Below are 117,649 nucleotides of genomic sequence, written 5' to 3'. Positions count from 1 at the left end.
GCAGGGTTGTTTTGTCCAGCCCTTCCCCATGTAAGCTGAATTAGGGTACTGCTATATCTGTGTTGAGTGTTTCCAATGGATTTTTTCATTTTTCAGGTACTACTTACTGATCATAGAATTTATTTTATAACATAAAAAGAATTTGGCAACGTATTTCTCATCTATCTCTAACTATATTTATTTTTCACACTTAGTTTCCAAGGACAAAGTGCCCCTCTGCCTTTCTACACTCTGCTTGTACCCTGGGCCCTGCTCTCTCTCCCATCTTGTTTCTCTATCCTCACATCACCATTTAGTGGTGGTTTTCTTTGTATAACTGTGATAAACGTCTTCTCTAGCCCTAAAAAAAAAAGGAAACAACAATCTTTCCTACTACCTTCATGTTCCTTCCTTCACATCCGGACTCAGGAAATGCTTTCAGCTTCGAGTTCCTCAGTTCCCAGTCATTCTTTGGCTAATTAGTCTTTCACCTCCTACTGTTTTTTTGTTTGTTTGTTTTTTGAGAGAGAGGCACAGGGGCGGGAGGTAGGCATTGTATACTCTCAAGGGTGGGGGGAAGAGCAGAGGGGGGGGGGAGAGAATGTTAAGCAGGCTGCATGCCCAGTGCAGAGCCCGACCCAGGGTTCACCTTACGACCCCGAGATCATGACCTGAGCCAAAATCAATAGTCAGACATTTAACCGACTGAGCCACCCAGGTGCCTCCTCTTACTGTTTTCTTATGATATTCTGGGAAAAGTGACCAGAGACACTTTCCTTGTCAAATCTAGTGTCTTTTTATCAGTCCTTACTCTGCCTGACCTATCCATAACCTTCTTTCCTATTGGCTACTCCCTTCTTGGATACTCCTCCAAGCTTTCTGTGGTAGATAAGATTCCTCTCTCAGGTTGACTTTCTTCCAGAATCTCAACCCCAGCCCTCATTTGGTCCTATTTTTACCCCCTTGGTGACCTCATCAGTGCCCAGTTTCAGCTTTCTCTCACGCTACCCAAATTGCCTTTATAAACTGCCTCCCCCTTTTGCATTCTCTACTTTCATTAATGGCATTACCATTTACCCTGGCACCCAAGATATTAATTGGAACCTTGAATCATGTTTTATTCCTTTTCTCCTTTACTGTCCTACTTAGTTATCAAGTCTTTTAAATTCTGCCTCATAAAAATGTCTTGCATTAGTCCCTCCTTCATTCCTAGTGCTTCCTTAGTATAGGCCTTCATTCCTTTTCCCCCACAAGAATCTTCAGTATGCTCTGGTTAAAAATAATATCATGTTATCCTTAAACCCTATAATAAGCTGGCATTCCTTGAAAACTCTCTTAGGCTGCCAGGCCTCCATGCCTTTACCATGTTATCCACTCTGCCTCTGTTCTTTATGCCCTTGCCAATCTGCTTACTCCTCAGAACCACTATTCTGATTTCTGTCATCAGAACCTGCTATCATAATGGTCTTTTAAACTGGTAACTGGGTTTCTCTAACAGCCGGGTTGTCAGTTTTTAACCTAATGTTTCAGAAAAAAAAAAAAATTGAGACTGTCCATGTTAAGAGAGACTTGGAATTGGAGATCCAGGCTGCCCAGTAGCACCAAATAATTTGTTATATCATACATTGATATACTAGGGGATTAAAGAAATTGCCATGTGATGTTAAATAGCATGGAGAAATGGAAAGAATAGAGATTTTTTTAAAAAAGATTTTATTTATTTGGCAGAGAGAGCTCAAGCTGGGGGAGCGGCAGGCAGGGAGAGAGAGAAGCAGGCTTCCCACTGAGCAGGGAGCCCGATGCAGGGCTCAATCTCAGAGCCCTGAGATCATGACCTGAGCCAAAGGCAGACGCTTACCCGACTGAGCCACTCAGGCGCCCAAGAATAGGGGTTTTTTTTTGTCAGGACATCTGGGTTGAATCTTCAGCTCTGCCACATACTCATTATATAATATCTAACAAACCATGCCTTTTGTGGGCCTCTCTTCAGATGTAAAATGCAGATAATACCCTGCTTACCTACCTCACAAGATGTGTTGTATTAAATAAAATGATGCATAAGAAACTGTAAATAGCATAGTGCTAATCAAATATTAATAAATATGGGTGTAATCCTGTGGCCTTGATTAATCTCTAAACCCAGAAACTCCTTCTGATACATGGCAGAGTGAGAAAAATCGCTATGGATTAGATTCTTTAGTAAGAACCCTGAGATGGGTTTCTCTTTAGATTGGCTGTTTGTTTTGCCCAGATCTGGAGGCCCTTCTTTTGGCCTTACTCTTTTCAGAACCGGTTTCTATTATATAGCAAAGATAAGGTCATTTACTGACTTCAGTTCTGAAGTTCTAGGACCCTTAATTTCTTTGCCAAAGTTGATTATGAATTGGGAGTTACATGACTGTCTTCCTAAAAGGGAACCTCATCATAGCTAATGAAGTTGCCACTGAAGGATTTCTGATCTGTTTAGTTTTCAGGGGTTGAGTATGAAAGGGGCAAAATTAGGATGCTTTTGGTATCACAAAAATAAATATCATGCTATTTTAACATCATAAGCCCAGGAGTGGGCAACTAATCAGAGATAAATATATGGTTTGTCTATATCCAATTTTATGCCTTTGACTCAGTCAAACTAATAGTTTAACTAATACATCTTAGTAGAGTTTAAAGCACAAACTTAAAATCGGTGAATAAGACTGAATCTCAAAAGTAATTATAACTTTTTTCACTCATACAAAAGTAGAGATCAGAAAGCTCCCATCGTGTCCCCACTGCCATGACTAATAAACAAAACACAGATGAAATGTTTAAACAATTATTTCTTCTAAAGATTTTCTAAATATTTTTCTATTTTAAATGTCTATGGCTTTGGGAAAAAATACCACCTGCTAGTAATGACCTATTTAAAGAGGGTAGAATTTATCATTTGTCACTTACCACTTGTTTCCAAAACTTCAGTTTACTATTGGGACTTTTCAAAAATTTAAAGAATTTTAAAATTTTCATTAAACACCTATGTGTGAGTAGTAATACACAATAATTAGTAAATAATGTTGGTGCTTCAGTAAATCGAGTTTTCAGGGCTATCGGCAGAGTAAATAAAATATGTTTTTGATAAAAGTAAACATCTTACCTATTTTTCTTCTTTATTATCTAATCAAAACAGTATGGCTTTGCCTAAAATGTAGTCAGAAATAGGTAAGATGGAGGATTTGGGGATCTGTGTCTAGAAGTCTCTCAGGGCTTCACTGGGGTCATGGTTCAGACCCGACAAACCCTTCAGAGATGACTTCTGTTTTAAAAGAATGTACTGGAAAATACTGTTAACTGATGAATTCAGAACCCTGCAGAATGGCACTATCCTGTTTTTTACTATGCTAAGTATTTTTATATGCTTCTTAGTAACTATAATAAATTTAGAGGTACTGAAAAGTTTTTTTAAAGTTCTCAAATTATTTAATGTTAAATGTGTTAAAAGGATGCAATCATTTGTAAAGTGTGAAAATCCTTTTTGTTGTACAGAATATTTTATTACCTTTGTAATATCTTTGTATACAGTGATTTTTTGTGGTAATATAATAAATGGAAAAACTCTAAAATTCTTAAAATTTTGTTGTGATTTGACTTTAAAAATATTGGTGAGATTTTGTGATTTATAGCATCCTCCTTGGGAAAGGTAGTTTGGTTGTTTAGAAACATGCATTTTTATGGAAAGCTATAGCTGAATATACCTGAATATGTAACTGTCCTTTGAAATTATAATTTTTGTAGAGTACTAAAGTGCATTTTTAAAAGATTTTCATTTTCTGCCTTCCTGATTTATTTCCTGCCTCTCTCCCTTCCTGTATAATTCAGGACAAACATCATTTGCTTATTCTGAGCTTATTCTGAGGTAGGTACTGCCACAGGGGGCAAAGGTGGGGCCCAGTGTGGGATACAGGGTGAAGCCTGAGGAGAACATTTGAGGGTAGTAGTATGGAGGGGACTCTCAGGGATCTGGAATAAGGACGCAGCAAAAGGTTTTTATGAGAGGGACTGATCTACAAGCAAATATATTAAGGCTAATGGAAGCCAGATTTTGTCAGAGAAAGGTATTACAAATAAAAAAGGGAGAAAACTAGAATAAGGTTGGAATTGGAAGTACTGGTATACAACTCCCAATTTTCAATATATGTAAAGAAACTGTGTGCGTGTGTGCGCGTGTGTGCGTGCGTGCACGTGTGTATGCGTTTGCATTTGTTAGTAACAAATTATAACCTATTGAACAAAATAGGAACCCACAAATCCACAAGAAGGGAAAGTTCTACCTTTCAATGGAATGCTAACCAACAACTGTAAAAGGAATGGTAGAATTAGATCAATTTTTGACAAATCTTCAGTAAATGCTAAAACTAGTGGATGAATGTTTGATGGTCTCCTTACAAGATACTTATTAATTAAAGGGAAAAAAGAGTAACTATAAAAGTAGAGGAGCTTGGCAGACACAACCTTCATTAACTGATTAAAATCCAGTCATCAGTAACTGCACAAATCAAAATTGTATGACACCTGATAAGATGAAAGAAGTTAGTATCTCTTATGTGGTATTCTTGCTAGAAAGGTACAGCCTGAATCTAATAATAAGGAAACACCAGGCAAACCCAAATTGAAGAGCAATCTACAAAATAACTGACCTGAAACCTTCAAAAATGTTAAAATAATGAAAGCCAAGGAAATATGAACTGTTTCAGATTGGGGGAGACTAAAGAGACATAACAGCTATGTGCAAAGGGTGATCCCTTGCCTGTGGAAGTCCCTGTTGGGACAGCTGGTGAGACTTGAGTGGGCTCTGTGGATTACATGGTTGTAATATCCATATTAACTTCCTGAATTGATAGTTCTATTGTGGTGAAGTAGAAGAATGTCCTTGTTTGTAGAAATTATACGCTAAAGTATTCAGGGTGATGAAACATCACCAGCTCAATGGTTTGGAGTGGAGGTCCTTTGTACTTCTTGCAACTTTCCTGTCAGTTTGAAATTATTTCAAGGTGAAAAAAATTAAATGACTATCATAAAAGCAGTATTTATTTTCCATAATAAAAAAAAGTACCATTAAAAAAAAAATGGGGCTTAAACTCTACCCTGAGATCAAGACCTGAGCTGAGATCAAAAGTCAGACACTTACCTGACTGAACCACCCAGGCACCAAAAGGGCACCAGTTTTAAAAATCAGAAAACCTTGCATCAAAGTTCATTCTCTTTGTATGGGCTTAAAAATCAAGAATAAAGCTTCAAAAGAAAAGCCTAAGTAAGATGTTTTTCTCTTTAGAAATGGAAATTTAACTTCTAAGTTTATTTCATATAACTTGTTAATGTAACCGGTTATCTTACTTGCTTACTTGGTAAATTCTTCCCTTCCTTCCTACTTCCTTCCTTCCTCTCCATCCTTTCCTTATTTCTAACTTTTCCAGGTATTCAGAGTTGAGTTGATGTTTTTCCTAAACTAAATCACAGACTCTATTTGGGACAAAGAAATACTAAGAAGTAAAAAAGGGCCCTTTCTCTAAGTGTTATAAAAGATTTAACTAGAATTTAAATAAAATTTTGGGGAAAAAAAGCTATGAATGGGTATTGAGGAGGGCAATTGTTATGATGAGCACTGGGTGTTTTTTGTTAAGTAATGAATCACTAAATTCTACTCCTGAAACCAATATTACACTATATGTTACTAGAATTTAAATAAAAATTTGAAAAGAAAAAAAATTAAAAAATAAAGCCATGAGAAGAGATCACAAAACTAATTTTAAAATAATTTTATATTGGCAAAAGTGAACCTATAGTACTTTCATTAATGTTCCTAGTTCTTGCATAAAACAGACCTACACTGATTTTTAACAACCTGTGTCTCATAATATATGAACATATGGAATAAGTAAAGTATATACAGCTAATGTTTACTTTTTGCTTGAAATTTTGCATAATGTCAGGAATAGAAATTTAAATCAAAATCTATTAAGGAAGTTCTTAATTTTTCCATTTTGCAGATTCCACTAAATTCAAAGTTAAGCTAAAAAGAAACATGCAAAAGACTATCTCCCCAATTATTTAAATCTTTTTTGAAGCAAAACTTCCCCAGAAACGGAGAAACATTCACACAAAAGTTCTTACCTGTTTATCAGAAGTTTATTTCTATTATCCCTTTCTTATTTTCTGGCATGGAAAATAGTGAAACAATTATTTGCTAGTATTCACATATGAAACTTCTTCATGTCAATTAAATAGTTTTCCTGATTTCTAAAATGAATAATACATCTTGGTATCTATGAAGTATGTATAATGAAGAGATGGGAAACAATCATCCAATACTATCCAAGTCACATGTGTTCTAAAATAAGCTCTCAGATAGTTCAATCAGGGTGAAAGAAATTACTACTTAAATCTGAAATTTTAATGAGACTGCTGAAACGTTTCTCTTAATGACCCATCCATTTTCTTTAGGTTTAGCTTATTTCATTTTTCCTTCTTCATAGTACCAACTGATGATTAATTTATTAACAAATGGTAATCATGTAAGATCATATGAAATATACTTGGTCTATTTTTTGGCAAGCTCCTTGATTTGGTTTCTAAATTCCAAAAGTCATTTCTGATGGTTAGTGCATTTGTTTATTTTAATTATTTTTTTGGTTAGTGCATTTAAATGACATTCTCAGGTGCCTCCTTCACACAGTGGGTGCTCAATAACAAGAGTTCTTAAGAAAGGACCCTAGAGACCAGGAAACTTCAGTTTTAGCCCCTGATATGGAAGTAACAATTTTAGATAAATCATTTAACTTTCATTCTTTGGTTTCATATTTATAAAATGGAAATGATAATATCCTATCCACTTGATGAAGATGTTTGAAATTGGATAATATATTGAAGCACTCTGGTATAATAGCAGATTGTTTAGCAATCTTAATTTTTCAAAGTCTTATCCCTGGGTTTGAAGTTACTGAAGGCACTTGTGTCTTCTTATTTAAAAGATTTATGGAAGTCTCTTAACAGGGTATGCCTCATTTCCTAAGGTTTCACCCCTCCCCAGGAAACATATTGATATTTTTAAGTCATCAAAATAGTAACTTGAAGTCATTAAGATTTGTGACAGATTATACAAAAAGTACTTCTGTTGGTAATAGCTTGTTTAAAGCTTACTGGGAAAAATATTAATGATGTTAGATTTGCATTTGATATCTTAGAATATTATAGGATACTGTACTGTATAAATCTAGATATAACTTACCAAGATCATTTTTAAAATTTAGAACATGATTTTGAAGGTGGTATGTCTTGTGGAGGGAAATTTTGCTGAAAGAAATTATAGCTTCTCAGATTATCAGAGAATGTATCCTGTTTGTGTACTTCTCTAAATGAAAGAATTAAGAGAATGTTTTCATTATTCATAGTCTGGCATGTAGGGGTTGGAGAGGGAACAAGAAAAATCATAAGACATCCTTAGAACATTTAACACAAAATATACACATACATAGATCCTGAGATGTTACAACAAATTTTAAAATACATAGATCAACGTGATCCAAATGGTTTCCAAGACACTGTAATGGTGAGTAAACAGCCATTATACAGTGTATGCTGAATGGAGGTCCACATCATGCCACAAAAACCCTACTCTGTGTGTCCGGTTGAAAGCTAGTCATCCAGAGCAGGGGGCCAGTCAACATCTACAGACTAGAAGGAAGAAAACAAGACATGAAAACATATTACTGTTCCAGTAAGCATTTGCCGGTAATGCTGCAGAAACTTAATAGTTTTTAATAAAAGGCAGCAGAAGAAGCTTCATTTGAAGAAAAGTCATTGAATACCATAGTTCAACACTCTACTAGGCCTTGAGATTCTTGGACCCAAGGTCTGTTTCTGAATTCACAGAGTATTTGGTTACTCAGCTGGTTAAATTAATTGTACCTTTTGGCCAATAAGAGACTAGAGTACATCTAAATTTTGTAAATGTTATTTATGGGTAAAGAAACAAATTCAGGGAGCAACACCAACTTCCCCTCAAAAGTCTCGGCAACTTTTATTCTTCAGATCATTTTCATTTTCCCATCTTACATTTAACAAGCACTAGTCTATTCACTTATGGTGTTACTTGTAACTTAGCAACCAAATGAGAAATAAATGAGTATGGAAGAACTAGAAAAGGATAAATGATCGTTGTGTATCATTTCAGAATTTTTGTTTCTTTTAAAATCAGTTTATTTCTACTCACTTGGTTTGGCTCTTCTAGAACAAAACCTTGATTTAAGTCATAATGAAATTACAGTAGCAGACTATTTTTTTTTTTCTCCACATAAAACAATCATGTCCTAGGCTTTAGAAGTAGTTTAACTACCCTAGAGGGCCTAATTTGAGAAGTTTAAAAAAGTCCACTGTGCCCATGTCTTGTTACCGGTTTTTTTGAGACTTAAATTTTAAAACCCAAAATGCTTTACCACAAGTGATTTTTTAAATTAATCTATGAGTCACTGCCAGAATCAGAAAAATTTTATCAGAAAAGCCCAAATAACTATTGTGTGTGTACATGTGTATCTTTTAGAAATCCCAAGAAGATATTTTGGTTCTATTTCAGAACATGGCCACATACTGAACACCCACATATAACCTAATGGGTTGTTTCTCATGCCTGAAAACTAAACATTGCAGGTCACAAAGTCTTGTATGTGTTGAAAGCAGGGGAGGTTTAAAAAGTCCTACAGGTGATTTCCAATGGACAAACAGGGATGAGGAACATTGGCCCGTGACTCTTGATATTCCTAAGTTGTTCTGAGAATTAAGATCAAAGAAGATGAATGCAGGTGAGATTTTCTTTAACAAAAGGTTGTCTTCCTCAAAATAACAGTCCCTCTGAGAAGGCTCCCTGCAACCTTGAAGGTGCTGTCAATGGCTGTATTGCAGGAGCTGTATAAAATCTAGCTGAAAGCACTCAAGAGAATCGCTGGTAAGATGATAATGCTCCTGTAATATGTGATTACCATAGCTGTCTGCACACGAGGCAACTGTACCCACTTCTTTTGATAATTGATATTAATCCCAAGTGCAAAACGCTAGTCTCCTAATTTTTTTTTTGGCTGGTGGGGAGGCATGGGAGAGGGACCCCATTCTTCATCAGGTATTCGCCAAGGAGCACAGTTGTGACTTAGTACCTTTTTGATGCTCAAATGAGAAAATATATTTTTATGGAGAACTGCCGGAAGGACCTATTCAATCCACTCTTCTAAATACTTAAGAATTTAACCTTGTTTCAATTCAGACTCTAAGAGCAGAGAATTTGTACCACATCATAGGGGTCCCTTATACAACTGCTTTTATTAATAACCATTGGCTCATCCCATTTTCTATACCTGTCCTGAATGTATGTTTCTGAGTAGTCTGCCTTAAATTTTTTATAAAACAAAATAGGTATGGGAATGAACTCTGTAGAGTCCAAAGGACATATGAAGGGCTCTTAAGTTTCATTTCCTTGCTCCATTTAAAGGTTTAAGACCTCACACCCCATGTAAATTAGCTATATATTTGCAAGGATCATAAATGAGATCTTGTATTTTTTACAAAGATAAAAATTCCAAAGACAGTCCCTCCCTGCAATACAATGCTACTGTGAGATTTTGACCATTTTCAAATACCTGTTAAGGTGAGTAGAGATAGATACCTAGTTGGCTTAATGCCCACTCCCCTCCCCCAAAAGCATAACCTTGGCTGAATTCAATGTACAAATTGTGGGTACTTCCACAATAAAATGGTTTACCTCAACATCCAGCTCAAGAATGTCTGCAGTCACATTCATTAGAGAGCCAATGTTCGGCTTGGTTCTCCCAAAGTCTCCATGCACAAACTCTTTAATGTAGCTGGGGTTTGTTTAAGGAAACAATGGAGATAGCTATGCAGCACTAACTGGTGAGATTTGATAGGTGAAAGGGAAATGACAGACAAAAGCAGAAATGTTACAAGGGAGAGGTTATTTCTGAGCTGTGACCCATGATGTGTATCTTAGAAAATAAGCTTTAGCAAACTGGTTCCTACCAGCCTGGCAGCTAACAGCAGGACCTGGCACCTGTGTTTACATCAAACTTCCCAAAAGTCATGACTTTCTTTTTTCTCTGGCTCATCTCCAAGGGCCAAGGTTTGGATATGGATTATTTTTTTAATTTTTTTTCAAGATTTTTAACTAGAATTTAAGTGAAAAATGGAAATAAAAAATACTTTTTTTAAATTTTTAAGTAATCTCTACATTCAACATGGGGCTCAAACCCACAACCCGAGATCAAAAGTCCCATGTTCCACTGCCTGAACCAACCAGGCGTCCCTGGATATGGATTTTTAAAATGAACTGTACTTCAATGCTAACCAAAACAAAAAACAACCTTCACTATTTTTTCTTTGCCACAAATTCCATTTTGTCATCTTTTTGGTCCCATTTTTCAATGATGGCAGCTAACATCTGCCAGATGATAGGTTTCCACAGGGTCACACAATGATGGCTTTCCTGGTAATGTGACTCAGTGACACAGTAGCAGTAGGATGGGAGGGACAATGAAATATTAATTTAGGGGCGCTGGGTGGCTCAGTTGTTAAGCGTCTGCCTTCAGCTCAGGTCATGATTCCAGGGTCCTGGGATCGAGCCCCACATCGGGCTCCCTGCTTGGCGGGGAGTCTCCTTCTCCTTCCCCCACTCCCCCTGCTTGTGTTCCCTCTCTCGCTGCCTCTCTCTCTCTGTCAAATAAAATCTTAAAAAAAAAAAGAATATTAATTTAGTCGCTGATAAAGGCCCTTCAGAAGGATTATCAAAGGACCCAAGTTTTAGCTGTTTGCAACTTTTACATGGTTAGCAAGAGAAGTCTTTTGAAAGGAGCGATTTCATGTTTCCTTCATAAGGTCTTCAAATTTTGATGTCAATGGCCAATCCTAGAATTACTCATTAAGATTACATTAATGTTCCTTACACAGGACTCTACTACAGCCTTGAAAATAGTTATCTGAGAGATATAATTTTGCTAGCATTCAGTAAAAACTCATTCAGCATTATGTTGTGTTCTATAAACTGGCACTTAGTATAAAATTTTAATATAATTTGAATAGGAAAAATAACTTTATTCTCAGATGATAAATAAAAATCTTACACCATGAATATGCTGATATTATGTCCTCACTTTCTGAAAGTGTATTCACTCTACTTTCACCAAATGTTTTGACTCAAGCTTAAGACATGTTTCTAGCAACTGCCTTCTTTGCTGAACTCATACTTACTCAACAATTGTCTTTTCTCTTTCTTTCGAGAATGCTACTTCTGAGTAGCAATGATGAGGGGAGATGACCAAAAAGCCCCAGAACAACCAGTTAAAAGGCCCAGAATTCTTATTCATATCCAGAAGGATGAGGTGTACGTCAAATGAACTAGTTCAGCATACTGACCAATATATGTGAAAAATTCGCATACTTCTGTGTATAACCACATGGTATCTAAAGCTTTAGCAGACGGTTTTTCTTGGCTAAGCCCATAAGTAACATATACATGCCTGGTCCTAAGAATGTTTTAATAAGATTGAAAAGACATTAGTTTCTTCAAAAGACCACTGCATTTCACCTTAGCACTCTAAAATAAAAGCTGGAATTAGGTAAAAAGATTTATTAAAAATCTGTGATTTCTTTGAAATTCCATCCACATTCCGCCTATAGTAGGCACATATATTCCAAACAACAAAGCTATAAAAGTCTGCCCACTGCAGTCTAAACAGATCATCCCTTGATCCAAACTAAAAATGTAAGAGATTTTAAGAGTAAATAACATCTACCTATTTCAGCTTAGCAAATCCTGGTCACTTCTGGGATAGGATGGGGTGGAGTGGCGTGGGGTTGGGGAGGAAGAAGAGAGAGGAGGTTGATGGAAAAAGAGAAACACTACAGCAACATGGTGAGAATGCTACTTGGGGATTAAAATGACATTTTTTGCCTTATACCCATAAATATGTCATTAGTTTTGTATTAGGTATCTTACCACTTCATGCTATTGGATCACTAAATAATATAAAACCAAGAAACAAATATTAGGAGCACTTTTAAAAAATAAACTAGAGCTAGGACTCTGGCAACTCCCTGATGTATTTTGACTAACAACTCAGAACGGATACAAAACCACACAAAACAGGGTACCATATGAACAAGTGATCATTTTTGGACTATTCTCTTGTTTTGGGCCAGTGGCCAAATAAAGTTAAGATCAGTATGTAAAGTAGGGCCACTCCCATCTACTATCAGTGTTTAGTGATTTGGGGCAAATGCTCAAAATGCTGAAAGGACCCAAGTGTGGTTATGGAAATGTGACTTGCAGAATGTATAAAGACACAAATCAATAAATGAATCAATCAGAACTGTTTCCTGAGTACTTACTATGCAGTCAGATTTGTGTGACACGCTATTTGAAAGTTCACGCTCTACCGGCTGCCGCCTCGTGGTTTAAAATGTCATTTTGAAAGATACAAATTAGAGGGGAACCCTACCCCCCCCAAAAAAGGACTCTTCCCCAACCTAATCCTTACCCTAATTGTTCCTAGATCAAGTTGCACCTATTTTCTAGCGCAGCGTGAACTCTTCCGACAGGGTTAGAGGATTGCTATGCGGAAGGCGAAAGGATACGTTCCAGCTTGAGTCTTCAGATAGAGGTGAAAATGATGTTCATCCACATAGCATGTCTCCATGGAGTGAATGATGCGAGTTCTCACAGCCAGGGGCCTCCGGTGAAGGACCCGCAGAGGTGTTTTCTGGTCGATCTTTAAGTCCTAGAGGAGGATGCGTTACACAACCATGGAGTCAGCTTTGCTGACCCGGGAAGCCTGTCTCAACACCTCCTCTGTCATCCATGCCCCACCACTGATGTTTTCTTTGGAGGACCTCATCTATCACTGTCAGGGTAGATACTAATACTATAATAAATTGTATTCCCTAAGGTTCAGGCTCTGTGGAACTTTTCATAACCTCATCCACAGTTACTTACTGGGCCCCAGTATGCCATTTTTAAAAAAGGCTTTGAAGTAAATGACCCCCAAGGTTTCTTTTGCTCTAATATTTAATCCATTAATTGAATTGAGCAGGACCCTGGAGTTCTAGTCTATTCTTTACTTTAACAGAGCTCTTCTAGAAGACCTGTTTTTACCCACCCACCCCCATCCCCCAGCAACCCAACAGATGACCTAACAGAGCTGAGGTGAGAAATGGCTATTTGTAGAAGGTGAGACCTCAGCATCACTGGTGGGTACGAGCAGTATGCATGTTTTAAGGACAACCATACACCTACGTACAAGGTTATTTTGTTGTTGTTGTATGAGAAGATATATCTGGAAAATTAACAGTTGCATCACTGTTTAGGGTAGTGTTTCAATATAATAATTGCAAAGAAGTGTGTACAATAAACCAGGACCTCTCAGTATTTGTAAGCCCAGTTCAAATTACTTGAGAATAATAATACTGCATGCCTTTTTTACAATTCAGATTTTTTTTAGGGGCACGGGCTTGTTTTTCTTATAATTAGAGATTTCCTTTTGTCACAAGATATAAATCAAGAAAGAGAGATTAATATTGTAGAAGGTCAACTAATTCTAAGTTTTAAAAATAGATATTGGGCATAACGAGAAATGTAGGTTCATAAGAACTTTGAATCTTCTGCCATTTCTTGTTGGAACAACTCCTTTCTAATTTACATGATTTGGGAGTGCCTGAAGCCATGCTAAGAATAGAAGGATTTCTGTCTGGTCTCCCCTCTATCAAGTTCTCTACCAAGAAAGAAAGAGCAAGTTCTGACAAAGACTATACTGGAAATGGTGTGACTGTTTTGATCATAGCAGTGAGTCAACGGCCCCTCCTAATTCATGAGTTTTATGATTCTCTAATGCTTTGATTTTAGAGGCACTTTGTTCTGCTGAGATAGGCTGTCTCCATAAGGTTTGACATTTCTCTGGCCACAAAGACAAAAAAAGGACAGGGCTGAACTGTTAAGGAATCTGTACAGATATAGCCTCCACTGTAGAATACAGAAATAGCTGGCTTCAAATGAATGACCAAGGAGTGCTCTTCTCCCTGTTTCCTTTCTTGCTACTCACTCCCAGGACTGCAAACCATGAACTCGTCAATGGAAGTACTAACTGAGCTGGTAGACCCACCACTGGACTTCCAACATAACGCTCGATCACCACACACTCCTGTGTGTGTTTTGTGTCTGCTTGCTTTCAGTAGACAAAAGGAAACCATTTACTCTAACAACGCACTCTGCTGGCCCCATTCTGCTGAATTTTCAGAAAAACATATGCATATACCCAAAAGATTTTTTTTCCTTAAAAGTAGGTTGCCCTTAAAAAAGAAGAGACACGTAGTAAATTTAAAGTGACTGTTTCTCAAAATGGGACAGTAACTCAGTTTTTGTATTTTTGATGACAATAGGAATATTTGAAAATAGTCTTAACCCCAACACAAAAAATTATTAGAAGTCAGCTAGTCCCATCAGTCTATTTGGGCTGTGAACCATTAAAGAGATCCTTTCACTGCTTACTCTGTACCTCCAAAATCATCTTTCAGCATTATTCAGCATTATTTCTGATTTAGCTCTGAATATAGCTACCTCCAGATGATGAATCTATTTTTTTTTAAATAGGCTCCACACCTAATGTGGGGCTTGAACTCATGACTCCAAGATCAAGAGTCACATGCTCTACCAACTGAGCCATCCAGGTACCCCTGAATCTATTTTTAAAATGAGTTAATTTTCCCCCCAGCATTCTGAATGACTTGTACACGTGATGGAAAAGAGGTTTAGAAATTTGTTTTGCGGGGCGCCTGGGTGGCTCAGTCGTTAAGCGTCTGCCTTCCGCTCAGGTCATGATCTCAGGGTCCTGGGATTTAGCCCCGCATCAGGCTCCCTGCTCAGTGGGAAGTCTGCTTCTCCCTCTCCCACTCCCCGTGCTTGTGTTCCCTCTCTCGCTGTGTCTCTGTCAAATAAATAAAATCTTTAAAAAAAAATTTGTTTTGTAATCTTAAAGATATCTGTCTAGAGTTAAACTATCATCCTAAAGGCCCTAGATAATGGGCCAAAAGCCAATAGCTTCTGATACAAAATCACAGAACCTGAGACCTGGAGGCCCTCTGGGGGTGATATAGTCCACCCCCAAGGTTAGAGATGAACTTGTCTAAGCGGGTAAATGACTCCTATGCTTTCACCAGACACTTATACTATAAACATGATTCTGCACTTCACTTTCTTTCTCATAATGTCATGGGTATTTCTGTAAGTCATAGCTGTAGACCTACCTCTATCCTTTTTTCCAACAATTTTAGGTATATATACATAAAATAACAAATTAAATGGGATCACATGCTGTTTTAGTTTTTTTTTAAATAGCTTTATAATATGCCAGCTTGTTCTTCCCTTTCCTTTTTGAAGGAAATTCACTTTGTTCCTAGTTGTGCTGTTGATTTTGCCGCTTTGAATCAAGTAAACATCTTTGTGCACATATACTTATGCAATGGAGTTTTATTTCTTCCAGATAGATTGCCAGTAGTAAAAGGGTTGGGTAGAAGACCAGTATATTTTTAATTTTTACAGTCATCATTACATTGTCTTCCAAAAAGGCTAAATACTTTATATTTCTACTGACAAAGTATGCAACTAGCTTTCTCCTCCATGCCACCCAGTAGGTGTTACTAGTCTCAGAGGACTAAAGTGAGGTCTTATTGTTACTTCAATCCAGAAGTGGAACATCTATTCAGATGATTCTTGGCCATTTGGAGTTGCTCGTTTTCAGCTGCTTATTCATATCCTTTGTCTATTTTTCATAAGCATAAATCCTATTTATGGTATCTTTTGCCATACAATTTGTTTTCTACATAGTCATATATATGTGTATACACAAACACACACATGTGTGTGTGTTTAAATCACAATGTATCCTCCTCTATATACTCTTTATAGCTTGTTTTCTTCCCCCTTAGCATCTATCAGGAACATTTTCCTTTGTTAATAAATAGTCATCTACCACATAATTTCTAACAACTGGCTAGCAATAGCTCATCATACAGATAAATGGTAAGATTAAGCCATTCTCCTCTTGTAGGTCATCTAAATTATTACAAATATTGCCCATTTAAACAATGTTGTGATAACTGTAAACATCTCTGTGCCCATTTATGCTCATTCCTTACATTTGAGAGTAAATTATCATTACAGGAAGAGTCAAGGACAGGTGGGAAGAAATATGCAAATGAATAGGCAGACCCTCTACAGTGATATGCTCATGCGAAGGAAAATCCAGCATGTGCCCAAATATTTGTGCTGTACATATACTATCCTTCTTAAAAATTTATAATATGTTTTATTTATGTACTTAATCTTAGCATCAGTTCTATTAGGTCAATTCTATTTTGTATTTCCTTTCTACAGATGGCCAAATATAATAATAGCATTGCTGAGGTTTTCTATGTGCCAGATACTGTTCTAAGTGCTTGATATGACTAAACTCATTTCATTCTTCTAATTTTATAGATGAAAAAACTGAAGCATAAAGAGGATAAGCAACTTGTCCAAAGTCACACAACTATGAAAGGCAGATCCAGGATTTGCATCCAAGCAATCTGTGCCCAGAGGCAGTCTCTTAATCACTAGCAATGCTGTCTCTCAAACAGGCTTGATGAATTGCCCAGTCATTCAACCAGCAAATGGCAAAGCCAGGATTTGAAAGCAGGTCTTACATTCCCCAAAGCCCATGCTCTATGACTTGCTAGTAATAAACTAAAAGTGAAAGGACTCTTTTATAGGCAATCAAAAAATAAAATAAAGAGTTAGAGCACTTAGCTACCTTTATGCCATTTAGGAATTCAATGTCTTTCTTCTGTATGACTTTATTTGTCCATATTAAGGCACTATAGGACTTGGTCTTTTCTTCTTCACCTTCTTTCATATGTCCTATTGCCTCTCTACACAAAAACAGTAAAAGGAAGTTTATCTAAATACACAGAATACACACAAGCCTTTCCCCAAACTTCCCTTTCTTTAAAAATAGCTTTATTCAGATAAAATTTACATACAATTCCTATTTTAACTGTACGATTCAGTGATTTCTAGCATGTTTACAGAGTTGTGTGGCTATCACCATAATCTAATTTTAGAATACTTCATCACCCCAAAAAAGAAACTCCATACCTATTTGCAGTCACTTCCCATGCCCTGTTTCCCCCAGCCTTTGGCACCACTAATTGACTTTCTATCTCTACAGATTTCCCTACTCTGAATATTTCATATAAAATAGAATCATACAATATGTGGTGTGTGGTCTCTGGCTTCTTTCACTTCATAAAGTTTTCAAGGTTCATCCATGTTGGAGCATATATCAGTCAGTACTTTTTTCCTTTTTTTTTACTGCATAATATTCCATTGTATGGAGATACCATATATTATCCATGGACATTTGGGTTGTTTCTATTTTTTTGGTATTATGAATAATGCTACTTTGAACATTCATGTAGAAGTCTCTGTGTGGATGTACACTTTCATTTCTCTTGGTATATATCTAGAAGTGGTATTGCTAGGTCATAATGGTAACTCTACATTTAACCTTCTGGGAAACTGCCAAACTGTCTTTCAAAGGGGCCATGCTTACAATCCCACAGCAATATATGAGGGTTCCGATTTCTCCACATCTTTGCCAACATTTGTTTTTCTTCTGTCTTTCTGATTATAGCCATCCTAGTGAGGGTACAGTGAGCTATCCTGAGGTTTTGATTTGCCCTTCCCCAATGGCAAATAATACTGAGCATTTTTTTCATGTATTCATTCATTAATTGTATATCCTCTTTGGAGAAATGTCCACTTAATCATCTCCCTCATTTTTAATTGAGTTGTTTTCTTATTATTGAGTTGTAAGAGTTCTTTATATATTCTAGATACAATTTCCTTAACAGATAAATGACCTACAACCAAAACTTCCCTTTTGAGATCAGCTCCAGTGAGCCTACCCTTACCTTGTGACAAGCTGCAAGTCACGAACTTGGATTTTGTTAGACGAATTATTAATTTTCTGTAGTAGCAGAAAAGGAAAAACAATTAGCAATTCTAGTTCAGTTACAGAGTTGCAGAAACATGACAATTTCCATGTCATGAAGTGGTTTACCTGCTGAAGTTCCTTAATTTCTTGTGAAGTGAAATGTACTCTATGAGGATTCACCAGCTCAATTGCAAAGGGCCTTCCTGGCAGCACACACCCGTCATGAAACAGAAACGTGTTGATGGAGTTAACATTTGGGCTAATGCAAGAGGGTTAGGAGGTGTGAAAAAACGAGTTGAGCTCTAGAGGACTGAAAGTTTAGTGACATGACTACATCTGGGAGAGGGAAGGATGTGTGAAAGAATCAAGGGGCTTTTTGGGGGCTGCTAAACCCCACTACAGGCAATATGTGAAAATGACTGTTTTCCCAAAGGTCCATGAACAAGCCTGTGTTAATTACAAAATAAAATTCAAACAACTGCTAATTGACCTGATTACACTAAAGTAACGTTATCACACACAGCAATGCCCAGGTATACCAGGCTGAAATCCATTCTTCTAAGTCAAATCCACTAGTGAAATGGAAAAGCTATGATTCCATAAGGGGAAGGGACTATTAATCTCAAGCTCAGGATTAACTCTCATCATCTTTTTTGTAATGCAACAATGTAAAATGAGAGAAATGGAGGCTAAGAGAGCAGAATCGCTTTTTAAATGAAGATGTGCATTTTGAAAACTATACTGGTACTGCTGAAATGTTATCAAACGGAACAATTAATAAGCAAACTTTTGGAAAAACTCAGGCACCGCCTTGTTAATGCACATAAAAGTCCCTTAGAACCTATAGGTATGCAATAAGGACGGCCTCTTAAGAAATGAATCCTGTTAAGACACAATCATATAATTTATAAAGGTAGCTCCACAATCCACAAAGCTTCCTCACTGGGAGAAGCTCTGGGCTCTGCCCACTTTGGTTTTAACTAAGTGACTACAGTGAACCTGCTGTCTGAGAAGGGTGATAGTCTGAAAGTTAGCTCTAATCAAGTGACGCTATTGCAATCTTACCATTTCCTAATGTTCTCACATCTACATCTTCTCTTCCAGAGGAGGAAAAATTAAAACCTTTGCAAAGCAGATAAAGAAAAATAATCAGTAACATAATAACCCTAAGATTTTCATTCCCACCCTTTGGTAAAAACTTCATTTGTCTTAAACAATCTACAGGAGAATTCCAAGGGATAGTCATCCCACCTCTAATAAAAATAGCAATGATAGTAAGAAATACCATTTATTGAGCACCTGTTATATGCTGGGCATTGAGCTAAAATTCTGCATACATTATTTCCTTTAATCTTTATTATAACCTTATGATGTAGGTATTAAATAAAGGAACACCAAGCTTCTAAAAGGATAACTATTTTTCCCAAGACCACATGATTAAATGGCAGAGCTGTTCCTGATGTCAAAGCTAGACCTTAAGGGGAAAGCCAAAGGGAGAGAGCACTGTTTGGAGGAAGGTTCCACTACAAGCCTGGCCACAAGCTTATGGTGAAAAATCTATCATCTTCCCTTTTTTCCTTAAAACAAAACAAAGCAAAAACATTTATTTGAAAATTAAACTCTATGAAAAGAAGAAGAGGGGGAGAAAAGGGTTTTAAAGCAAATTATTTATGTTAAACAAACCTAAGCTGGGATCACAAAACTGGTGTTCATTCTAAGATAGATGGATCATCCTAGACTAAAAAGCTGCAAATATTAGAATGGAAAATGGTATAAAAAAGGGGGGGGCAGGGGTTATATGACAACTTCCTTAGATACGAAACTGATGACTTCACCACCATCACCATAGGAAACATTACCACAGGCAGGCATTATTATAAATGTTTCATATATGTTAACACTATGAGGTAGGTACTATCATTATCCTCATTTTACTTACAAGGAAAATGAAACAGACAGGATAGGTAACTTGCCTAAGATCACATCACTGGTAGGTGATAAGGTCAGGATTTGAACCAGACAATCTGACTCCAGAGTCTCTTAACCACCACAAAACAGGCTGAAGAGTCCATACTCATGCGCACAGGGAAAGCAAGACCAATCATCTCAGAGCAGGGATTAGAAAAGGCTGCTATGTTTGGAGAACTCTGGTCAGTCATTAGAATTTGGCAAAGTGTAAGATCTCTGAACACATATATTGGAGGCTAGAACTCAGACTCACACCCTGACTTATTCATTCAGGAACAAGTATCTACAGTGGGCATGTGCAAGTCACTGTGCTAGATCCTGGGGAGACAAACAAGATGGACCCAGGGCTTACTGTTTGTGGAGGGGTAAGGACTGTAATATAGTGGGTAGGGCTAGGACAGGAAGCATACAGGAACATTCCTGTACAAAGAACACAGTTACAAGCATGAGCTATGAGGTTTGTATTTATTCCTCAATGGCCCAGCCACTTTGGAGAGCACAAGATGAGGAAGAATGGGATAGCTGGGAAGGACAAATGGGAAAGGTGGAAGGAGGGTGAACACCATTCTGACAGCCACTTTTTTCCAAGAAAAGAGTCTGTATGTAAAGGTCTCATGTAGATTTTAGAAAAAGGAAGGCTAACAGCCTTGAAAAGTCCTATGAAAATGACACTGAAGATTAGCCCTCTTCCCTAGGATGTTTAGCTGTGAAGAAAGTAGGATTTCATTCTTCTTTCACCTCTAAGAAATCCCTTTTGCAAGCCAAGGTCAACACTTTGGGGAAATAGGCTCTGAGCTGTTGTCTGTCATGTACCGCCAGGGTCAAGTAGGCTCCTCTCTGCCCCCAGGGCTCAAAGCTATGGATCTCACCAAAAGTGGCAACGCAGGGCTGGCTAGGTAAGGGCTAGATATCCAATGTAGGCCTAGAATTTAAGCTGTTGCGTTAACACCTGAGACCCGGTCAGGTAAGCAGCTGCGAAAGCTACAGGGTCAGGCTCTTCTTGAGGCAGAGAATCTAAGCCAGGCAAGGAGTAGGATTCTGTGAACCATTAAGTCCCAAAGAACCCTCCCTTCCATGTTTATAGTCCATTTTTAAGCTATTAATAAAAACCAGAGTAACATCAGTAGCTTCTAGGCAGTCAACAGACTCAAGAGTAGCACTAAGTAGGGGTGGATAGCTAAATGGAGAGTCCAGGTGGTATTTGGGAAGCTGAAAGATACTGACTCCCTGGGGCTGTGATCTGTCTTACACCTGCCCACTTCCATCTCCAAACCAGGGCACCAGGGGATCCACAGTGACTGAGCCATAACCTGTCCCTGGTAGGGGTGAAGGGAATGAACAGGACACAAAGAGATAAGTCTACCAGTGACAGCTAAATCAGACCAGAAATCTCCAGTTCATAAACTAGCCCATAAAACTTCCACAAATTCTAGCCCATTAATAAGAAAGAGTTGCAGAAAGCAAGGCTCTTGAGAAGTCCAGAGAAACATTAAATCTAGACAAAGGAAGAAGGGGCATTTATTATATCTTTTAGAAAAGTATTTCAAATTTGGACACTTCATAAAGAATATTTTTGGGGGTAACCTTTAACCCTTTATTCCTGTGCAATTATGGATATTAGCTGACAAAAAAAGGAAAAGGAGTTACCATCTTAAGTATTAGGAAATACATGTTTAAAATTTGGTTGAGTTTTCTTTTTTTTTTTTTAATGATTTTATTTTTAAGTAATCTCTATACCCAACTTGGGGCTCGAACTCACAACCCTGAGACTAAGAGTCACATACTCCACCAACCGAGCCAGCCAGGTGAGTTTTCTAAATTCACATTATGCCTTGTCTTATCCCCCTAATTCTGCAAGTTCTTTGAGCCTTTTGCTCAAAGGAACAGATATTTCAAAACCAAAACCAACCAAGGGTAAGAATGATCAGCAGTTCAGCAGTTTAGCTAGTCTGCAGTGGTCCATATACCCAGGGCAGACAGATGATGCAACTGACAAATGGGCAGAGGCCAGATAATAAAGGCCTCAGAAGATCAAGTTCAGTAGTTTGGACTTTCATCCTGTATGTAGTCATTGACAAGTTTTCAGCAGGGAAATAACATGACAGATATTTATTCAATAAGTGAAATAATAAATGGGTTAGGGGAAAATTTCTTAGACACATTGACTTTGAGAGTATGTCAAAGTTTACTACTCATTAACTAGGGGACTAGTGAGGGGATAATATGATGTGCCTGTTTAAAGTAACTGAGCAACAAGTTTGTATCTCCCATTTAGGGAAAGGAATCTTTATTTTTTATTTTTATATATTCATTTATTTAATTTTTTAAAGATTTTATTTATTTATCTGAGAGAGAGAGTGTAGATAACAGGGAGAGGGAGAGAGAATCTGAAGTAGACTCGGGCACTGAGCACAGAGCACAATGAAACTAAGAGTCAGATGCTCAATCTACTGAGTCACCCAGGTGCCCCATGGGGAAGGAATCTTTATATAAGTAGCTAGATTACTTCATATAATACTGCTTATTTTCAGAGAGTTGTAAACCATAGAAGTACAACAGTCAGAACCATCTTCCCAGAGCTGTCAGACATGAACCACAGAAAGAACAATATATCTGAGATGCACAGGTTTAGCAAATTGATGCTACCAGTCAGGCATTTCAAACAACAGGTTTTATCCCCAAGAAGCAGCCATTTAGCACAGAAGCCCAGAGGTCTGCTTTTTCTCAAGCAGCTCTCAATAAATTTCCTCAGGATACAATTACAGACACTAAACACACAGTTTACTTCATTTTCAGTTTGGGTATAATTTCTCCCCCCTCAAATGGAAAATGAAACCAAGCTAACTTCATGAAAGATTGCAAGGGGGAAACATACAGCTGTTTCAGAGCCTCCCAACAGCCCTATTGGTAATGGGAGCTTCCTTAGGACCCAAATAATCAAAACTGAAAGTTTCTTGAATCATCTTATAGAAAGAAAGTAAGGTGGCCCCAAAAAGAGTTTGGAAGAGACTTTTTGCGCTAAAGCTTGATTTTCACTTCTTCATAACTTGGATAATTCTTATGAGGTAACCAGTATGTAAATATTAAGTAGGTAAAAACTCATGCCAATATCCCAGAGTCTTGACTGCTAAGATTTTGGAAAATGTTAGGTTGCTAGATTAATTTCTTCTTTATTCAGTTAACATTTTTTTTTTTAAAGGATTTTATTTATTTATTTGACAGAGAGAAAGGAAAAGCACAAGCAGGGGGAGCTACAGGCAGAGGCAGAGGGAGAAGCAGGCTCCCCGCCGAGCAAGGAGCCCGATGAGGGGCTCGATCCCAGGACCCTGGGATCATGACCTGAGCTGAAGGCAGACAGTTAACCGACTGAGCCACCCAGGGGCCCCTCAGTAAAGAATTCTTAAAGACCCTTAAAAAGAGGGTTCACCAACCCAATAGGCAACAAATTATAAGAAGGATATAGTTTAAAGTGCTCTTTCCTCTTGACAAGCCAGAGAACTGGAAGGGACAGCCATATCTCTTCTCATCATCTGCCTGCCTCCCATTCCTAAAGCAGGTCTGTCTTAAGGTTTTTCAGAGAGAAGGTGGATATCTAGTTGGTTCCTCAAAAAAAGTGGTCTAATTATGCTAGGAGACCCACTTCAAAGTAAATCATTATTTACTGCCTACAGTTTTTCCTGATGTACAACATTATTTTCTGCAATTGAAATCTTAGCCCCTTTCCTCTAGTCTAATCCTAGGTGAAATCACAAGGCTCTATGCTGCCCGTGACCTGACAAACCTACTGAGACAAAGAAAACATAAACCTGACAGGATCTGACTCATCCCACAAACCTGGGCTCATTAATACCTGGAAAATGAAAACACAACATACTATCATTAGGTCGTTGTAAAATGGTAGCTGTTGATCTATTTTCTCTAGTCTTGAACTTCATCCCAGGATATTTTAGCAGTTAAGATGGGAGCTAGGCATTTGCCAGTGATTATTCTTGAACAAGCACTGGATGTGGAAGTTGTGTTTTAATTTCCTCATATTCCCCCAAAAGAGGCCAAGTCTGAGGTGTCCCAAGGTCAGAGCTTAAGGACATTCACTTAAAATAGTTTCAGTGGTTTTGCATTTGCCCAGTCATCTTGAGAAAGGAAAGAAATACTTTAAAGAAATCCAGCCCAAGTCAGAGGTGCTCAGGACATGGTGACTCCTGTTCATGGGAAGCTGCCAGGCAAGGAGCCCAGATTTAGCGGTGATTTACAAAATTTAGAAATCCTTCTTGCCACCTCCAAGAAACCTATTCATGAATGACAATGTATTTAAAATATAAATATTATAACACTTACTCTCTGCTTTGAATACTGCCAAAAGATGATCTGAAATTAATTCTTCCACTGAAGATTCCAGCTTCCTTTCTCCATCAATTATCCAAGGAGTCTGTGGTAAATTCCTGGAATATTTATTATATCTCCCTGCCAAAGAAACATAAGGTAGCCTGGATGGAATGGTATCATTAACACATTAGGATAAAACAACTATTTATTGAGTGCCAATATCCTAGGTACCATGACATAAAACAATGTTTAGCCTTCAACTAACAATCTAATTTGGGAAGCCAGCACAGATATATAAATAATTAAAAGATTTAAGGTAACAGTAGAAGAGATGGATAAAGACATCATATGAATCATCAAATGAGCTCTAAAGGAATGCTCAGTATATTTATTAATCTGATTGACTGACTGAAGAAGTAATATTAAGGAACACACCAAGGGTCATTAGAAAAAAAAACAAAACAGCAACTACTGCTTTTACTGCGATTACTACAACTACTGTGATTAATAATACTTTTAATGAAATACTCATTGGTGATAATATATTCCAAAGAGTTCAAATACAGGAAATTTTGAAGTTTTTGTAATTTAAAAAAACCCCACAACCCTAACAGAACATGATTCACTGCTTTAAGAATAAAGTTGCACTAATGGCAGGTAGCTTTCATTACCAGGGGGAAGGGTATTATAGTTGAGACTAGAGAGCAATTTCATTTCAGGTATTACTGTGAAATAGATGTAGCTTTCAAAACAAAAACTATCTGCTAGATTACCTCTTAGGAAGGTCAATGCAACAATTTTTTTTCAGAAGCTCAGTCTTCAGTCATTTTGCAGATGATAAAATTATTTTTTCAAGTTCACTTTCATGCTCTCTGTGGCTAAGTTTCTCCTGATCGGTTTCAGGTCTCTGCATCTCCCCATATTTCTATGGGTACTGGCCATCTCTGATGGAAACTATTAAAACCTGAGAAGTATCATTCCCTTTGGCATGGCATTTTAAATAACAGAACTAAGTGGACCTTAAAAATGCCTATAGAACCTAAAATAAGCTTGGCTATCAGTCCTAATTCTCAAAAGAGGTAACTAATCAGAACCTAATAATAAAAATAAGAAGGAAACAGAGGAGTCATTTGAGTTTTTCAGAAAGGAGAGTAAGTTGACAGTGTAAGTATATTCTAGACTAAATATTTTACCAGCCACAAAAACAGCACCATGAGCACACTCAATTTCAAGAACAGTGCATACAGCCTTTGGTGAGTTTGGAGGACAAGGAAACTGCCTGCAAAACAAAATAAATTTTACAGCTACTATTTTCCAGACATGATATCGAACCACATAACTAGGATGAATCAGCATTGTCTGAGACACACAGAGCCCGAGTCTCATGGACTAAGCCACTCCCTAACTTTAAGTTTCGGAATCATAAGGGTCTTTTAGGCCTCAAGTACATTTTAATACACAAGAGTGGCACTAAGTAAATCAGGGCTCTGCTACTACCTTTCACTTAGGAGGCCTCAGGTTCACAGATGATAATTTCTAACAGCCTTGAGATTTGAGAGAAAAACCGTATTTATGAAGTGGAAGCCTCTCCAGGTTCTTTAGCCATTTTGCTATCCATAAACACTTGGTGCCAGCTTACAAAACCCTTAATCATTTGGGTAAAGTTCGTGTGCAGTGACAGACTAGTCACAGGAATAAGTCCCACCTGTGGGGAGAGTCTCTGCCATTTTTCTCCCTTTCTCATTCCAACTATGACCTCAGGGCCAGAAAAAGTGGAATGTGGCAGACTCTGCCCTTTTAGCTAAGAAACTTCAATCTAACTGAAGACAGACAGGAAAGAGCAATATATGGCTCTATTTTCTGTCTACCATCTGGGAACTTCCAAAGCCATGGACTGGAGTCTACCTGTAAATGACTAGATATGGACTTACTCCAAATGCTTGGCTTGAAAATGCCACAGTTTCCCAAGATGTCTTAACAAAAAAATTACTTAGAAACTCAAGAACTATTGCTTGTAGAGAGTAGCTAATTTTACTTTCTAAAATTCAATAGAAATATTTCCATTTTCTGAGGCTTGCTTTTAGTCAGTAAAATAAATAAAACCTTCTTCACAGCTTCATTGTTTGAAATTTATTCAAGGATATTCTGGAAGGATAACTATGATAATATTTTATTAAATAAAATGAACACAATGAGAATTAAAAGCTTTATTGTATTGCAGCATATTTTAACAAGTAAAGAACTCATGAGCCTTTTTCTCCCTCTTCTGGAGATGGATAATACTCGAAATGCAGAATGAGGGATGTAATGGGACCAGCTTTGGGCTGGAGAGTCAGGAACCCTGGCTCTAAGTCCACTCTATTACCCAGTTGAAATCTTAGGCAAGTCAACTCCCTCAATATGCTCTTCTAAAGATAAAGAAGTTGGATTTGATTCATAAATTCAAATATCAGTTTGACAAACATTTATTGAACGCTACTACACGCCAGGTACTATGCCGGGGAGTGGGGATATAACAATGACTAAGACACAATCGTCATCCCTGAAATACATCCAGTTTTGTTTTAGAGATAATCCAGATTATCTCTAACATTCCTTTTATTTGAAAATTCCATGATGCTTCCATGTTTCTATACTTCTACTTACTTGCGGAAATCCTCTTCTTTTATCTTATTCAACGCTTTCATAACTGCCATTCTAGTGAACACTGACTATATAAGGTAAAAATGAAAAGAAAAGACGTTTTATCACCCAGGCAAGAAAACGAGAAAACATCGGAGGTGAAACACAGAACATGGTTGGAGAAATGACATCATTTTAAACCATACTTACAGGACAGAAATACTTAAAAGCTTAAGAAAATAAAACATAAGCATTCATACTGTCAGTTCTCCCTGCAACCCTCCTTTTCAATTCAGTCTATGTCCACAATAACAGGTAGATCTAGCAGAACAATTTAGCAGCAAGTTGCCAGGCTAAGAGGTAAATAGAGCCAACCAGCCTGACCTGGCATCTAGCAACTCAACATCACTAATCAGCCACAGATAAATTAAACAAATTCACCATGCTGAAGAGAAGGGCATCTACAACAAATGTCCCACACTGGGTTTTTTTTAAGACAAGAAAAGCCAAACCACATTGTAGATATACTAGAACAAATGAGTGCATATAAAATGGCTTATTATGATAAATCATAATTGTGTCTTCTGTTTGGAGAAATTACGCTTGACTCTAAAGAGGCACAATGTAGGCATCTCAACGGTTTATCATCAAATCAATAGTTTTCTAAACCATATTTTGGAGAACCCCTAGGTATAGGGTTAAAACTGAAAAATAAGTGCCTAATTGATAAGATCTGAAATCTTAAGCCTGAAAGAACCTCAAAAAGTCATGTAATTTGCTCCCAGCAAAAAGGCAGGAAAGTTACATACACCTATACTACTGGCCAAATGATGTGGTATCAATGATGCTTTGACAAAAATGTCCTTGTTCCATTATTTGGTGCTGGTACTTGTATATTTCCTCAAAGATAACAAAAACTGAAACAAGATCTTCAATATAAATACGGCTACAGGTTATTTGGACAGAGCTTTCCAACTGGTATGGCAAAGCAATAAGCTATAATTGTACCTAAGATGTTGAGCCCTCTAAGTCACAAGGGCAGAGGGGCAGGACCTGGACAGAGAGAACTCCCCAGCCCATTGCCTCCAACTTAGAGCAAATTCATTTGTTAACCTCAGGGTGTTGAACACATAGGTAATGTTCTAGGTGTACCATGATGTGAGAAAGGTGGGAAGCAGTGCTTTAGGCTTTGCCGGCATTTGTAAATTATTTCTGTACAGGGCATTCGACAAATGTTACAAACTCTCCCTGCACACCCACCCTGCACCCAGTTCCAAAAGGCTCGGCAATTAATCAAAGACAAGAATAAAGACCAATAGATGTATCTTTGGTAATATGCTTATATTCTTCTTAACAACCATAACAGCAAAATAGATGTAGTAAAACTAAGAATGCCTGAGTCTCTGCATAAAACCAGCTAGGTATCTGTGGCATGAAATCTTGCCAATATCATTACCTTGCCATTCCCTTCTGGCATAGTAGAAACTAAAAATATATGCTAACTAATTTGCTCATTAATATGAAGACCAGCTCACATCAAATAAAGGGAAGTTTGAATAAAATGTCCTTTTGCAAATGTAGCCTGAAACAGGCCATATTAATTCAGATTGTCCTAAGTAAAATAATTTATTTTGGATTATATTTCTTAAATACTAATTCCTAGAAAATGGGTATTAGACAAAAGTTTGGAATGCTAATAATTAACATGGATTTTCCTCAATGAGGTAATTTGGGGATTAAAACCTAAAAGCTGAATTTCCCCCAAATGGGTAACAGTAACATCACTGAAACACTGGTTCTAAATTTAACAACACCAGGGAAACAACCCAGACAGTGACACAAATATGAGAATGTTTGTGTTATGACTTCCTAGCTAGAGGCAAAGGCATTCAGAGTAGAAAAAAATAAAAATAAATGTAGCAAATGGAAATATTGAAAGAATGATTCTTAGTATAATACACTGCCAGTATTTCTAACGCATATCATTTTGCTGTTAATCAGAATATTCAGCTCAGACAAAACTCAATAAAGAATAAAAAGGAGGAATCCTTACCTGTTTGTTTTTGGCTGGCTTGAAGCAATCTGGGCAAATTGTACGTCTAAGTAAAATTTAAGTTAATAAAAAAAGTTAATGAGTTTATTTTGGGGTGAATATAATTCAAATATATTTTATATATTTTAATATATATGGCTGCTAAACTCAAGATATCAAGAGCAGACAAAATGAATCCCTATACCAGCTGTACTGGTATGCCTACACCCTTATATTAGATAGCACATTTTAAACCTACTAACAGACATGACAAGTTCTGATATGCTCATTACAAAGAGGGGGAACACTGTTTCATGAAAACCAAAAAAGCATTAACAATGTTACACAACTGACATTGTTGTTTGTGTAGCAACTTACAGGAAGTGGCAATCCTCAACTGTTTCTGGGTGAGCAAACACCACACTCACTTCAAACAAGCTCTAAAAATTATAAAGACAGTTTAAAAATGAGCAAAAGGAAACCAACATCTAACCACTTATGAATGGAAATAGAAATTAATTCTCAAAGATTGGCTCACAAACAGTGACAAGGAAAACTGGAAATACTACTGTTCTCAAATCAGCTTGTGCACGGGGCAGCTGGAAAGGAAATAGTTTTGTTTTTTGTTTTATTTCTAAAGCTCATTCACTAGTTATTCTACCAAAAAAATTTTTTAAACAAATTTTAAAATAAATTTGTATGATTTTTGTTCATGTATATAAATTCGATGTGAAGATGAAAGAGAATTCAGGGAATTGGAAAGAGAGAACTGTTCCTATGATTACAATTATTAGCAAGGCAAAAGCATTTTATTCACATGCTTAAAATCTCTGTGGGAGCCTTTATTTTTTATTATTTATTTTGTGGCACTTTAAGTACTCAAACTTCTTAGCGGATTTGAGTTTTAAAAGAGAAATCTTAATTTTTATTATAAAAATGATACATATAAATTATAAAATAATCAAACACAGAATGGATTTTTAATCCCACACCACGGAGGTAGAACATAGTAATAGGTGTGTTTCCTTCTAGCCATTTTTATGAATATAAACATAAATGTATATACTTCTTAGGATATTAAACATACTTTTGGAAAATTGCTTTATTTAATTAATATTATGTTGTGGACAACTTTTCATCTCTTCAACTCCAGGGACTGTTGGATGTTTAAGTTGTAAACTTTTCCATTATTAAAAAATGCTACAATGAACATCCTTGTATACAAAAAAAGCACAATTTCATACTCTATGTACATTAATCTTCACAGAGAACAAAATTCCACATTGAGAAAAATGATAAATGCCATACCATATAACAATTTTATCTTTTTTATTGAGTATTTCTGTATTTACTGATTGCATTGGATTGTCAACAAGCATATTAGCTTCTCTAGAATCACAACTCTGAATAGCTAAATTTTTTTTGCTCTCTAATTTACACAGTAAAATTAAAATTACAAGACATTGCTTTTACTCAAGAAAACTTCACTCATTCTGAATCTATTAGAACATTGTTGCATCTTTTGTTTTCTATTTTCTGTTCTCACTAATTCAACATGTAAAATTACTTATGCTTCAAAACTGAAGTTTGAGGTAAAAATATTTTGCATCAATGACTTCTCTAATTTCCAAAGTACTTTCATTACCTCATTTCCCCTCCGTATATGTGTGAAGTGGTTTTATTCTCTATTCTGTCAGTATTCAGTTTAAAGGAGAGAGTTTATTCTTACTAACAGAAGGAAACAGAGCTATATAATTCTAAATGGTAAAAAATTTTCTTAACTAATTAGCTTTGAAAGATGGTTTTGTGATTTTACTTGAATAGGGGTGTGTCTGATATTCAGGGAATTTCCTTCAAGCAAAATCATGAAGCAATGAAGTCATACTATAAAAATCTAATTTAAGATGAGCTGGGAATATATCTTGTTGAGCTCTTTCCTAAAATTCAGTCCATTCTGGAGACTGAGGCAAGGTCCATTATGGAACAGGGGAGATGGCTTAAGTGTCCTGGTTTCAAAGGCAGTCTTCACCTAAAATTAGAGGGACTTGAGATACAACAAGGTAGGATAGGCTGAACCCATGCTCACTATAGTTGATTGATTGTATTTGAAAACAAGATTAACCACAGATAACTGAATTTAAATAGTCTGGAGTTGGCTCTACACTTATTCACAGTTACTTCTGTATTGCTTTATCAGTACATGTGTCTCTCCAATTAAACTATAGACATATTAAAGGCTTAGATTCATTTCTAATCTTTTAAAGTCAATTAGGGTATACTACATTTGTTACATTCATAAATGTCTTAGATCACAAAGAAGTCTTAAAAAATAAAATCTTTCTCAATTTAAGAGTTAGAAATTAATATTTTAAAAGCTTAAAAATTCTCCATTGGGTTAAAGAGAAGATTATTTTGGCTAATCAAAACTCTGCCACATAATGAAGTAAAACTGGTAAAACCAGAGAATGAAATTAACAATGCTGATGATGACCCAATACCTTTCCATCAATGGGAACACCCAGTTCCTCTGAAAACAGGGGGTGAGTTATCCATTTGTAGGCTTCTTTTAGTTGAACTATATCATTTCTTCCCAGCGACAGACTCTGTTTTCTGAATAACATAAAAATTAATTCACTGAAATGGAAAACTTTACTTTTTCTGCTAAAGGAAATAATTTATGCAATTATTTAAAAATATTTATTGAGTGCCTACTATGTCCCAGGCACTTTTTACACATTGGATAGTAAGCAGACAAAAATTCCTCAGCTCATGGACCTTGTAGTCTAGTAGAATCGAAAAACAGGTTTTTAAAATGGTATATAAGACAGTTTTTAAGCTTCAAAGACAAAGGTATACTAATAAGTTTTTCTGAATTACCATTGCCAGATTCTAGGATTATATGTCAGAAGACAGAAAGATGGAATAGAAGGGATTGTTTATTGCTCAGGAACAATAAAACTGTGTATTACAATAATCTCATCCAGACTAAAAATTTTTACATCTACTCTCTTCCTGATAACGGGGCTTACTTTTAGGAAATCAACGTAAAAGCTATACTTCAGTGCTAAAGAAGAAACATTAAGTCCTAAAGTATCAATGTGCTGAAATGCTTGTCACTTTAATATCAAAAAAATGTCTGAATAAAAATCTGACATTCCCCCCAAATCTACTCATGAGCCAATAAATAGGTTTCGGGAAGTCCCAGTTATGATCTCTAGCTTTTAGTTTGTAACCTAAAATTGTCATAGAAAGGAACTGAAGGGGGTGCCTAGTTGGCTCAGTTGGTAGAACATGCAACTCTTGATCTCAGGGTCATAGTTCAAGCCCCACGATGGGCATGGAGCCTATTAAGAAATTTTTAAAAAAGAAAGGAACAAGTAAAAAGAAAGAAAAACACATATGGTATGATATTATTAAAACTGCTTTGCTATGCTAAGAATACTATGATATCACTAAAGAATTAACAAGTCCACACTATTCAAATCAGTCTTATAAACTACAAATCAGTCTTATGGCTATATACAAGGCTGCTTTTAACAAGAGATGTTAGGACAAACTTGTGAATCATTTCTTCTATGTCCAATTTTCACTGATAGAAATTACTACTTATATCAAAAATTCATTGTAATTTAATTCTTAAAGACAAAAAGACACTACTAACTGCAGCTAGAAAATAAAAAATAATTTAGCTAATGGTGAAATTTAATTGATCTAAAAAACATATAGGGACGACTTTCCTCTAAGAATACAAATTAAGGAATGGTTGATGTACACATTCTATATCCAGCTGAGGTATAACTGGTTACACAGAATGCTTTCATATGCTTTGGGATTGTGGTTTAACAATGAAAAACTCAAATAAACCCTACATCTGACAAAGAATCAAATTACTCTCTACATTCAAGAACTTATTGAAACACTGTTTGAACTTCTTAAACTGTTCCTAATTCTCTGAATATCAGAAACATTTTAAGTATTTTAAAAGACTATCTTGATATTGTACCAACAGTTTAATGATATTTGCATAAAATAACATCACAGTTGAAAAGTAATTAATGTTTGAGAACTCAAAGGACAAAAAGTTGAAATGGAAAACACAAGAATAGAAAACTATTTAAACATTGTTTAGATTCTAGAGAGTACCAAGAGTTGCAGCAAAAAGCAATCCAAAATATGGGTTAAGACATTACTGGTATTTTAAAACCTTCATAGTCTTTGAAATAGATTTAGACATCTTAGTCCAATTAAAAAAAAAAACCTATAGGAATTTTTTCTTTCCAGATTAAAGAACAGTAGAAAGGGGTTAATAGACATCTTGGAAATCTTAACCTTCTATACAAGGCAAAAATTTATCACTTAAAATGCCAGATTTTTAATCCTGCAAATTCAATGTGCCTTAATAACTTTTCTAATATAATTTAGGGTAAATGTTTTCACAGAGGTTCTTAGCATATGCCTGATGGTCCTTTGGAGGCATTAGTTGTCATTGAGGTAAATTCAGTCCTAACTGAGTACTTAGTAACTGCATTTCCCTTTCTCCTGTGTCAGATAACTACTGATGAGGATGTCAACTGCAATCACTTTTGCTATAGATACAATATGACAACCATTCCAGAGGAAAGATGAGCCAAAATTAATTTTTGGCTCGATTAATTTTTCTAAATTCCTTGAATCAATTCTTTAATGATTCCTCCACAATATTTTGAATTTAGAATGAACTACGGACACTGACAGAAAAGATTAGTATTCTGTATTTCTTCTGTGCCAATATCTCTATATTGAACAGGATCTTTTGGAAGAGCTAAGCTTAGTTTAAAATTCTTCGATAGAGAATAACAACAGCAACTCACAACCAATGTGGATGGAAACTGGAAACATTTAGAAAATAGCATGCCTTGACTATGCTAAAAAATTTATCAAACATAGGATCAAATTTTATTATGTCAGAGTCACAAGCATTTGAGACTAATTTAACATAACCTAACTAAACCCTAAAACCTTTGCTAGATATACGGCTATTACCCTTTCAGAAAAGCAGATGTGAAAAAAAAAAGGCCAAATCAATTACTTTTTTTAATAAATCACTTAACCAAGTATAAGATTCTAATACAGAAATCTATACTTCTCTTTGTGCTTTTCTATCCAGAGTGCACAGGAAACTTAAGTAGTCATGTGGCCCTTTTTATATTGGTATAGAATTTTTAGTTTCAAAATCCAAAAAGGTCTGGAAAATTAAAGACTTTTTTTTTTCTTAAACCAGTTGGCAAACAAACACTGACTTGAATATGTGAGGCTGTTTAGAGACTTTGTGTATCAAACTTAATGTGAATATTTATGTTTCACTGCAGAAACATTAATGTGTTTGATTATAGAGTACCACCTCAGACCATGGAGGGGAGGGGTATGTTATATATGGTATTTATCACCATATTACATTTCTAAAATCTAAAAAAATTCTAAATTCCAAAACACCATTTGGTCCCCAAGGGTTTCAGATAAAGGACCGTGGACCTATGTTTTACATGTTTTACCTATGTATAAACTCACTGTTGTTCTGCTTTTAATAGGATTTTACTTTGTATCTTTTATAGTATAGTTTATAATTTAGTTTCTAAGACTAGTATAAAATTTATTCTTTTATAATAGCTTGCCAAGCTACATTATATGAGTGCCTAATGTAAAAATATAAAATACATATTTACATTCAGTGTTAAATTTACAAAAAAATGAATCCACTTTAATAGACTACTAATAATGTGCCATGCAAATAAACTAATTTAACAAGGTTGACACCTAAATTCATATAATAAAATTTTTTTCTTTCTTTCAATTTCTCTAGGAGCTAGTGAACTCACTCTAAAAAAAGAGAGAGTAGTAGTAAAAGTACTTTAAGAATCAGGTAGCTTATATTTAAATGGTAGAAAAAATTCCCTACCTAAATTACTTACCCCATTTCCTGTTTTACCAGCAACCATGCAGCATGCTGTAGGCAATTTAGTCACACCCAGAAGAAGAGAAAAGGGGAAAAATGTTCATTGAAATGAAGTTACAATATCATTACTAAAGTGCTTAACTAATTTGCTAATCAAACTCTCCTTTTTAGGGGAGGAGTTAGTGTTCAGAAATGTGGCAATGACTTCATTCTCATTTAAAATCAGAAATGAGGAAAGATGCCACTTTGCAGTGCTGGGTTGCTTGTGGCCTAGGAACAGGTTTCTATCTCATTAATGAGGTATAAGTGTTTAACATGAGTAGCTCACTTTTTTTCTTAAAGTATCTTAGTATTTCACAGAGGAAGGCCAAAAGTGAACGAGGACCTACTATGTCCCCCAAACAGAACTGAAGGCCTCAGTTTTTTTGTTTTCATTTTTTTAATAGGGCTACCACATTTTTAACTCTATCTAATTAATGATGTCCACATGTAAGTGTTTAGAAGTAAAAGGTACCAACATCCGTAACTCACTTTGGAATACAACAAAAACTAAGATGAGTGGATGGATAAACTGATGACAAAATATATAACAAAGGAAATACAGAAAAATAGTAACAATTATAGAATCTAGGTGGGTATATGGGTGTTCATTGTACAATTCTCATAATAAAATGTTAGAGAAAATGTTCTGGGAAGAATTAATAAAAAACTTTAAAAAGTTGCTAAAATGGAGATAACATTCACAATTATGGTTGTTATAAGGATTAAATTAAATTCATATAAAATGCTTTACATAGTAAGTGTGATACTAAGATTTCTCAGTTTGCCAGTAGGCTCCCAAAGCTGTCACTTTACAGAAAGCTAATGACATGACCTATCTCATTATATAGCATTTTGTGAACATGACAGAAGCATACATGTGTAAGTCGATAAAATAACATATGTAGTCTCTGCATCCACCTGCCACAAAAGTAGCCATTCATTATCGCTCACTTCTACCTCAAGACCTGCCCCCCCACACACACACACACGTTACGGTTCATATGTAGAGTCCTGTCCTTTTAAACTTCCAATGACCAGTAAGGCACTAAATACCTTTAAAGACTTATTTGGAAATCTTAGGTGTATTACATTGTTCAGACATGAGTCAAGCAGAATAAATTAATTACTGGCCAAGTAAGAACTAGAATTGTTCCCAATGCCTAAACATCTCATCAGTACCTTCTGATTCAGTAGTTTGTCTACTTTGCTAGTTCAACCTAATGCCATTGATAGTATGACAAGACCCCATCCTTCTTTCCTCCCATTTACTCAAGCCCTCTTTGAAAAGTACAGGGGCATGGTAAAATACACAAATTACTAGGAGTCAGGAGACCCAGTAAATTTCTAAATTTCTGGCACTCAGTTTCCTAATGGGTAAAATGAAAGCGTTAGACTAAGATGAATGTAACTTAAACTATTCTGGGTGGCTGAAGGTTATCATTAATGGGCATTAGTATACTATTTTGGAATAGAGGCTATTAAGACTTGTAGGACTGGGCGCCTGGGTGGCTCAGTCGGTTAAGTGACTGCCTTCGGCTCAGGTCATGATGCTGGAGTCCCGGGATCGAGTCCTGCATCGGGGTCCCTGCTCCGCGGGGCGTCTGCCCCTCCCTCTGCCCCTCCCCCTTCTCATGTGCTCTCTCTCTCTCTCTCATTCTCTCCCAAATAAATAAAATCTTTAAAAAAATAAATAAATAAAAAGATTTGTAGGACTTTAAGATCATAGAAAAAAGTGAAAAATGTTCTCCCAAAGCTGAAACCTTATAGTCCATATTGCCCTACCTTCCTCCAGCCTCCATACTTTAAGAGATCAATAAATACTTGTTTTCTCATCCAAAAAGGGATATTAATACTCCCCTTGAAGGGAGACTGTGAGGATTCAATGAAGTTGTATATGTAAAGAACCAAGTAAGATTCCTGGCATGTACTTAACAAATATTAACTACTATTGTCATTTTTTAATTAAAACCTTAACTGCAATTCACAAATGATAAAATTATTATCCCTTTTTTTTCCTTAAAGATTATTTATTTCTTTGAGAGAGAGCAAAGCGAGCAAGAGAGAACATGAGTTGAGGGGGCAGGGGCAGAGGGAGAGAGAGAAGCCTCCTTGCTGAGCAGGGAGCCCAATGTGGGGCTCAATCCCAGGACCCTGGGATCATGACCTGAGCTGAATGCAGACGCTTAACTGACTGAGCCACCCAAGCGCCCCAAATTATTATCCCTTAAAAGATTTACAGGACTTGATTCCCTTCCCTCACTTCCCAAACTGCTCTCCTATAGATAGTCCTGAACTTTTCTCATCAGTGAAATCCTCATGGGTATCTAAGCTATAGAGAATTATCTGTCCTTTCTTTAAGGGGACTCAGGTTCTTCTGTTCTTTTTTAGTGACCTTTTTCTCTCCTCTTTTGAAGCAGATTCTGTTTTCTATAGTCACTTTCAGGTGATGCCATCAAATCTGCAATGTCCTGCCATCCTCTGATTATAAAGTAGGGCAGAACTGGAGGTTGCCAAGGGAGATCAGATTACCATGTGTAACATATAAAATTAAATCAAATGTCTTCAGTACCTGAGATTAGCTAAAGGGTTTTTCCTTCCTAATCCTCTGCAGGCTTCCTGCTCAAGCATGCCAGCAGGTTGGACAGAACTAATCACACAGCAGGGGCTGGAAGGCTGAATCCCAAAGAAGTCAGTGTTGCTCAATTATTCAATTTTTACTACGTGCTAATAATGTCCTGGACCTGCTTCTGCTGAGGAAGAAAAGTACATTTCTCTCTTTCAGGTCACCAAGATAATTTTAATAAATGTTCTACTCCTCAGTGGGAAAAAAAATCATTCTCTAGAGTAAGCAATTTAATTCTTCCTCCCCAACAGAACCAAGTGGCATTAAAGTTATCAAGTTTAATCAAATTTGGCACCAAAGGCAATATGTCATCTCCTGAAAATTCAGGAATCACACAACTTAATCCTGGACTCTGCTTTAACTTTACTGGAGAATTCTAGGCAAGTGCTAAATAGAGCAGTTGAATAACCTGCTTGCTAAAGTGCTTGTGTACTCTGCTAACACACACACAGACACACACCATGGAAAATCTATGCCTGGGAATGGCTTTAGAGTTTAGAGTTCTGAGATGGGGGTTCATCTAGCACCAAACAATGAGTGTGTGTAACAGTAGGGCCAGAAAATGAGGCTGACTTAAGCAGAGGTGGCAGGAAGGAAGGATGAGAACAAGAGCCATTAAAAATGGCATGATGGGGGGGGGGGGCGCCTGGGTGGCTCAGTCGTTAAGCGTCTGCCTTCCGCTCAGGTCATGATCCCAGGGTCCTGGGATCGAGTCCCACATCAGGATCCCTGCTCGGCAGGAAGCCTGCTTCTCCCTCTCCCCCTGCTGTGTTCCCTCTCTCGCTGTGTCTCTCTCTGTCAAATAAATAAATAAAATCTTTTTTAAAAAATGGCATGTTGGGGAGCTACAATTTAGTAAAGCTGGTGCTTAGGGTATATATAATGTGTGCATAAATGTGAGTAGGGGTTCAACAACTAGAGATGAAACTGGAAAGGTCAGCAGGTTTTAAGTGCCAAGCTATGGCATGACTCCAAAGAATGAAACTATAACAGAACAAGTGCCACATTTATGTACATGCAAAGTCCCATGGCAGCACAAAGAATGGACACCATTTGATTTTTTGACATTTGATTTTCTATAATTCATCAAGTCACAATATAACCATCATCTGCACACTATTTTTCTTACATGGTAGCTTAAGAAGAAAATAAAATAGTTCTTATACCAAGTTACTTCATTATCATACATGGGAAAATAGTGTGGGGATGGAGAGGAGTACAGAGCTTTAAGAGATAACAGAGACAGACCACCAGGACTTGGTAACCAGCAGTGATACTATGGTTTCTAAATTACCACTAATGCCCCTTTTTTTTTTTAAGTTTTTATTTATTTATTTGACAGAGAGAGCACAAGCAGAGGGAGCGGCAGGCAGGGGGAGAAGCAGGCCCCCTGCTGAGCAAGGACCCAGGACTCTGGGATCATGACTTGAGCTGAAGGCAGATGCCTAACCAACTGAGCCACCCAGGCATCCCACCACTAATGCCCTTTTTAAAACTCTAAAATCTTTTTAATCCTACACATCTCCTGTACTCATTTATAATAACAAAGATAATACAAATACAGACTTGTACCAACAGGAAAATGACAACATTTGTGTGGGCAGCTAGAGGTACTACCCCTCGCTCTCTCTTCTCCTAACACACACACACACACACACACAAACACACACACACACACACACACATTTATGTCTTCTACTTGCACACAAATAGGCAGCTGAGAAGTAGGCTCAACAATGAGGTAACAACAGTCACTCTTCTTTCCTCTTCCCACCCAGCATGCCAGCCCAACCTTTCCTTCTCCCCCTCCCCAGCCCCCAGCCTGCTACAACCATGAGTCTCTGCCTCACCAGGGCCCGCGCCTCACTTTGTATCAGGTTTGGTGTCAGGCGCGGTGGAAGAGAGAGGGAGGTAGGAGAGGCGGGAGGAGAATGCATGCCTATAACCACTGCTGGACTCCACCACGTAGCTGAGGTAAGGGCTCCTCACCCACATCTCCTCAGCTCCACCACCTCCCTGCCTCAATCTCACTCTTCTTTTCCCAAGTCTCTAGTGTCACACCCATGATGTAATGACTAACAGACGGAGTCTGGGTATTTCTCTCTCTTTTTTTAAAGATTTTATTTATTTATTCATGAGAGACAGAGAGAGAGAAGCAGAGGGAGAAGCAGGCTCCTCGCTGAGCAGGGAGCCTGACGCGGGACTCGATCCCAAGACCCTGGGATCATGACCTGAGCCAAAGGCAGACGCTTAACCATCTGAGCCACCCAGGCGCCCTGGGTATCTCTTTTGATGAATAAAACATCAGCTATGTTTGAAAACCCACCCATATCCTCTACATTATCTTTCCCTACAGGGTTGAGGGGGACATAAACCCTTCTCACTCCAGCTTTTCCTACTACTGTTGGTAATACAAACTTTTGGATAGCATTAAAAAGATTGAACTATATTTGACATGGCAAGAGGGGAAAAGCAGGACAAATCAGCACAGACAGAATGAATCTGCGGGCCAAATTAGGTTGTACAGTTCGACTGCCCTAGTTCACAGGGGTATTCTATTTCTGAGTTGTGAATTTGTGAGTTGTGAGTTGTGAATTTTAAGAAGAGAATTTCTATTGTATTTTCTAATATTCTAGGTGCTGATGTTCACCTAGTTCTGAAGGATTTAATTGGAAATAATCACAAGAGGAAATTCTACGGGGATGGGAAGTTGGGGTAGGAATGGAGGTGGGAAGCGAGATCAGAAAAGACAAAACAGCTGCAATGAATGAAAGGCTCTGGGACAGACATGAAGAGAGATATCACTCACGTGTGGAATCTAAAATCTAAAAAAAAAAAAAACCCAAATGAATAAACAATCAAAAAGCAGAATCAGACCTATAAATACAGAGAACAAACTGATGGTTGCTGGAGGGGAGGCGGGTGAGGGATGGAAAAATAGGGGAAAGGGAGTGGGAGATGCAGCCTTCCAGTTGAGGAATGAATAAGTCACAGGAATAAAGAGTAGAGCATAAGGAATATAGTTTTATATCACAGTCATATATAATATCATTATACTGCAAGAGTGATGTATCAGAACAGAAGGTGGCTACACTTGTGATGAACATAGCATCATGTATAAACTCGTCAAATCACTACATTGTACACCTAAAACTAATGTAACATGTGTCAACTATACTCAAATTTAAAAATTGAATAATAATAAAAAAGATATGGTTCAGTCTTGTTCTTTAGTTTCATATGCTAGACAGAGAGGATAACTTGGCAACTGAATTTCAGGTAACTCTGGAGTTAATATCAGTGAAACAAAGATAGCTCAACAAATACCTGTTAGCAACGGGGTATGGCGGAGGGGATAAAAATATATTTCCTCCTAGAATTTGGTTTTACAGAACTACCATCCTCACTGAAATACCAGTTAATATAAAGTGAACTTGCAGATTCAAGAGATTTTGATGTAGCAAAAGCTCAATTTCAAGTCATAAATACAATTTTACTTCAAAATTACTATCAAGAAAAACAGCTTTTAACAGTAAATGTTAAATTTTAGAATACCAAAGAGACAAATTAATTGCTGAGAATCTATTAATTGTTGAAAAAGGTCTCTTCAGTAAGAATACTATGAAAATAACTATTTAAAAATTATTCCAAGTTATCATAAGAAAATTACAAGACTGAAATCATTCTGTGTGTTGAACTTGATTTGCACTAGATATATTCTTAGGGATAAAGACTGAATTTTATATGAAAAAATTTAGGTATTTTTAAATATGCAAAAGTAATCTGTAATTATAAAATAAAGACTTGTGACTTCAAGGTGGTGGAATGAGGCACTTTCTGTCCGCTTCTCCTTTGGAAAATCATCTCAAAATAAGATGGAGAATGACAAACAGAAAAAGAAACTCCATCTATAATGAAAAACAAAAAAATTACTCATCACCCCAACTCTCCAAACTGAAGACAAAAAGGGAATACAGGAGTGGAAAGTGGCAGAGCCCAGGAAGCTGATCCTTCAGTGTTGGCAGAGGGAAATACTTGCCCCCTGCCAACCCAGCCAAACTGAGGACTGGAGGTGCAAGACAACATGGGGTGAAACAGGCTAACAGAGGGGGAACTGAGAGACCCCAGGTCCTCTCTCTGACACCAAGCAAGAGGCAATTTCGACTCTGGAGACCAAACTAGAGGGATCTACACTCAGAAGCTCCTGGCAAGCCCTGCAGGGGTTCAGTCGGAGTTTACAGTCTGCCCAGAGACCTGTAGCTCCTACCCTGTGCTGGGAACTGAGGCAGCCAAAGTTCGACCTCTGTGGACAGAAGATTCGAGGATTCATCTTTGGATAAACTGGATGGTTTCTGAGAGAAAACTTTCAGAAAATGACATAGGGTCTCTCCATGTAAAAAGGCGGGTTACTACCTATTCTCCTCCAATAAAACCCAGTCAACAAGCACTACTATCCTGATCTATATAGACATAACTTTCAATCACTTTTTAAATGCCCTATGCTTAACAATGAATGGACAAAGATCACTAGTCATTTAGAGAAAATCTTTAAGGTGAAAGGAAGAGAACAAAAAAATAAACACAAAAGTAGAAAAAATAATACATGAATTCCCATGCACCCTTTGAGCAGCTTCAAGTTATCAACATTTTCCCAATCTTGTCTTATTTATCTCTATTATCTTTTTTTTTTTGTAGAGAGAGATGGTCTCCAGTTTTTTTTTTCGTTTTGTTTTTTAAAGAAAATCCAATCCTGTGAATACCTTCCAATGGAAACATTTTTAAAAGTGATATTCTTTTTTTTCATTTAATAGCACCTTTTATTTCTAAAAATGAAGATTTACAGATTTAATACTGTAGTTAAACCATAACTGTAATTTGGAGGACATGTAGCAGTTAGTTTTCCCAGACCAAGTCTTTATTTGACACATACGGATCTAATTGTAAATTTTATTTGTTGATGTTCTTCATTTCTGCCTTTTTAGTGGGTGGCAGGGGACACCCTTGATAAAATTAAGCCTAATACAAGTCTGTCCAAAATGTAGGGAATAACCCTAAATCTTTTCATCATATGCAAGTAAACCAAAATTAAAAATGAGTAAAAATGAATTCAGGGCGCCTGGGTGGCTCAGTCGTTAAGCGTCTGCCTTCGGCTCAGGTCATGATCCCAGGGTCCTGGGATCAAGCCCCGCATCGGGCTCCCTGCTCAGTGGGGAGCCTGCTTCTCCCTCTCCCACTCCCCTGCTTGTGTTCCCTCTCTCGCTGTGTCTCTGCCTGTAAAATAAATAAATAAAATCTTTAAAAAAAAATGAATTCAGTTGAACTTAATTTCATAATGTCCTATTACTTCTTTTTTATATATTTATTTTTATTATGTTAATCACCATACATCATTAGTTTTTGATGTAGTGTTCCATGATTCATTGTTTGCGTGTAACACCCAGTGCTCCATTCAGTACATGCCCTCTTTAAAACCCATCACCAGGCTAACCCATCCCAAAAGTGATATTCTTTATTACCAATTCAACTTAAAATTGAAATGTTTTAGATGTCAACTTAAAAATATGTGAGGGAGTATATAGTTTCTCAAAATTCTTTTAGGGCAGGAGAAGGGTATATAAGCAAAAAAATTTAAAAATCACTTACGGCACCTTAGTATAAGCAAACACCATTAGAAATGAAAAAGGGACTAGAACCACATATTTGGAGAAGGTTTGGGGTTTTCCCCCTCATTTTCTTTTATTCTTTTTAAATAACATGTTAGAAAGTACAAAACATACTGTCATTTATTTTGGAACATAATTTTCTCTGTCTCTTTCTCCACTGTATATTATCTCAACCTCAAAGGTTTTCTGTTTCTTCAGCAAAGAAAAGAAGTGGGAGGGCCCCTGGGGGGTAGAGGAGAAGGTAGGACCTCCTTCCTACTACTCACCATTTCTTCCTTTTACTCTAACCACTGGATAGATATAAAATGTCACTGTCACTGCTGGGGACTTGGGCAAGACACACTGAATATGGTTCTGAGTGACGACAGCCAATGACAAGCGATTGTGCACGCCCATGTGTGTTAGGAATATATGAGTAAACAAAACAGACATAAGTCCTTGCCCTTGTAAAACTTATAGCCAAGAATCAGAGAACAAGCAAAACAAATAAATAAGTCACATAACTATTTTAAGAAATAAATGCAACATGAAGTGATAAATGCAGTGGAGAAAAGTAAAAGAGGAATGGGGAATGGAAGAAGTGATTTGCAGTTTCAAATAGGGTAGTTGGGGAAAGCCTCACTGAGAAGGCAACGTTTGAAAAAAGATATGAAGACGATGAGGGAATAAGCCATAACTATATCTGAGGAAGAAACGTTTTAGGCAGAAGGAACAGCAAGCAAAGGCCCTGAGGCAGATGTTTGCCTGGTGTGTTCGATGATTAAACAGCAAGGAGGCCAATGTGGCTGAACCTTGGAAGAAGAGAGAAACAAGGGATGAGTCAAAGAACTGAGGTGCGGCGCTAGGATAGGACCAGTATGAGCTCTTGGAGGCAATTAAAGGACTTTGATTTTACTCCAAGGGAGATGGGGAGCATAGGAGGGTAAGCAAAGGAAGGCCTTGAACTGACTTACTTTTCAAAGTACTAGGGGACAAGCATGGAAACAGAGACAGCTGTTATGAGACTATTGTAAAAATCCAGGTATTTGCTCAACCTGTCTATGCACCCTCCACTTCAGGATAAAGGAAATGATTTTGAAAGGTACAGCAAGGAGGATTGGGGTCTTTTCTAGTCTAGGATCTCACTGCCTTCAAACTAACTTTTGAACAACAGTCCTTGGTCCATTTCCTGAAAGAATAACCAGAGGCTTTACCAGGCTATAACTCTTGTTCTTGGTCCTGGTCTTGGCCAGTAACTCTATGCCTCACACTGTGCTGGATACCCTTCCAAGAAGGAGCTTCTGGTGCACAGGTGGCAGGAAGGAGGTACTAGGCCTGGGGAATTGGGCCCTGCAGCAGTCTCCATGGGTACGGGCCTTTAGGGCCCAGAGGCTTTTGAACAGTCATTATAGACAAGAAGATCAAATAGTCCAGCTCAGTGGAATTGGAGAAGGGAGTGCATTGAAGACAGATGGCTGGTCTTATGCATAGACTGCAGGCCCCCAAAACATACTGGGCATGGGAGGTATAGTGGCCAAAACTCTGTACCATCAAGCTTCAATCTAGGGGCACTTCTGAATTCTTATTTTGGGCACAATATGGGTTTCAAGAAACCCAGCATAACCATCAGAGGATGAGATTGGTCTATGAGAGAGGCTTCTCTGGGGTAGCCTCCCACCCTTCCTGCTGGGGCTAGGAAACTCTATGCCTTTCATCCAGGCCTCCTATCTGAAGTCTGCCACCTCACAAGTCTAAATCACTTCTGTAAACTTGGCCTGTGGACAAAATCACCATAAAGAAGACCCAAAACACCAACAAGGCCAGTTCTTTCATCTAAGTTGGGGCTCTGCTCATTAGCACACAAGGAGACACAACAAATATGTAAAAACAAAAATGGATGCACATATGTATGTGTACATACAGATGCACATATATATGCCTGTACAGTAGAATATTCTTTTCAAAGATTTCAAGAATTATAGAAGAGCACATGCATCTTCAAAAAAATTAAATTGTTAAATCTAGATCAGTGGTTCTCAAACAATTTAGTTTCAGGACTCTTTACCTTCTTAAAATTTTTTGAGTACCAAACTAGCTTTGTTTATGCTGGTTATATCTATAATAATTATAGTATTAGCAATTAAAACAATGAGCTTAAAAATATTTATTAATTCATTTAAAATTAATAAAAGTAATAAATCCATTACCTGTTAACATAAACATTAAAAACTACTATATTGGGGCACCTGGGTGGCTCAGATGGTCGATCGTCTGCCTTTGGCTCAGGTCGTGATCCTGGGGTCCTGGAATCAAGTCCCGCATCGGACTTCTGGCTCGGCGGGGAGCCTGCTTCTCCCTCTCCCTCTGCCTCTCCCCCTGCTCATGCTCCCTCTCTCTCTGTATCTCTGTGTCTCAGGTGAATAAATAAAAATCTTTAAAAAAAAAACTACTATATTTTTCAGACAAAACAATTTAGTGAGAATAGCTGCATTATGGTACATTTTTGCAATTCTCTTTAGTATATGTCTTAATAAAAGATAGTTGTATTTTCCTATCTGCTTCTATATTCAATTTGCTGCAACAGTACATAGCATATAGCCTCTGGAAAACTCTACTGCATACTACTGAGAGAATGAGAATGAAAAGGTAAGTATATATTATTATGAAAATACCTTTGACCTCATGGATCCCTTGCAAGGACCCCTCAGGGTCCCTGGACCACACTTGGAGAACTACTTATTTGAACGTAATGGACAATTAAGGGAAATACAAATAATTAAAATTTGACTCAAGAAGGAGGAATAAAACCAAATCACTTTCAATAGAAGAAACTGAAAAAGTAATAAAGATCTACTCTTAGTACCCTCTCAAATGGTTTTAAAAGTGAAGTCTACCAAAACAAAAACAGATTATTCCTCTGTTATTAAAATTTTCCAAACATAAAAGATAGACTGACAATTTGGGGCACCTGGGTGCCTCAGTCAGTTGGGCGGCAACTCTTGCTTTCGGCTCAGGTCACCATCTCAGGGTCGTGAGATCAAGTCCCATGTCAGGTTCTGCAGTCACCAAGAAGTCTCCTTGAAAATTCTTTCCTTCTCCCCTGACCTCCCATTCCTGCCCTCTCTCTCTCTCAAATAAATAAATCTTAAAAGAAAAAAGACTGACAATTCCACAATGCTTACATAACCTAATACACAAACCATAATCTAATATATAATCTAATTGCATAATTAATATCCAAACCAAAGATAGCATAAAAATAGCCAATAATATTCAAACAATGAATGACACTGTACTTCACATGTAAAAGTTCCATTTTTAGAAACATTTAAAGTATGTATCTGTACAAAGTGAAATAATATATAGTGTGATGAACACAACCTCCACTGAAATAATATTAAAAAGATGCAGGGCGCCTGGGTGGCCCAGTCAGTTAAGCATCTGCCTTCAGTCAAGGTCTTGATCTCAGGATCCTGGGATCAACCCCACATCAGGCTCCTTGTTCAGCAGGGAGTTAGTTTGTCCCTCTCCCTCTGCCCCTCCCCCCTGCTTGTGCGCTCTCTCTCTCTCTCTCTCTCTCTCTCAAATAAATAAATAAATCTTTTTTAAAAGATGCAACAAATTTTTATTTAAAAAGTAGACAACAGACTAGTTTTACTTATATATACACATATGTATGTATACATGTAAAATCTTAATGAGTTAAATTTTTATTAAAATAAAACTAAAAAATGTTTATTTCAGGAAAACAAAATCTCAATACAAGAGAATATATTCAATTACTTGACTACAATAACAGTTAAAAAGGGAAAAATATAATGATCACAAATATCCACTTCTGATGAAAAAAACTTACCAAAGTTGAAATAGAAGCAAATTTCCTTAAATAAAGAGTATCTATCAGGAAAGAGTTAATAATATACTTAATATTAAAATTCTAGAAACATGGGCACCTGGGTGGCTCAGTTGGTTAAGCATCTGCCTTTGGCTCAGGTCATGAGGGTCCTGGGATCGAGAACCACATCGGGCTCCCTGCTCCATGGGGAGCCTGCTTCTCCCTCTGCCTCTGCTCATCTCCTCCCCACCCCCCGTCTCTCATGAAAAAATAAAATCTTTAAAAGAAAATTCTAGAAACATTCCTGTTATTGAGGGTCAAGGCAATATATAATTTTCAAAAAAAATTACTAGACATGCAAAAAAACAAGAAAGGGATTCATTTTTAAGAAAATAGCAGTCAGAAGAAACTGACTCTGAGAAATTTAACAGAAAGATCTTGCAGAACAACTATAAAGAAAACAGTAATGAAACCAGAGAAAACGACATGTTGCATAAAAAGAAAAGACAGTACAATTAATGACAGGCTTCTCATCATAAAAAATAAAGAACAAAAGATATTGGAACAACATATTTGAAGTGCCTATAGGAAAAAAAATTGTCAACCAAATATTCTATATCCAGTAAAACTAATAAAATTAAAGAAGAAAAAAAGACATTTCAGATAAGCAAAAATTGAGAGAATTCAACACCAGTAGATCTATATTAAAAACAAAAACAAAAACCTTAAGCCCTTCAGGCTGAAGGGAAATGACACCAGACTAGTCTATTGTCTACTTTTTTAATAAAAATTATTGCATCTTTTTTAAGTAACAAAGAGTACTAGGAATGCTAAATTTGTGGGTAAACATAATAGATATGAATATTGTTTTCTTTCCTTTATTAAAAGATATATGACTGTTTAAGACAAATGTTAACACTGCATTGTTGGGTTAAAACGAGTATAGATGTAACAGATATACAACAACTGCACTAAGGATGGTAAACAGAAATATAGTGTTGTAACGTTACTATATTTTACCTGATCGAAATAAGATAAAGATGCTTATTGTAGCCCCTGGAGCAGGGGTTGGCCAAATTTTTCTGTAAAGGTCCAGACAGTACATATCTTAGGCTTTGCTGGCCATAATGTCCTAGCATACCTACTCAACTCTGCTCTTGCAGTACAAAAGAAGAAAAGCCTAAAATAAACTATGCTCCCACTTTAGGAAGATAGAAAAAGAAGAGCAAATTAAAGCCAAAATAAGTAGAAGGAAGGAAATAATAAAGAGCAGAAGTCAGTGAAATACAAGATAAATATATATAGAAAGTAAATCAATGAAACCAAATGCTAGTTCTCTGAAAAGGTCAATAATACTGGTAAATCTCTAGCAGGACTGATCACAGGGAAAAAAAAGACACAAATTACCATTGTCAGGGAATAAGATATTAATCCATAATAAAGGAATGTTATGAAAAACTTTGTCAATAAGTCCGACAACTTAGATGAAACAATTTCCTTAAAAGATATGAATTACCAAAAATGACACAAGAAACAATAGGAAACCTGAATAGAGCAGTATCAACTGAAGAAACTGAGCTTGTAATTAAAAAAAAAACATGTTCATGTTGTAAAATATCCTTAGAAATCTACACTAAAACTATCACAACTATTTAAAAAAAACGTTAGGCAAAATTGCAGGTCACAAGGTTATAAAAACCAACTGTAGGGGCACCTGGGTGGCTCAGTCAGTTAAGCGTCTGCCTTTGGCTCTCGTCATGATCCCAGGGGCCTGGGATCAAGCCCTGCATTGGGCTCCCTGCTCAGCAAGGAGCCCACCGCTCCCTCTCTCCCTCTGCCATTTACCCCACTTGTGCTCTCTGGCTCTTTCTGTCTCTCTGTCAAATAAATAAATAAAATCTTTTAAAAAATGTATTTTTATAGACCAGCAATGAAAAATTGAAAGATGCAATAAAAATGCAATTCTACTTGTAATAGTACCCAAAACAATGAAATTCTTAGGGATAAATTTTCAAAACGTGTGAAATCTGTACACCGAAAACTATAAACCATTGCTAAAAGAAATTAAAGATCAAAATAAATGAAGAAATATACCACATTCATGCATTAGAAAGATGTCAAGATGTCAATTCTTACCAAGTTTATCTATAAATTCAATGCAATCCCAGTCAAAATTTAAGCAAATTAAAAAAAAGAAATTGACAAGCAGATTCTAAAATCTGTATGGAAATGCAAAGGACCTAGAATCACCAAAGCAAATTTTAAAGAGAATATAGCTCAAAGATTTATGCTATTTTCATAAAGACATACTATAATGCTGTAGTAATCAAGACAGTACAGTATTGATATATGGATGCACCAATATATCACTGGAATTGAACAGGGAGTAGAGAAATACATATATAAAGATATACATACGGTCAGTTTATTTTCTACAAAGGTAGCAAAGAAATCATGGGGAAAAAAAGGTTTTTTTCATCAGATGGTACAGAAAAGAAAAGAAAAACAAACATCAACTTTTACCTTACAGTATATAAAAAAAGTTAACTCAGGGGGTGACTGAGTGGCTTAGTTGCTTGGGTGTCTGCCTTTGGCTCAGGTCATGATTCCAGGGTCCTAGCATCAAGCCCCCGCATCATTGGGCTCCCTGCACAGTGGGGAATCTGCTTCTCCCTCTTCCTCTGCCTTCCCACCGCGCCCCCCACCACTCATGTTCTCTCTCTCTTTCTCAAATAAATAAATAAAATATTTTTAAAAAATTAACTCAGAATGGGTGATAGATATAAACATAAAAGCTATAAGGAAGAAAACTTTTAGAATAAAACATTGGAGAAAATCTTTGCAAACCGGCAGCACACAAAGATCTGTTAGCTAGGACACAAATAACATGAACCATAAGAATAAAAAGCTGGTGAACTGGACTTTATCGAAAGTATAAACTTCTCCTCTTTGACAGATATCATTAAGAAAATTCAAGAACAAGCCACAACATGGGAGATAATATTTGCAAAACATATATACACATTAAGGATTTGGATCTAGAATATATTAAGAACTGTTACAACTCAATGAAAAGACAACCCAATTTCTTTAAATGGGCAAAAGATTTGACAAAGTCAAATGTGAAGAGACTTCACAAAGAGATATGAATGGCAATTAACCACATGGAAAGACGCTCAACATTATTAGTCATTAGGAAAATAAATACACAATCTCTACACACCTGCTAGAATGGCTCAAATGTAAGAAAGTTGGAATACTAAGGGTTGCCAAGGATGTGAAGCAACTACAATGCTGACATACCTACTGGTGGAATATAAACTGGTAAACCACTTAGGAAAACTGTATGGCAGTTTCTCATCAGATTAAACATATACCTACCGTATGACTTAGATATTACACTCTAAGGTATCTATCCAAGAAAAATGAAAACATATATCCACACAAAGAATTATACATAAAAGTTTGCACAGACCAGCTTTATTCATAATAGCCAAACACTGTAATGCATGAATGTGTAGGAATGCTAGATATGGTTGATTAATGCTGTTAATATAGTTAATATCATTATGTCTAATTGGTTTGAGGTGGAAAAGCAACAATCTTTTTAATATCATTTTGAGTTAGAGCACAGATTGCTATAAATAATGTGATGATAGCTCCTAGGCAGAGTGTTAATGTTGGAATGGCTTTGTTGTTTTTCTATTAATGGGTGGAAACAGATCAGTTTCCACCTGCTGCAAATATTGTACTTGAATAAAGTAGGGCTGACATGGGTGTAGGGCCCTCAATGGCTGAGGGAAGTCATGGGTGAAGGCCAATTTGGGCAAATTTGCCAGTTGTAGCTAAAAAAAAAAAAAAGTCTAATTGTGATTAACCATGTGATTAACATGGTTAAAGTTGAGTTTAAAAATTTGTTGAAAATCTCATGACTTTAGGTTGAATCATGCTATTGATATAATGAACCCAACATCTCTGATGCAGTTATATAGAATAGTTTGGAAGATGGCAGTGTTTTAATCTGTTCAGCCGTGTTATTATCTGATTAGTAGAAATGACATAATTCCTACTCCTCATCTGATGAAATGTTGGAAGAGGTTGTTGGCAGTGACCAAGATCAGAATAGTAATAAGGAATATAAGTATTTGAAAAATTGGTTAATATTGGGATCTGAATGTATACATCATATAGAGAATTCTATAATTGACTATGTAACAAAATGTGCTACTAGTAGAAATATCATTGAGAAATAATCTAGTTTATTATTTTTTTAAGATTTTATTTATTTGAGAGAGAGAGAGAGAGAGAGAGCACATGCAAGAGTTCACAAGGGCAGGGGTGGGGGAGGGAGAAGGAAAAGCAGACTACCCGCTGAGCTGGGAGCCCAATGTGGGGCTCAATGTGGGGCTTGAAGTGAGGCTCCATCCCAGGACCCTGGGACCTTGGGACCCCAACCCCAGCTGAAGGCAGACACTTAACCGACTGAGCCACCAAGGCACCCCGAGAAATAACCTAGTTTAAAGCTAAGCAATCAATAGTTTTAGGGTTTGAATGTTTATTCAGTGTCAGTTTGAAGTAATTTTTTCTTGGCCTGAGTAAATGAATATTGTGGGATAAAAGCATAGGAGATGAGGTTTTTACACAGTATGGATTTGGATTGCTTTTGTAGATCTTTGAAGTGATATTTATGATTGGTAAAGTTAATATAAATAGTGAAATTAATACAAGAGGTGAACAGATTTATCACCTTTATTTGAAATTGCACCAATTTTTTGGTTCCTGAGACCAATGGATTATTACTTTTAACCATTAAAAGTTTGAAAACAGGGTGCCTGGGTGGTTCAGTCGGCTAAGTATCTGACTTCAGCTCAGGTCATGATCTCAGGGACCTGGGATGGAGTCTTCTGTCGGGCTCCCTGCTCAGCAGGGAGTCTGCTTCTCCCTTTCCCTCTGCCCCCGCCACTTGTGCACTCTCTCACAAATAAGTGAATCTTTTAAGAAATAAATAAGTTTGAAAACCCATATTATTATACACGGAGGCATGAATTAATTTTTGTATACTTTCTCAGTAAATAGGTTTTGAGTTTGTATTATTAGATTCACAACCCAATGTTTTTATTAAACTATATTTACAATAGAAGGATGTCAAAATAATTTGTGGGTTAAGTGATAAAAGTAGGAAGGGTAGTAAATGTAGGGCTATGAGACCATTTTCTCATACGAATGGTTAGAATTTTTGATGTGGTACATATATTTGCCTCATTGTGTTACAGTTAATATAGGCTAGTAATAACTATGTTAATTCCTTAGGATAATGGTAATGTTGGATCATGAAAATGATGATGTAACTACAAATAGTTCTCCAATTAGGCTAATTGTTGGGGGGGGGGTAAGGCCAAATTGGTAAGGCTCACTAGAAGTCATCATGCTGCTATTAGTAGAAGGAGAGTCTGTAATCCCTGAGCTAGAATTATAGTTCAGCTGGGAATTTGTTCATAGTTTGAATTTGCTAGGCAAAACAGTGTTGATGATGTAAGGCTGTGGGCAATTATTAGAGCTATAGCTCCTATGTAACTTCATGGTGTTTTGATAAGAATGGCTACAATTACTAATGCTATGTGGCTGACAGAGGAATACGCAATAAGTGATTTTAATTCTATTTTCCATAGACAGATGGAGCTGGCTATAATTATTCCTCATAAGGATAATGTAAGAAAAGGATATGCATGTAATTTGTTAGGGGGTTTAGTACTGTAACTCAGAATATTCCATTAGCTGCTTAGTTTGAGTAGTATGGCTACAAGCACTTTGGACCCAGCAGTAGGGGGTTTCAAACATGCTCTTGGTAGGCCATAGAGAAGTATTTCTACTACAAATGCTATTATGTATACTAGTCATAAGAAAATATTACATCAAGAACTAGATACTGTTTCAGTTCAGTATTGAATTATTAGAAAGTTCAATGAACCTTAAGATTTTGGATAAAGATTAGGACAATGTGAAATGGGAGTGATCCTACTAGCATATAAAATAAAATCCTGCATTTAATCGTTCTGTTTGGTTTCCTCAGCAGGTGATGATGATTATTAGGGTTGGAACTAATGTTGCTGCAAATAAAATATAAAATAAAAGATTAATTCTGTAGCAGTAAAAGTTGTAATTAAGAAATTTGTAGAATAACTAGTATTGTAATATATAGTTTTTAAGGAAGGTTAGTGATTCTTTCATCTAGTAATAGGTGAAACTGACTGGTTATGGGTATTAGTGGAAGAAGTCATATCTTTAATGTTAATAAGGGCACTGACAGAGAGAAAGTATGAGTGAAAAGTTAAGACTGTTGTCATTAAGTTGGTTTAGGAGGAATGAGCTAATAAGCTGATTAATAAGCTATAAATTAGAGTGTTAATTCAGATTATATTTAAATGTATTCCTTATGACTCAGCAATTCTACTCACAGGCATATACCCTAGATAAACGCCTGCACATGTAGAATACAGCTACAAAAATGCTTATGGTTTTACTGTTGGAAGTAGCCAAAAACTAGAAATGAACTTAATATATATTTATAACAGTACGAATAAACTACAGTATATTCATGCAACTGAATACTGTATAGCAATGAAAATGAACAAATTATAGCTCCACATAGCAATACAAATGAATCTCTCAAAAATAACATCAAATAAAAGAAGCCAGACACAAAAGATTTATCATGTTATGATTCCATTTTATATAAAGTTCAAAATCAGGCCCATTTAAACTCTAGTTTTAGGGGCAGAGACAATAGTTACCTGTGAGGAGAAGATTGGAGTTAACCACTGATGAATATAAAAACAAAAATGTAATAAAAAGAAAATGAAAATATTTCTATTCTGGGATAGATTTCAATCTCAAGGACTCATCATGTAATCCATGTTTTCTATAAGGCCATTACTTAAACTATGAGAAATGAAAGACTAAACAAACTGGAATAAGACTTTCCCTAAGATATCCAACACGTTAACCAATAGACATACTATACCACAAGCTCAGGACAAAAAAAGTCTATGTTGTTTATCCGAACAAACACACACTCTGATTCATTACACTATACCTGTAGTGAGTGTGATTAAAAGCTCTTCAGAAGACATGTACATCTCAATCTTATTTGCAAAATAACTCAGGTTAGGTACATCATTAAAAATGCTATCCAACAGAAGTGTTCTGAATACATGTCTGCATTTAAAAATCTTTTGGAATACCAATTTAGCATTCATGCCTAGTTACTGATTTACTTAATAAGGCTTGAGTCCACATGCCCACTTCCTTGATAGGGTGAGGATTTCTGGGATGCTTTCAGAAATATGATCCAAGTCTCATTAAAATCACTATCTCATGGTTTCTAACATGAATTTACAGTGATAATACCAAATGAATATCATATAATCATTACACATCATAACATCCTAGTTTCAGAGAAAACTTAAATCCTAGATGTGAACTGAATTCTGAAAAGAAACCACATTATGATTCTTAAAAGAAGCATAAAAGGGCTACCTGTGTTGACACCTTTGCATCTCTTTATTTCCTTTTGCATGCTTCATGACTACATTTAAATAAAATCCATTTCATTTTTTCCCCACCCAAGTTAGTTCCCCTTACATTATCTCTGCCCAGATACTCACAGTAATATGTTAGCAATCACTTCAGAGACAGACAGATCCCATCAGAAAAAAACATCAAGAGTTTCAATCATAGCAATACTTGAACAGCCACTTACATGGATAGCTTTTAAATTACGATATAATGAAAACAATATACGACTCTTTAATGTGGCATATATTTGTTATGCATTTTTAAATAAGAAACTTGACCTCTTCCTTCTGCTAGTGCATGCTCTGAGCACTCTTGCCATGATTGTAGAGACTACCATACATCCAGCTGATCTCTGACCCACCAAACAATATAAGCAGTAAAAAGGAAGTACCACTGAGAAATGACAGCCCAATGTTCAACTGAAGTCTTTTACATGAGAGTTTTATAAATGATTAGAGTATCCAAATTGGTTGAAAATTATTTATAGCATTAACAAAATTGGATAACTAAGCATAGTAAACATAATGACAAAGATTTCATTCATATGTGAAATTTAAGAAACAAAACAAAAAAGCAAAGGAAAAAAAGAGAGACAAACCAAGAAACAGACTCTTAACTTTAGAGAACAAACTGATGGTTACCAGAGGGGAGGTGGGTAGAGGGATGGATGAAATAGGGGATGGGGATTAAGGAGGGACTCGTCGCGATGAGCACTGGGTGATGTACGGAATTGTTGAATCACTATATTGTACACCTGAAACTAATATAACACTGTATGTTAACCATATTGGAATTAAAAAAAATTTAAAGATTTTATTTATTTGAGAGACACCACGAGCTGGGTGGAGGGGGGCAGAGGGAGAAGCCAACTCCCCACTGAGCAGGGAACCTGACCACTCGGGGCTCGATCCCAGGACCCTGGCATCATGACCTGAGCTGAAGGCAGATGCTTAACCAACTGAGGCACCCAGGTGCCCCCTGGAATTAAAATTAAAAAAAATAATAATGGCAAGGAGAAAGACAGTTTTTCTCAGATAAATATTTCCACGTGGGCCTTGAATGGTATCTACTCTAGAAAATGGATTCCACTAGTATTGATCCTGTATTAATATCAGTGAAGAAAAACAGACCAGGTTTTATTTAAAAGGGAAGATTTGTGACGATAACTTCCAATATTTTAAGCAGTACAGCCTATTTTTTAAAAAAGAAGCAGGAACAGCTGCAGCACTACCATTAATCAACACCTTTTAACTGACCTAGTCTAAAACTATTTCGTTGATCTTTCCTTTTCCTTTTCTTTTTTTTCTTAGAGAGAGAGAGAGCACAAGCAGGAGCAGAGGGAGAAGGAGAAGCAGGTTCCTGGCTGCGCAGGGAGCCCGATGCGGGACGCGACCCCAGGACTCTGGGACCATGACCCGAGCCGAAGGCAGATGCCCTACTGACTGAGCCACCCAGGTGCTTCGATCTTTCCTTTTTCTAAAAGGGAAGAAAGTACTGGTACTATTTTTTTATGAAAGAGGTTTCAGACAAGTCAATAATGAAGTTGGATGAGTCCGACTTCAGAGTGGCACCTGCCACTAGTCCCTCTTCTTGGACATTTGAACACATCTGTGACTTGGCTGAAAACATCACTGTTACTCCCACCTCCAATTATTAAGGGACTATAACATCATAATTCATGTTCACTCACACACATATGTATCTATCTTCCCAAGATCAAAGGAAAATCCTCACAAAAATGACTGGAAATTCCTCTATTTTAAGATATCTGGTATAATAAAATATTTGATGCAAAACCTCTTCTGCACCTACTCTAGTCATCTGATAACAAAATTAGAACACAAGCATGGGGGCAGCGCCTGGGTGGCTTAGTTGTTGGGCATCTGCCTCTGGCTGAGGTCATGATCCCAAGTCCTGGGATCGAGCCCCGCATCGGGCTCCCTGCTCGGCAGGAAGCCTGCTTTTCCCTCTCCCACTCCCCCTGCTTGTGTTCCCTCTCTTGCTGTATCTCTGTCAAATAAATAAATAAATAATCTTAAAAAAAGAAAGAAGACAAGTGTGGTGGGAAAGTCTTTAAAAATGTGATTTTTATTTTAAAGATTTTATTTATTTGAGAGAGAGAGAGAGCATGAGCAGGGGGAGGGCAGAGGGAGAGGGAGAAGCAGACTCCCTGTTGAACAGGGGGGTGGGGGGAGGCTTGATCCCAGGACCCTGAGATCATGAGCTGAGCTGAAGGCAGATGCTTAACTGACTGAGCCATGCAGGCACCCCTGTAATTTTACTTCTAAAGCCATATTTTTAGAGAATCACCAAATCAACTAGTGATTTATCCTCACTCTTGTTAAAATATGTTAAGTTCTGGTTCCATATTTTTTTCCCAAGGATCCTTTCTCTAAATTTGAAGATACTGCACACTCTGAAGAAACAAAATACCAGTGAAGGTCAAAATCTAGGCTAAGTCTCTCTTATAAACACAGCAACCCACTTTTGAAATCTTATCAATTCACAATGTAGGCAGTAGGGTATAGTAATAATCAATAGCATAAACCTTCGAGTTGGGCAGATGAGTGTTCAAATCCTAGGTCTGTTATTAGCAATGTGATCTTGAGTTGCAATTTCATCATCTATATAATAGGATAATAATACCACCTACTTTAAGGGATTATGATGATTAAATTATATATTGCATATATCAAAAATATATATCAAATTATATAAAAAATAATCATAACTTAGTAGGTTAGAATTACTAAATCTAAAACATGGTGGTGATATCAGAAAAAAAGAACAGTTGACATGACTTCTCTATGTAACAAGAGAAACCCAAATTTGAAATAGGCAGAGCCTAAATTAGAAGTTCCCTTTTTCTGAAACTTAGTTTACTAGGCCACAAAGTCCTAAAATTAATGAGAAAAAAGTTTGATAAGGAACTTAATAGTTGGTAAGTAGCAATGGGATAATATATTACATCTGATGGGGAAACTGAGTTTTAAAGAAAAATGAATTGCTTTGTCTTCTATTCCTTATTATATTTCTTATTACTTGTATTCTTATTGTAAATTTTAAAGATGCAAAAGTGTGACAATTCACAAGAATGAGACCATACAAATTAAAACAATAAACTATAATTTTAAGGCTGCCTCATGTTCTTACTGTACCTTACTACCTCTCAACTACCCACATGGGTTGATCAGCCCCAGCAACCTCTTCTTTCTTGCTACCTCCTCCACGTATACTTAGCTAGTTCAGGCCAAGAAAAAAACAAAAGTAGGAAGTAAACATATGCATATTCAAGTATTTAAACATATGTCCGAATACCTGCCAACTGTGTTCCTGAATTCAATCCTACATTATATTTCTTGGTGGGCTTTATAATTAGCCTTGTTTGTAGTCCTGCTTCACCATGGCACCTCATTCCCAGGAACAGGATTCACTCCTCTTTGCTGCATGCTGCAATGACCCAGGATTAGGTTTCTGTTTTTTATGTTGGGCTCTCCTGTGCCTGCACCCCTAATAATGGGTTATTAGGCCTCTTCAATACCTGCTGTGACTCCTTGACAGCTGGACATCTGATTCATCCATTCTAATCGGGACTGGGGTTCTGTATAGACTTTGACTATGTCACTTTTCCTTTGTCACTCTACCTTTCTCCCTTGAACACATGTCCCAGCTATATATTGAGTAACAGAATCCAGAACCTACTACAACGTCTAGTCCCATGTTTCTCCTGATGCAGCATCTTGAGTATACAAGATGAAAAGGTGGTATGGTCTAGGGACACCTGGGTGGCTCAGTCAGGTAAGTTTCTGCCTTCGACTTGGGTTATGATCCTGGGGTCCTGGGATTGAGTACCGAGTCAGGCTTCCTGTTCAGTGGGGAGTCTGCTTCTCCCTCGCCTTCTGCCCCTCCTTCCTGCTTTGTTCTTTCTTTCCCTCTCAAATAAATAAATAAAATCTTAAAAAAAAAGAAAGAAAGAAAAGAAAGATGGTATGGTCTAAAAACAAAAAAAGAGCACAAATCAGGGAGGCACACCCAAATTCCGACATGCCACATTATACAAGCTTTGGTTTTCTCCTCTTCAAATGAGGATGAGTGAGATGATTAGTGAAGTAGTTCCAATCTGAGGCTGAAAAGAATCATCCAAGCATATCTTCTTTCTAAATCACAGATATAAGGGATTCATTGAACTCTCAGAGATTAAAAGGGGATCACCTTATACACAAAGTGGAGAACTCCTGGATTCTCCATCAGAGATTATGAATGGATTTACACTGAGGGTGGGTCATACTCAGAGCTCTGACAAATCACAGCCATATACATTATCATCAGTCTTCAGTGAGTACCATAAAATGCTGGGGGCCTGTTCTAGATCACCAAGGGCTCCTACAGAATCTAGGATTCTCTTACAGATCTAATGATGCAGAACTTTATACACTGGTGGTGTGCTCACAGGGACATGCTTTGGGAGTTACTTTTTATAAGGAAAATAGGTTTAAGTTGCTTCATGTCCTATGAAGGGTTTTTAAAGTTGTAGCCTGTATATCCAAAACATAGCAAGGTTACTATCCCCCCAACCCATCCATGAAGAGTCCATTGAAAGATATGGAGCAGAGACAGTGATCTCTATAATTTTGCATGTTTTTCAGTGCCTCATTCAGCAACCTTATGAAAACATGTTCTGAATGATTTAGTGGACCACACAGAGATTGAAGCAAGGTCTAACCAACTAACCTAATGAAAAACAGGACTACAAATTCCGAAAACTCCTTAGTAAGCTCAGAAAAAGTTTGTTGGTCAAAGTGAACCTTGAGTTGCTTTGAGAGAGAACAAAAAGTGATTTAGGCAAGGTGCTTGTCATACAAAATAAGAATTTGAAAAGTCACAGAAAATGAACAAAAAGCTAAAAATACACATGCTAAATCAGAGTCGGGTTAATGAATGAGCCTGCACATATAATACGAACTTAAAAGTGTAGTCTCTATACTTGAAGTCAAAGTGATTTCAGCAAATTCTGTTCTATGACTTCCACATAATTAGAAAAAACATTGCCCTTTAGAAAAGTGCATCAATCAATTATGGGTGAGGGATTATAGAAGGGGGTGGTGTTCATAATCCAGTTAAGAAAGATCTTAGATTAATGGCTGGGAGTTTAAGAGGCTCTTTAAGTACAAGCAAAATTTTAAACATAATGCATTTTTAGAAAAGGGATTCAGTTGCTTTCTTTAGATTCTTAACTAGATGATGATCCCAAATTGGTTAAGAACCCACAGATTTAAGGAAAAATCCAGTCTTCTGAATACCCATTTGTTAGAATTTAAGAAAAAAAATTTGTAAATATAAACTGGTACCACAAAAATGGTACTGCTTTTATTTTTGGTTAGATTTCTAGGGCTGTGTATAATTTATAGTACTTAGGGTAAAGCATGGAGATGCTACAAGTATAAAAATGAAAGGGAAAAGTTTTGATTTGACAAACAAAACTCCAACTGAATCAAGTTGCATATTAAGAAGTAGGTGTTTCACACAACCAAAGTAACATTTAAGAGACACTATATCCATTTAAAGTCAATAAAGTGAGCAAACTGTTTCCATACACTACCAAAAAGTGAAACTGATAGTGCAATATTGCCCTCTACTGGACCATACTAGTAAAGATAAACCTAAAAAAGACCAAGTGTCTGCCTTCGGCTCGGGTCATGATCCCAGGGTCCTGGGATCGAGTTCCGCATCGGGCTCCCTGCTCCGAGGGAAGCCTGCTTCTCCCTCTCCTACTCCCCCTGCTTGTGTTCCCTCTCTGGCTGTGTCTTTCTCTGTCAAATAAATAAATAAATTCTTTAAAAAAAAAAAAACCTCAGGACTTTAAAGGGTTTACTTTTAATAGAACTTAACAATGCTTGGGGTGCCTGGGTGGCTCAGTCGTTAATCGTCTGCCTTCAGCTCAGGTCATGATCCCAGGGTCCTGGGTTCAAGCCCCACATCGGGCTCCCTGCTCCGCGGGAGGCCTGCTTCTCCCTCTCCCACTCTCCCTGCTTGTGTTCCCTCTCTGGCTATCTCTCTCTCTGTGTCAAATAAATAAATAAAATCTTAAAAAAAAAAAAACTTAACAATGCTTTTTTCCTATAAATGTAAGTTTAGCCTAATATAAGCATAAGTCTGGGTCATTCGTTCTATAATAATTTTAGTGTGGCACTAATTTAACATGGTATAGAAGGTTAGAAGACTCAATTACGAATATAAGGTAACAAAAAATAACAAATGTAATAAATATTTTTCTTAAAACTATATCGGATCTTAGAGTTGAAAAGGCTGAACAAAGTCTAGTCTAACCAACTATATGGTGCACACCTTCCTTCTATATATCTCTGTCAGGTAGTTACCCAGCTTTGGCTTAAATATTCTGGTGATAGAAAACACCATCCCTGAAAACAGTCTATTCTGTTCTGCATAATTCCTTATAGCTGAAAATTATTTCCCTCCTGATTCCATCTCTGCAGCAGAAAAACCCTCAAATATTTAGGAAGAGCAAATTCATGGGGCGCCTGGGTGGACCATTTGGTTAAGCGTCTGCCTTCGGCTCAGATCATGATCCTAGGGTCCTGGGATCTAGCGCTGCATCTGGCTCCCTGATCAAGAGGGAGTCTGCTTCTCCCTCTGCCCCCAACCCACTCATTCTCTCTCAAATAAATAAATAAAACTAAAACACACACACAAAATTTATTGTCTTATAGTACTTTGAAGTCCAACATGGGTCTCATTGGGCTAATATCAAGGTGTCAACAGGGGTGCATTCCTTTCTCATCCAGGCTAGGAGACTCCATTTCCTTGCCTTTTCTAGCTTCTAGAGGCCACCCATATTCCTAGTTCCCTTCCACTGTCTTCACAGTGAGCAACATTGCATCTGACCATTCTTTCACAGTCACATCTTCCTCTGACCTTGACCTCTGAAGAAAGATGCTTTTAAGGACTCATATAATTGGACTGAGCTGACTCAAATAATTCAGGATACTTTCTCCATCTCAGGATCCTTAATCTTTTTTTTTTTAAGATTTTATTTATTTATTTGACAGAGAGAGAGCACAGGTAGGCAGAGTGGCAGGCAGAGGGAGAGGGAGAAGCAGGCTCTCCGCTGAGCAGGGAGCCGGACATGGGGCTTGATCCCAGGACCCCAGGATCATGACCTGAGCCGAAGGCAGCCGCTTAACCGACTGAGCCACCCAGGCGCCCCAGGATCCTTAATCTTAATTACATCCACAAAATCCCTTTTTTTCACGTAAGGCACATATTCCCAGGTTTCAAGGATTAGGATGTGGACTACCACAAAACACCTTTCCATTTGTCCTTGTTCCTCCTAAAGTAGTATGCTCCAGCTGAATATGGCACTCCATGAATAGCCAACACTGGGCAAAAGAGGATGACCATCACCTTCATCTTTCCAGATACTGTACTTCTACTACCTGGACTAAAGTCCAAAGTGGTTATCCACATCACTCCCCTAATTCTTACTGGGCTATTAACTAAAACACCCAAACCTTGTCTATAAACACAGCTTTTAAGCCATTCTTCCTTCATCCTTTACTTGGAAGTTGTTTTTCTAAACCTAGGTATAAGAACTTATGTTTACTCCTGTTAAATTTCATCTTGTTAGATTTTCCTTATTCCTGAGATCTTTTGGATCTCAATTCTAATAATCTATCTGCTATATTCTCAACTCTGTGTCATGACACCTGTTGTGAGTGTTCCCATTATATCATCACTGATAGAAATCACGAACAAGACAAGGTATGAAGAGTCTTGCAGGACATCAGAAATCTCTGTGAAGTTCCATCATTCTTGAATTTCAATGTATACTTTAACTCTGTGCCCCATATCTAGAGATTCTGATTTAGGAGGTTTAAGACAAGGCTCAGCAATCTGCTTTCAACACTTTTCTCCACGTGAGTTTCAGATCTGCAGAGTACACTTGGAGAAACACTGTCCAGTTTGAAATCAGTTATTAATCAGTTCTGTTTGGGTATGGCCAGCCAGGTACAACCCACACAATTGTCTTCACATTCTGCTCATGTTTCCTGCCACTTTCAGGAAGTTATCATAAGAAAGAAACCTGCTCAAATGACTAGCTGAATTCCAGTCACACTGGTGCTTTACCCTACTACCCGGCTCTACCAGTCCTGCTAGCCTATAAAAGGAAAAAATGATGCAGACATAATTTGTTCTTATTCAATCTGTTCAGTGTGTTGACCAAGTGTTCCTTATCCTCAGTGCCTACAATGTACTCTTTAGCTCCTGATCTAGAACCTTGCCAGGGTTTTAGGTTCAAGCTCACCAGTTGGTAGTTAACAAAACCACCTTTAGAAAACTGAAACTGCCTTCTCTGTCTCCAGTCATTTGGAAAATCTGCTATCCTTTAAAAGCTCTCAAAGATCATCGACAACTGCAAGTTCTTTCTGAATCCATCCTGGAATGTCATTCATTCAGTCCCGAATACCTGAACCCATTTAGAGAAGCTTCACCATGTGGAGCTTTCACTCTTCCTCACCAATCAATGATCAGTCTACCCATTTAGGTTGAGGATCATTTTCCTTGACAGAAAGGACAGAAGCAAAATAAGATTTTCATAAGTTCCGCTCTCTCTGTATCATCCATCAACAATATCAGTTCCAAATACATCCCCTTTTTCATCTCTTGCTATAATCATAACTTGAAGTATGCCCAAGTCTTCCTTAACAATTCTTACAAGCCTCTACTCATTTGAGATTTTATTTTCCAGTTGCTACTACAGAGCTAAGCCTCCTTCTTACATTTGCATTACTCTGACTTTTGTGTATCTTTTTTTGGAAACTGATTTCAGTTTGGCAAAAAAATTACAATTAGAGCTGGATGATACATACACAGGGGCTCATTCAGCTAGTCTTATTACTTTTTAAAATTTTTCAAAATAAAAAGTCAAATATATATAAATATATAAATACAAACGTTTATGCAAACACAGAGAGAAAGAGATGCCCAGATTTCTTCTTCATTGGGATGTATTTTGATCCTTAAACTTTCTTTTATCAGTTGGGGTAATTTGGTTTTAAATAAAGTCTGAATTGCACTTTCTCTGAACCTCCCAACCCTTTTAATTTATCTTCCAGCCTAGATTCCTCTGTCATTTTTCTCTGACTGCTTTTTCTTTGTACTGTTTGACATCAACCTATCAAAAATGAAGGATAAAGACTGCACAACTGGGGTGCTTGCAGCTCTTGGTGCCTGGCCCAGCTTCAAATTGTTTACTGTTCACGAAATTCTCTGCAAGCTCACCTCTCCACGCCCCCAAGTGCATACAGTTTGGTCAAAGCGTACACGAATTTTGATGTTGAGTATGATGCTCTGAACATTGAAATGGCCATCACTGAAATGACCAGAGGTGTGGATGAGGTCACCATTGTCAACATTTTGACCAACCACAGCAATGAACAGAGACAGGATATTGCCTTCACCTACCAAAGAAGGATTCAAAAAGAACTTGTATCAGCACTGAAGTCAGCCTTGTCCAGCCACCTAAAAACTGTGATTTGGGGCCTAATCACAGGGGACCTGCTCTGTATGATGCTTCTGAGCTGAAAGCCTCCGTGAAGGGGCTGAGGACTGATGAAGACTCCCTCACTGAGATCATCTGCTCAAGGAGCAACCAAGAGCATCAGGAAATTAACAGAGTCTACAAGGAAATGTACAAGATTGATCTGGAGAAGGACATCATTTCTGACACATCTGGTGACTTCCGCAAGCTGATGGTTGCCCTTGCAAATGGTAGAAGAGCAGAGGATGGCTCTGTCATTGATTATGAACTGATTGACTAAGATGCCTGCGATGTCTATGATGCTGGAGTGAAGAGGAAAGGAACTGATGTGCCCAAGTGGATCAGCATCATGACCAAGCAGAGTGTGTGTCACCTCCAGAAAGTATTTGAAAGGTACAAGAGCTATAGCCCTTATGACATACTGGAGAGCATCAAGAAGGAGGTCAAAGGAGACCTAGAAAATGCTTTCCTGAACTGGGTCCAGAGCAGTCAGAACAAGCCCCTGTATTTTGCTGACCAACTGTATGACTCCATGAAAGGCAAGGGGAATTGCAATAAAGTTCTGATTAGAATCATGATCTATCAGGGCACCTGGGTGGCTCAGTTGTTAAGCATCTGCCTTCGGCTCAGGTCATGATCCCAGGGTCCTGGGATTGAGCCCCACGTCAGGCTCCCTGCTCAGCAGGAAGCCTGCTTCTCCCTCTCCCACTGCCCCCTGCTTGTGCTCCCTCTCTCACTGTGTCTCTGTCAAATAAATAAATAAAATCTTAAAAAAAAAAAGGATCATGATCTATCATGATCTCTTGCAGTGAAGAGGACATGTTGAAAATTAGGTCTGAATTCAAGAGAAAGTACAGCAAGTCCCTGTACTACTGCATCCAGCAAGACATGAGGGTGACTTCCAGAAAGCACTGCTGTACCTGTGTGGTGGGGATGACTGAGGCCCACGACAGCATGAGCATCCAGGAGTGGTGCTCCTTTGTTTCCAGCTAACAGTTCTAGAAAACAGCCCTGCAAGGATGAGATTGGCATCGCCCCTCCCCATCCTTATTTCAGTTGCCTAAGCATTGCCTGCCTCTCATGTCTAATCTCCTTTTAGCCAAAGAAACATACCAAAGAGTTGGAAGTGAAATCTATGACATGAAACACTTCGCCTCTTGTGTAGTGTCATAAACAGATGAATAAACTGAATTTTTATTCTAAAAAAAAAAGTATAGGATACATTCAATTATGCCTGTTTCTCTCTTCCTATCAGGAATATAAATTTTTAAAAAGTTATCAGTTTATTATCAGACTAGATTATTTCTGCCATTATCCTTTAGGACAGCGGTTCTCAAAGTGTGCTCCTTTGTAGCAGTACCAACCTCACCCATGAGCTTGTTAGAAACACAAATTCATGGGTCCCACCAACCTACTATATCAGAATCTCCTAAGGAAGGGACCTGGGAAACTCCCCAAATGAGTCCTATGCATATTAGAGTTTGAGAACCACTATTTTATTCAAGAGCTGTCAATGTACTTTTAACCAAAGGTGATTTCCATCAAGTACCCAAACAATGAGAGTCCCTCATACTACTGTAAACACTAACCTTTATGACTATCTTATATCTGTAATTCATCACCTTCTTCCCTTGGCCAAAGGTCATTCAACACACTTCCATTCTTGTATCTATCCTATTTCCCTCTTCTTTATTCTCCTCTAGATGGTGTGCAGCATCCCTCCACTTACAGTCTCAGATCTCAACGTAGGTATATAATTTCTTGCCATATCACACTATTATATCTCTCCTTTTAATAAATCCGACTCTCATAAAAAAGACATCCTTCCATTGTTACATTCAAGTGGTGAGCCCAAATCCAGAAAGTCATCATGACAGTCGTGATATACTTATTACTAACCCTTATAATCTCAACTTTATCATTCAAATTTTGTATACTGTTATAAAGACTTTGGAGGCTCTGAGTATTACACCTAGCTAGATTCCATATTGTGGTCTTTTGAGAGTCTCTGGATACTGCTCCCATTTATTCTGCTTACCATGTCTTACTTGATGTCTAACGGTTTTATCAGATAATCTGCTTGTTTTCCTCCTCTCTAGTAGTATTCAATCTAAAACTGCCCTAAGCAGATCAGACAGTTCCTAGGAAAATACACACAGACGTATTCCACCTCTCCCTCCATATTCTCCCAAACTCAGTGGAAGATGTTGATTATATAATCTGCAAGCTTTTCTTCTTAAGCTTTTAAATTAGTGCTTTTATAATGATGATAAATAAAAACTATAGCTTAGCCAGAAAGGGATTGACAGGGCTGAATATGAAGGAGTTAATATAAATTTAATAGTTTGATTTAAAAAAAAAAAAACCTTTACCTGAGGTCATCCTTTTCCTTGGTTCTTCTGTAAGCAGATACATAATACCACCATACTGATAAAAAATTATTTGCTTTTAAATCAATACACCTGTGATCATAATTTTCTAGAAATAGAAAACACTGAATCATTCAAATTCACTCAACTGTATATTCCACTCTGAGTTATGAGATAACTAGCATGAATCAACTCCAATGTATTAATTTATTCTACACACAAGTTCTAAGTTTTATAAGATGTAAGTTGAAAAACTACAATGTAAAAGAAACATGTCACTAGAGAAATCACAGAATTTTATTCAAAAGGCAAGAGTACTCTCAAAATGTGTAATTTGTTTAAATTGGGATATGTAACAAATAAGTTAACTAGTTTGAAAAGCAATTCATATCCACTCTGGTCTACATAACATATCTCAACTCCAAGGAAAGACAGCAACAAACAAAGTAACAAAACAGGGGCGCCTGGGTGGCTCAGACGGTTAAGCATCTGCCTTCAGCTCAGGTCATAGACCCGGGGTCCTGGGATCAAACCCCACACTCAGCAGGGAGCCTGCTTCTCCCTCTGCCTCTGCCTGCTGCTCTCCCTGCTTGTACTCTTTCTCTCTCTCCGTCAAATAAAAAATAAAAAATCTTAAAAAAAAAGTAATAAAACATAATAATGGAAAAAAATTGCAAAGTGAACCATAAACAATTTGCTAAAGAAATCTGGGTTCTGAAAATTGTATACGGTGTGTAACACTGTGTACTTTTTGAATAATTATTATTCTTAAGAAATGAATGAGTAAAAATATATTACTCAATACAAAGGAAAACAATGAGTCACTTAACACACTATACTGTGGAAATGTATTAATTCCCCAATAACTGGAATAGTCACATATTTCTGTAAAATAGTTTAGGGGTTAAAATCAGTTACAAGAAGTAGAATTTATAATTCTATTTTTTTTAAATAGTATTTTCTATTTCTAATATGGAATATAAACACTTCATAACTATTCAATAAACATTAAATGGATATGTTAAAATCATCACTTAAGTGATAAAAATGGAAAATAAAAATTTTAATGTCAAAATATAAACTCTGAGAGGAAGAGTTTGGTGGTAAGATATACAACCACACTTAGAAAATATGCTTCTTATTTCTTCTAAACACTGCAACTTTTTGATCCACTTAGCTTTCAGAAGTCTGGTTTTTGCTACCAAAATCGGATCCTGAAAATGACCTATCAAAGAGAAATGCTTTGATGATTGACTAGAAAATGACTTTATGTGTTTATAAACCTCCATACATCATCATCATCCCCTTTCTTCTACCTGTTCTATCATCTTACCATTGACAGAGATATTAAAACTATTCTACTCTTTTTCACTTCCCAGCTCTTTTCTATCATTCATCCAGCTTCAAAAGGTCTTTAAATCAATCTTCAGCATGTTGGGGGCTAATAAACACATTATTTGCTCCAACATATTTTGCTCACCCAAAGAAGGTGATGGTATGAGATATAATGTTCTAGTGATGCTTTCAGATTCTTAGGAAAAAGACACCTTACACACATAAATGGATATGTTTAGAACTCATTGTTGTAATTTGAAATTACAAAGGTCATTTTCCCTATAGGATAGTTTTATGTATTCATGCCCGTTTTGACACACAAGAATGTTACAGTAATGACTACTATTATTTTTTTCACTTAACAAAGGAATAAAGTTAAAATAAACATGAGGTTATTTCTTTCCCTTTTCCTGTTGACTAAAAGGGGTGCCATCTTTTTGTATTTTACTCCAGAAAATAAGAAGGTTCGTCATAACTGAAATGACCCTATACCCGGACCATTATAACATGCATACATCCACCCCAAAACATCTCTGATGTTCTGGTCAAATCTCCTTCTCTGACCAACATGCCTCATACAGATCTAAAGCTTAATGAATATATGCTATAGAATGAGGACCTTAAAAAAAAAAAGACAGTCTTTTCAATGGCATAAAGAGCACTATTTTCTTCACTAAGTCTTCAAAAAGTGACTTAAACTAGTCATTTTACATGTTGAAAATAAGAGAAATTCTCTGAAATCTCTACCTTTCAATTCCTTTAGAGGACTCCTGACCTTTGGGATTTTCATGCTCAAAGGCACTATGCTTTTATTACATAACTTCCCACAGAAGAATGAACCATGTGATATTCTCAATCCTGCTGACACAGTATTAAAAACTAAAACAAACAAACAACAAACAAAACCCAGTCCTATGATAAACTAACTTAATAATTCCTTTTCTCACCCATTCATTCAACATTATTAAGCAGCTATAATAGTGCCATGCTTTCAGTCATCTATCATTCAATAAGTACACAAAAAAATGGAAAATACAATATGGTAAGGAATATTTTTACGTCTCCATTTTTTGAGATATTTCTAGCATGCATTTCACATATAGTTTTATGCATTTAAATGACCTTACCTCTCTTACAGATAGCTGTGGTGGAAAGGAGACTGAAAATACCAAGTTGGTAAATTCAAACCCAGAGGCCTCAACTTTTTGGCACACCTAAAAAAGTATTACATAAAAGCATTTTTTAACATAAAACAGCATTTATATATATAAATTCTCAGGAATTGCTGAAAATTTTATTTATTTATTTTTAATTTATTTATTTAATTTATTTATTTGACAGAGAGAGACACAGCAAGAAACGGAAAATAAGCAGGGGGAGTCAGAGAGGAAGAAGCAGGCTTCCCGCTGAGCAGGGAGCCCGATGCGGGCTCAATCCCAGGACCCTGGGATCATGACCTGAGCTGAAGGCAACACTTAATCAACTGAGCCACCCAGGCACCCCTGAAAATTTTACACTAATCTTCATAACATGGGTTTTGGTCCAGGAGATGGCACTACACTTCTAAACTTTCACCTCTGGGATTTCTCATAAGCATCCCCAAAGCAAGTATTTGCTAACTATGACCCTGAAGACTGATATCACGAGATGCCAACACAGCGAGGACTCACTTGCAGAACAATCTGTTGAATATCAAAATAATTTTCTCTTAGATCACCTCATAACTTAAGATTTTTAAACAAAATAAAGCCAAATTTGGCACTCTTGACAGCTGGAAACAAAAGGCAATCCCACATTCAATCATGTATCTTCCATAAAACTGTAACACTTGTCTTTTCAAGACACTAAAAGGTATGACTAAGAGCTTTACTCTAACTCCTTAGTTAGCTATGTTAAACAGCAGAGGGAAAAACCACTATATTTTTCTTCATTTGAGTAGTATTCATGACTGAAATACATGGACACCTACTTCATTAATTTTCAGTTATCTTGTTAATAAAAAAGTAATTTGAGAATAGTAGGCTTGTTTATTTTTTAATTAAGAAATGTTTTAATGATCCATTGATGTAATACAGGTTGAAATGAATGGTATTGTTACTTTAGATACAAGAATTCTAGGCTTTAAGACCAAAAATTTCTACATAATTGCACATATAATAAAAAACAGATTATTTACCTTTTTAATGAACTCTTTTTCACAGAATTCTTGAAGAATTCCTAGACATACATTGCACACATTTAAATTTGAGTTCTTGGAAGCAATGCTACCATCTTCAATAACGGAGACCCTTCCCTCTCCATTTTGACTCAGATTATCAATCCCATCAATCCCATCTTCTAGTTCTTGTAGTCGAATTTTCTTAGGAGGTGGGTTTGGAACTTCCAAAATTAATTCATCTTTTTCAGTTTCCAGAAATTTCTGTAGTTCATCGAGCAACTCCTGGAAAGTTAATTTGAAAAAAGTAATAACCCTTTTACAATGCCCTTAAGGTTAAGATGAAAACAGGAGTGAAATTATGATATATTGCAGACTTATACAATGTTGATTTATATCAATTTTGGAGCAATCGATTAATTTTATTAGCCAGCATTGGCTTTCTGGGGAATTTAAAAGAGAATTACCTAACTCCCACAATATATGTGTGAATATTTTTCTAAAAGAGTTTCATATATTACTGAAGCTAAAGTCCTAAATCTGAGGCAGAAGATTCCATTAACAAATTTATTACAGGCATAACTCATTTTACTGTGCTTCAGTTTATTGTGCTTTGCAGATACTGCATCTTTATAAATTGAAGGTTTGCGGCAACCTTATATCAAGCAAGTCTATCAGCACCATTTTCCAACAGCATTTGTTCACTTTGTGTGTGTGTGTCACATTTTAGTAATTCTCACAATATTTGAAACTTTTTCATTATTATACTTGTGATAGTGATCTGTGATTAGGGATCACGACTCACTGAAAGCTCAGATGATGGTTAGCACTTTTTAGCAATAAATTATTTTTTAATTAAGTATGTACATTTTTTAGACACAATGCTATTATACTATAGACTACAGCATATAAGTTTCATCTGCACTGGGAAACCAAAAAATTACTTTGACTCACTTCATCATGATATTCACTTTATTATGGTGGTCTGGAACCAAACCCACAATATCTATGAGGTATGCCTGTAATTTGGTTTGTAGTTACGTTGTGAGGGTCATTCACTTGCTAATTTTAGTAAAAATAAACTTCAATTCTAATCATCAATAAAGAGAAATACAAACTGAATTTCCATCCTCCTTGCTAGGTTATTTAATAATCTCACAATCAAAAACATCTGTATAATATTAATATGAAATCTGAAAAATTAGAGATTATACATCTATTAAGTAAAAATAATTTCAAGACAAGTTACTAAACAAAGGTAAACAGTTCCTGGCAATCCTGAAAATTGGCACAGTAATTACAAAAACCATTTATATGCATTAATTAAAAAGAAGCCCTCTATTACATTCTGGTTTGCCTCATTTCTGTCACCCTTTGTACTAAAATGTTAAAAGTTGCATTCTTTTGAAACCATTCTCATATTTCAGACATTCCACCCATCTAAATACTCAGAGGATTTTTTCTGTTTTGTCTAAATTAGATAGATTTTATTATTCAGTTGTTGAATAGATATCCTTTTAAAAAATTTACTCAGATTACAATTTACTGACTCTAAAGAAAAAAATCTTTCACTCGAACAAATTTAATTCATTTTATTAGGACAGCAGCTCTATTTCATCTTTAACAGAAATACTAATACACACATACACATATAGGTATGTCATGACCCACACAAATATGTTTATTACCTAAGTTCTATAATCTCAGTATAACATAGTACATGTATATGTATGTGTACATACATAGTTAGATGACTACAAAGATCAAAATTTAGGTACATTTACAAAAAAACTTGTCTTCAAATATTTTCATGTGTTTTTACATAAAATGATACAAATAAAACTTGGCAACACTAAGTCTCTTTATATAATATATATTTTAAATCTTAAAACATATTTTAAATATGAAAACAAATGCACAGAATAATAGAATCATATAATGTGTCTGAAAAATGTGTAAGGAGAATTACACAAAACCAGTATGATTACTTCATAGTCATAGTGTGTATAAATGAATTTACACACATATATATTAATCATCATAGCATATGTACCATTTTCAAAGTGTTTTCACATACTTTATTAGAAATTGTCCCTTAAAATCCTGTGAGGTAGATGTTATCATCATTCCCATTTAGAGAGGAGAAAACTGAAGCTGGAACTGGGATTCAAATCCATGTCTTCTAGCTCCAGATTCTAGGCTTTGGATTCAGACAGACAGTTCATATCCTAGCTTGCTCACTTAATAGCTGTGTAACTTTGGGCAGGTTGTTTAACCTCTCTGTGCCTCAGTTTCTTCATCTGAAAATAGAGACAATCATAGTATGTACTTACCTAATAGGTTATTATTAGGATTAGATGAGAGCTTGACATATAAAAATGTTATATGAATATTAGATATAATTATTTCCAAAATAATAGAAACAAATAATACACAGGAAAAATGATTGATACTAACTCCCGAGCAATTTTTAAAAATTGTAAGAAACTGAGTGTGCATGTGTGTATACATAGTGTTTATATAGGTATATATTTACATATATATAATTACTATCTGTCTCTAAAAAGAATGTCACTATTGGAATCAAGTATACCTCACAAAATATGTTACATATTTTTTGTGAAAGTATTCTGTTAGTCAAAGCTCTCTGTATATTACCATAAATGTCAAAGATCCCTGTATATTATTTTTGCTATTATTAACAGCGGTAAATGATGATGATAAGCATTTACTTCTGGAGGGTTGCAAATACCTATTTGTAAGTACAAATGGTAATACAGAAAACAGAAAAAGAAAAAAGGCAGCCAAATCCCCAATGCTTCCACTTAACAGAAGATCTCGGGACTGTCATCCTCCCCTGTCACATCTTACTACTATCTGGTTAGAAGTACTATTTGTGGTACCTGTGTTCTCTTCAGGAGAGGTATATACAAACATTAAATACACCAGGGATGTGCTCCACAAAGATCCCACTACATTAAATGCTAGATGTAATCACTTAAGAAGGAACTTACAGTTTAATGGTACTAAAAGGAAATTCCAAATTTACCATTATCAGTAATTATTTTATTATAGTTTTTTTTTAATTTAATGAAGAGTTATGGACAGATACTTGCCCTCAAATGTACAGGTATTCATTTTAGAATAGAGAAACTTTCTTTAGAAACAAAATGAAAGTACCTTGTAGGGAAGTTTGTAAGGTGCATGAAAATCCACACCACAGAATCTGTAAACACATCTTGGACAGGTACCAGTACTGAGCAACAACTGGGCCACATGCTTGTTTTCCTCAGTCAATGGAAACATATTGAATAATTATAACTAGAAAGAAAGAAAAAGTAAAAGTAATGAACATCTTTTGTGTTTTACTTTCACAGAGAAATATGTCATCACCTTTAGGGATAAAAACGAACTTTTATTTAAAAACATTATTTTGTACTCTCCAATAATATCCTTTTCATTATATGCATATTGAAACATAAACTTGAAGGACATTTATTAGGTAAAAGCTTCTAATTATCAAGGATTTAGTGTAGCATTCTGGATTATGATAAAATATACCAATAAAAATAAATAAAAATAAAAATAATCAAGAATGGTTGTCTCTGAGGAGGGTAATAAAAACAAAGAATACAGAGTGATGTTTTGTTATTTTGTACCATTCAGTGTTGTTTGAGAACACAAGTAGTCAATTCAATAAACTTTTCCTATTAGAAATTAAAAATGAGTTTGCCAGGAAAAAATAATCAGATCAGTCTATATATTTTACTCGCCTCAATGATAGTTAAGCAGTCAAGTATTTAAAATAAATTGATCAGTAGATCTAAAAACATCGATTATACTTTGACAAAATAACTAAATGACAACAAACTATTAGCAAAATGAGAAGAATCTGCTCCTTTCATGCACAAGTAAAACCTCCCCCCACCAAAAAACCCCCACAAATTAAATGCAAAATAATTTAAGAGTAATTATCATCTAAAACAAGTTGTTACTTTTCACAATTTGAATAAACGCCCTTAAAAACAAATTAGAGAATGGAGTAAAATCTGATATAACTCTCTTGTTGCCAGGAAGGAGGTGTATGAAAATTAAGTTACCTAATTATTGTTTTGCAAAAACAGATCTTCTGATTAATAAATCAGCTCACATTACTTTAAAATGAGGAACCAGCAATATTTTATAAAATAATGATTGCATGGCAATGTTGTGGTATGGTGGTCATACAGATAAAAAACAGTGGTGCTTTTTAATTCATGCAGTTTCATAATTCAAATGAACTTGCTTAAAATTTGTGGGAGGGTGGAGCTCTTACCAGCTCCTTATTGTGAAGATGTGATTCTTAGAATTAGTTTGTGCTTTCCAACCCTTTAAAACCCAGTCCTTACTTGCAAATTACTAAATGTTTGTGGCCACTTATTGAGAGTATATCCTTGACACAAAATAATGAGGAAGTCAAATATATACTTCCACAAAACCCTTCACCATAGAAATCAGTTTAGCAGCTAGGACTACAAAAGGCAGATTGCCTCCTGCTGAGTTTCAATTCAGGTAAATACAGTATGGGAGCTGGCAGACTGGAAGGGAAAGAAGAAAATAAGACTTCACCTGGATACACCAGTGAAAACTTTGAGACACAGGATTAAAGCTCTGATTTAGGGTAGCCTAAGTAAATTTGGGCTCAAGGGCATTTTCACGAAAGGACACAGAATTATGTGGAGAACACCTTGTATATAGAGAAGCTCTGTGTGGTCATCATTATATACAGATGATCTGAATTCCTTCTGCCAGGCCATTTAATCTGCTAGTTTGATTCTGAGAAAGGGCTGGGATTCATTGAGGGGCTGATTCTCAGCACTTAAGGTATATCCCTGACTGCAATCCCCTCCCAGAGAAAGTATTTCTGTCTCACTCTTTATCTTTTCTCCACCTTTCATTACTTAAGACCAAAGATTTCATTTAATTCAGAATTAACCTTTAACTCAGAAAGAGAAATAAACCCTCTGGGTAAATAAGTGCATGAGTAAGTTCTTGAAAGAACACTTTGTATCAAAGCTTTCCCTGGGGATGAAGTTAAATACTATTATTAACATATCCTTTCTAAGGATAAGATCCCTCCATTTGCGACAACATGGATGGACTGAACAGGTTATTATTCTATTCTAAATGAAGTAAGTCAGACTGAGAAAGACGAATACCATATGATTTCACCCATAAGTGGAATTTAAAAAAACGAAGAAACTGATGGTTGCCAGAAGGAAGAGGAGTGAGAAATACAGTTCCAATTATGGAATAAGTTACCGGAATAAAAGGCAATGATTCGTAATAGGTTATAGGGTGGTAACAGATGGTAGCTATATTTGTGGTGAGCACAGAATATCATATACAGAAGTTGAATCACCATGTTTTACACATGAAACTAATGTAACATTGTGTGTCAAGTACACTTAAATTTAAAAAAATCTTTTTAATTGAAGAAAATGGATGCTTTCTTTCCTTTGGTTCAAAGACTGAATGTTTCACGCAAAGTCAATAAATGACACATTACAATCTCTTGGCTCTGAGCAGTTCCCAAACCTGTTGAGAATTAGGAAACCTCCTGTCCTGAGTAATTTGAAGAGGTCTTAAAAAAACAAAAAACCCTCTTCAGTGTGTATGTGTCAGTAACGGAATGGTCTTCCAAACCCTCAAGATCATTTTCATTTAGCAACAATCAAGCGACTTCTCAAACAAGTTAACATTTAAAGGAGGAAATGCGTTCTGTCTCAAATTTGGTTGTTTCATCGACGTACAGCACTGAAAAGATCTCAGAAGTTATCAGAAATCAGTTGTTCCATATGAGGTTTATTATCCTTGAAAGCTAAACCCTGAGAAATGCATCCCATACTGTAAGGTTTTCATTGTCGGTTGCCTTCGTTAAGATTTTCGTTTAAGTGCTTCTTTTACATAAAGAATTAGAACTAGTCATTGCAACAGAATCTCTTCCCACGTGTCAGGATCTTTACGGGGTTTGAGTCCCTTCTCCACGAACCAATGATAACTGGAGGAGACGATGGACTTTCTTTTCACCTCTTGGACTTAGAGAAACCATTCGTTGCAAATAGAGAAGTAGCGGGGCATGTGAAAAACACCAAAATGGCCAGACTAAGTCTCACATCCCGTGATCTTTCAACACTCATTTCCATACAGCCGTGTGTCATTGTCTCACGGGGGTGGGAAAGTGTGCGGATTTTTCAAAGGCGACCCTCACAACTTTATTGTGCTACCGTTATACTCAATTGTAGAATCTACCGTATACTCTTGGAAATTCATCCAAGGCCTAACCCCCAGTCTTTGGCCAAGAAAGCCCTTCCCCTCCTTCAGTCAGGTCCAAGAAACTTCCCGCTCACCCCTCCTTGCTAACAAGGCCGCTCCGGCAGGAAGGAAACTATCCCCTCCATCCACACCTCTCTTGCGCCCAAGTCGTACCCCCACCCCTTAGACCTTCCTGCCTCACCTTCCACCGCGACGCCGGAGCCTGAGGTTTAACCCCTTCTAGCCCCGCAGAGGGAACAGGGAAGACTAAAGACAACGCACCTACTGCGTGTAGCAATTCTGTTCCCCGAGGAAACGAAAGCTTTAGAACGAAAGTACCAGGCCCTCTCGCAAGGGCTGAGTGAACGCTCTCCTCTTCTTGTTTGTGGAGAAACCAGAAAAACTGCCTGTCGCTCCGCCACAACCCCTCATCCCACCGCCACCCACGCTGGGGTAGGAGTGCGTGGGACTGAACTCCCGGCCAGAGCCAGACTAGTCCCAGAGAGGCCTCCGTGGGACTCCGACGTCTAGGGCGTCGTAGCCGCTGCCAGAAATATCGATGAGCCCTTACCCTCAGGTTTAGAATGGAAATTCTTGCTAAGGCAAATAAAAAGAGGGTATTCCCCACCCGGGTGGATTAGCGTCATCCTCCTTTCCTCAGGTCCCAGCTGGCAAAGTACCACAACCGACAGGCTAACTGCAGGGGTGGGCGGGGTGGAGGACTCGGTGTTCTGCCCATTCTGCCTGGCGCGTGAGGCGCTAGTGTACCCGGGCCTGGGGAGTCCCAGCGCGGACCAAGAGCCGAGCGGAGGCGGAGGAGATGGCTTCCCAGCCGCCTCCTCCCCCGAAACCCTGGGAGACCCGCCGAATTCCTGGGGCCGGGCCAGGACCAGGACCTGGCCCCACTTTCCAGTGAGTGTGGGATTCTTCTGGCCGCGGGTTTGGTGGGCCGGAGTGGGGACTTGGCGGGAGACGGTTGAGGCCGTTGTTGCGCTGAGGTGTCCCCTCCCCCTCTCAACCAGCCCTCAACGTTGAGGGGTTCAAGGTAGGGAAAGGACGCCAGTGTGGGGAATTTCTATGTCAGACAGCTGTTTCTGACTCGACGGCTCTCGGTACGGATACTCTCCAGGGAGCCCCTGGGCGCCTCACTGGGTCCCGGTGCTTGGAAGAAAGGGGGCCCCTTCCTGCTCCTTTCTGTTAGCGGAACACCGTGACAGAACTGCTTGACCCTCTTAAAAGCGTTAGACTTTCGGTCTTTCGCAGATGAGAGTAGCTGGCATTTGCCCAGCCCCGGCTGGACAGGGAGCAAAGTCTCCCCAAAGCTTTTAACAACCTCTCGAGAAATTGGTGAAAGCACAAAAGGTCGGTTTTACACAACTGGAACCCAAGCCTATACGCTTTGCGTTGTTTTTCAGCTACCTCAGCAATGTTGTGGATAAGGATTTGGAGAAGCAACTTTCAAGCGGGAGTTCTAAATCCAAGGCCACTGGATGGCCTTTGTGTGCAAAATAGCGTGTCACTTTTCTAAGGCCTGTGTGTTTTTTAATTTGTTTTTAATGAGTGTTTAATGGGAAAAAAGGCTAAAATACAATGAAAGAAGAGTTTCACAGCCTTGTGTGTTTCATGTTGGGTGGATCTGGACATGTAAATTTAGATGATGAGATTCGAATGGCAGATCACCTACCATAGTAGGTTTACCTAACATATAAAAGTCCCCAATATACTGGAATGTATTTCTGCTATGTTCTTAAAATCTTGTAATCCTTATTTAAATGTCAAGATGCTTGAACACATTAGGAACTTAATTTAATAATGATAGATACATAACAAGTAATAAGCTTTAATTATACTATTAAGCTGGGGGGCACTTCCTGCTACCTTTTTTACGAGTGATTTGACTTTCTAAAAAATTTTTTGACAGCTATTTGGAAGACAGGTTTTATACTCTGGCATCTTTTTAAAGTTCTGTTTATGTAAAAGTAACCATTTTCCCACTTTTCTTCATTGTGAATTTTAAACACGTAGAGACTGGTTGAGTGTAAGACAATGAATATTTGTGTATTCACACTTAACTTTAAGAAAATTTTTCCAGGGGCCCCTGAGTGGCTCAGTCAGTTAAGCGTCTGCCTTCGGCTCGAGTCATGATCCCAGAGTTCAGGGATCCAGCCGCATTGGGCTCCCTGCTCAGCGGGGAGTCGGCTTCTCCCTCTGCCCTTCACCCCACTGGTGCGCTCTCTCTCTCTACTCTCTCTCAGAGAGAGAGAAAGAAAATCTTAAAAAAAAAAAAGAAAGAAAAGAAAAATTTTCCAAATTTGCCTCAGATTTTTTTTTCAGATTTTTTTAAAAATAAAAATTACAGAAACAGTTAAGCTTCCCATTCTTTCCTGCTATAACTACTGTCCCTATTTGGTGTTTAGTGTACCCAATTATGTTTTTATACTTTATTTTATATCTTAGTACTTAGGTTTGTGTGTTATATATATGTATATATAGTGTTTAGTGTGTTTTTAGATTTTATATAAATATGTTCAAACTATGTATCATTTTGCAAAATGTTTTTCCATTACATATTATTGATTTTGAGGTTTATCTTGTTCATACATATAGCTGTAGTTCATTTTATTTGCTGTAGGATATTCTATTGTATAAAAAACTATTCTGTTGGGGCGCCTGGGTGGCTCAGATGGTTAAGCGTCTGCCTTTCGGCTCAGGTCATGATCCCAGGGTCCTGGGATAGAGCCCTGCACCGCATTGCGCTCCCTGCTCAGCGGGGAGTCTTCTCCCACTCCCTCTGCTTCTCCTGCTCATTCTCTCTCTCTCTCTCTCTCTCTCTCTCTCTGTATCTCTGTGTCTCGAATGAATAAAAAAAACTTTTTTTTAAACTTTTCTGTTGTAGGTATTAAAGTATTAATTATGAATTAAAAACTGCTGCAGTGACCATTCTCTTTTTTTTTTTTTTAAGATTATTTATTTGAGAGAGAGACAGAGACAGAACAGCGGCAGCAGGGGAGAGGAAGGGTAGGAGAGGGAGAAGCAGACTCCCGGCAGAGCAGGGAGCCCAATTCTGGACCTGATCCCAGGACCTCAGGATCATGACCTGAGCCACCCAGGCACCCCTGCAGTGACTGTTCTTGTGCCTTTCTCCTTATCCACATTTCTAGGGGGTTTTCTTTTCTTTCTTTTTTTTAAGATTTTATTTATTTATTTGACAGAGAGAGACCCAGTGAGAGAGGGAACACAAGCAGGGGGAGTGGGAGAGGGAGAAGCAGGCTCTCCGCTGAGCAGGGAGCCCAACGTGGTGCTCTATCCCAGGACCCTGGGACCATGACCTGAGCCCAAGGCAGACGCTTAATGACTGAGCCACCTAGGCGCCCCTCCAGGGGATTTTCTAACAATGTGTTGTTGGAAGTGGAATTGCTTGGTGGTGGGTATGCTTAGCTTCAAGTACTATTACCAAGTTGCTCCCCAAAGTGGTTTTATACCAGTTTTTTACATTTTCACTGGCAAGGTGTTCTGTTTCTCTACATTCTTTCTAACACTTGATGATGTTATTTTTTAGTTCTGAATTTGCCAATCTGATGGATGTGAAATGATATTTAATTTAAATTTGCACTTCTCTGGTTAGTAATAAGATGGAGCATCTTTTTGAATGTTAAATTAGCCATTTGAGTGTTTTCTGTTGATATCTTTTGCTCACTTTTTTATTGGCTTTAGGTTTGCTTATTAACTTGTTAAAAGAGTCCTTTATTCATACTAATTCTATTTTTGTTTGTATGTTTTCAATTTCTTTCAGTCTGTGGCTTGTCTTCTTTATTTATATTCATGTTCATTTTTGTTGTACAGATACTTTTCATTTAAATATAGCCAAAATTTTCATATTTTATTGTTTTTTTTTATGTCTTGGTTAAGAAACCCTTTCTGCCTCAGATCAAAAAATTTTTTCTCTCATTTTTTTAAATGTTCTGCATTTCACATTCATACATGTAATCCACCTGGAACTGACTCTCTTGTACAAAAGGAATGCAAAATAGAGAATATATATTTTCCCCCCATGGGAATAAGTATCCCAGTACCATTAATTTATCTATTCTGTACTAGTTTATAATGCTATCTACATCCTGTTACGCTTTCCTAAATGTGTGGTTCTGTTTCGAGGACTTTCCCATATGTTCTGTTGGTCTTTCTATTCTTATGCTAGCACCACTCTTGTCTTTTTTTTTTTAAGATTTTATTTATTCATGAGAGGCAGAGAGAGAGAAAGGCGGAGGGAGAAGCAGGCTCCCAAGGAGCAGGGGAGCCCGATGCGGGACTGGATCCCAGGACTCCAGGATCATGACCTGAGCCAAAGGCAGACGCTTAACCATCTGAGCCACCCAGGCGCCTTCTTGTCTTTTTTTTTTTTAAGATTGTATTTATTTATTTTAAAGAAAACAAGTAGGAAGAGGGGCAGAAGGGGAAGGAGAAAATCTCAAGCAGAATCCCTGCTGAGGGACCCCTGCTTACAACCCTGAGATCATGACCTGAGCTGAAATCAAGAGTTGGACTTGACCGACTGAGCCACCTAGGCACCCCCACACTGTCTTTTTTTTTTTTTTTTAAGATTTTATTTATTCATTTGACAGAGACACAGCAAAATAGGGAACACAAGCAGGGGGAGTGAGAGAGGGAGAAGCAGGCCTCCCGCCAAGCAGGGAGCCAGAGGCGGGGCTCCATTCCAGGACCGAGATCATGACCTGAGCCGAAGGCAGACGCCCAACGACTGAGCCACCCAGGCACCCCCCCCACACTGTCTTTTTAATAAGTTTTGGTACCTGGTATGTCAACAGCCTCCACACATTGCTGTTCTTCAAAATTGCCTTTGTTATATTTACCCTTTATAAAAAAGACTGGGATTTTTATTGGAACTTTATGAGAATTTGGACCTTTTTTTGCCTTAAATAATGTTTTATAACTATCTCCATGAGGTACTTTTCCATCTTTTATATCTAGCCTAAGTTAGACTTAATTTGTTCTGGTGGTTTAGTTGAAATTTCTCTTGTGTTCCATGCTGACAGTCCTATCATTTACAAATAAGCCAGCATAGATAACCAACATCCTTGTATTGCTCCTGACTTTCATCGGAATGCTTCCCAAATCTCACTATGAAGTATGATGTTTGCTTTTCTGTTTTTAATAGCTTTCCTTTTGAACTTCTATCTCCTTACCTTGCTCAGATTTTTATTATGGAGTATAAATTTTATGAATGACTTTTATGCATTTATTGAGATAATTAATTTGAAAATGTGGTTTATTTCATCAGTTAACTTTCTCATGTTGAATCATGAGTAAATTTATGGGTGAACTGCTTAATTGTGATTATTTTGTAAAATATAATGTTGAATTCTGTTCTAATATTTTAAGACCTTTGCATATATATTTTAGGTGAAATTAGCCTGTAATTTTCTTTCTTTTACTATACTTTTTTGGCTTTATATCCAGGTTGTATAACTACAGAAATTTTTCTGTTGAGTCTGATTTTCATTCCTCTATAGGTAGAGTATTTTTTTCTTAGTAGCCTTTAAGATTTTACCTGATACCTTGGTCCCCTGCAACTTTATTATGCTCTATTCAGGTATGAATATACAGACACGTATATTTTTTCCTCCTGCTCAGTAGCTACAGTGTTCATGCTCAGTACCTATAATGTTCACTCTAAGGATCCAATCTTTCTTTAATTCAGGAAAATTTTCACTAATTATATCTCTTTTGTTTAAACACGATTCTTTCCCATCTCTTCTTCCGGGAGTCCTATTAAACATTGTATCAGGAATAGTTTCTGCTACAAGTAACAATGTATGACTTACTCCACCTTGGACTGTAAAGACATTCCTTGTTAACAGGAAGTCTAGAGAGTCTAAGGATCTGCTAACTCAACATTGTCTTTAAGGGACCGACATTTTTCCTGGCTTCCTTTTTTTTTCCCCCCTGGCTTTTTATTTTCTGTAAGCTTTCCAAGAGTTTGGGCCATTTCTGTTGTATTCTTGCTTCTTTGAAAGAAATCTCTTTTTTCCTCTGGTGGCTTTAAAGATTTTTCTCTTTGTTTTTGGTTTTCAGTGATTATACTTTGTTGGGCCTCAGTGCGAATGGCTTTGTGTTATTTGGGGTGGTATTCATAGAGATACTTGCATCTGACTTAATGTCATTCATTAATTAACACACACTACATCAGAAAAGTCTCAGCCATTATCTCTTCAAATACTGCTTATGCCCATCATCTTTTCAGCCCTTTGACTCCAACTGCATATATGCTGTTTATTTCACTGTACAGCCCATACCCTAAACTCCTTTCTGCATGTATTCTTTTGTTATTCATGTTTCATCCTGGGTATTTTCTTCTGAATTCTCTTCTGGTTCACTGATGTTTTTCTTTCCGAGTGTCTAATCTGGTATTGAACCAGTCATTAAATTCATAGTTTTGATAATTTTAATTTTTTAGTTTTAGAATATCCATTTGGTCCTGCTTTATAGTTTCTATTCTCTGCTGAAAAATCTCAGTCTTGTCTTTTTTCGTTGAATATTTTAGTCAGAGTTGTTTAAAGTCTCTTCCTAATAACTCCATTATCTGGACCCCTATGGATCTCTTTGTATTATCTGATGTTCTATTTTTTTTTTTGACATAATAGTTTAGTGTTCATATAGGACAAATTATTTTTTAATGAGAGCTGGACATTGTATATAGATAATTTAAGGCAATTTGAGACCAAGGATGCTATCTTTCTCTTGAGAGTTTTACGTTTGACAGGCACCTTATGCCACTAGCAGTGTAGGATCATTTTAATCCAGTCAAGAATTGAGCCAGTTTGAAGCTGTGGTTTTAGTTCCTGCCAGGGCTAGCCTATTTCTTGTATACCATTTCACCCTTATTCCTAGTATATGGCCCTTTAAGGTCCCAGTCTGAAGTGTGGGGTTTTACGTTGGCCCTCCTCTTTAGGGGTTCTGAACTCTAGTTTTTGTCTTCTTAGTACAGTGAGTCTGTTGAAAGCCCTGCACAGCTTCATGTCCTTCAGCCATCTTCCAGATTGACCCTTGTCCCTTGAGAAACTTCTCAAAATGGACTCTGAGTTTTTTCTTTCTCCTGGATATTAACTTCTTAATTCCTCAATGCCTTGTTCTCTCATGTTTTAAACAGGTAATGTTATATTTTTTTAGCCTTCCTAGTTTTTTTTTTTTTTTTAAGATTTTGTTTATTAGAGACAGAGAGCATGAGCAGTGGGTAGGCGCAGAGGGAGAGAGAGAAGCAGACTCCTCGCCGAGCGGGGAGCCTGATGTGGGACTCAATCCCAGGACCCTGGGGTCATGACCTGAGCCTAAGGCAGACGCTTAACGACTGAGACACCCAGGCACCCTAGGTTTTTTTTTTTAGTGGGAGGATTAGTCTGATTACCTAGAATGCCATTATTTGAAGTGGAATTCCCCAACTTCTGTATTTTCCACTGTGTTCCTTAGTGTACAACAACTAATTTTCTTCTTCCCTGATAGTTGCAAGACAATCCCTGTGGCTGGGAGAATCATGTCTAAGATTTGTAATGGATTTTTTTCATATTTACATGTTTTTATTTCATTTCAGTTTTTATTTCATAGATGATATTGCTTCATTGAGCTCTTCAACTATTTTAATGTTTAGCTGTTATATAAAATTTGTTTTTCCTTGAATGAATTTTCATTATTTTTTTAAATTGATACTCATTTAATTAACATATAGTTAATATGGGTAGGGTTCAGTGATTCATCAGTCTTATATAACACCCAGTGCCAATTACATCCCATGCCCTCCTTAATGCCCATCACCCAGTTACCCCATACCCCATCCCCTCCCCTCCAGCAATCCTTAGTTTATTTCCTGTGGTTAAGAGTCTCTTAGGGTTTGTCTCCCTCTCTGATTTCGTCTTATTTTTCCCTCCCTTCCTCTATGCTCCTCTGCTTCATTTCTTAAATTCCACATATGAGTGAAATCATATGATAATTGGCTTTCTCTGATTGACTTATTTCACTTAGAATAATATCCTCTAGTCCCATCCGTGTCATCGCAAATGGCAAGATTTCATTTTTTGATGGCTGCGTAACATTCCATTGTGTGTGTATGTGGCACACACACACACTACATCTTCGTTATCCATTCATCTGTTGATGGACATCTAGGATCTTTCCATAGTTCGGCTATTGTGGACATTGCTACTATTAATATTGGGGTGCAGGTGCCCCTTTGGATTACTACATTTGTATCTTTGGGGTGAATACCCAGTAGTGCAATTGCTGGGTCATAGGGTAGCTCTATTTTCAACTTTTTTTTCTTTTTTTTTTTTTATGTTAGTCACCATACATTACATCTTTAGTTTTTGTTGTAGTGTTCCATGATTCATTGTTTGCATATAACGCCCAGTGCTCCATGCAATATGTGCCCTCCTTAATACCCATCACTGGGCTAACGCATCCCCCCACGCCCCGCCGAAAACCCTCAGTTTGTTTCTCAGAGTCCATAGTCTCTCATAGTTTGTCTCCCCCTCCGATTTCTCCCCCTTCATTTTTGCCTTCCTACTATCTTTTTTTTTTTAAACATATGATGTATTACTTGTTTCAGAGGTACAGGTCTGGGATTCATCAGTCTTACACAATTCACAGCGCTCACCATAGTATTTTCAACTTTTTGAGGAACCTCCGTACTGTTTCCCAGAGTGGCCGTACCAGCTTGCATTCCCACCAACACTGTGAGAGCGTTCTCTTTTCTCCGCATCCTCACCAACATCTGTTGTTTCCTGACTTGTTTTCATTTTAGCCATTCTGACTGGTGTGGGATGGTATCTCATTGTGGTTTTGATTTGTATTTCCCTGATGCTGAGGGATGTTGAGCATTTTTTTCATGTGTCTGTTAGCCATTTGTATGACTTCTTTGGAGAAATATCTGTTCATGTCTAATGCCCATTTCTTGACTGGATTATTTGTTCTTTGGGTGTTGAGTTTGATAAGTTCTTTATACATTTTGGATACTAATCCTTTATCTGACAAAACATTTGCAAATATCTTCGCCCTTTCTGTAGGATGTCTTTGGTTTTGTCAACAGTTTCCTTTGCTGTGCAAAAGCTTTTTATCTTGATGAAGTCCCAATAGTTCATTTTTGCCTTTGTTTCCCTTGCCTTTGGAGACGTGTCTAGCGAGAAGTTGCTGTGACCAAGGTCACAGAGCTTTCTGCCTGTGTTCTCTAGTATTTTGATGGATTCCTATCTCACATTTAGGTCTTTCATCTATTTTGAATTTATTTTTGTGTATGGTGTAAGAAAATGGTCCAGTTTCATTCTTCTGCATGTGGCCGTCCCAATTTTCCCAGCACCATTTGTGGAAGACTGTCTTTTTTCCATTGGATAGTCTTTCCTGCTTTGTTGAAGATTAGTTGACCCCACAGTTTAGAGTCCATATCTGGGTTCTCTATTCTATTCCATTGACCTATGTGTCTGTTTTTGTGCCAGTACCATACTGTCCTGATGATTACAGCTTTGTAATAGAGTTTGAAGTCTGAGATCTTGATGACTCCGGCTTTGGTTTTCTTTTACAACATTCCTTTGGTTATTCGGGGTCTTTTCTGATTTTATACAAATTTTAGGATTATTCCAGCTCTATGAAAAAAGTTGATGGTATTTTGATGGGGATTGCATTGAATATGTAGATTGCTTTGGGAAGCATAGACATTTTCACAATATTTGTTCTTCCAGTCCATGAGCATGGAATGTTTTTCCATTTTTTGTGTCTTCCTCAATTCCTTTTGTGAGTATTCTATAGTTTTCAGAGTACAGATCCTTTACCTCTTTGGTTAAATTTATTCTTCTGTATCTTCTGGGTTTTGGTGCAGTTATAAATGGGATTGATTCCTTAATTTCTTTCTTCTGTCTCATTGTTAGTGTATAGAAATGCAACTGATTTCTGTGCATTGATTTATATCCTGCCACTTTGCTGAATTCCTGTATGAGTTCTAGCAATTTTGGGGTGGAGTCTTTTGGGTTCTCCACATAGAGTATCATGTCATCTGCTAAGAGTGAGAGTTTGACTTCCTTGCTTATTTGGACAACTTTTATTTCTTTTTGTTGTCTGATTGCTGAGGCTAGGACTTCTAGTACTATGTTGAACAACAGTGGCTAGAGTGGACCTCCCTGTCATGTTCCTGACCTTAGGGACAAAGCTCTCAGTTTTTCCTCATTGAAAACGATATTTGCTGTGGGCTTTTCATATATGGCTTTTATGATATTGGGGTATGTTCCCTCTATCCCTACACTGTGGAGAGTTTTAATCAAGAAACGATGCTGTACTTTGTCAAATGCTTTTTCTACATCTATTGAGAGGATTATATGGTTCTTGTCCTTTCTTTTATTAATGTAGTGTATCACCTTGATTGATTTGCAGATGTTGAACCACCCCTGCACCCAGGAATAAATCCCACTTTGTGGTGGTGAATAATCCTCTTAATGTACTGTTGGAGCCTATTGGCTAGTATCTTGTTGAGAATTTTTGCATCCATGTTCATCAGGGATATTCGTCTGTAATTCTCCTTTTTGGTGGGATCTTTGTCAGGTTTTGGGATCAAGGTAATGCTGGCCTCACAGAACCAGTTTGGAAGTTTTCCTTCCATTTCTATTTTTTGAAACAGCTTCAGAAATATAGGTATTAATTCTTCTTTAAAAGTTTGGTAGAAATCCCCTGGGAAGTCATCTAGCCCTGGATTCTTGTTTGTGGGAGATTTTTGATTACTGCTTCAGTTTCCTTGCTGGATATGGGTCTGTTCAGGTTTTCTATTTCTTCCTGTTTCAGTTTTGATAGTTTATATGTTTTTAGGAATGCATCAATTTCTTCCAGATTGCCTTATTTGTTGGCATATAGTTGCTTATAATATGTTCTTATAATTGTATTTCTTTGATGTTGGTTTTGATCTCTCCTCTTTCATTCATGATTTTATTTATTTGGGTCCTTTTTCTTTTCTTTTTGATAAGTTTGGCCAGGATTTATCAATCTTATTAATTCAAAGAACTGGTTCCTAGTTTCCTTGATCTGTTCCCCTGTTTTTTTTTTTAATCTCTATATCATTGATTTCTGCTCTGATCTTTATTATTTTTCATCTCCTGTTGGATTTAGGCTTTATTTGCTGTTCTTCTCTAGCTCCTTTAGGTATAAGATTAGGTTATGTATTTGAGACTTTTCTTATTTCTTTTTTTTTTTTTTTAAGATTTTATTTATTTATTTGACAGAGAGAGACACAGCAAGAGAGGGAACACAAGCAGAGGGAGTGGGGGAGGGAGAAGCAGGCTTCCCGCCTAGCAGGGATCCCGATGCGGGTCTCAGTCCCAGGACCCTGGGATCATGACCTGAGCCAAAGGCAGACACTTAACGGCTGAGCCACCCAGGTGCCCTGAGAATTTTCTTGTTTCTTAAGAAAGGCTTGTATTGCTATATACTTCCCTCTTAGGACTGCCTTTGCTGCATCCCAAAGGTTTTGAACAGTTGTGTTTTCATTTGCATTTGTTTCCATGAATTTTTTAAATTCTTTAATTTCCTGGTTGACCCATCCAGTCTTTAGTAGGATGCTCTTTAACCTCCATGCATTTGTTTTCCTTCCAATTTTTCTCTTGTGACTCAGTTCAAGTTTTAAAGCATTGTGGCTTGAAAACATGCAGGGAATAATTCTAGTCTTTTGGTACCAGTTGAGACCTGATTTGTGACCTAGTATGTGATCTGTTCTGGAAAATGTTCCGTATGCACTTGAGAAGAATGTGTATTCTGTTGCTTTAGGATGGAATGCTCTGACTATATCTGTGAAGTCCATCTGGTCCAGTGTGTCATTCAAAGCCCTTGTTTCCTTGTTGATCTTCTGCTTAGATGGATCTGTCCATTGCAGTGAGTGGGGTGTTAAAGCCCCCTACTATTAGTGTATTATTATCAATGTGTTTCTTTAATTTTGTTATTAATTGGTTTATATAATTGGCTGCTCCCGTGTTAGGGGCATAAATATTTATAATTTTTAGATCTTCTTGTTGGATAGACCCTTTAATTATGATATAGTGTCCCTCTTCATCTCTTATTACAGTCTTTGGTTTAAAATCTATTTTGTCTGATATAAGGATGGCTACCCCAGCTTCCTTTTGGTGTCCATTGGCATGATAAATGGTTCTCCACCATTTTTTTTTTAAGATTTTATTTATTTGAGAGAGTATGTGAGCAAGAGAGCACAAGTGGGGAAGCAGCAGAGGGAGAGTGACCAGCAGACTCCCCATTGAGCAGGGAGCCTGACGTGGGGCTTGATCCCAGAACCCTGAGATCATGAACTGAGCCAAAGGCAGCGACTTAACCAACTGAGCTACCCAGGCACCCCTCCCTCCACTTTCATTCTAAAGGTGTCTTTGGGTCTAAATTGAGTCTCTTGTAGAAAGCCATATCAAGGATTCTTGCTTTTTTGTCCATTCTGATACCCTGCGTCTTTTGATTGGGGCATTTAGCCTATTTACATTCAGAGTAACTATTGTAAGATATGAACTTAGTGCCATTGTATTACCTGTATAGTCACTGTTTCTGTATATTGTCTCTGTTCCTTTCTGGTCTGTGTTGCTTTGGGGCTCTCTCTTCACTTAAAGGATCCCCTTTAATAATTTTTGCAGGCTGGTTTAGTGATCACAAATTCTTTTAGTTTCTGTTTGTCCTGTAAGCTCTTTATCTCTCCTATTCTGAATGACAACTTTGCTGGTTAAAGTATTCTTGGCTGCATCTTTTTCTCATTTAGCACCCTGAATATATCATGCCAGTCCTTTCTGGTCTGCCAGGTCTCTGTGGATAGGTCTGCTGCCAGCCTTATGTTTCTACCTCTGTAGGTTGAGGACCTCTTGTCCCAATCTGCTTTCAGGATTTTCTCTTTGTCTCTGAAATTTGCAAGCTTCCCTGTTATATGTCAAGGTGTTGACCTATTTTTGATTTTGAGTGGGGTTCTCTGTGCCTCCTGGACTCAAATACCTGTTTCCTTCCCCAGATTGGGGAAATTTTCAGCTATAATCTGCTCAAATATACCTTCTGCCTCTCTCTCTCTCTCTCCCCCCCTCTCTCTCCCCCTCTCTCTCCCTCTCTCTCCCTCTCTCTCCCTCTCTCTCCCTCTCTCTCCCTCTCTCTCCCTCTCTCTCCCTCTCCCTCTCTCTCCTCTTCCTCTGGAACCCCAATTATTCTAATATTCTATATTAGAATAGACCTATACTATGTATATAGCATATATAACATATATAGTAAATGTAAAAATGAAAATTAAAAAAGACTTAAAAAAAGAGTTGATAAAATAAGAAACTAGTTGAAAAGGGAAGAAAGAAAAAAGAAAAAAATTTAAACTGCCAGACTAAAGAATCATGGGAAAAAAGTCCTCAATTCTATATGCTATTTTCCCCTAGCACTGGAGTTTTGCAGTTCCGTGTGATCGGTAGACTTGGTATTACTGAATGTTCCTGCTGGTCTTCTGGGGGAGGAGCCTGTTGCACTGATTCTCAGGTGTCTTTGCCCCAGCGGAATCACACACCCCCTTGCCAGGGGGCCAGGGCTCAGTGTAAGCAGCTTTGGATTGTTCTATGTGGCTTTTTTCCCCTGAAGTCTTTCCATACCACTTTAGAGGATGAAAATGGCTGCACCCAGATCTCCAGCCCCGGATGTGAAAATTCATGCCCCCCATTCTTTAGTGATTCCTCACAGAAAAGCAGTCAGTCACTCTTGTCTCCCTGGCTTCTTTCTGCCCCATGTTCACCCAGCCTGTGACCGAGTGTTTTTGTCTCAGGCATGCGACCCTGTTTGGAGTCTCTAAACTTTACAGACTCCTGTGGTGAGCACCCACACCTATCCTCCCAGGACATGGGGGGGGGGTCACGTTGGGGTTCTGCCTTTTTCTGGGCCCCTGCTTGGAGAGCCGTTGCCCAACAGTGCCATGGTTCAAAGTTTATGGCAACACCAAGCTGAAAGCCCTGTCCTGGGCTCGCTGTTTGCAGCTGGCTTCCCTGCTCTGACGCTTGGGAACTCTGCTGCACCCAGGCACCCCTGTTCTTTCTGTGACCCTGGGGATCCTGAGACCACACTGTCCCATCTAGGATTCCACCCACCTTAGCCACCTGAGCACCTTTTAAGTCAGGGACATCCCCCACCAGAGGAGATTTCTAAAAGTTCCAATTTTATGTTTTGCTGCTATATCACTTTCCCTTAGCTGGCTTATGGAGGCTCCCTTCCCCTGCAGTTTATCTTCTAATATATCACCTCAAATTCACTTCTCTGCATCTCCTACCTTGCAAAAAGTGTCACTTTTCTATTTGTAGAATTACAGCAATTCTTTTTTTTTTTTAAGATTTTATTTATTTATTTGAGAGAGAGAATGAGATAGCATGAGAGGGGGGAGGGTCAGAGGGAGAAGCAGACTCCCCGCTGAGCGGAGAGCCCGGTGTGGGACTCGATCCCGGGACTCCAGGATCATGACCTGAGCCAAAGGCAGTCGCTTAACCACCTGAGCCACCCAGGCACCCCAGAATTACAGCAATTCTTTTCGTAGATCTCTGGTTGAGTTTGCAGGTATTCAGAATGATTTGATAGCTATCTAGTTGAATTCCATGGACCAGATGAAACTAGGACCCTCTGTTCCTCCACCATCTTCCCAAGAACCTGAATTTTCATTCTAATTGTTGATTTTTGTTAGTTGGGTTTCTTAGTGTTTTTATTTCTTCTTGTGTGTCTTCTTGATATGTTTGTTTTGAATAGGTTCTGTTTCCTTTTTGAGTTTTTGAGTTGTTTCCTTTCCCTTCTACATTTACTTCTGTCTAGTAGGTTTCTGTTGCCTCTCCCTGCTCCTTCAGCATCCACCCTACCATGTAAGAACCTGTATAAAAATGGTGGCTTAGATTAAGGATATCAAAGATTAAGTCACCAAGTCAGTGAGTCAGTTGTTAACTTGTTTCATTTCCTGCACTTGAGATGTTAATCAGTGTCCTACTCTTCTTAGTTCTGTAACTTTCTAAAAATCTTAAACTATTGTCAGTAAATTTTATAATCTGTTTTTAGAAGTCAGTGTATTGCATTCCAACCCACAGCTTCAACAATGAACTAGTTCCATTTGTTCGTTTTGTTTGTTTTAAGAGAACCAGTGAGTTGTTGTTCTTGTTGTTGTTTTAAGATTTTTATTTACTTATTTGAGAGAGAGAGAGCACAAGCAGGGGGAGCAGCAGGCAGAGGGAGAGGAGAAGCAGGCTCCCTGCTGAGCAAGGAGCCAGATATGGACTCGATCCCAGGACCCTGGGATCATGACCTGAGCCAAAGGCACACTTAACCAACTGAGCCACCCAGGCACCCAAAACTAGTTCTTTGAATGGAGCACTATTAGTTCTTATTATTTCCTAGAAATATAAATCCTGACTGTCACAGCCTGATTTCAGACCCAGAATTGAGTAGGCCCATAGCTTCACCCTTATAATAATTTTTTTCTTTTTGTTTAGTTTCTATTCCATAAGTCTAGATATGCCTGTTTGTTCTCTTTGTTTTATCTATTATTGCTCCTACTTTAGAGCAGAGCTACTTCATGAAAACCAGAAAATGCTACACTATTTGTTAGTCAGCTGACCCTTTTTAAAGTTTGGTTCCACTTTTTGTGATGTGATACAACATAAAGTAAACATAAGCCATGAATTGTTCTTCCCAAAAATGTTAACCTGATTCTAATTAAACCTTTAAATGCAATGTTTAATTTAACTGGAAATATAGAGGATAAAGATACATTTAAATAACATTTTGGGGTCTCCTGGGTGGCTCAGTTAGGCATCCAACTCTTTTTTTTTTTTTTTAAGATTTTATTTATTTATTTGACAGAGACAGCAAGAGAGGGAATACAAGCAGGGGGAGTAGGAGAGGGAGAAGCAGACTTCCCGCGGAGCAGGGAGCCCAGTGGTGGGGCTCGATTCCAGGACCCTGGGATCATGACGTGAGCTGAAGGCAGACGCTTAACGACTGAGCCACCCAGGTGCCCTGGCATCCAACTCTTGATTTCGGCTCAGGTCATAACCTCAGGGTTGTGAGATTGAGCTCCATGTTGGGCTCCGTGCTCAGCCAGGAGTCCGCTTGAGATTCTTTACCTCTTTCTCTCTCCACACCATGTGCTTTCTCTCTAAAAAAAACAAACAACATTTTGGGGAAACACTGATCCAGAATGTAAGACATTCTAAAACAAAACTGGCTCAGGCGCCTGGGTGGCTCAGTCGGTGAAGCATCTGCTTTCGGCTCAGGTCATGATCCCAGGGTCCTGGGATTGAGCCCTGCATTGGACTCCCTGCTCAGAGGGAAGTCTGCTTCTCCCTCTCCCTCTGCCTGCTGCTCCCCCTGCTTGTGCATTCTCTCTCTCCCTGTCAAATAAATAAATAAATAATCTTTAAAAATAAATAAGTAAATAAGTAAATAAAACAAAACTGGCTTTACTCTTCAAGAAGTCAAGGACATTTAAAAGAAACAGATAATTCTAATTTAGAAGAGATGAGGAAACAACCAAATGCAATGTGTGAACCTTAACTGAATTTTTGTTCAATAAAACCACAACAGCCTAAAAGACATTTTTGAAAAAGATTTTATTTATTTATTTGATAGAGAATGGGAGAGAGAGTGAGAGAAAGCACAAGCAGGGGGAGCAGCAGAGGGAGAGGGAGAAATGGGCACCCCACCAAGCAGGGAGCCCGATGTGGGACTCGATCCCAGGATCCCAGGATCATGACCCAAGCCGAAGGCAGACGCTTAACGACTGAGCCACCCCAGCATTCCAACACTCTGGCTTTTTGTTTCAGCTTCATGTTATAAACAGGTGTCCTTTTCACAGTTTAATGGATGCCACATTTTTCATATTTTTCTTGGTGATTTTGCTATTTTAAAATGGCCCCTACGCATAGTGCTGAAGTGCCTTGTTCCCTCAGGAGCAGTGCTTCCATATTTGCTAATTCAATGTTCACAGCAACTTTATAGGATGACTATTGAAAATAACAAGAGTTGAGTATACATGAGGTATCCAGAATAGACAAACCCATAGAGATAGAAATTAGATTAGTTGTTGCCTAGGATTGGGAATAGAGCAGGAAATAGGTAGTGATTGCTAATGAATATGTGATTTCTTTCTGGGATGATGAAAATGTTCTGGAATTTACATAGGTTGATAGTTGTACACCTATGTGAATATACAAAAAAACCCATTGACTTTTATACTTAAAATAGCTCTTTATTCTTTAAATAGCTGAGTTCATGGTATATGAATTTTATCTTATTAAAGCTGTTTAAAGACATTTGATGGTAATTGTTATCTGTTGAATATCAATTGGATAATGATGGAATTGTTAATTTTTAGAGATGGGAAAATGATATGGTTTTGTATGAAATATTTTTGCTCTTAGGATACTGAGGTATTTAGTAGTAATTTATCAAGTCTAGGGATGCCTGGGTGGCATAGTCGGTTAAACATCTGCCTTCAGCTCAAGGTCCTGGGATCAAGTCCCATGTGGGCCTCCCTGCTCAGCGGGGAGCCTGCTACTCCCTCTGCCTGCTCCTCCCCGTGCTTATGCTCTCTCTCTTTCTCTGACAAATAAATAAATAAAATCTTTTAAAAAAATGTATCAAGTCTACAGGTTACTTTCAATGGTTCAAGAATTTTTTTTTAAGATTTTATTTATTTGAGAGAGACAGCATGTGTGTGTAAGCATGATTGTGGGGAGGGGGAGAGGGAGAAGCATGCTCCCCACTGAGCAGGGAGCCCTACGATATGGGGTCTTATCCCAGGACCCTGGGTTCATGACCTAAGCTGAAGGCAGACACTTAAACGATTAAGCCACCCAGGAGCCCCAGTTCAAGAATTTTTAAAAGACTAGAGAGTGAGAGAAAGAAAGCAAATACAAACAGATAAGAAGGTAAAGATTTATGGAGCCCAGATCTAGAGAAAGATGGAAATCCACAAAAGTGAGAGTGGATTCCCATAGAAGCTGCTGCTGATTCTAAAAGAAGCAGTTTGGATGATGAGAAGCCAGTTGAAGAGCACTTTTGACAGACTCTTGGAGGATGGTTAGAGTCTAGTTGTCTGGAGGTGCTGATAAATTACCTACAACTTGTGTTATGACCCTGAAAAGATACACCTAGATATGAGGGTATAAAAGAAGCAAACAGGCCCTTAAGAGGAATATAAGCCCAGCTTCAAATCATCTCAGTTCCTGAAATTAGATTAAGGATATCATGGATTGATAATAGCCTTAGCAGCCTGCCTGAAGTAAACTAGAGGATAGTTAAGAAACCAGTATCCAGAATGAAATACATCTGGAGGAAGAGAGCATCATCCAGGGTCTCAAATTATTGCTACAGTTCTTCATGTATGTCTGATGCATAAGCAAAACCAAATAGCAGGACCCAGAAAGACATTAGAAAACATAAATGGAAACTAAGTAAAACAACAGATGAGAAAACAGATTCATAGGGACTCCAGAAAATGGGGTTACCAAAGAGACTTTACGTTAGTATTGTTTAACACATTGAAGGCAATGGAAGAAAACAAAGGAATTTTGGCAGATATTTGGAAAGTATTAAAAGGAAAAGGAATATCTAGAACAAAAACTATAATAACCAAAATTAAGAACTCATTGGGTTTAACCACAGATTAGACATTGCTACAGAGAGAACTAGTGATTTAGGGCAGTGTTCTAAGTGTGTTCTGTAATTACCGAGAGTACAGACTGGCTGTGTTTCAAACTGTGTAATAACAGTCCACAAGATAAGGAAACTTCATCCGGGATGTAAAGCAATGTTGACACTGAGCACACTATTTAGTTTAATTAGCATTAAGAATTCATTGATTTACATTATGGCACAAGATACTTATTTTGTGATGGATTGGCCCTTGAATAGCAGTGACTTGAAGGATAGGAAGAAAATATCCAACATATTTTTGCACAAAGAGACAAAAGTACAGAAAATACAGAAAGGAATGGAAGAAATTTAGGGGATGAAGCAAGGTGTAATTTAAAAATAGAGAAGATGGGGCGCCTAGGTGGCTGAGTCGGTTAAGCATCTGCCTTCGGCTCAGGTCATGATCCTGGAGTCCCTGGATCAAGTCCCGTATCAGGCTCCCTAGTCAGCAGGGAGGCTGTTTCTCCCTCAGTTCCTCACCCTCCTCTCGTGATCGCTCTCACACTCTCTCTGAAATAAATAAAATCTTAAAAAAAAAAAAAAGAAATAGTCCTATAGTAGTCCTTCTCAAAATATTTGTGCTGATAGCCAATACTTTTATAAAATACAGTAAAAATATGGCAATGTCATGTTACTTAAACAGTCTCATTTGTTGTACTTTAGATCAGTATATATGACTCATAATTAGCACTGGTCCACAGACCTTATTTTAAGTGGCATGATAATAAAGAAATTGAATTCATAATTAAAATCTTAATCTTGATGCTGAGAATAAAATTCAGTGTTCATTCATGCTAAAAACTCTTAGTAAATAGAAATGGAAAAGGAACTTCTAAATTTACAGCAGCCCTGCAGCAAACATAATAATCAATGGTGACTTGTTGAGAACTTTCCCTTTGAGTTCAGGAATGAGACAAGGATGCCTGTTATCACTTCTATTCAAGATTCTACAGCATATCTGAGGTATAATAGCTTAATAATCAGAGCTGTAAGGATTGAAAAAAGAAGAAATAAACCTACGATTATTCACATACAATATGACTGCAAATCCTTAAGATTTTTGAAAATCCAATAGAATCAAAAACAAGATTGCTGGATACAAGGACTATATTTTTTTAAAGATCTATCATTTCTAGGGGCGCCTGGGTGGCTCAGTCGTTAAGCGTCTGCCTTTGGCTCAGGCCATGATCCCGGGGTCCTGGGATCGAGCCCCGCATCGGGCTCCCTGCTCAGCGGGAAGCCTGCTTCTCCCTCTCCCACTCCCCCTGCTTGTGTTCCCTCTCTCGCTGTCTCTCTCTCTCTCTCTCTCTGTCAAATAAATAAATAAAATCTTAAAAAAAAAAGAAAGATCTATCATTTCTATGTAACAGTATCAAACTGAAATTCTAGAAGACACCATTTACAATAGCATCAAAAAATATCAAGTATATATGAATAAACTTAGAGAAAACCTGCCACATGGAAACTATAAAACATTATAGAGACTCAATAAAGTTATTTTTAAAAACCATTATTGAGAAAAATCTTTAAGAGACCTAATAAATGTGAGTTGAAACTCTTATGATAAAGATGTGGTTTATCTCAACCTACAGATTCAGTGTAATCCCAAACAATCTCAATAGGATTTTTTGGGGGGGAGGGTGTGGAACTTCAAGCTCTGATACTAAAATGTATGTGGAAATTCAAAGTGTCAAATAGCCAAAACACTCCTGAAGTTGAACATTGTAGGAGGACTTGTTTTATTGGATACTAAGACCTATTATAAAACTATAGTGATTAAGATAGTGCCATTTAGGTGCAAGGATAGACAGGTACATCGTTGTACCTATGAGAAAATAGATTGAAGATACTTCTAATAATGCCAGCATAAGTAAACAAAATAGCAGAGTTTAGTCAGCTATTTTACTTGTTCATTTTAAGACTGAGATTCTAAGCATGTGGATATTAGAGACTATTCCTTATTCTTACCACATCGTCAATAGATCTGTTGTTAACACTAGATATGTAAGAGGTGTTTAATAGTTACTTTGAATTGAATTTATGTGCTTAAGTTACTTTTTTGAATCTTTATTTGGTTTTAGATCTGCTGATTTGGGTCCTACTTTATTGACAAGACCTGGACAACCAACACTTACCAGAGTGCCCCCACCTATTCTTCCAAGGCCATCACAGCAGACAGGAAGCAGCAGTGTGAATACTTTCAGACCTGCTTACAGTTCATTTTCTTCAGGATATGGTGCCTATGGAAATTCGTTTTATGGAAGCTATAGCCCTTATAGTTATGGATATAATGGGTTGGGCTATAACCGCCTCCGTGTAGATGATCTGCCACCTAGTAGATTTGTTCAGCAAGCTGAAGAAAGCAGCAGAGGTGCATTTCAGTCCATTGAAAGTATTGTGCATGCATTTGCCTCCGTCAGTATGATGATGGATGCTACCTTTTCAGCTGTCTATAACAGTTTCAGGGCTGTATTGGATGTAGCAAATCACTTTTCCCGGTTAAAAATACATTTCACAAAGGTTTTTTCAGCTTTTGCATTAGTTAGGACTATAAGGTATCTTTACAGACGATTGCAGTGGATGATAGGTTTAAGAAGAGGCTCTGAGAATGAGGACCTATGGGCAGAAAGTGAAGGAACTGTTTCTTGCCTTGGTGCTGAGGACAGAGCAGCTAACTCAGCAAAATCTTGGCCAATATTCTTGTTCTTTGCTGTTATCCTTGGTGGTCCTTACCTCATCTGGAAACTGCTGTCTACCCATAATGATGAAGTAACAGGTAAGAGTTAAGAGAATGGGTTAAAAAACCATATAACAATCTTAAATTTCAAGAATAGATTTGTTAAATTAGCATTGTTCATATTCATTTGTATTTAATATTTTGATCCAGTTATATTTTCAGCTAAGAACTTAAAAACTGGAAAATGAATATGTAGCAAAATAGGCTTATTGATTTATTTATTCTTTGTTTAATATAACAGTACACACTGCCGGCCTACTGTTTACAAGGTACTAAACTTGATGCTGTAGAGGATACAAAGATACATAGGACATAATTCCCTTATTTTTCTAAAACTTGCAGGGAAGTGGGTAAGACAATACACGGGTAATTGTAATTTTGAGCTTGAAGAAAAAGAGAAAGTTCATAATAGATATCCTAGTGAACATATTGTTAGATTTTATATTGTGTTAATTATAGAATTTAACTTTGGGGGGGTACTTTTCTCTTGGCTAATAAACTTATGTAGTTTATAAACCATAGCCAGTGAACTGTAAACCCTAACCCTTAATCTTAATTCTTAATTTGGTTTATAGACAATACAAACTGGGCAAGTGGTGACGATGACCATGTAGTTGCTAGAGCAGAATATGATTTTGCTGCTGTATCTGAAGAAGAAATTTCTTTCCGTGCTGGTGATATGCTAAACTTAGCTCTCAAAGGTAATAAAACATGAATAAATTGGAATTTTCTGTGAATTTTTTGAATTTGTAAATGGAATATTAAAAACTGCAACAAAGGATCTCGGGTCATTATTAGTTAACTCAGAAGTAGTTGCTAGGATTTCTCTTTCGTGTCAGTTTAGAACTTCCAAATCTGGGCCTGTGGGAGAGAAATGCCCAACAGGGTTGTTCTAATAATATTTCACTGAGATGAGGAAAGATTTTGTTTATATCTCTTCTAAACTCAAAGCTTGAATTTCAAACTCTGTTAATCCCCACATAAAAACATGAAGTAAGCACTATATGTAATAAATCTGACAACCCAAAGAAATTATCCAGTGTCATGTAAGTATCTCTCTTAGTCTTTGATTGCTCAGACTGGTATTGCTTTCTTTTTTATTTGAATAGTGTTTACTTCAGAAACTCCAACCTGAATATTTGAGGAATTACTGTCATGAGAACCTCATCAAAAAAATTTATACACATCTCAGGTTTATTTTTGGACCAGGTCACTAATAGTTTTTAATGGCCCCAGGCAAAATGGCCTTTTCCCTTTAGCTTTCCCCAGTAATGATCAGAATTTTTAATGGATTTGGGGGGAAAAAAGATTTTTGTGTGTTTGTGGGGATTCAGGTTTGCTAGGAAAAGTAACATTTCGTTGTTAAGATACTAGTGACAATAACAGCTGTCCTTTATAGTACAAGGCACTATAGTTTACATCTTGCATTTTAACCCTTATAATGTATGATGTGGGTACTTTTATTATACTGTCCCTGTTTTACTTATGAGAAAACTAAGACTCAGAATGACTAAATTGTCCAAGATCACAAAGCTAAGATATGATGGAGCTAGACTATAAACCTAGGTTTGTCCCACTTTAGAACCTATACTCGTAACCACTTTGGCTGTTTTCCATGTGATCTATTGATGGAAACTTGCTTTAGTTTTAGTCATTCTTTATATAGGGAAAAAATACCTTCAATGTTCACATTATTTGTTTATTGTATAAGTAACTGAAAAATTTGGATCAAATTTGCTAAATCTCTGCCTCATCCCTCATACACAAAATCTAGGCTTCTAAGTATTATATTCATATTTTTCTTCTAGTGAAAATAGCACTTTCAGATAATTAGTTTTAATTTATCTAAATAAAGTATAAAAAAGATCAAGTGTGATTTCTTTCAATTACATTGTAATATTTCAGGAAAATTTTATATCTCAAATTATTCTTCCACTATTGATGCCTCTTAACACTTTAGCTTTGCTTGTTTGCTTTTCTCCATTGCTCACATAAAGTATGTTTGAGCATTTAGAACAAAAATCAGTCACAGACATAGTTGATTTTAAGTGTTTTATTTTTTTTCTCTATTGTTCTCAGAGTTCAAGCCCCATATTGGGCTCCATGCCAACATGGAGCCTACTTAAAAAAAAAAAACAAAAAAAAAAAGGATTGTTCGTCACAATCACATAGAATGAATTTTATATTTTGGCCAAAAGTATATAAAGAAATTTGGCTTGTATAAAGGTATATATTTTCTATGCTTGCGCCTAACTTCTATTGAGAATGAGAAATTCATTTAACTTTCGATTTAAAATATGAAAAACACTGATGTTAGTTTAGCTTTTGGGAGAACCGAATCTCCTTATTCTATAAATAGAGCAACTGATATAAACTTCATGTTCTTCAAGGTTGAAAATATATTTAGTAAGTATAAAATAAAAAGTATAAATTATAAGAAAGGACCCTAAAACTGTTAAGCCTACTCATCATTTGATTTTGAATATATATACTATTTGTTTATGAATTTTATTATGTAAGTATAACACAGATTTTACTTAATATTTTATTATCAATATTTTGTTGGACTCCAAAGTGTGTTGTATTTACAAGGCTGTCTTTTCTTCCATCAGAACAGCAACCCAAAGTGCGTGGTTGGCTTCTGGCTAGTCTTGATGGTCAAACAACAGGACTTATACCTGCTAATTATGTCAAAATTCTTGGTAAAAGAAGAGGTAGAAAAGCAGTGGAATCCAGCAAAATTTCCAAGCAGCAACAATCTTTTACCAACACAACACTAACTAAAGGAGCTACGGCTGCTGATTCTTTGGATGAACAGGAAGCTGCCTTTGAATCTGTTTTTGTTGAAACTAATAAGGTTCCAGTTGCACCTGATTCCACTGGGAAAGGTGGAGATAAACAAGATCTTTGATATCTTTTATGTTTGCCTGCAATTGAACTATACTTTTTAAAAATTACTTCTTACAAAGAAATTAATCTACAATCCAATGAACACATTTGTTAATGGCTATTCCAGGTGTTTTGCTGCTAGAAATTATTAAAGTTGTACACTAGTGTGTTGGTCTAGTGACCTGGTTACGTTTTACAAGTTATTGGACCATGAGGATGTTTGTTTCACCTAGATTTTAAGATTATGGAGACTGCTATCATTTTCATCTTATTTAAAATCCTATGTTTTATTGAAAGTAAGATTGATGAACTATAGAATACACTGTTTGCTACAGTAAGGGTCTTTAATGCTTTTTAAAGTTAGAGCTTAATTGATTTGGAATCCTCCCAGAAATTGAGTGATAACATATAAATATGAGAACAGGCAAAAGGCTACTTCTTTTTTTTTTTTACAACTTTAAACTGAATAATAAAAATTTTCTGATCTGTGTTATATCCAGTCTTGGGTTTGCTTTAGACAGTAATATGTTTTTAACCTACCAACAACTGATACTGTTACCTTTTATTGTATTTTTAAAAATTTATCTTGGAAGGGTCACTAGAAGTATTCTGAAGGACATTATTCTAGAGTGATATTTAGCCCTTATAGTTTTTCCTGCTAGTAAAAAGGCTGAAATTTATCTTTCTTACAGATTATTTCCATTTCTTCTGAGGATCATAGAACTTTTTATCCCTTTACAATATAACTAGTTTTCAATCTGGATAAATCCGAATATATGAAAGATTTACATTTTTTTTTCTCCAGCCAAGACTCAAATCCTTTGAGTTTGCACATAACAATATAATCAATTCTAGCAGTAATGATTTAAATCTTTTCATGGATTCTCTGCTTTTCCCTAGTATAATTACTTTTTAAATTCCATATTCAGGCTGTTCTTTAAACATTGAAAATGTGTCACGTTGGATACACATTTCTTTTAGGTTTAGTTTTTACTACTGAGACTATAAATAAAATGCTGAATTGCCATTTAGGATATGATAATATTGTATGATTTGTTTTGTGTTTAATAATGACTTTAAATGCAGTTAAATTTCAGTACACTGAATATTTCCCCACAGAATTGGAAAATCCATCTACTTGCTGTGATCATACTACAGAATAATATTAGGAATACAGGTATACAAGAATACATTTACAGATATTGTTCAAAACCTGGAATTATTTGATAAAAGATTTTTATTATTTTCTTCTTATAGACTTTATGTTCATCAAATAAGTAATTCTAGAACAGTTCACACAAAAACATGTAAGAACCAAATATATACTCAGCATAGAATTTTACTAAAGGCTTTTTGGGAACCTCTCTTTTGAAATGACAGCATAAGTAACATATAATTTAAATACAAATATTGACCCTGTACAGAAAAAAAAATTATATGAGAGTAAAATTTATTTATCTTAGTCCTATTTTTTTAACACCCAGATATTATTTAGTGTTCAAGTTGAGATAAAGTTTCTTGTATTTTACATTTGTGTTCTACAATTAGAAGTTCTGCTTTTTTGTGTGTTAGAGCAATTTATGGAAATTTTGTCCTTGAAACAATTCTCGATAAACAGATTATTAAACTTGATGTTGAGACATCCAAATTGATTGATAGAAGTGAAGTGGGGGTGAAATGTTGAGTCAGCACTATTTGGTTAGAAAAGGTGAGTCTCCAGGATAGAATTTGTGACTACTATTAAAGGTGCATAAGGAGAAGAGTATAGCACAGGATGAATGACAAAAACAATTTAACTTTTCTTAGGATGTTTGTTTTTCGGCTAAGTATACTAAATTGCAATATACGTTATCTGACTAGTAACTATTTGTGTCTGAAAATTCCTTTTCTATTAGAATTCTGGAAAAGGAATTTAGAATAAGAAATTTTGTAGCCTTTTTTATCATGACAGTTTTAGTATAATTTTTTAGATGAGATTAAATATAATGTTCACAGCTCTAATATTGTTATTTTTAGGAACTCATTTAAGTACTACTTTACAGAAATTACTAACTGAAACCAAAACATTTTCAGTTAAATAGAACAATAAATCACAAGTTACAATAAGAAAACAGGTTTTATGTAAATTTTTTTTCTGATTGTATTTTACCAGTTTAGAAAGGAAAAGGTAAGAGGACTATAAATTTTCATGTTTTAACATTTATTTGGGTACTTGATTTAGTCTGTCATGTCATAATTACACATTTACTTGTTACAGCTGTCCTTTATCTTATGCTTTAATGGAAAAAAGAACAAATTATTCTTCAGTTAAAATTTCATTTTTAATAGGTTGTGAAGTTACTTTTACTGGACAAATAAAAATATATTAAACTTGGTTGACATTTTTTTGAAGATAAACTGTTAACTCTTTTTGCAGGATTGGAATTAATATAAAAAGTGTCTTTCTCATTGCGTATATTAACTACTGCAAACCAATTTGTTCCATTTCCTTGTGATTTAAAGAAAAATATCAGATTTACATTTACATAAAAATTACCTAGAGGGTTATAAATAACAAGACCACAAATCTAGGTTTTGGGAAAACTAGATATTAGTCTGAATACCACTATGAACTTACTATAAGATTTAACTCACATTATTTTTTAGTTTCCTCATTGACAACATTGGGGATAGCTGCTACATCTGCCTCATGAGAGAGTGCTCTTAAAAAATGTAAAGCAGGGTGCCTGGGTGGCTCAGTTGGTTAAGCGACTGCCTTCAGCTCAGGTCATGATCCTGGAGTCCCGGGATCAAGTCCCGCATCGGGCTCCCGGCTCAGCAGGGAGTCTGCTTCTCCCTCTGACCCTCCCCTCTCTTATGTGCTCTCTCTCTCTCTCATTCTTTCTCTAAAATAAATAAATAAAATCTTTAAAAAAAAAAATGTAAAGCAAAATCAGAGGGGTGCCTGGGTGGCTCAGTCAGTTAAGCGTCTGCCTTCGGCTCAGGTCATGATCCCAGGGTCCTGGGATCGAGCCCCTTATCAGGCTCCTTGGTTGGCGGGGAGCCTGCTTCTCCCTCTCCCTCTGCCTGCCACTCCACCTGCTTGTGCTCTCCCTCTCTCTATCTCTGTCAAATAGATAAAATCTTTATTAAAAAAAAATGTAAAGCAAAATCAAAAGTATGATGTTACAGCAGATATATATGTTTTGTAAATTTTTCTGTGTATATTCAAACTCCTTACATCCTGTAGAAATGTCACAAAGGATTTATATCCATCTGGAATTTCAGAATTACATATACTTAATTAAAAATCAAAATTCGCTTGTACTTATAACTTTGCCCAAAATGTAATTTAAAATTACTTTGCTGAATATGAGAGAATGGCCTAACTTAGAAAAACACATTGGACTATTTATTCAACACAAGAAATTTTGTTTTTTCAGCATTACCTTGAAATGTTCTTTCATATCAGTTTTTTATTTAGCTTATCTTATTTGGGAGAATGAACTGTTTCTTTTAAACTCAGCAAATGCATAAATTCTGTGGAATACTTACCATATGCCCCATGAATAGTTTTTCACATTTAAAGAAATAATGTTTAAACATTATTAACAGTGTTTCTGCTCATGTAAGATAAGTGTTTTTGTTTGTAAGGATCTCAGGTGTTCAGAATTGAGTTAGTCATTGGTCATACTCTTTACTTATGACACCCATATCATTGGTCTAGAAAGGCTACACTTTTGTTCTGTTTTATTTCACATTACTAGTTTTTATTCCTCTCCTGCCTGCAAATCCATACTCCTTATTCCCTACTGTATTTAATGTTTATCCTTCCAAGCCATTTTCCAAATTTTGGATATATTTCCTTAAAAAACTATATATTTTACATGTTTTCTATATAAATAATACTGTGGTATAAATATTATTTTGCTTCTAACTTTCATAAAATATTAAGTTTTAAGACCTATGCATGTTACCTTATATAACATGCTCCTGACTGGTACATATTATTCTATTCCATTCACGTACCATAGCTGATCTTTTCCTGTAGTCATATATACTTAAGTTGTTCCCAGCTGTTCCACCTTTTACAAACTTGTACGTGTCTTCCTATGAACCTGCCCTGTGGTTTCTATGGGATATATGTCCTGGAGTAGAATGGCTTGGGTTTGGGGTATATGCATATTTAATTTCAGGTAAGTAATGCTGAATTTTTCTCAGGAATGTTTGTACCACTTTACATTTGGACCAGCAAGACATGAAGGTTTCATTTTATCTACATCTTCAGCAGCACTTATATTTTCTGATTTTTGTTAATCTGATATGGGTGAAACTTTTGTCTTAATCTGCATTGTCTGATTACTAATGAGGCTAGCATATGCTTTTAGTCATTCTGGTTTTCCATTCTGTGAAAAGTACTTAATATTTGCCCTTTTTTTCTATTAGGTTTTTTTTTTTAAAGATTTTATTTATTTGAGACAGAGAGAATGAGAGAGAGAGAGAGAGAGAGAGAGCACATGAGAGGGGGGAGGGTCAGAGGGAGAAGCAGGCTCCCTGACAAGCAGGGAGCCCGATGTGGGACTCGATCCTGGGACTCCAGGATCATGACCTGAGCCGAAGGCAGTCGCTTAACCAACTGAGCCACCCAGGTGCCCCTTCTATTAGGTTTTTATCTTTCCTGCTGATTATGTAGTAAAAAAATTTTTTATACATTTTAGACATAATACTCTTGTCAGGTTCAGATGTAAATAATTTAGTCTTGTCATTTGTTATTTCTTGTCTTTGGTGTCCTTCATGGAATAGAAATCTTTGATTTTCCAGTTGTGCTTTTTAGGTCTTTTATCAGTTTTATAGTTTCACCATTTACACTTAGGTCTTTAATTGGGATTTATTTTTGGATACAGTATGTGGTATGGATCCAACTTTTTCCAGCTAGTCATTAAAGGAAAAGGTTTAACAAAACCCCTTCTCTCTATGTATGGGGAAATGATCTTGGTTTTACCTTCTCCTTAGCATAATTTCCTTGGAAGTCTATTGAGTTAGTAAATATGAAATGTCCCCTGCTTACTCAGCAACATTTTTGTATTGTACAAAGAAAAAGTATAGATTCTAAGACTTCACTGAGTAAGGTAGTACTGGTAACTGAGCTTGTTCCTCATTGCAGAGACCTGGAACATACTGTCAGGGATTTTTACAAAATAGTGGTTCCTGTGGCACATGAGGCTTACCTAAGGAGAATGCCTTCCTCTATGTGGTATGTTTACTGTGGTGTATACTTCTGCCAAGCTAAGCGACCTTGGTACCAAGTTATATCCATTTGGGTCCTGTGAGTGTGAATGTCTGTTGGGCATGCAGAGTAGGATTGTAGTCCATTTTTCTAACCATCTCCCTAATAATTCATATTTTCCCCAATTCATTACCTGCCAAGTTCCCATAAATGAGATTTTGAGGCTCTCTGTTCTATTGATACATGTTTCAGTTCCTTTCCCAGTACAACAGTCCTAATTAACATTACTTTGTAATATGTCCTAATATCTGAAAGGTGGATCTATTTTGTCCTACTTTGTGAAAATTACCTTAGCTATTTGTGGATTTTTACTTTATTCTGTTTAAGTGATAGTATCAGTTTATCAAATTCCCTTTTTTAAAAAAGCTACTGAGCTTTTTATTAGAATTACATTGAATTTATAGGTTAATTTAGAGAGAATTGACATAAGGTCAAATCATCCCATTTGTGAACAAAATTTCACTCTCCATTTATTCAGGACATTATGTGTATGCGTGTTTGTTGATAATTTGTCTCTTGTTGGCTAGTTCCTAGGGACTTTATAAATTTTGTTGCCATTGAAAATGGTGCCCTCTTATTTCTAGTACAAAGAAATACATTGAACTTGGTGTGTTGATCTTGTATTTGTAGTTTTGATGAAGGTTTATTATTTCTAATATCAGTTCTCTTGGGTTTTCTATGTAAATGCAAATAATGACAGTCTTATCTCTTCCTTTTCAATCCTTGTACTTCTCATTCTCTTTGTTGTGACCAGGTTGCCAGTCTGTCTTTGACAGTGTTTGTGGTAGCAGGCATTTCTATTTTTTCTACCTCAGAGTCTAAAGTTGCTCTATTAAATGTGTTTCCTGTGAGTTTTATGCTAGTCTTTTATCAAAAGAAGCTCCCTTTGGGATGTTTGGGTGGCTCAGTCGATTGTGTCTGCCTTTGGCTCAGGTCATGATCTGAGGGTCCTGGGATGGAGCCCCATGTCGGGCTCTCTGCTCATTAGGGAACCTGCTTCTTCCTCTCCCTCTGCTCTCTCTCTCTCAAATAAAATCTTTTTTTTAAGTTCCCTCTTAATGCTAATTTAAATCTACGTTTGTTTAGATTATCTTGATTTTTCACCTTTAGTAATAGTATGATGAAGAACATTGATTTTCTGATACCAAACCATTCTTGCATTCCTGCTTGATACAGGGTGGGGGAGCTTGTATGAAATAATTTATCAAAAATATACATATAAAGGAATGTGAAAGATAATATAAAAGTGAGGTACTAGCATGCAGAAACGTAGCTCTATGTAGAAGGCACTATTGCTACTGTTTGATGAGGTGTCCCAGGAGAAAATAAGCTGAAAATCTTAGTCTCCAGTTTCTCTGAGAATTAAAAGAACCTTTTCTGTAGAAGTCACTGGGCAAGGTCCTGAGCAAATCTTGGGAAACTTAGGGTTATCCACATTTAATGTATTTTGAAAAGCGCTAGCTATTAGAACTGAGTTATCTGCCTGTAACACAGTCCGGGGGAGTGGGCTGCTTAGGTTTTTCTGCTTTTAAGTCCCTGCTTTTTTTTTCCCCCTGCTTTTACTTCAGCCCTCAGGGTTAATCAAAGCAGAACACTTGTGTGTTCTTAAATGATCAGGAAACAGGGCTTGAAGGAAAAGAACAAGGAGTTCATCAGCACATGGTTTAGCCAACCAAGTACAGCTAATAATCTAGGCCAGGTTCACCCAGGCTTGATCAGATTTAAAATATGCTGTAAAGAAGGCATCACTTTACATTTCTCTTGAGTCATTCTGCACGAGTCTGAACTGGTGGTTCTCTTTGTTTCGAGGTTTCCGTTTTCCTACATAGTCTTCCGCCCCCCCCCCGCCCCGCCCCGTATTGTGTATCTTTGTCTTTCATGATAAATATTTTCCTCAGGTTTCTGCTGAACTTTGGTTGCCTGCTTATGTTTAAGAATAAGAGACTGGGGGTGCGTGGCTGGCTTAGTAGTAGAGTATGTGACTCTTGATAATTGGGGTCATGAGTTCTAGCCCCATGTTGAGCATAGAGCTTACCAAAAAATACTAAGAGACTAAACAGCTGATTGAAGACTTTGAGTAGCCAGGTGAGACTTGTTGTTTACGAACTTTATCTTAAAGCTAGTTTGGAGGCCCTGGCACAGGATTTGTTAATATTTCCCTGAATTCAACTGTCCATCCAGTCTCAGAGTAACCTACCTACCTTACAGAATGTTCAGGAAAACATCAGAAAGCACCTTCACCGTAAGTAAGTGATCTAGTGAGAGTGGAGAGGAGGTAGAAAACTACATGTGTACCAATTTTCCAAACTCACTAATCAGCTAACACTCCTCCCCTGAGAAGCAGTTAGGGAGGGAAAGTAGGAAAAAATAAGCACCAGAGTGTCGTTCTGGAGAAATACTTCCATGTGGAAACATGGAATGGGGAATTATGTTAGATTGAACAGTGTGTTAGATTGAACTTACTATTTTTTAAGTAATCTCTACACCCAACCTGGGGCTAGAACCTAAAACCCAGAAATCAAGAGTAGCATGCTTTACCAACTAAGCCAGCCAGGTGCCCCTGAACTTGTATTTTAAATTCATCTTTATATTTGCTTTTTTGGAGGGGGGGGTCTCTTTGCTGTTTCTAAGTGGAACATATTTTAAATCTCCATTTGATTGCTTCTCATGGTTTTATGTTTTTATTTCATATATTTCTGCCACCTTATTACAAGTTTAGTATTTATCATGCTTTCTGTTTTGTTTTGTTTTGTTTTTTTAATAATGAAATTTTCTTCAGTTTTTGATTTTTATTTTTGCTGCAAAAAAGTTTTATTGTTTCCATTTGGTCCAGGCTTGGGAGAGGGCTCCAGGGTGGCTAAAAAGCTGCCTTGTGGCTGCAGGGAGAGGCTCTGGCACCAGCCCTGGCACCTGGGTGGGAGGGACGCCAGAGGGGCCCCTCAAAGGCTGCTGGGCCCCTCATTGTGTTCGAGGGTGAGCCTCTCCAAGAGGTCCTCGCCCAGCCCAGCCTGGGGGCAGCCGGCCTGTGGAGGTGTGTTAGGTGGCGGCACATCTTGATTACTTTCTCATCGTGGTTCTCCAGCAAGTCACAGAGATGGGGGCCTGTGTGCGCAGAACCCAGGGTGTGCAGATCCAGACCCGCCTGGTTCGGGTTCCTCTCCAGAACCGGGGCGGCGTCCGTGGTGTCCAGGGTTTTCCAACACTCCTCTTGGACTGCTTCCGCACTTCCTGGGAGAAGGCACAGCCTCCTCGCTGATTTTGCATCTTCAAGAGACGCTCATCACCCTTGTGCTTCTCCTCGGCCAACATGCAGAAGAAGTGGCCCGCACCCTCCAGAGCCACATCGTGGAGGTCAACATAGAAACCCTGAGAGAAGCAGGTGTAGGAGGCCTGCAGATGCATGCTGACCACAAGGGTGACGGCGGCCTCCACCTCAGTGGAATAATTCTGAGGAATCTGGGAGCTCGCGGTTGATTGGTAATAAGGAGCTAAACTCAAAATAGCGTGTTGGCTGGTCCCGGAGGCAGAGGATGGCTGAGAAGATGGCTCTGAAGGTTGTCATTGGAAAAGAGTTTGGAAGGGGGTTGGAGGCTGGTAGAAGCGGAGTCTCTGGGTCTGTTCTGTCCAAACACTGTTGACACAAAAGACAGATCTATGACGGGAAGGCGCACTGCCTCTTCTTGAGGTTTGAAAGCTACACATTATGTTTTTATTCTTGTTGTGGTTACTTCTAACCCCTAATGATGTTTATTTTTCTCTACCAGTGTTTAAAGTTATCAATATTGGAGTCTTACAACAACACAAGATGGTTGGCACACTGTCATCCTCCCTGCTTTCTCCTCCAAACACTTCTCCCTATTGGCCCCCTGCCCCTCTTCCTTCACCAATGTTGGTAATCACTTGAAATTTTTATTCTAGATTGTTATGGTTAATTTTTTATATTTGATACTTGGCTAGCTGAATAAATAACTTGTTTGAAGTTACTATTTTTCCTTACTTCCTATATATGTTTTATCCATTCATTTATATTTTTAACTATAAAATTGTAAAATTTCATGGTTTTAAAATATCAAATTGTAATTTAAAAAAAGGAGGGGGAATAAAGTAGTCCCTCCCAACTCCTGATCCCAGAAGCAGTCACATTTAACTTACTTGCTACTTTGTTTTTACCTTCTTTTTTTATTTATTTGAGAAAGAGTGAGCACAAGTGTGGGGGAGGGGCAGAGGGAGAGGGAGAAGTAGACTCCCCGCTGAGCAGGGAACTGGACATGCGGCTTGATCCTAGGACCCTGAGATCATAACCTGAGCTGAAGGCAGACATTTAACCGACTAAGCCACCCAGGCACCCCTGTTTTTACCTTATTTCTAAATATGCTCATCCTGCTCTTTCTTACCAATTTTAGAGGTTCTTTTTAAAAAAAATTTTTTTTTAAGATTTTTATTTATTTGACAGAGAGACACAGAGAGAGAGGGAACACAAGCAGGGGGAATGTGAGAGGGAGAAGCAGGCTTCCCACAGAGGAGGGAGCCCGATGCGGGGCTCAATCCCAGGACCTCGGGATCATGTCCTGAGCCGAAGGCAGACACTTAACAACTGAGCCACCCAGGCGCCCCAACCAATTTTAGAGGTTGTCTTAACCTGTTTCCTTCCCACCCCCCATGGAGAATTTGACTGCCTTACACCACTGTCCCACATTTCCTTTGTGGCCATTTCAGACTCAGAAATGGAAGTTGTGTGTCAAGAATGGCAAAGTAGCCATGCCGGCTCTGGAACATCCACCTTTACTGTAATTTGAGAGAGAAATAAACTTTAATTGTGTTTTTTTAAAGATTTTATTTATTTATTTGATAGAGAGAGACATAGCGAGGAGGGAACACAAGCAGGGGGAGTGAGAAGCAGGCTTCCCACTAAGCAGGGAGCCCAATGCGGGGCTCGATCCCAGGACCCTGGGATCATGACCTGAGCGGAAGGCAGATGCTTAAGGACTGAACCACCCAGGCGCCCCCTTTAACTGTGTTTAAACCAATGTATTTAGGGTCTCTATTAAAGCAGCCTAGTCTGTACTAAAACTAATAGAGGGATAGATAAGCTTATGAACATAAGAGGGTTAGACTTGGTGAACAGGGGGAAGTAGAGGTCTTAGATAAAATTATCCATTCTGCATAAAAAGGCATCAGGAAGGAACATCTATACAATGCCAAAGATTCTTCCTTGGGCAAAGGCCACTGAAAGATTGAAGAAGTCCATCTCTCAAGGATTCTCTTTTGCTCTGTCATTCTGTAAAGGGATATTGTTTTAGAAAAGACGGAAGTGATAAAGAAAAGCTTCAAACATTAAGTACCTGAATTGATTCCTCAGAGATGGCATAATAGTATGTGGATCAACAGCAAGAGCAAATGAATGGGGTCCAGTAGTAGAGCTCTATTCTCTAGCTCTGCTTGCAAACTGGTTGATTATTACCTGACTTCTTTTTATTGAACCTTGCTAAAAGCAAGGACTGTCAGCCAACACAAACTTACATTCTGACCTTTTCTAAACTCCTTTCCTCAGAACTACAGGCTTGATAATCTGCCTTCCAAGTTAACACAAGTGACACTTCCCAATACATGTGGAAAGAGTCACCAGCATTCTAGCCTGCAATATGCTTATACCTGCCAATGGCATGCATAGCTTAGATCTTTGTTATTGTGGCACACCACTTTCAGGGATCAAGTTTTCCCTTTTAGGGACTAAGCTTCTGTAACAGACCAAAAAATACAGTAGCTAAAGAAAGATAAACACTTTTTTTCCTCATATAACAGTCCAGAGGTAGACAAGCAATCTAGGGCCTGTTAGGTTGCTTCACTTCCCAGGGTAATTCAGGGCCAAGGTTCTTCCTATGTTCTTGCTCTACAATCACATGAGTCCTTCTAATCCTCATGGTTTAAACTGGCTCACCACCATCACAACTGAGTTCAACCCTAGAAGAAAGAAAAGAAGTAGAGGGCAAGTAGCTTCTCTTTAAGAATTTACCTAAATACAGAGCTTACCCAACTTCAATGTCTCTGTGGAACAAAAATAGTAAAAGATTTGTAGAAAGTCAGAGGTGATATAATTAGAAAAAACTCCTGACATGTAGTTAGCCACTTAATCATCAGATCTCATTATAGTAATTATTCATTTGATAGGGCTTTACTTTCTCTTTTTTAAAAAAAGATTTTATTTATTTATTTATTTATTTATTTATTTATTTATTTATTTATTTGAGAGAGAGCAAGCAAGCGGCGGGGGGGAGGTTGGGGGAGCAAAGGGAGAGAGAGAATGTCAAGCAGCTTCCCCACCTAGCAGGGAGCCAGCCCCGGGATTCAGCCTCACAACTCTAAGATCACTACCCCAGCCAAAATCAAGAGTTAGATGCTCAAGCGAGTGCCTCAAACACCCCTGTCCTTTCCTCTTTTTTAAAAGATCTATTTTAGAGAGAGAGAGCGGGGGAAGGAGCAGAGGTAGAGGGGGGAAAAAATCTCCAGCAGACTCCCTGCTGAGCAAGGAGCCCCAAGGGGGGCTTGATCTCAGGACTCTGGGATTACAATCTGAGCAGAAACCAGGAGTCAGACGCCTAACTGAGCCACCCAGGTGCCCCTTTTACTGGCTTTTCTGATTCTAACATTGAGTTTTGGTTCTCAGAACAGATACATTGCAAGTGGAAATAAAAGTAATTGGCACGTAGTATTTACCATACAAGACTGAACCTTATATATCTTAATAGGTTCCCAGTAATAGTAATCACCACAATAACACACATGCGGAACATATTAATGTTAACGAAAACCGATTTTGTAACCCAGAGCTATTTACATTTTTCAGGAGATGCTTCCTGATAAGGACAACGCCTCACCCAAGATATTTTTGGTGTCCCTCAGATGATACAACGTTCCCATTCTACCTAACCTAAACAGGTATACTAAAGTGATCTACAGCGCCAACTGTTTCATTCATTCTTTATCCGAGTTCTTTTCTCTCCCATGTGTCCATTTTTTCCGGATTCAGAGTTGGTCACTCAAGATCCGGCCGGGAGGAGCTGGTTGCTAAGAGACAAGACGCTGAGAGGGTGGGGACGCTGCACTGCGACAAGCCTGGGAGTGAAAGCGAGAGGGGGAAGGGGAAGGCAAAGGCAAGGCGCAGCGGCAACTAGCCTCAGCGGCTTGTCTGGCCACCCGCCCCAGTCCTGCAGGAGCTCGTTGCTCATTGGCTCCGCCGCTGCGGCGCTGGCCTGTGATTGGTGAGGCAGCGTGGGGGTCGGCGCTACCCTGCGAGCGGGTGGGGCGGTGTGTGTGGGCGCAGTGGCAGGGCTTGCGGGCCGGGTCGCCAGAGCTTAATGGCGCGAGCGCTGGCTGTGCCGGCCGCTGCAGGTGACGGAGGCGCAGCGAGGGCCACGGCGGCCCTGGGCAGGTGAGCGAGACGCCGAGGGCTCTCGGGTGCCGGCGGGGGGCGGGAAGTGCGGCAAGGGACGGTACCGCTGGCAGTCAGCGGCTTCCCGCCGCGGCCTCCTTCCCCGCCGGTGCGGGCCGGGGTCCCGCCAGCCCAAACGCCCCCGAACGTCCCTGCGCGCAGCCTGCACTTCGCATGCCCTGCCAGCCCCAGGTCCCCGCCGCGCGTCGCGCTCACGCCCTAGCTGAGGGAACCCCGGCGTCTGCCCGCCAGGCCGCGCCCGGTGTCTCTGCCCGCATCTTCCCTCAGCCTCGCCCCGTTGCCCGGCGCCTTTGTCCGCTCCCCACCCGCTCCGCGCCTGGAGAGTTTCTGCCCCCACGGGGGAGGCGGGGACGCGACAGGCTGGGGAACCCTGAGGACGCACCTCGAAGTGAGCCTGTGCGCCGAAGAAGATTTGCAAGGCTTTGATCTATTCGTCCTGGGCTTCAGGTGTGATTTTATTTTCTCCTTCACGGTGAAAGCCAACTGCCTCGATTCTCATTGTGGTCAGGAAGCCTGGGCTAAGGCTTCTCTCCTAGGATGACTCTAATAATCTCCCACCCTCTGTTACGCCGAAGGCCTTTGACCTGCCATACCCGCCCCTTCGTTTCGCACCTTTTCCTCTACCGAAGGAAAAAACTGTCTACAAAAGCCTTTTTCTATTTGAAAAAAGAAAAAAAGTCACATGCCAGTCGTGGACTTCCCTTTGGTCTTAATTAATTAATTAGATTGGTTTTATTAATACACAAGTGAACCAAGGTTGTGGGAATGGGATGGGGGTAGCACATGAGGAATGTTCTTAAAAAGCATGGTGCATTAAATAGAATTTTTATTTCTGGTAAATAACACGTTTCACCTTAAAAATTAACATTTAAAAAATATTTTATCAGGAATGGGATTAGATTTAGTAGTAGTGTAATTTGAGCTTCAAATTTTTTCTTACTGCCACAGTTTTTGATAAGTCTGTACTTCTTCTCCGGAATGGAGTGCACTCTGACAGCTATTCCAAGGGAATTTATAAGAATATCATGTATATTATAAATGAGTATCACATTTGAAATATACATACAAATTTGTAAGTATTTGATATAAACAAGATTTTTGATTAGCTAGCAAGTGCCAGCATGTTGCAGGCCACAAGAAATATTTATTATTTTTTTATATTTTTAAAGGTTTTATTTATTTGAGAGAGTGAGTGAGATAGCATGGGGTGGTGCAGAGGGAGAGGGAGAAGCCGACTCCCCATTGATCAGGGGAGCCCACAGGGCATGATCCCAGGACCCCGGGATCAAGACCTGAGCCGCTGAGCCACCCAGGCGCCCCCACAATAAATATTTTAGAAATATTTAGAAATTTTAAATGAATCTTTTTGGAATTGAAGGAAAAAAACAGCACCCTTTGCCTGTTTTTCAGACTGTTTTATACTGAGGTCCAAACAAATTGTAACAAAATACCGTATTCCTAACATACATCTCAAATTGTGTGGTATGAAAAGTGATGATGTGCTGGGCATATAAGTGGAGAACAATAAACCTCTGTAAAATCTATTTTCTTTCTTTTCTTTTCTGGCTCAAGTGGGACCAAGCCCTGAGCCACCTCCAGGCAGAGGGCACCAGAACCGAGTAAAGCTGTGGGACACAGTCCTGGGTACCCCAAGATGGGTTTTTAATATTTTTCAGTTAGTTTTTGTTTTTATTTATTTATTTTTAAGATTTTATTTATTTATTTGACAGAAAGACACAGGGAACACAAGCAGGGGGAGTGGGAGAGGGAGAAGCAGGCTTCCCACGGAGCAGGGAGCCCGACGTGGGGCTCCATCCCAGGACTCTGGGATCACGACCTGAGCCGAAGGCAGATGCTCAATGACTGAGCCACCCAGGCGCCCCTGTAAAATCTGTTTTCAGCTGGGCTCAAGGAAGTGTTTTACAATTATTAAACTGCATTTTATTAAACTAAAATCAAATTGACCCTTGAAAATGTGAGGGTTAAGGGTACTGATCCCCCACAGTCAAAAATACTTGTATAACTTTCAACTCCCCCAAAACTTAAGTACTAATAGTCTACTCTCGACCACAAACCTTACTGATAACATAGTCTATTTTTTTTTTATTTAAAAGATTTTATTTATTTATTTGACAGAGACACAGCGAGAGAGGGAACACAAGCAGGGGGAGTGGGAGAGGGAGAAGCAGGCTTCCTGCTGAGCAGGGAGCCCGATGCGGGGCTCGATCCCAGGACCCTGGGATCATGACCTGAGCCGAAGGCAGACAACGACTAAGCTACCCAGGTGCCCCACGTAAACAGTCTATTAATACATATTTTGTATATGTATTATATACTGTATTCTTACAATAAACTAAGCTAGAGACAAGAAAATGTTATTAAGAAAAGCGTAAGGAAGATCAAATACATTTACAGTACTGTACCAAAAAAAGTCTGGGTATAAGTGGACTTGCACAGTTCAAACCTGTGTTGTTCAATGGCCAACTGTACTCAGTAACAGCTATTATGTGTTCTTCCTCTGACCCTCCATGGCTCCCCTCTGCTTTGGCTCTCAGTAAGTGATATTAAAGTTATCTGTTTGACTGCTAGTATCCCTCACCAGACCATAAATTCCTTGAGGATGGGGACCATGCCATATTTATTGACTCATCACATATCAGAACTGCATCTATTTGGGACGCCATCTAGAGCCTTTTTTTTAAAGATTTTATTTATTTAAGAGTGTGTGTATAAGTGGGCAGGGGGTAGAGGGAGAGGGAGAAGCAGACTCCCCACTGAGCAGGAAGCTCCATGCAGGGCTCAATCCTAGGACCCCAAGATCATGACCTGAGCCAAGGGCAGATGCTTAACCGACTGAGCCACCCTGGCACCCCTTATTTATGTATTTTAGGGACAGTATGCATAGGGGTGGGGGAATTGGCCCAGAGGGAGAAGGAGAGAAGCAGACTCCTCACTGAGATCATGAACGGAGATGAAATCAAGAGTTGGACTCAACTGAGCCACTCAGGCACCCCTAGAGCCTTTTTTTCTTGGTGATTCTATTGCCTGAACATCTTGGACACCCTTGGTAGCTGGATATGTTATTCAATGGCTCCTGGATTGAGCTAGAGGAGGATGTAGTGGGCAGGGTGTGTTTGGATGTGTAAGGATTAAATCTTACTCGTCAATTGTCATGTTTTTTCTGAAGACAAGAAGAAAACAATCCAAAAAAAATTGCTTCAGATAGAAATAATACTAATTATAATTGTTGATAGAATGTCCCAGCATTTATAACTAATAATCACATGACTCAATGACAATGATTATGCTTATCCTATAATGTCAGATTAACTTGTTTTTAAGTTTCATTTGTTTACTTTAGTAAAAATTAAATATACTCAGCCTTCATTGTTTGTAGCATGGACATTCACTCACAGAAGAATAGAGCAAATATTGCTTAGGACTAGAATGAAATTACAATTCTTTTTAACCAGGTTTGTTTTGTTTTGTTTTGTTTTAGTTAAACTCTACTGTCCATGAATTGCTAATCAAGGTATAAATCAAGCACACTTAGGGATTTTTTAAAAAAGATATATTTTATTCAACCTTTCCCCCCAGTGTTTTATTATAAAAAATTTTAAACATATAGCAAAGTTAAAAAAAAGTTGTAGTGAACCCCTGTATACCTACCACTTATATTCTACCATTAATATTTTATTATACTTTTTTATCAGATAATTTGTCCATCTGTCCATCCTTTGTGTCTATCCATCCACCAATCCATAATATTCAAATGCTATAATACTTGAAGAGATTTGAGCTGTATATTCTATTTATTTTAGGTCAGTTTTATTTTTCCTTTATAGGTAGCATATAATTCTTAGGAATAAATTATAACTGATTTATAATATTCAAAAAACACTTGGATTTCAGATGTAAATATATCTATTTGTCTTTATTTCTAGTTCTAAAAGATGAGTCGTGGATATTCAGAGAACAACAATTTCTTGAACAATAACAACCAAATGGTTTTGGACATGATACTTTATCCATTAATTGGAATCCAGCAGACCATCAACTGGGAAACTGTGGCAAGGCTTGTGCCTGGATTAACACCCAAAGAGGTAAATAACTGTCCCCCAGATTGCTCCTGGAAAAATCAGAAAATGATCAATTTAAAGAAACAGCTACTAAGAAAGGAAAAAAAATTCCGTTTTACATATTCGTATGCATGAATTCTGAATGTGCATATGATATGATTTGACTGGAT

At 37.6% G+C, this 117,649-nt stretch overlaps 3 protein-coding genes and 2 pseudogenes across 9 annotated transcripts in view; 3 read left to right on the top strand and 2 right to left on the bottom strand.

The window, feature by feature from the left end:
• Positions 1–6,116: 6,116 nt before the first annotated feature.
• On the bottom strand, positions 6,117–76,958 carry PUS10 (pseudouridine synthase 10). 4 transcript variants are annotated; one of them, XM_025868682.2, is made up of 18 exons: positions 76,621–76,956; positions 73,225–73,365; positions 70,066–70,329; positions 69,017–69,103; positions 34,926–34,960; positions 31,476–31,587; positions 29,356–29,417; positions 28,999–29,044; positions 26,970–27,034; positions 25,517–25,602; positions 24,336–24,461; positions 19,098–19,154; positions 18,159–18,235; positions 18,010–18,065; positions 16,848–16,965; positions 12,643–12,785; positions 9,758–9,857; positions 6,117–7,683 (listed from the first exon to the last, which is right to left on the bottom strand). In XM_025868682.2, exons 2-18 carry the CDS (start codon positions 73,348–73,350, stop codon positions 7,645–7,647), a joined length of 1,599 nt encoding a protein of 532 aa, XP_025724467.1. In that variant the 5' UTR covers positions 73,351–73,365; positions 76,621–76,956; the 3' UTR covers positions 6,117–7,644. The 4 variants fall into 4 exon arrangements, 3 of the variants coding, with proteins under 3 accessions (XP_025724467.1, XP_025724468.1, XP_073753778.1); XM_025868683.2 differs by lacking the exon at positions 76,621–76,956 and adding an exon at positions 76,541–76,601; XR_012379818.1 differs by lacking the exon at positions 9,758–9,857 and having other exon boundaries at positions 12,546–12,785; positions 76,621–76,958.
• LOC112821407 (annexin A2-like) lies at positions 63,779–65,153 on the top strand (annotated as a pseudogene).
• Positions 76,959–77,098: 140 nt separating the features above from the next.
• PEX13 (peroxisomal biogenesis factor 13) lies at positions 77,099–103,059 on the top strand. Its single transcript, XM_025868658.2, has 4 exons — positions 77,099–77,250; positions 97,140–97,834; positions 98,371–98,496; positions 100,408–103,059. Exons 1-4 carry the CDS (start codon positions 77,159–77,161, stop codon positions 100,704–100,706), a joined length of 1,212 nt encoding a protein of 403 aa, XP_025724443.1. The 5' UTR covers positions 77,099–77,158; the 3' UTR covers positions 100,707–103,059.
• A 5,683-nt stretch (positions 103,060–108,742) lies between these two features.
• On the bottom strand, positions 108,743–113,555 carry LOC112821433 (ferritin heavy chain-like; annotated as a pseudogene).
• The window catches only part of SANBR (SANT and BTB domain regulator of CSR), a 58,984-nt gene continuing 54,582 nt past the window's right edge, over positions 113,248–117,649 (top strand). For 3 of the 4 annotated variants that reach the window (XM_073897673.1, XM_073897670.1, XM_073897672.1), the window contains exons 1-2: positions 113,248–113,379; positions 117,345–117,503. In XM_073897673.1, the coding sequence (XP_073753774.1) occupies positions 117,354–117,503 (150 nt within the window). In that variant the 5' untranslated portion in view covers positions 113,248–113,379; positions 117,345–117,353. Of the gene's footprint in view, positions 113,380–113,400; positions 113,848–117,344; positions 117,504–117,649 lie in introns of those variants that run through there. The other variant, XM_073897671.1, reaches the window with a different exon arrangement.

The sequence above is a fragment of the Callorhinus ursinus genome, unplaced genomic scaffold (genome assembly GCF_003265705.2).
Source record: "Callorhinus ursinus isolate GAN/ISIS: 27379988/994484 unplaced genomic scaffold, GSC_fseal_2.0 scaffold10, whole genome shotgun sequence".
Lineage (NCBI taxonomy): Eukaryota > Metazoa > Chordata > Mammalia > Carnivora > Otariidae > Callorhinus > Callorhinus ursinus.
Note: the sequence above shows the minus strand (reverse complement) of the source record. Positions and strands in the feature narration are given on the sequence as shown.

Excerpts from the sequence above, each read along its gene's own strand:
- PUS10 (XM_025868682.2), bottom strand. The coding sequence starts at position 73,350 with ATGTTTCCATTGACTGAGGAAAACAAGCATGTGGCCCAGTTGTTGCTC. Across the intron at positions 24,462-25,516 it reads TGGTGCTGTTTTTGTGGCTG|GGAGATATAATAAATATTCC; the intron begins GTAAAATATTTA and ends TTTCTTTGGCAG. Across the intron at positions 12,786-16,847 it reads AATTCCTAAATGGCATAAAG|GACTTAAAGATCGACCAGAA; the intron begins GTAGCTAAGTGC and ends ATCCTCCTCTAG.
- PEX13 (XM_025868658.2), top strand. The coding sequence starts at position 77,159 with ATGGCTTCCCAGCCGCCTCCTCCCCCGAAACCCTGGGAGACCCGCCGA. Across the intron at positions 97,835-98,370 it reads CCATAATGATGAAGTAACAG|ACAATACAAACTGGGCAAGT; the intron begins GTAAGAGTTAAG and ends TTTGGTTTATAG. Across the intron at positions 98,497-100,407 it reads GCTAAACTTAGCTCTCAAAG|AACAGCAACCCAAAGTGCGT; the intron begins GTAATAAAACAT and ends TTCTTCCATCAG.